General features: G+C 44.3%; 2 protein-coding genes and 1 long non-coding RNA gene across 4 annotated transcripts; all 3 read right to left on the reverse strand.

The window, feature by feature from the left end:
- Positions 1–483: 483 nt before the first annotated feature.
- LOC115458659 lies at positions 484–52238 on the reverse strand (the record flags this gene model as incomplete). 2 transcript variants are annotated; one of them, XM_030188494.1, is given in 8 exon segments in its annotated part: positions 484–558; positions 6292–6353; positions 13042–13156; positions 14623–14722; positions 28896–28937; positions 33932–34061; positions 41040–41138; positions 52123–52238. In XM_030188494.1, coding segments are annotated over 7 exon segments (594 nt in total), but the record flags the coding sequence as incomplete, so codon positions are not given.
- A 6037-nt stretch (positions 52239–58275) lies between these two features.
- Positions 58276–102613, reverse strand: LOC115458657 (protein dispatched homolog 2-like). The gene is made up of 8 exons (XM_030188492.1): positions 102565–102613; positions 73857–74318; positions 72971–73000; positions 70679–70802; positions 68102–68217; positions 67776–67897; positions 63670–63767; positions 58276–61840 (listed from the first exon to the last, which is right to left on the reverse strand). Exons 2-8 carry the CDS (start codon positions 74024–74026, stop codon positions 58427–58429), a joined length of 4074 nt encoding a protein of 1357 aa, XP_030044352.1. The 5' UTR covers positions 74027–74318; positions 102565–102613; the 3' UTR covers positions 58276–58426.
- A 20311-nt stretch (positions 102614–122924) lies between these two features.
- LOC115458658 lies at positions 122925–129980 on the reverse strand. The gene is made up of 4 exons (XR_003940129.1): positions 129958–129980; positions 128522–128565; positions 126457–126476; positions 122925–123258 (listed from the first exon to the last, which is right to left on the reverse strand). It is a non-coding gene; the product is annotated as an uncharacterized LOC115458658 (long non-coding RNA).
- Between the last annotated feature and the right edge of the window lie 14199 nt (positions 129981–144179).

Raw genomic sequence — 144179 nt, forward strand, 5'->3', positions numbered from 1 at the left:
GTATTGCCATACTCGGACAGACCAAAGGTCCATCAAGCCCAGCATCCTGTTTCCAACAGTGGCCAATTCAGGTCACAAATACCTGGCAAGATCCCAAAAAAGTACAAAACATTGTATGCTGCTTATCCCAGAAATACTGTCAAAATGCTAATCGGCTTTCTACTTTCAAAGTTTAGATAAACACAACAAAAATACTTAAAGTAGAGAAAGGTGCACCCAAGTACTTTTTTATGGATGTCAGGGAAGTCTCATATAGTCACATTAGGCTGCACATACAGGCATATTTCTTGTGCCTAATTCCGGTGACAATTTTCAATCATTGACAACCCCCTACCATCCTTATCAATTTTTACTGCTGATATAAAAATTTTCAATTTATAGGTAATTAGGTGACACCCGTGAATTCAGTGGAAGATTTCTATTTGTCGCAAATATATACATCCACCCCAGATGTGACCCAGAATCAAGCAGCTTCCCTCTTACCTGCAGCTCCATCGTTTTTTCTGCAGCTTTCTCACTGAAACTCTTTAATTCTTCTAGGAGATTCTCTCTGAGCAGCTGAATAATCAAAAAGTAATCAAGAAAAATGAATTTACCAGTTAGTCAAACAATTCATTATCCAATCTGACTTGAAAATTACGTTCTCCTGTGACTTCATCAATACACAAACAGCACTATCAAAAACTCATATAAATATCACTCTTGATTAGCATATTTACCAATATTCATTACTCAGGACCTCAGCAGCAACTTCGTTGCACATAGAGAGCTCTCTATGATTTGCTGACATCATCCGTCCACTCAATTTTTAACTTTTTTTTTTTTTTTTTTTTAAGTTTTCACTTTATCAAACATTTTAATCTTAAATAGAGATTAGAAAGAAATAGTGAGGAATACATTTTTTTTTTTTTTTAACATTTGTACCCCACGCTTTCCCACTCATGGCAGGCTCAATGCGGCTTACATATTGTATACAGGTACTTATTTGTACCTGGGGCAATGGAGGGTAAAGTGACTTGCCCAGAGTCACAAGGAGCTGCCTGTGCCTGAAGTGGGAATCGAACTCAGTTCCTCAGGACCAAAGTCCACCACCCTAACCACTAGGCCACTCCTCCACTCCTTTATCGAAGTTTTCATCCATATAAATTGAAAACAAGTTTTCTCATCAGTCAGTTTTTAAGAATACATCACAATTGTTCTTCAATGGATGAGCTAAGGATTTAATCTAAATTTACCATGGGGCTATCCTAGATCAGTTACTAAGTGGGCATATTTGAGAGCTAAATTTGCCCAAAGTGGATCCCTTCCTCAATATAAGAGCACAGATGTGAAGAGAGGTTTGTAGCAGTACTCCCCTTTATGTCTAACTAGCCATTGAGCCCGTGAAAACGGGCTACTTTTGGAATGGGGGGGGGGGTTCCGAGCCCCCCCCCCCGAGGTCGGCGCCGCCCCGCCTCCCCCAGAGTCCCCGCTGCCACCCCTCCACCCGGCCCGAGCAGCACTGCAAACTTACATCAGCACGCAGCAGCAGGCACATCAGCAAAGCTGCCATCAGGGCGGGCTTCCTTCTCTGCTTGTGTCCCGCCCTCGTGTGACGTAACGTCGGCGAGGGCGGGACAAAGGCAGAGAAGGAAGCCAGACGGCAGCTTTGCTGATGTGCCTGCTGCTGCGTGGTGATGTAAGTTCACAGTACTCGGGCCAGATGGAGGGGCGGCGGCGACTCCGGGGGAGGGGGAGCGGTTCCGATGTCTGCAGCATGCCAGTAGAGACTTCCCTCTCTGTCCCGCCCCCGTCATCACGTATTGACGCGGGGGCGGGGCAGAGAGGGAAGTCTCTACTGCGCATTTGCGAGTGAGTACGGTCACTCGCCCTTTATATGTTTGATATCACTGCAGTAGTGGGTTTGACTTTTAAACATTGGGAAGTTTTGTTTCTTCATACATGTTTTTGTGAGGGCTCCTTAATTGCTTACCAATGGAGTTGTACTTTGGGGGAAAATTTTATCTCATAATCGTATACTAACCCTCCACATTGCCCCAGGTACAAAATAAGTACCTGTATATAACGTATAAACCACTCTGATTGTAACCACAGAAAAGAATCCTTTCCCCCTTTCCTTTATCCTGGAAGTTTTGAAGTCAACAAAAATGTGGTAATTGCCAATGGTGTGATTTCACCATAGAAGGTTCTGTTTGGCAATTGCCTCATTGCAGTAGAACCATAGATTTAAGATCTAATACTACTTCTGTCCCCCCTTCTATTCGCCATGGTCATGGAGCCGTTTGCCTCACGCCTGAGGCTCGATCCGGAAATCTCGGGAGCTAGAGTGGTGGAAAGAACACACAAATTAGCCTTATTCGCGGATGATGTCCACTTTCTATCTCAGTTGATAACACCCTCATCCTCCCCGTCTCATCTGCCCGCAACCTCGGAGTCATCTTTGACTCCTCTCTCTCCTTCTCTGCGCATATCCAGCAGATAGCCAAGACCTGTCGCTTCTTCCTCTTTAACATCAGCAAAATTCGCCCTTTCCTCTCTGAACACACCACCCGAACTCTCATCCACGCTCTCATTACCTCTCGCCTGGACTACTGCAACTTACTCCTCACTGGCCTCCCACTTAGCCATCTATCCCCCCTTCAGTCTGTTCAGAACTCTGCTGCACGTCTCATATTCCGCCAGAACCGATATACTCATATCACCCCTCTCCTCAGGTCACTTCACTGGCTTCCGATCAGATACCGCATTCAATTCAAGCTTCTCCTTCTTACCTACAAATGCACTCAGTCTGCTGCCCCTCACTACCTCTCTACCCTCATCTCCCCTTACGTTCCCGCCCGTAACCTCCGTTCACAGGATAAATCCCTCCTCTCAGTACCCTTCTCCACCACCGCCAACTCCAGGCTCCGCTCATTCTGCCTTGCCTCACCCTATGCTTGGAACAACCTTCCTGAACCCTTACGCCAAGCCCCCTCCCTGCCCGTCTTCAAGTCTTTGCTTAAAGCCCACCTCTTCAATGCTGCGTTCGGCACCTAACCCTTACCGTTCAGTGAATCCAGACTGCCCCAATTTGACTGCCCCTATCGGACCGACCGTTCACTTGTCTATTAGATTGTAAGCTCTTTGAGCAGGGACTGTCTCTCTTTGTTAAATTGTACAGCGCTGCGTAACCCTAGTAGCGCTCTAGAAATGTTAAGTAGTAGTAGTAGTAGTAGTATGTAACACGCCCACAAGTCACGTTCCCAAAACTCAATCACCTTATCGAAGAGTACTCGGCAGTATCGGGGTTCAGGGTGAACATGGCCAAGTCAGAAGCATTGAATGTGACACTGTGTGGGGAGGAGGTGGAGTCCCTGAAGGCGACTTTTCCCTTCAAATGGGCTAAAAAGCAAATCAGATATTTAGGGGTCAATTTGACCCCCGACCTTTCAGAGCTTTTCTCGGCTAACTATAAAGGTTTGGCAAGGAACATAGCGGCAGATTTGGAGCGGTGGGGGGACTTGGAGGCCTCATGGTTTGGACGGATAGCCATTGTAAAGATGAATGTTCTCCCCCGTCTCCTGTACCTGTTCCAAGTGCTGCCTGTGTTGATGCCCAGGCGATTCCTAAAGATGTTGCAGGATCGTATAGTGCGCTTCGTCTGGGCAGGTAAGCGACCTAGGCTGTCGCGCGCCCTCCTTTATCAAGAAAGGAAGAGGGGAGGGATGGGCGTTCCAAACCTCACATGGTACTATCGGGCGGCACAGGGCAAGGCGGCGGTCGAATGGTATCAGGCCTATCCAGATAGACAGTGGGTACAGCTGGAGCAGTACTCGGTTGGTGTCAAGCCGTTGGAGGCACTCATGTGGTTGCCACGCCCCTTTAGATCGCTGGGAGAGCATGAATGCCCGGCAGTTGGTGTTACCCTTCACTATTGGGATAGTCTATTTCCACAGAGTAAGTGTGTTTTATCGCGTCTGTCCCCAATAGCATACAACCCTTTATTTCTGCCTGGCAATGAGAAAGGGACCTTCACTAGATGGTACGGGCTGGGGGTGAAAACGTGGGGGCAACTGTATGAAGCTGAATCCCTAATTTCCTTCTCAGCACTACGGGTTATGTACCCCGTGGAGGAGAGGGATGAGTTCGCTTATCGTCAGCTGGCACACTTCCTCCAGACTGAGGCAATTACACGGGTGATCAAGCGGGAAAAAACACCACTAGAGGAAATTTGTGAAAAATTTCATATGTCACGGGGATTGATTGGGAGCCTGTATGGTTGTATAAGTAGACGGGCTCCCTGTTACAGTAAACACAGGAAAAGCTGGGAGGGAGAGCTTGGTGTGGCCCTGGGGGAGGCCCGGTGGGAGAGAATAGAACGGGCAGTGGCGAAAGTGTCAATCCATGTACCGCTTAAGGAAAATGCGGTGAAGGTGCTGTACCGATGGTACCTTACTCCGGACCGCCTTCAGCGCATATACCCAGATTTGACGGGGCTGTGCTGGAGGAGGTGTGGTCAAAAAGGCACAATGGGGCATGTGTGGTGGAGCTGTGTCAAAGTGAAAGCCTTTTGGAAAGCTGTTCACAGTAGGCTGCAGCATTGGGTGGGCCGTTCAATTGCCTGGACCCCAGAGGTTTTTCTTTTTTCTATAAAGGTAGTAGGTCTTACAACACATCAACAAGCGTTGGTGAGGCAGGCGGTGGGAGCTGCCCGGGTAGTAATAGCCTCACACTGGAAACAAGTGGGGGTCCCATCAATTGCGAAGTGGCATAATAAATTGCGATGTGTGTGTGAAATGGAGAGACTTGTAGCAGAGCGGAAACATCAAAAGAGTAAATGGTATTTGACCTGGAAATTCTCTCTCAATGATGTGAACACAGCCTAGAGTTATGCTGGTGCAAATGTATGGAAGGAAGAGTTTAGTGTATTCCCCATAAGGTGGCGAGGGTAGGGTTGGGGGGGATATATATACATATATATATATATTTTTTTTTTTTTTTCTCTTTTCCCTTTTTTCTTTTTCTTTTTTGAAAACATAGGGAGGGAAAGAGAGAAGGGAAAAGAGGGGGAGAAGAGGGGAAGGGAAGGGGAGGGGAAGGAAAAAGAAAAGAAAAAAAAAATTAAAGAAGTCAACAGAGGTTATTTGAATGTTGTTATAATATAGAAAGCATCTTGCTGGAATGTTTGTCACATGGCCATATATGTATAAGAGCACTGATGGATTGTATTTTGAACAAAATGTATTGCATAAATGTTCAATAAAGACTTCACATAAATAAAAAAAAAAAAAGATCTAATACTACTTGTGATTCTTTTTGTTGTCTATGCTATTATATGCCCTTGTAATTTAATATATGTGGGTAGATCTAGTTGGCTTGTTAAAATTAGGCTAAATGAGCATAAGTCCCATTTGGTACAGAAAGTACTTAATGCCCATACAGTGTCCCATTGGGTTCAGAAGGGTCACTCTGTGAATGATATTAGATAGCAGATAATTGACAAATCTGAAGTGAGTTGGGAGGGAGGGAGGGAATACAGAGTATTTTTTAATTTGAAAGAGCAGCATTGAATTTATAATTTGAACAGTGTTTCGCCAAAGGGATTGAACCTTGGAGACTGATTGGTTCTCCCTTTTGTGAAACTCCCCTGATGACTGAAGGAGTGAGTCATGTGATTAAGATAAAAGGTTGGTGTCAAGTTAGGGCGCCATCTTGAGTGAAGAATTGCAAGATAGAAGCTGAGGCAGAAAGTATTTTCAGCAGTTTATAAAGTACTGTTATTTAGATTTACATATTTTAATAGGCACTGGTTAGTCAAAATTTAATTGTATTTTTTGTGATAGGACCAAGTCCTGATGCAGTGGAGGGAAAACATGGCCCATGTTGGCTGGGGTCCTTATAGCAGCTTGCATATTTTTATAAGATAAGTGCTCTGTTTACAGTGAAATTTTAAGAGGTTCTGATATTTAAGATTAAAAGGTTCAATAAAAAAATGAAAAAAAAAAACGCTTAAAAAAAAAGTTAAAAATTGAGTGGACTGATGTCGACGTTAGCAAATCATAGCGAGCTCTCTATGCGCAACGAGTTGCTGCTGAGGTCCTAAGTAATAATTATTTGTACCTATGGTAATCAATAGTGATATTTATATGAATTTTTGATAGTGTTGGGTTTCAATGTATTGATGATTGTTTACCCCCACTGATAACCTGGTGGACTCCTAACTTCATGACTTCATGGCACTTGCAACATTAAATTAAAAAGTAAAATTTCGCATTAGAAAAAAAAAATTTCACCCACTAAAACAGCTCTTACCTTTGCCTCTGCTTGACACTTGTCTCTCTCTTTCACCGATTCGACAATTCTGTTGCCAGTAACTGATTATAAAACAAACAGCTGATATAAACATATGTATGACACAGATAGACTATAGATGCCACTTCCACCCCAAGCCTGGTTAAAGAAATTCTTGAGGAGGAGGTTTAAAACCTCTTGCTTTGGCAACAGTCATTACATTTACAATGTCCCCAATGGGTGTTAACCCTCATTCAGTAGCGATCAGTCTGTGTCAAAAAGAGGATCGCCTTCAGCTAACAGCTTAAAACTTTGTTGTCTGATCTTAGTCAAAAGACCAAAAAGTGATCACCCTGACAAGTTAAACAATCCAATTCTTCATCCACGGGAGAACACATTTATACAGTGAACCTCAATCTCAAATGCGTCTTTCACCAAGGTTGGAAAAATATTTAGAATATTCTGGCAAGTTACATTGTTTTGGGATATTTTTTAGTTCCTTTTCTTCCCTTCTGAGCTCTGCAACATTCATCTCCCTTCCTTTCAGCCTCTCCCCTCAGGTCAGCATAACACTACAACTATGCACCTGTGATTCTGCACCCCTTCCGATCAGGGGCATAACCAAAAGTCCATTTTTGGAGAGATCCTCATATTCTCTACCCCTTCCCCACCCACCGCAATAAAATATTACCTGCCAGCCAAAGACATCTCCTACCCGAGTTGAGCCTGCAGCAGCACTTAATTCAGCAGGAGCATTTTGGCTGCTAATGCCAGATCTCCTGTGCGTGTGCACGCAGGAGAGCCGGCATTAGTAGCCGAAGCACGACTGGGCCGCTAGTGCAGGTTCGACTCAGGCAGGAAACGTCTTTGGCTGGTGGGACTTGGCATCCCTGCCAGTCATGAAAGCAGAGGGGTCCTGAGCTGAAGGTGCCCAGGCCCCCAAGGTTACCTCATGGCTACGTCACAGCTTTCTACAAGAAACAGACCACAAATTCTTCATTCCCACACCTATCAATGTGGCTATCCATTACTGAGACTTAACTCCCGTTCCTCCTGCCTCATATTTACTTCAGAGGCAAATAGTTATCAAGACCTCCTTTTTGTCCTGCTAGGGCAGTCCAAACCAGCAAGCTGTACCTCCCTACCAGCAGACACTAGTAACATCAATGGCATAAGTGCTGGTGCAGGCTGGAATTCCTCAGTACAATACCAACACAGCAGAACAGATAGAAACCCAACCTGCTTTTGTGTATCGCACTGTTCCTTACTGGGCAGAGGAAGACAAAGTCCATCTAGCTAGAGCATAAGGCTTGCAGTGCTTTACAAAAGAATGTAGCAATGACCAGGTTGCTGTTCTACAAATCTGCTTCAGCCCGAGATATCTCCTGAACTCGAGTTGAGTGAGCTTTCAGTCCACTCATAACCTCTTTACGTCTCACAATACAAGCCAATTCAATGGCCAACTTAATCCAACATATGATGAAAGACTTAGAAGCTGCTTCTCCCTTCTGCAGATCATGAACAGAATGAAAAGTCAATCTTACTTCTGGAAGGGGTTGGTAACTTTCAGGTATCGGAGCAAGTCTTCCCTGGGACTGTACATTTTAGTAGCCCAAGAAGGCAGGTAAAACCACCTGTGACATGAAAAAGAGAAACTGCTTTAGGCAAATAGGAAGGTACTGTCATGACTGACACAATGTCCTCCAAAAAGGACAAGGCCTGGAGCTCTGAAACTTATCTGGCTGAACATACAGCCCAGGAAAACTGCTTTCACTGAAGCCCTCCTTTAAGGGCTCAAATGGCAGGCCAGCTAAGGAGTTAAGGACTAGATTGAGGTACCACCGAGATGAACAGCCTGAAGAAGGGGACGGACTTGCTTTACCCCATGCAAAAAACAAACTACATCCATCTGGGCTGCCAAGAAAACATCTTGTACTTTGCCTCAGAAACAGGACAGGGTTGCAATCTGATCCTTGAGAGAGTTCAAAGCCAGCCCTAGCTTCAGCCCTCCCTGCAAAAAGGTCAATAGAGTGCAACTGTGCTCTCCAAGGGGACACACATCTTGCTCTGCATGCCAACATTCAGAAAGTTTCCAAACTCACACATAGGCCAAGAATGTAGAATGCCTGTAGACCTTAAGAAGTATAGCAACAACTGATGCTGATTAACACTTGTTGCTCAGGCACTTCCTTTCAAGGGCAGTGCCCTAGGCCAGAATGGATGTGGATCCTCCACAATGACAGGACTCTGGGACCAGTAGACCCCAGCCTCTTGAGAGTGAGAGAAGAATACCTACGAGTAGATAAATAAGATCTGCATAACAGGGATGGCGAGGCCAGTCCGTCACCACCAAATTGGAAGAAATGGATGAGCAGCCACTCTCCAGATGACTCTGCCAATCGAAAGCCAAGAAGGGCCTCTTGATAAAGCCAAGGCTGTATCAAGGCGCTGATTCCCTGCCAAGTCACTCTCTTCAGTGGCTTTAGAACCAAGGACTCTTGTGTTCCACTGAGCTGGCCATGCTACTAAGCTGCTGGCTTCTACATGTCCTGCACCAGCCCCAAACCCAAATGCATAGCTCAGGGATCAGGACTGTGTCTTCCTCCTACCCTCAGGGTCACTCACCGACATACCACTAAGGTCCAGCTCCCTCAAAACTCATTTTTAATGAAACTTTTATTCCCGTGAAGAAGACCAAGGGAATAAAGGGAGCTAAATCAACACATTTTCCCTTTTTAAAGGCTCTGCCATGGCACTCGGGCTGGGGGGGGGGGGGGAATGGGAAAGGACACTTACAACCTATCCCCTCTATTAGTGGCCCCAACTGCTGCTAGCACACCTTACCAAGCAAAGCCTATGGGCTAAGACTTGGGGCAAGGAGTCTGATCTCTGACTCAACTGAGCTACAGCCCCCCAAACTCAACCTCAAGGGATGCAGAAAAATTGTGCTCTGGGGAACTGGATCAAAATCCTCTATCATACTGCAGCAGCCAAATCCTCCATTTGCTGGAGGAAAAGAAATACCAAGGAGTTCCAGCTTGTACCAGTCCTTATACCAGTAATATCACTAGAACAGATTAGTTTCTCTATCTCCATGTGTTGGTAGGGACTGGTCTAGTCAAGCTATTGACCCCCTTACACTGTCCTCTTGTGTCTCTAACCTTTTCTCTTCCACCACTCTATCTAAATCTGTCAATGAAGCCATTTCTTCCTATGATACTATTCTCTCCTCTGCTCTGGACACTCTTGCCCCTCCCACACCCTGTCCTACTAGGTGTACCAAACCCCAGCCTTGGCTGACCTCTAAAATCCGCTACTTTCGTTCCTGTGCTGACTCCGCTGAACGTTCTTGGCTTAAATCCCGCACCCTTGTCAAGTTCATTCATTTCAAATTCATGCTTAACTCCTTCCAGTCTGCCCTTTCACAGGCCAAACAGGATTACTTCACCCAATTGATAAATTCCCTTGGCTCTAACCCTCGACTTCTCTTCTCAAAGTACCTCCATCCCCAATTCCCCCTTCTCTTTCTCCTCAGACCCTAGCTGAGCACTTCCACGATAAAATCTGTAAGTTTAACCTTGAATTTTCATCCAAACCCTCCCCACCTCTCTCTCCCTTAATCCACACCCCCTACTCTCCTTCTTTTTCCTCCTTCTCTGAAGTTTCTACTGAGGAAACTGCCCTTCTTCTTTCCTCCTCTAAATGTACTACCTGTTCATCTGATCCTATCCCCACTCATCTACTTAACACTCTCTCCTACTAGCATCCCTGTCATCTGTCACATCCTTAATCTCTCACTCTCCACTGCAACTGTTCCTATGGCCTTCAAACATGATGTTGTCACTCCACTCCTTAAAAAACCCTCACTTGACCCTACCTGTCCCTCCAACTATCGCCCCATCTCCCTTTCCTCTCCAAATTACTTGAACGCGCTGTTCACCGCCGTTGTCTTGACTTCCTTTCTTCTCAACCTATTCTTGACCCACTCCAATCTGGTTTCCGCCCTCTTCACTCTACTGAAACTGCACTTACCAAAATCTCTAATGACCTGCTGCTGGCTAAATCCAGAGGTCTCTATTCTATCCTTATCCTTCTTGACCTATCTGCTGCTTTCGACACTGTTCACCACACCATACTCCTAGATACGCTATCCTCGATTGGATTCCAGGGCCCTGTTCTTTCCTGGTTCTCCTCTTACCTCTCACTTCGCACTTTCAGTGTCCACTCTGGCGGTTTCTCTTCAACTTCCATCCCACTTTCAGTCGGTGTCCCCCAGGGTTCTGTCCTTGGACCCCTCCTTTTCTCCATCTATACCTCTTCCCTTGGTACCCTGATTTCATCTCATGGCTTTCAATACCATCTTTATGCAGATGACTCTCAGATCTACATCTCCACCCCTGAAATCTCAACCGTAATCCAGGACAAAATTTCATCCTGTTTGTCTGACATTGCTGCTTGGATGTCTCAACGCCATCTGAAGCTAAACATGACTAAAACTGAACTTCTCATTTTTCCCCCTAAACCCACCTCCCCTCTTCCCCCATTCTCTATCTCTGTTAATGGCTCTCACATCCTCCCTGTCTCCTCGGCTCGTAACCTTGGAGTCATCTTTGATTCCTCTCTTCTTCTTCTCTGCGCATATTCAACAGATCGCCAAAACCTGTCGTTTCTTTATCTACAACATTAGCAAAATCTGCCCCTTCCTTTCTGAATACGCTACCAGAACCCTTATCCAAACCCTTGTCACCTCTCGCTTGGATTGTTGCAATTTACTTCTCACTGGTCTTCCTCTCAGCCATCTCTCTCCTCTCCAGTCTGTCCAAAATTCTGCAGCACGACTTATTTTCCGCCAAAATCGTTATACCCACACTAGCCCACTCCTCAAGTCACTTCACTGGCTCCCTGTCCGCTTCCGCATACAGTTCAAACTTCTCTTACTGACCTTTAAATGCATCCATTCTGCAGCCCCCCATTACCTCTCCACTCTCATCTCTCCCTATATTCCTCCCCGTGAACTCCGCTCACTGGACAAATCTCTCGTCGCCCCCCTTCTCCTCCACTGCTAACTCCAGGCTTCGTTCCTTTTCCCTCGCGGCACCTTACGCCTGGAATAGACTTCCTGAGCCTGTACGTCTAGCTCCATCTCTACCTGTTTTCAAATCTATGCTGAAAACCCACCTTTTCCCCACTGCTTTTGGCTCCTAGCCACTACTCAATTGCCCTCCCCTTGTTCCTTCTCACCCAACACTTCCTTCGCCCTTAATTGTCTTGTCTGTATTTTTAGATTGTAAGCTCTATTGAGCATGGACTGTTTCTCTGTGTCAGGTGTTCAGCGCTGCGTGCATCTGGTAGCGCTATACAAATGTTAATAATAATAATAATAGTGGGATACAAGAAAAGGAAATTAACAGGTATGACTAAATTTTACCTTTCCTTACTCAAACTCACATACCACCCAAAGCTTTAAACTTCATACCTCGCTCACAACACTAGCAGTACTTCTATCTTTTTTCTTTTAACTTAAAAAAAAAAATGAACACAGAATCATAGAAAGATAATGGATGAATGTGACGAAGTAGTAATTCACTCCCTTGCCTTCAGACAGGATCCACAGTACCAGTATCATCCAAGGAAAAGTTTTTATCATATCCTTAAAATGCTTCAGTGACAGTGTCTACATTTACTTTGGTAACTTGATCCACAGCATGAATATGATAACAGCTGAAGATGTTCTGAATCATATAAATTCATCTCATTCTTGCTAGTTATTTCCTCAACAGAAATGAGAACTGATTGTTGGGTCATGCTTGAATTTGGATTTAGCTCATCCTTTTTTATTTTTTAAGTTGTAGCCTAAGATGAGTTATATTCAGGTACAGCAGGTATTTTCATGTCCCTAGAGGGCTTACAATCTAAGTTTGTGCCCGAGACAATGGAGGGTTAAGTAACTGATCAGATCACAAGGAGAGACATTGGGATTTGAACCCTAGCTTTCCTGGTTCTCAGCCTTCTGCTCTAATGAAGGTCTATGCGCTTTAAAAATGAGCCTCAAAGTGTGTAGTCCTAAACTAGTCATGATTTCTAGTCCTAAACTAGAATTTCACCTCTTTACATGCAATGCTTCCATTAACAAGATTATTTCAATTTTAATTTTGTTCTTTGATGTGCCTGTAGCATCTTCAATTTGTTACCATCCACAATCTAGGTGTACTTCATTTCCTTATCCAAACTGAAATATTAATTAAAAAACTGAATAGTACAGACCTAGAACAGTCCTTTTAGCTGACATTTAAGTCACCAATTTCCTAAAGTTATTTATCCACCCAATATGAGAATTCAAACCACAAAACCCCCAATCCTCCCTTCCCTTGCAAAGCTCACCCTTCACAACCATCCTATGAGAAATGTTAAAATGAAGCCATAGCTGCCTAACTTACTGTTCTTTGACAAGACCTAGGATTGCCCAATATCTTTGGCAAAGACCTAGGATTGCCCAATATCTTTGGCAAGACCTAGGATTGCCCAATATCTTTGGTGATGTGTTACATGAAGATGAAAGAAGCTGAATTTGAATATTAAGAAAACAACTCAAAACTGTAATGAGAGCAACAGCCACTCCAATGTGAGGGAGAGAACTTTTAACTACTAGGTGTTGACCGATGCATTTCAAACCGAGGATTTATGAAGCTGTGGGAGAATTTACAGTGAATTCAAATGCTTTTCTTAGCATATGGACCGAAAGCACAATGGGAATCAGTTCACACAACTCACCTGGATCAATATTACTGTTCTCCAAAATAATCATATTTCTCTCCAGTCTCTCATTTAATTCCTTAACCACCTTTTCAAGAACATCATGGTTCTCTTTCAGGTTCTTTACTGTCTCCTGTCAAAACAAGATAACGGATGCAAATATTGTTTAAAAAGTTTAACTGTTTCAGTAGTTTAAACTAATAACTGTTTCAGTTAAGCGAGAAGGCAATCGTATCAAACCTCTCCTTCCCAAGATGCATCCATATGTGTATTCCTCAGACTAGCAGCCCAGCCCACCCAAATCTGGAGGTAGGCACGGCAACCAAGCAGTCAGCTAGCAAGACACATTGAAGTGAGCCATGATGGGACTCCTTCAGCCACAGTCCAACCATTAATACTGAAACAGTAAACAGATTAACATTTAATATTTTACATCCCTAATCCAAGTCTCAAACACTTACTGTTGAGACACCCATATAGACACGTTCTCAATGTCATCCTACCCCCTTATCAAGTCTACACTTTTCTATGGGAAAAAGCAAGATTTTCACACCTGCACATCTGTCTCTCTCTTAAGCCATATACCATGTGTGTCTCCCTGTTTGTCACGCACAAAAGTCTCATGAGAATCCTAGTAACTAAGATCCCTGGAGGTTGTCATTTCTCAGGCTCATTTGTAAAGTAGGGAGTTCACTCTGAGAGCAGTAGGAAAATTAAAATAATGATGCAAGCAAACAGTTCATCTACTACAAAATCTGGCACCGCTTACATGTGTTCAAGTACCAATACATATAGCCAAGTCTGCAAGGCCAATAAGGAATTTCTTCAGAATTAGATTAGGGCTTGCATTATAACTCCTTAGCCCAGCAATCATGCCTTCCATAATAAGCAATGTCACTTTTGTAAAATCTCCACCTCTACTCTGAAAGGAACAAGATGCTCTTCTCTTATTCCCCAAGGTCGCCACTCTGTATATGTGCAGCATGAATGGACACATCTTAGCAATGAGCTCTGACCAGTGCTTATGCAAAGTCTAAATTTGCTAAAAAGCTTTGTTGCACTGCTTTGTGGAACGCTCAGAGGAATGAGCTACGTTTCTAGTGCCAAGGCAACCCAAACACTACAACTCCTTTCATACATTTCTATATAATCCTTACAGAGCAAGATCATACGAACAGTCTTACGCTACTACGTTTGCGTATAAAAGCACACAGATCTGGAAAGCATTACCCATGGCCCTGAAGAATATGGACAACCTAACCAGCTTTCGCAAATCTTTGAAAACACATCTCTTCAACAAAGCCTACTAAAGACATTCTTAATAAATTATTCCTCAAACTACTCAAGTGCATCAAAAACACCTCTCACAACACCTTACCTAGCACCTTCTATCTAAATCACCTACTTTCAGCTTATTATCGACTGTATATAAGATCATGTAATGACTGCATCATAACAACACTCTGTAAGCCACATTGAGCCTGCAAAAAGGTGGGATAATGTGGGGGTACAAATGCAATAAATAATAATAATAATAATTTAAACTCAAACTGTAATATGGAACTTAACAGCTCCAAATGCTGGCCAGAAGAGCTCTACCTGCACTCTGCTCAGATCTGCATGCAGAGATGAATTTTCTGCCTCTAGCTGTTTATTCTTGTCCCTCAATTCAGCCTCCACTCTGTTTCGGGCTATTATTCTGTAAAAGGAAACACTTTTTTTTTTAAACAACAACAATATGTATATAAATGCAAAAGCCAACAGTTTTTTTCCCCCCAACTCATCTTGAAAGCTTTCTGATAGCAAACTCCGGGTAGTCAATGATGGTTTTTTTTTTTGTAGTAGCTGTTTGGAGTCTAAACTGATTCTGATATAATGGTTGGAAGACTAAGTTGCTGGTGGGTTCTCTGTTTCTCTTTGTTTTTGTGGTGTTTCTGACAGCTGCTCTTTCAGATGTGGTCAAAGATATTGATACTTTAATTTTTTTTCCTATTATAGCTGTAATTTCTTTAATTGTAGATTTTGTTCCCTAAGTAGTTGGTGGTAATGATTATTTAAAATCAAATTGTAAAAGAGTGGCAATGTTTGAAGTGATTTAAAAAAAAATCCCCCTCATTATACTTGTATTTTAAAAGTTTTTGATCAACCAAGGAACACCAGTTTAAGAAAAGTGCTTGTTTTAACCAGGGCTTGAAAACAAGTAATTTGAGGGGGCAATTTTGCTTTCCTCTCTGGTAGCTTGTATTGCCTTTAAAATGCACATATTTGGGGTTTTTTTCAAGACACTGCCCCTTAATAGGCTGTGCTTATACAAATAATTGGCTGGCATACAGGTTTTATAAATATTGATTGGCATGTAGAAGATGCTGACTCACACTGCTTTTGTTCAGAATGCTCTCACTATTTGCTAGAGTCCTAATACGTATTTTACAAAAAGCTCTGTTTAGCAGAGCCTTTTGAAAAATACCGGGGGAATTGTGAACATTCTAAACTGGACATCCCCATTCTCTCCTAAAAACATCTCGGGCAAAAATGGAGCTTTAGATGTTGCTATTCTGTGATAATCAGGCCTCAGTCAGTGGATGTCATGCTCTTCCTGCAATAATCAGGCCTCCATCAGTGGATGTGATGCACTTCCTAGCAGCATTCCTGAATGTGGGTCTATAGAGGAAAGCCCCGTGATGGCATTGAAAAGGCTGCATAGTTTCAAAAACAGGTATCACTGAAAGAGTCAGCATAGGGAAAGGGGGAGGGAATGTTATTCTTTCAGCTGCTGCGGTGGAGGAAGGGATGATGCTGGAACCAGCACTTGTGGAAGGAAAGGGATGGGGGTGAGCTATAAGCAAGTTATCCCATGGGCATAGAAACTAAGACAGAAGTAGAGGAGGTGACCTATACAGAGGAGCAACTTAAAGGCAAGTATATATGGTAGTTTATTTTTAAATTCAAGAACATTTCTCTTAAATACCACTCTTCTAAGAAAACTACTACTACTACTACTTATCATTTCTATAGCGCTACTAGACGTACACAGCGCTGTACACTTGAACATGAAGAGACAGTCCCTGCTCGACAGAGCTTACAATCTAATTAGGACAGACAAACAGGACAAACAAGAGATAAGGGAATATTAAAGTGAGGATGATAAAATAAGGGTTCTGAACAAGTGAACAAGGGTTAGGAGTTAAAAGCAGCATAAAAAAGGTGGGCTTTTAGCTTAGATTTGAAGACGGAGCTTGATGTACCGGCTCAGGAAGTCTATTCCAGGCATATGGTGCAGCAAGATAAAAGGAACAGAGTCTGGAGTTAGCAGTGGAGGAGAAGGGTGCAGATAAGCCTAGAAAAATCATCACTTCTTATAGCTTGCGTACAAATCCTATGCTATTCCTAATAGTCTGGTGGGCAGCAAATAAAAACATTTCAGGCTCAGCCTGCCAGACGTTCACTTCTGTTCTGTTGCTTTAATAAGTCAAGGCCAGTTCATTTCAGTATAAAAGCAATGGGCATTAAATAAGATTTCCAGCTATGGAATATTTGGTTCAACAACATGGATTTTATTATAATTTAGCATGTTTAAGGGTTAAAAGGGCCCCCCTCTTCCCAAAACATATTTGTAGGATTTTTTTTTGTTTGAACTACACTAAATGACAAGGACTATTCCTGTGCCTTGTGATGGTAGGAAAAGACAAAAAGAAACATTTTTCTACAAAGAGCTTGAAATTAAGTGAACACACATCTGGAATTCAGGCTTTGCATTGTGTCACATGTATGATTATCTCCCAGTTGGTGAGAGGTTATGTGTGTGTGCTCAATGCAAAGAGCTCCTATCTCTCAGAGAACGAGTCCGTTCCCTTGAGGCTAGAGTAGCAGACTTGGACGAGCTGAGAGAGACAGAGGTACACAGAGGAGACCTACAGTGATGTTGTAGAGAAGCTCCACCTCCAGTCTGGCAGCCCCTGTGCTGCCTTGGAGAAGGGAGGTCTACTAAAAGGACAGCATCACTCTGGTGAAGTTGGAAGTAATCCTATAGCCAGAACCAGCCCACCAGGGGATGCAATATCATCTTGCACCGAGGATGTGCATACAGGAGTTTCTGCCCAGGAGGGAAGGGTTAGGAGAGCTGTTGTAGTTGGCGATTCGATTATTAGGCATGTAAGCTGGGTGGCTGGTGGACATGAGGATTGCCTGGTCACTCGCCTGCTTGGTGTGAAGGTGGTGGATCTCACGCGTCACCTAAATAGGATTTTAGATAATGCTGAGGAGTCGGTTGTCTTGGTACATGTGGGAACCAATCACATACGAAAATGTGGGAGGGAGGATCTGGAAGTCAAATTTAGGCTCCTAGGTATCAAACAAAATAAAACATGGAAAAGAAAAAAAGATGATACCTTATTTTCTTTTCCATGTTTTATTTTGTTTGATTTCTATTGATAACCTTAAGAGTGGACTAACACGGCTACCACACTCCTCTACTTAAGGCTCCTAGGTAGAAAGCTGAAATGCAGATCCTCCAGGAGAACATTTAAAGAAATGCTCCCCGTTCCACACTCAGGACCCAAGAGACAGGCAGAGCTCCAAAGTCTCAACACATGGTTGAGGTGATGGTGCACGGATGAGAGATTTAGATTTGTTAGGAACTGGGCAACATTCTGGGGAAGGGAGAGCCTGTTCCGAAAAGATGAGCTCCATCTTAACTAGGATGGAACCAGGCTGCTGGTGCTAACATTTAAGATAGAGTGGCTTTTAAACTAATTTTTTTTTTTTTGGGGGGGGGGGGGAGGGGTGACCGACAGTTGCCCAGAGCAGTAGATACCTGGAATGCTCTCCCGCGGGAGGTGGTAAAGATGAAAATGGTAACGGATTTAAAAAATACATGGGACAAATACAAAGGAATCCTGTTTAGAAGGATCGGATCCAAAGAAGCTTAGCAGAGATTAGGTAGGAAACCCAGTGCTGGGCATACTTCAACGGTCTGTGCCCTGATCAAGGCTGAATAGACTTGGATGGGCTAGAGTAGAGTGGAGCTTTTCAGGGGCTCTGACAAACAGCTTCAGAAATGTTAGAACAAGGTCGGTGCCAAGAAGACTTTTACGGTCTATGCTCTAAAAATGGCAAAGATAAATCAAGATCATTTTTACATATGATGCACCACTTCATACCATATGTAATGAGTTTATCTTGCTAGGCAGACTGGATGGACCATACTGGTCTTTATCTGCTGTCAGTATTCTCAATGGAGAAGGGTAGTTAGTGGGGTTCCCCAGGGGTTTGTGCTGGGACCGCTGCTTTTTAACATATTTATAAATGACCTAGAGATGGGAGTAACTAGTGAGGTAATTAAATTTGATGATGACACAAAGTTATTCAAAGTCGTTAAATCGCAGGAGGGTTGTGAAAAATTACAAGACCTTACAAGACTGGAAGACTGGCCTCTAAATGGCAGATGATTGTTTAATGTGAGCAAGTGCAAAGTGATGCATGTGGGAAAGAGGAACCCGAATTATAGCTACATCATGCAAGGTTCCACATTAGGAGTCATGGACCAAGAAAGGGATCTAGGTGTTGTCGTTGATGATACGTTGAAACCTTCTGCTCAGTGTGCTGCTGCGGCTAAGAAAGCAAATAGAATGTTAGGTATTATTAGGAAAGGAATGGAAAACAAAAATGAGGATGTTATAATGCGTTTGTATTGCTCCATGGTGCGACCGCATCTTGAATATTGTGTTCAATTCTGGTCGCTGCATCTCAAAAAAGATATAGTGGAATTAGAAAAGGTGCAGAGAAGGGCGACGAAAATGATAAAGGGGATGAGGAAAGGCTAAAACAGCTAGGGCGCTTCAGCTTGGAGAAAAGGTGGCTGAGGGGTGATATGATAGAAGTCTATAAAATAATGAGTGGAGTTGAACGGGTAGATGTGAAGCGTCTGTTTATGTTTTCCAAAAATACTAGGACTAGGGGGCATGCGATGAAGCTACAATGTAGACAATTTAAAACGAATCTGAGAAAATCTCTCTTCACTCAACGTGTAATTAAACTCTGGAATTTGTTGCCAGAGAATGTGGTAAAGGCAGTTAGCTTAGCGGAGTTTAAAAAAGGTTTGGACGGCCAGTAGCGTTCCTAGGGGGGCTGACACCCGGGGCGGATCGCCGATGCGCCCCGCCCCCCCGGGTGCAGTGCCCCCCCCTGGCGAAAGGACACCCCCCCCGGGTGCACGCCGCTGGGGGGGTGCCGCGTGCCAGTCAGCTTCGTTCGTTTCCATGCTCCCTCTGCCCCGGAACAGGAAGTAACCTGTTCTGGGGCAGAGGGAGCATGGAAATGAACGAAGCTGATGGTGCGCGGCACCCCCCCCCCCCAGCGGTGTGCACCCGGGGCAGACCGCCCCCACCTTGGTACGCCACTGTGAATGGTTTCCTAAAGGAAAAGTCCATAGACCGTTATTAAATGGACTTGGGGAAAATCCACTATTTCTGGGATAAGCAGTATAAAATGTTTTGTACTTTTTGGGGATCTTGCCAGGTATTTGTGATCTGGATTGGCCACTGTTGGAAACAGGATGCTGGGCTTGATGGACCTTTGGTCTTTCCCAGTATGGCAATACTTATGTCATCTACTATGTTAGGAACATCCTTGAAGGGTATTACTGAAACAGGATCTTTAGGGAATCCTGATAGAGAGGCTTCAATAATGGTGATAGCCAGTAGTATTCAATGGGAGAACAAAGTAAAGGATGCAAATTATACTCATTATCTTCAAAGCAGCCTGTATATGTGAGGGGAAAAAAAAGACAAGTGTCTATATTCAAATTCTAGAAGCCTTAAAAATAAGATAGAATTGGAGTATATAGCACTAAATGAAGAAGTAGATTATAATAGACATTTCAGAGACCTGGGTGTGTGTGTCTCTGAAATGTCTATTATAATCTACTTCTTCATTTAGTGCTATATACTCCAATTCTATCTTATTTTTAAGGCTTCTAGAATTTGTGTGTTTGTATATATATATATATATATATATATATATATATACATACACACACACACACACTGAGTGCCCTTGGTATGGGGCCTAAAGTGACTGACTGGATTAAAACCTGGTTAAGTGGGAGGCAACAGAGTAGTGGTAAATGCAGCTCGCTCTGAGGAAATGGCTGTTATCAGTGGTGTACCACAGGGTTTGATCCTTGGGCCGGATCTTTTTAACATCTTCGTGACTGATATTGGGAAGGACTGTCTGGTAAGGTTCATCTCTTTGCGGATGATACCAAACTCTGTAATAGAGTGGACACCCCGGAGGGTGTGGATGGTATGAAGAAGGATCTTGCGAAGTTTGAAGAATGGTCCAATATTGGCAACTAAGATATAATGCTAAAAGTGAAGGGTCATGCACTTGGGGTATAAGAATGCAAGGGAAAGGTACATTATAGGGGGTGACGTGCTTCTGTGTACGAAAGAAGAGTGGACTTGAGGGTGATTGTGTCTGATGACCTAAAGGTGGCCAAACAAATCGAAAAGGTGACAGTCAATGCCAGAAAAATTCTTGGATGCATGAGGGATGACCAGCAGGAAAAAAAAAGAGGCGATAGTGCCCTTATACAAGTCTCTGGTGAGGCCCCGTTTAGAATACTGCGTGCAACTCTGGAGACCGCACCTACCGAAAGATATAAACAGGATGGGTCGATCCAGAGGACAGCTACAAAATTAGTAAGCAGTCTCTGTTGCACAACATATAGGGACAGGCTTAGGAACCTCAACATGCATATGCTGGAAGAGAGGCGAGAGCGAGGGGATATAATAGAGACGTTTAAATACCATCAGTGGAGTCAATATACAGGAGGCAAGCCTTTTTCAAATGAAGTAAAACTCTGGAACGAGGGGGCATATAATGAAGTTAAGAGGAAATAGACTTAGGAGGAATCTAAAAAAAAGACTTTTTCACGAAAAGGGTAGTGGATGCATGGAATGGCCTCCCGGTGGAGGTTGTGGAAAAGAGGACTGTGTCAGAATTTAAGAAAGCATGGGACAGGCATGTGGTATCCCTCAGGAAAGGAAGAGTTAGTGTTTACTGAAGATGGGCAGACTGGATGGGCCATTTGGCCCTTATCTGTTGTCATGTTTCTAACTGGTCCAGGAACCAATGAGAAGGAGAGCTATTTTGGATCTAATCCTTAGCAGAAGGCAGGTCATAGTACGAAAGGTGACGTGTTGGATCCACTTGAAAACAGTGATCATAACATGATCAAATTTGAGCTGATATCTGGAGTGAAGTCACATCACAAAGGAAATCTACTGCAGCAGCTTTTAAGTTTCGAAAGGGCGACTATGACAAAATGAGGCCCCTCCGACTTTGGAACGGGACATTGTGTGCCTATCCCAGAACCCAGCTGCGCGCGCTGAGCGGCAGGCTGAAGTAGAAAAGAGGCACTAAACGTGAGAAATGTGCCAGAGTGTCCGTGCGGGGGATGGTCATCGGAGAGACGGGTGGGACGCGTCCAACTAGTGCCCGCTGCCTTGGTCCTCACATCTGGGAACGCTGATCAACCAGACAGCAAGCGCATATGATATACCAGGTGTGTACAGAATGTGAACACGTTCGCTGAGTTGCCACACATTCTGAAGAATGAAATTTACCCTCGTACTGTTTCAGTAGACTGTTTGTACCTAACTGTTTATGCTCCTGCAGACACCAACAAGAAGGGCAGAGCCAGACTTCCAGTCATGGCATGGATCCATGGAGGTGGTTGAGATGCTTCCACTTATGATGGTTCTGCACTAGTTGCCTATGTAAACGTTGTGGTAGTAACGATACAGTACAGACTAGGTTTCCTGGGCATCTTTAGTAATGGGGATGAATGTGCTCGTGGAAACTGGGCATTTACGGACCAAGTTGCAGCTCTAAAGTGGGTTCGAGAAAACATTGAAAATTTTGGAGGTGATCCGGATTCCGTGATCATATTTGGAAACTCTGCAGGTGCAACAAGTGCTTCTGTCCTGGTTTTGTCTCCTCTGGCTAAAGGTTTGTTCCATAAAGCAATAGCTGAGAGTGGCAGTGCCCTCATCCCCGATATTGCTGTTTCTGATCCTGGAATAATAGCCACCTTTGCTAAATGCCCATTGGAACTGATCGGTTCGAGACCAACCCACACTCCAGCTCCGGTGAATGGCCCGAAGTTTCTGAAAGTGATATACTACAGATAAACTGCATGACAGCTGCCAAAGACCAACAACGCAACCACAACGCAACCGTCATATCTGATCACCTAACAGCCCAAAATGAACTAACACTAAAATGACCACCACCAAATTACTCCTAATAATTTACTCCTTATCCCTAATTCAACACACACTAACCACCCCTCTCACAGATACCAACAACATACCCACAATACACAAGCTCAACAGACTACCCAGATACAATACATCTCACCAAAATAACAACAACCAAAACAATGGAAGAATTACTATACACGGACAAAATCAATACAAAGGAAAGAAAGGACATAAACCCAGACTGCAAGAGAACAGACAACTAACAAAAATCAACATTACTACTACTTAACATTTCTAGAGTGCTACTAGGGTTACGCAGCGCTGTACAATTTAACAAAGAGAGACACAACTTCGAACCTAACTGACCCCTACCAAACAACAACAACAACAACAACAACAGACTGGATCACGACAGACAACTTCGACCTTCTATTCATCAGTGAAACCTGGATCCATGATCATAATGACCCCATAATTTTAGATCTATGCCCCCCAGGCTACAAAATCACTCATTGGACAAGGAATGAAAAAAAGAGGAGGCGGCATAGCACTAATCCATAGATCCTACTTCACCATAACAACAGCAGCCGAGTCCATAACACTCCAACTTGAAATCGCCTCAGTCAGAATCCACCATACAACCTTGCTTAACCACCTAAACGCTGTCCTGTTTTATAGACCACCAGGTAACTGGCATGAATGCCAACCACACCTCATGGATTTCATATCGAATACATGTGTATCTAACTCCAATCTACTTATAATAGGGGACATAAACCTACACCTAGAAGACCCTAACTCAACCAATGCACACGAATGCAAGGATTTCCTTCAACTATGGGACCTCAACTGGCCAAATATGCAAGCAACCCATGTCAAAGGACACACACAAACTGTCCTCAGATTTAAAACTAATACAGATACAAAATGGACAGACATACCTTGGTCAGACCACCACAAACTAAGCCTATCCCTACAATGGCGAAAAAAAGGTTCATACCACAATCAAGAACGCACAACCTACACCACGAGAGGCCAAATAGACCCTGTAATATTCTGGCAATAGATCTACAAGAACGAATGGACAGCACAGACTCGAAACACTATCTCCTAGATTGGGACAACAGATGCAGAAGCACATTAGACAACATAGCACCACTACAAACAAGAACATCACGAAGACACAACTCGATACCATGATTTAACGAAGAGCTGAAAAAACTAAAAACACAAGTTAGGAGGCTTGAACGAGCATGGAACAAAAGATGAATATACACTTAACGCATGGAAACAAACGCAAAGAAAATACAAATATGCAATAAGACAAACCAAAAGGTCATGCTACAAAACCAAAATAGGGTCAGACTACAAAGACACGCATAATCTTTTCCTACTCATGAGCAAACAACTAGATATCACACCAGTTACTACAACCAACACAGACACCCCATCAGCAGACAACCTTGCTAAATACTTCAACGAGAAAATTGTAAAGCTAAGACTCATGTTACCACCTAATACCACTGACCACGAAAAATTCATTGACTGTCTGGACTCAATCCCCGACGAATATCCAGCAGACAGAATCTGGACAAACTGCTCTACTTACTGATGAAACAGTCACCCAAGCGATCAACAGGTTCACCAAATCCCACTGCAAACTGGACATATGCCCCAACAAACTAATAAAATCAGCCCCTCAATGCTTCATAACAGACCTCACGACGCACCTAAACTACATGTTACAACACGGACTCTTCCCTAAGGATAAAGGAAACATACTACTTACACCAATAACTAAAGACACAAAGAAAAAAGCAAATGACATAACCAACTACCGCCCAGTAGCATCTATCCCTCTGGCAGTCAAACTAATGGAAAGTATGGTAACCAAACAGCTTACTGATTACTTAAACAAATTCTCAATATTACATGAATCGCAGTCAGGATTTCAATCCAACCACAGCACCGAAACAGTACTAATCACTCTCCTAACCAAATTCAAACAAGCAATTGCAACTGGCAATAGTATACTTCTCCTACAATTCGACATGGTAAGCCATAGTATACTATTAAACATCCTAGAATACTTCGGGATTGGAGGAAACGTACTTAGTTGGATCAAAGGCTTCCTAACCGCAAGAACATACCAAGTGATATCAAATTCGAATACATCACCACCATGGAAACCAGAATGCGGAGTACCCAAAGGATCACTGCTTTCACCGACCCTTTTCAACCTAATGATGACACCTCTAGCTAAAGCGCTATCCAACCAAGGCTTTAATCCCTTCATCTACGCAGACGATGTCACGATCTACATCCCGTTCAAACATGATCCAACAGAAATTACAAATGAATCAAACAGCCTCCAAATCATGAATTCATGGGCGGATACATTCCAACTAAAACTCAACACAGAAAAAACACATTGCACTACTCTTCTGGTATCTTTTGCGTTTGAGACAGATCGTAATAATATATTGCGGCTTTACTTCAAATTCAGGGCAGCTCAGTTCTATGGCGAGAAGATACAGATTTTTCCTGATGTTAGTAAATCTACACAGAAGAAAAGGCGAGAATTTTGGGGGCTTAGGTCTCGAACTCTCTCCTTGGGTGGAACTTTTAAACTAAAATTTGCATGTAGATGTCTTGTTTCCTTTGGAAATGTTCATTACGTATTCTTTGATCCAGAAAAACTGAAGCTCCTCTTAATAAATAAGGAAAGTAGGGACCCTCAAGCCTTGGTGATACCAGTAGGGAGCTAAAACCGCTGGCAAAGCTTGTGATTTTTTCCTCCTTATATCTGTAATAAGAGTTGTTACTCAATGTTTCCTATGATCATTACCTTGTATCTTGATTGAGTTATTTGTGGTCTAAGAATGTAAGACATTTTCTGAAAATCCATGAGAATGTAATGGATGGTGTTTTTTCAATTCCTTTGGATGTATTTCCTGATTGCCATACATTTATTGTTTTGAATGTATTATTTTGAAACTTAATAAAAAAAACACAGAAAAAAACACAATGTCTCATCCTCTCATCACAATACAACACGAACAAACCCACCACTATACAACACCCCAAACTTTACCCTTCCTGTTTCAGATAGCCTGAAAATTCTAGGAGTTATACTTGACAGAAATCTCACACTAGAAAGCCATGTGAAAAATACAACAAATAAAATGTTCCATTCAATGTGGAAACTCAATAGAGTAAAACCTTTCTTCCCAAGGGAAATATTCCGCAGCCTGGTACAATCAATGGTGCTAAGTCAGCTAGATTACTGCAATGCAATCTATGCTGGATGCAAAGAACAAATCATCAAGAAACTCCAAACTGCCCAAAACACAGCAGCCAGCCTCATATTTGGAAAAACGAAATACGAAAGCGCCAAACCCCTAAGAGAAAAACTACACTGGATCCCACTGAAAGAACGTATTACGTTCAAAATCTGCACTCTGGTTCATAAAATCATTCACGGTGAGGTCTCAGTCTACATGTCAGACCTCATAGACTTACCAACCAGAACACTAAAATATCAGCACGTAAATTCCTGAATCTCCACTACCCCAGCTGCAAAGAACTAAAATACAAATCAACATATGCATCCAGCTTCTCCTACATAAGCACGCAACTGTGGAATGCACTACCAAAAGCCACAAAAACAATACACAACATAACTAATTTCCGAAAATTACTAAAAACCAACCTGTTGAAAAAGGCATACCACAATGATCCATCCTAAATACCTGACAACAAAACTCATACCAGAATTGGACAAAACCGAACTCTCTATACTTGACTGCCTAAGTTACTCTGTCACGAATGAACTTTAACACAATACCACTTTATTTCTTATTACGAAAATGAATTCTCTATACTTGATTGCTTGATCTATTCTGTCAATTATGAACTTTAATGCAATACCACTTTGTATTTCTCATTCCGGAAATGGCGATCGCCATTACGGAACAATGTAAGCCACATTGAGCCTGCAAATAGGTGGGAAAATGTGGGATACAAATGCAACAAATAAATAAATAAAAAGCTGAAAAGGTCTGACTCAAACATTAGGACGTTAAATCAAGCATGGGCGTTGTTTAAAAATACCATATTGGAAGCCCAGACTAGATGTATTCCACATATTAATAAAGGTGGGGAAAAAAGAGCAAACAGCAGCTAGCGTGGCTAAAAGGTGAGGTGAACAAGGCTATTAGAGCCTAAAGAACATCCTTCAAAAAATGGAAAAAGAATTTGAATGAAGAAAATAAGAAGCAACATTAAGTACTGTCAAGCCAGATGCAAAAGCATTGATAAAAGAAGGCTAAAAGAGAATATGAAGAAAAACTTGCTATGGAGATGAAACTCATTGCAACACTTTTTTTCAGGCATTTCAGAAGCAAGAAGTCTGCGAGGGAATCTGTGAGACCATTCAACCAGGAAGAAGCAAAAGAAGCACTTGGGGAGGACAAGGCCATAACGGAGAGATTGAACAAATTATTTGCTTTGGTCTTTACGGAAGAAGATGTAAGAGATCTACTTATACTGGAAATGGTTTTCAGGGGTGACGATGCGGAGAAACTGAAAGAAATCTTGGTGAACTTGGAAGATGTACTGAGTCAAATTAACAAGTTACAGAGTGATAATCACCTGGACTGGATGGTATACACCCCAGAGTACTGAAAGAACTCAAACATGAAATTGCTAATTGGCTGCTAGTGATCTGTAACCTGTCGTTAAAATCATCCGTAGTACCTGAAGACTGGAGGGTGGCCAATGTGATGCCAATTTTAGAAAAAATGTTCCAGGGTGATCTGGGAAATTACAGACTGGAAAGCCTGACTTCAGTGTCAGGCAAAATAGTGGAAATTATTATAAAGAATAAAATTACAGAACATGTAGACAAACATGATTTAATGGGACAGAGTCAGCAAGGATTCATCTAAGGAAGGTCTTGCCTCACCAATTTGCTTCATTTCTTTGAAGGCATGAATAAACATGTAGATAAAGGTGAGCCAGTTGATTAAGTGTATCTAGATTTTCAGAAAGCTTTTGACAAATGTTCATCATGAGAGACTCCTGAAAAAACTAAGGAGTCATGGGATAGGAGGCAATGTCCTTCTGTGGATTAAGACTAGGCTATTGGACAGAAAACAGAGGGTAGAATTAAATGGTCATTTTTTTCAATAGAGGAGGGTGAATAGTGGAGTGTCACAGGGATCTGTACTGGGACCAGTGCTATTTAATATATTTATAAATGATATGGAAATTGGAATGATGAGTGAGGTGATCAAATTTTGCAGAAGACACAAAACTATTCAAAGTTGTCAAAACGCATGCAGATTGTGAAAAATTGCAGGAAGACCGGGCATAGAAATGGCAGAAGAAATTTAATGTAGACAAAAGCAAAGTGATGCACATTAGGAAGAATAATCTGAATTATAGTTATCCGACGCTATGATCCTCTTTAGGAGTCAGCATTCAAGAAAAAGATCTAGGTGTCATTGTAGACAATATGTTGAAATCTTCTGCCCAGTGTGGTGGCGGTTAAAACAGCAAGCAGGATGTTAGGAAATATTAGGAGAGGGGTGCAAAATAAGGCCAAAAATATTATAATGCCTCTATTACTCTATGGTGCAACCTCACTTTGAGTACGGTGTTCAATTCTGGTCGCCATAGCGGAATTAGAAAAGGTTCAAAGAACAGCGACCAAAATGATAGAGAAGATATGGAAGCATTTCCATAAGGAAAGGCTAAAGAGGTTAGGGTTCTTCAGCTTGGAAAAGAGACGGCTGAGGGGGGATATGACTGAGGGCTACAAAATCCTGAGTGGTATGAAGCAGGAGGAGGTGAATCCATTTTTCACTCATTCAAAAAGAGAGACCAGGGGACACTCAATGAAATTGTATGGAAATAATTTTAAAACAAATAGGAGGAAATATTTTTTCACCCAAAGAATAGTTAAGCTTTGGAATTCATTGCTGGAGGATGTGGTATCAGCAGTTAGCTTATCTTGGTTTAAAAAAGGTTTGGACAAGTTCCTGGAGGAAAAGTCCATAGTATATTATTGAAATGGACACAGAAGCCACTGCTTGCCCTGGGACTGATAACATGGAATGGTGCTACTAATTGAGTTTCTGCCAGGTACTTGTGACCTGGATTAGCCACTGCTGGAAACAGGATACTGGGCTAGATGGACCATTGGTCTGACCCTGTATGGCTATTCTTAAGTTCTTATACGCCAAACTGCAGCAATGCACAGACAGAAAAAGAAACACACACAAACAACATACAATTATCTGAATGTTAAAGGAAAGGTTACTAGCACCAAAGTAGCAGAACTCTGATCCAGACACCAGAGTCTATCCTGCTATACTGCCTACTGTATTCACAGAACTAGCACAACTATTACTCATATGGTTTTTAGTTACTGCTCACTTTATTTTTCACTTTCGAATCACAAATAAGAATTTGTGATTCGAAAGTGAAAAATAAAGACCCAAAACTGTCAAATGAATAGCACTACTCTCAAACATAATAATCCATCACTAAACTACGATCTCCAGGGATGCTAAAAGAAAAAAAGCATTTCACTTAACTTACCCTCGGCCTGCTACTCCTGTTCTCCTGGAAGCAAGGGAAGGCCTGTTAGATAAAGATAAGCAGGTGCATGTAAGTCAAAAAATATAAATAAAAACAGTAGAAAAAGAGTAGAATGAAAATGTTCTTAAATATACAATGGGCTTAGAAATGCTAATTCAGATTTTAAATATTACTTGAAAATAGTTAAAGCAACTGATTTATGATCTAGATACCTGACAGAGAACATTGTAAGAGCCTGAAAACTAAACACAGAAGTTCGACTAAGTAGTTTTTTCTTACTCCTTCCAGTTTCCAATTCAGTCAGAACACGAGGATTTTTTTTCCCTCTGGTCTTCCCTCCAAATGACCTTAGACCACCTATCAAAGCTATACTTCCCAGAAAGGTTTGCCAGCCGGGTGGTATGAAGGAGTAGCTGGGAGGAGGGGGGGGAGAGGAGTACTGTGCAGTATTGTAACATTTTCTGTTAGGTTAGCTGGGTGGTGCACCCATTCAAAAGGGTCCTGGGGAGAATATGCACCATCTAGAACCCTGTAATCAAATCATTGGCCCTACATCTGGTCACTAGATATTGAACTGCACAGTGCCTGACGCCCATCTGCCTCCTCCTACCCCCAGGGTAGCTCTAGGCCCACATCTCCAACCTACCCAGAAAAGACCAGAACTGGGAATTCAACCCAGATCCCTCTGCATGGCTACATATTACAGTTTCAGGAAGCTGGTCATGGATTTGATGTACGCCTTTCTGTGGTACGACCAAAGCAGTTTGACATATATTGTAGGGAAAGGGCACAAGAAATCTTCAAACTAAGGACTAAAGATTTAGATGTGTCAAGTATTCACAAAGGAGTAAAACAGTTCATGAATTCACACTAGAACGCTGAAATGTCCTAAATCACATAGTTAATGGCCATTATCGATGTTACAAGACCTCAGTTACACACTAAGAGAGTTTTTATTTAAGCTTAGTGAATGCTCACGGACATTAGCATGCACTGTATGCCACATGGCCCACAGATATAAAATAGGATGTGTAGCTTTTAGCGTGCACTAACACCTGTTAGAATGTGCTAAGATGTAGTAAAAGGGCCCCTAAGTCATTGTTGGATATAGATATAAAAGTACTTTTCACTATAAGAAAATCCAATTAATCTAGCACCAGTGTTTTCAGAGGCCAGAATTATTCTGCATTCTTAGACTTGCATAATCTTAAGGCCAGAAAAGCTTGTTTATTGCATTTTCATAAAGGTGAATTCCCTGGATCGGTTCAGCTTTTGTCTTTATAAATGGACGCACAATGTATATGTATATTCTGTAACATGTTTCTGTACATCTCCCTTGTTTACTTTTTTTTTTTTTTTTTAAGACAAACGAAACTGCAGCATGAAGCTGTTCACTTGGGCTACAATAGCAGCCCAAACATCCCAACCTATCCCAGGAGGAAGGGAGGTGTGAAAGGGAAACTGCACCAGGGCCACCACTGCTGAAGAACAGGAGACAGTATACCAAGCCTGAAGCCACCATGAACTACCCAAACTCTTCCTAGAACAAGAGGCACTGGCACAACACCAGGGCCACTAATGCTGGAGAAAATGTGGAGGAAGTCAAGAAATATGTGCCGGTTTGTGGCATGAGAAACTAACCTGGTGGGAGGAGGGATTTGAAGCTGTAAAGGAGGGCCTTGGTGAGTGCATAAATTTCTACTAGGCTCCTTTAGGAAAAGATTACTAAAGCGGAGAAAGTGACCCTATTGGTGTAAGTTTAGAGAATAATTTTGTACAGATAATTTAAGTGGACAACTGAGCAAATCTACTATAATAAAACGCACCTCCAACGTTCTGAAGCTGACTCCGTGGTTTCAGTGAAGGGTTCGTAACATTCGTAAGTCGGTCACATCTCTCTCTGCCCCGCCCTCACGTCAAAACGTGATGACGTCGAGGGCGGAACAGTGAGAGTGAAGGCAATGGTGCACAGTTGCGACCTCAAGGGACCTATCAGAGGGAACTGTATGGGAAGAAGGGAGGAGCGTCAGGAGAAGGGGTCATTTTCTGTGAGTGAAGGCAACGGTGCACAGCTGCCAGGCAACGGTATGCGATGTCGAGGGTCATCACCTTGCTAGCGCCTGTTTCATTTCTTTGAGAAACGGGCCTTTTTTGCTAGTATTTTTATAGAAGGCTTGGCAAGCAGCAAGCCTTTTATCAATAATGGCTAGAGTCATGTGGATATGCTCTACAAGAGAAGAAAATATGTTACAAACCTGCATGCATAAAAAGTGTCATGGGGGAGGGAGGCGTACATGGGTGACAGATTTTATAAGGGTCATGGATTTTTTGGAAGAGCTGTATATCGTCTTATTAGACTATAAACTTTTAGTGGTACATCCAAAGTGGTAGGCATTAATTATAAATATAGTATTTGTATTAGGCATTTGATATACAGGTACTTTTATAAGGCTGTATTCACAACATACAATAGCCACTAATCAAGACGCTTTCCTAAAAAAAGGATGGGGGGAACCAACACACATGCACTTTTCCCAGTGGGGGAAGGGAAGGCAGAATCTCCATCATGAAGTGCTCCTTTAAACCCTAGGGCCAACCCCCCTCAAGTTTGTCAGAGGTTGTGTGACTTGGAGGACTGCAAATACAGGGGAGATTTTCTTAAATATACATGTATTGCTATTCTAAAAAAACAGAATATACATAAGCTTTGAAGAACCTCTCAAACCAAGCCTTGTTTCTGTACATTTTAAAGCTTGCATGCTAAGTATAAGGAACATCATTTCTAAAATCGAAACTCATATGTATCTTATGAGAGTAGCATTTTAACACAGCATCTATGTCAAAGTCAGAAAATGTGCCTATGTAAACTGGCTTTTAAAAAGGCAACAGAGGTGTCTGTCTTCAGAAAACAGGCATTCAGAATCTGCCTAGTAACATACAAGTCATCACATACAAATTTACATCTGCTCCAAAAGGTGTAATGCCAGTTATAAAATACATGCCTAGATCACAAAGTTATGATAGTGATTTCACCTATACTTTTCTCTCTGCAAAGTCAATGATGAGGCTGGTGTTGTACGTCTCGCTGTTGCAAGTCTTAGACACCAGTGAGTTACACCGCTGAGGCAAGCAATAAAGTTCATGAATAGTTTGGGATTGTTATTTTGTATGTTTTCTAGATCACAAAGGTTTACATGAAAATTCACATAAAAAGCAGGCACTCTTCTTCTGTATGCCTACATTTTACACACATATATATCTGTGTGCAAAAAAAACCACCACCACAGAACAACAACTTTTCTGCATGTAAAAATGCTTTACATGCAGAAAATGCTTCATAAAGTTTCCTTTATACATGCAAATGCTGCCTTAAGGCTCCTAAATGAGTACTCCCTATGTTTGCTTTGTATGCATACTTCCCATTTTGTTTCTATTTCTTTTAACTGCAAAGATCTCTTATACATGCTATACTTTTTTAAGTAAAATTAAGGCTAGTTTGGGATCCTCAGTGTACGAAAAGGTGCAAGCAGATCAGATATTCTTTTACCCCTCCCCCCCCCCCCCCCCCCCCCACCAGGTTTACAACCTGATAAGACAATCTTGTATTCAGGACATCCTTCCTTCTGAAAAAATTCACCCAAGGTGGTGTACAAGAACACAGGCTATACCACATTATCCTGGGTTGCCCCAATGAGGACAGTCAGTTAGTTAATGTGACAGCACGTGGAGTGTCAGTCAAGAAATCTGCTCAATTCTTATGCTTCTTTTAAGCATGGTATACAGCAAAGATTAATGCTTCTTAAAGGGATGCCAGTGATACAAGATATTGTCATATCAACTGTGTTATAAGCTTCTGACCTGGGAACAAACTTCCAATGCTGCTCTTTAATTTAGCAGCACGTTTGAAAAAAAGTCGGTTTTTGTTCAGTAAACTAGAATTATACTAAAACCTATATATTTTGTTTACCTTTCACTCACTATAAAGTCATTATACAAGGCTACCATTATTTTCTCTATTTTGTCTTTTTCTTCCCCCAGACTAAACACCCTACTTAATACCAAGATTTTTTTTCCTTTTCCATGACTCCAGTGTCCTCCTCTGTCTTTGTACTTTCAGCTCAAACTATAGAAATAGAGCTACAGTCTGGCACCTTGTGCCTTCATTTGCACCTACCTAGGGATTTCACCTTTTTTTTTTTTTTTAAATACCCTCTTGATCCCTAACATACCTACCCTCTTGTTTACTAAGCTGCACTAGAGCTTGTGGTGCACTGATGCAGACACAGCCCATTCACTTTGAATGGACTGTGTCAGCTTTGCCACGCAGTTTAGTAAACAGGGGGGCTAGTCTGGTTACCGCAATTATGATCCTGGACTGGGGTTTGGCTTTGAGTTCTTTCTAAACTCTGCAATCATGGACCCTAAACCTGACCATAAGGACCGACCGTTCACTTGTCTATTAGATTGTAAGCTCTTTGAGCAGGGACTGTCTCTCTTTGTTAAATTGTACAGCGCTGCGTAACCCTAGTAGCGCTCTAGAAATGTTAAGTAGTAGTAGTGGTGTCATCCTCAAGCAATGACAATGACTCCCTCCTCCCCAGGGACTGTCAATACTGCCTTCCGAACCAGTTAATCCAAGGATTGTCTAAGCAACTTAAAACTACCATAAAATATATGAATCTGTAAGAATAAAAACAAATTAGATGAACATAAATTAAAATCTCATGGAAACAGGCAAGTTCTCAGCTTTGCTATGAGGCTGAACATAGCTGATCAACATTTACACTTTTTTAGGTGAGATCTTTACAGCCAAAGAAAGCTATACCTGTATCCAAATCAGTTCTTTCCAGAAGACCTCTGAAACAACGCATGAGGCCAATAGTCCAGTTGGTGATCAAATGATGCAGAGCTTATCAAGAGTATAAAACTTTGAAAGCACAACAATGTAGTTCACAGAGCACTGGTGCCAAGACCTCCTTCTCTAGAAGAAATCCTGCATGAAGGACTCAGTCCATTCAGAAATTATCAGCATTTACCTTTGACTCGTAGCTTTGAACACTCCATTCACCGGACCTTTCACTGCAAAACTGATGTTGGGGTCTTTACTAAAAAGTGGTAGAACTGGTTTGGATGGGCAGATTTTCTTGGGACACGGTAAATTTGTATCTGTTAAAAATATTTGCAACACAAATACAAAAATCAAGTTTATGCTGAAGAAAACACCCAAACTTGTCAATTCAAAAGACAGAATAACTGCCAAATGGTGGTCTCAATGGCTGCAAGATAACTAGAATCATGTTAAACCTTTTTGAATAAGATGAAATCAAGGAGGATCACAGCCCTGCTGCTAGGCACATTGGGGGGGGGGGGGGAGTAATTTGATAATAGGCCCAGGGGCCCCAAAAATATTTTGGTTGGAGGGACCAAATAAAAAAATCCCTGGCTATGCCCTTTCCCTTCCCCCAAACTCTCTAGTTGCTGGTGCTGTGTAGGAAGAAATACTGGTTGGGCCATGGATCCAGTGGTCCACCCCATTCTACTACCTAAGAATGGAGCACCCTACATCTGTTATAGTGGTCTATGTTTAATTCTAGTTTGGATTCTCTACTGTCATTGCACTGATATCAATTGCAAATATTTAAAAGTGCATATATTTTGTCCAAGAAGATAGGCTCCTAGAATAATCCAATAGCAAACAAATGTTTCCATACAAATTTAATTTTGTAGTACTCTCTGACATACATCACAACTCAGTCCCTGCTCCTCTCAAACTATACCACTGAGAGCACTTACATGAAGATCACATAAAAGCATGTGTGCTTGCTAGCCTGCATACTTATAAAACTGCATGAATGATATATACATACAACAGCCATTTTATATATGCAGAACATTTACATGGAACATGTTTTGTTAAATTACCCTGTGACATAAGTACTTATGTCCTTTGATAAAACAGGCACCAAAACCATCCCCAGTAGTGTACAAAATGCTCACACAAATTTACAGCTGCTCCATGGTATGTGCATATGTTTACTTATTTTAAAATGTGTACATCATACTTCTTCCCCTCCTCTCAAACTACCTCTGGGAATACCTACAGGCAGCACAGGTATCAATAACCACTTTCTTATCAGCACATGCATTCAGCAGCACCATTTTATACGGCTCATGATCCTCATGCAAAACATGCTTTATGGAAAATGATTTATGAAACCAGCCTTTATAATGTCCCTGTAATACATCTACGTATTCTACATTCTGATTTAAATATTGAAGAAATTACCTCTTACATAAGTTCTCCTACAAAATTGGCTCCAAAATGATTTTTCCCCCAAGCCAAAAATCCTCATACACTCAACCCTCAATTGTGTTCTTTCAGCTCCAGAGTGCCGTGAGAACGTTGTGTGGATGTGTATTTTATTTAACATCACTTGCTGGTCAGTAAGGAAAACAGAGCAGCATGCATAATCATTCAAGAGTGAATTCCAGACCACAGGATGATTGTGGAAAGGATGCCAAATTAAGGGGGGAAAAGTCCCACATTTAACAATCCATGTACACGTTGCAATGACTGAAAATATAACAAAGTGATTTTAATTTCTTTCTACTTTCCCTCTGCTAAAGAAAAAAAAAAAGACCAACAGAGGTTGGAGTAGCATATGTCAGCCTTTTACTAGCTGTCTAATAAGGTTTTACTGATCTCTCCATGCAGCAGACTGACTTAGATTTTATGGGATTCATTTTCAAAGCACTTAAGACTTACAAAGTTCCATAGGTTATTACGTAACTTTATAAGTCAGTGCTTTGATAATACGCCTCTATGTGATGCGCAGCTGCCCTACTTAAGAATCCCCCTAAGCAAGCTGTTTATGAATTCAGTCTACTCACCTCTGTCCCAGATACCCAAAATGATTTACAATTAAAATCACTTTTTTTTCTGAAAAAAATGTTTTATAAAATCATGAGTGGGGTGAACTTTACACTTATACACATTACATTTCAAACACAAAAGGTTGAGTCAAACCCCACTCCCACCCCCACAACTAATCCCTTTGAAAAACAGTAAATTCTTCTATCCCTAACTCTTCTTTATCCTTTCCGGCTTTTGTCATATCCACTCGGTTGTTTTTTCTTCATGCTGAAGAGCCCTAACCTCTCTCCATAAGGTAGGTGTTTTATCATTTCTGTTGCCCTTCTCTGAACCTTTTCTATTTCTGCTATATCATTTTTAAGTAATGAAGGTGCAATTGCATCAGGGACCAAAACAAAGCATAACTGTACTTTATTTTGTTCTCCATTCCTTTTCAAATAATCCCTAACATTTTTTTTACCTTTTTAGCAGCTGTAGCACACTAAGCTAAGAATTTCAACAAACTATCTGGGATGACTCCTAACTCATTACCCAGAATTTTGTACTTATAGTTGGGATTATTTTTCCCCTATTAAAATTTATTTGTCATGAAGACACCCAGTCTTGCAGTCCTCTGCTGTTTTAACTGAGTCATGTGCAAATTTGATCATCTCACTCGTCACCTCTATCTCCAGATCGTTTATGAATATGTTAAACAGCACAGGTCCCAGTACAGACCCTTGGGGTTCTCAACTACTGACATTTTTTCCATGTGAATAACTGACCATTTAGTCCTACTGTTTGTATTTGAATTGTTATGCAATCCATAGAAGAGCATGGCTTCCTACCCATGACTCTTTAATTTCCTAAAGGAGTCTCTCATGAGGGACTTGGTCCGATACCTTCTGAAAATCCAAATATGCTATATAAGGCAGCCCTTCCAAAGGAATAGAGAAGGGACGTAGAACAACCAATCCAGGCAAGACTACAGAGGTAGACAGTAATAAAGAATATATTAATTAAAAACAAAAAAAAAAACCAAAGATACAATGGCTCAATGCATTTTGTATATGTAGATACTCTGACTCCTGAAGCAGGCATATTTCTGCTGAAACACGGGACCATGTTGAGTCCATTGTATGTTTTATTTTATTTATTTTAATAAATATATTCTTTATAACTGTTTATCTCTGGAGTCTTGCATGGATTGGCAGTCATAAGAACATAAGAATAGCCATACTAGGTCAGAACAATTGTCCATCTAGCCCAGTATCCTGTGGCCAACCCAGGGCACAAGAACCTGACAGAAACCCAAATAGTGGCAACATTCCATGCTACCAATTCCAGGGCAAGCAGTAGCTTCCCCATGTCTGTCTCTAGCAGACTATGGACTTTTCCTCCAGGAATTAGTGCAAACCTTTTTTAAACCCAGATACACTGTTACTACATCCTCCGGCAAACAGAGCTTAACTATTCGTTGAATGAACAAATATTTCCTCCTATTTGTTTTAAAAGTATTTCCATATAACTTCCTTGAGTGTCCCCTAGTCTTTGAACTTTTGAAATGAGTAAAAAAACAACTCACCAATTCACTTCTTGTTCTGTACCACTCAGGATTTTGCAGACCTCAATCATATCTCCCCCTCATCCGTCTCTCTTCCAAGCAAAGAGCCCTAACCTCTTTAGCCTTTCCTCAATAAGAGGAGTTCCATTCACTTTAGCATTTTGGTCGCTTCTTTGAACCTTTTCTATTTCCACTATATCTTTTTTGCAATATGGTGACCAGAATTGAACGCAATACTCCCTACTCCTTTGGGTATTATGACTTTTCGTAGGGAACCCCTCCTTGATCTGTCAGATATAAAGGCAGCCCACCATTGAGCCTGCCATGAGTGGGAAAGCGCGGGGTACAAATGTAACAAAAAAAAATTATCTACTTGTTTATATTAAAAAAAAAAAATCTAGAGTTGGTAAGATGACAGTGGCCTTTTCTGAACTCATGCTCATTCAGCTGTGTAACTATATGGTCCATAATTTTTATTTTATTTTTTTGCATAGATTCAACCATTTTGCCCAGCATAGACATCAGGCTTATTGGCCTATAGTTTCCCAGATCAACCCTGGAGACCTTTTTAAAAACTGGCATTATAGTGGCCACCCTCCAATCCTTGGGTAACTTTACCATTTTGACTGACTACAGATTACTAGCAACAGGTTAGCAATTTCATGTTTCAGCTCTTCCAGGACACTGGGATGAATACCATGCTGTCCTGGTGATTTCTTGCAGTTGAGTTTTGTCAGTTTGATCTATTACATCTTCTCAGAATAACAGTGATGTGCTTCACTTGCTCAGAATCTTCCCATCAAAACAAAGGTTTCCAGTGTGGGTATGACCAACATCCTTGGTAAAGACAGAGGGAAAAGGAGTTGTTTAGTTTTGCTGCTATTATCTTCCTCCCTGAGCACTTTTTTTTTTAACCCCTTAGTCATCCAGATCCAGCCAGCTCCCTAACAGGCTTTTGTCTTCAGATGTATTTGAACAGGTTTAGAATTTATTCTTGCCTCTATAACAAGCTTCTCTTGTCCTGGCTTATGATTTTACATGTAACTTGCCTGTTTGACCTACTTTCAAAACTTGTTTAGTGTATGCAATATATTTTATCTTGAATTCCTAAGCGGTCTTTTTAAATGTCCATGCAAGCTTTTGACCCTGGCAGCAGCTTCATTTAGCCCCCCCACCCCAACTTCCTTATTTTATCAGTCTCTAAAATTAAGTACTACAACAGCAGTTCTTGTTAGCATCTTTCTGCTAGTGATGACGGAATCAATCACATTTTGATCACTAGTACCTAATGGCCTCACCACCATCACCCCTTGCATCAGGTTTGTATACCAGTAAGAACTAGTTTTCCCCTTTGGTTGGTTCCTGGGCCAGTAAGGCTCCATAAAGTAGTCAGTTATGGCATCCAGAAACTTTTTCTCTCTAGCATGTGAATAAAGATGTGTCAGTGCCAACATTTTAACTTTATATGCTGGCCAAGCCAGCTGAATATAAAGGCCCTAGGGCTGCTTTCTTGGTGCTCATAGTGTCACTAACAAAAGTCTGAACACAAAATGGAAAAGGCCCAACTGCATAATTTCACTGTTGTGTTAAAAGTCTCAGTCAGGGCTTTGAACTTTTTGTGGGTCTGTGGCTGTGAAGTTTGTCATAAAATATGCTCAACAATTCTTGAGGATTTACAAACTAAGTTTTGTATATATAATTGACACTTTACAAGTGACAACAAGCCCTTTTTGAAAGGACCAGCAGATTGAACTTTTGCAACCTCCAGGCCTATTCATAATCTATGGAGATTCCAATCTCTCCTCCTCTTGTCACAGTCAGTGTGGAAGGCTCTACAACCCCAAAACTGCCAAAGTCAGACTGTGGTTCCTTCCATGCAAGGCCACAGATTAGGGCTCAAAGTGGAACCTGAAGGTGCTGTCAAAGCAGGAAACCCAGGTTTTTTTGGGTTTGTTGTTATTATTATTAGGCTGCAGAAAAGTTTTCGTGAATCTCAGGCTTAATCTGGCCTTAAAGGCATTCTGGAAAGCTTCACTTGTGTGAAGGGGCAGAGCTGGTTCTGCAGGCTATTCCCATTATTGCTCCCCTAGCTGATAGGAAATGGGAAGGAGCTCCTATATGCATGTGACACCACCTGCTGAAATATTAACTCAGTAGAGAACAGGAGCAGGAGACACAAAAGAGAGGCAGAAGATCTGCAATGCCAACAGAGCAGAACAAACAGTAGATCCACAAGTATAGAGGATCAAAAAGCAAGAATTTTAATTCAAACAAACAAATGTGCCTGGCGTGGACAGGTTTCACCAGAAGGCTGCATCAGAGGCAGAACTAGAGAGGTTAGATCAGAAAGCACAATTCTCTCTAGAGTAACAGTGAAGATGATAGCTCTGCAGCAAATATTCTGAAGCATGTCAAACAAGAGTTCTCCAGGGAATGGGGAGGAGCTCTGATATGCATGTGACACTACCTGCTGAAATATTAACTCAGTAGAACAAGAGCAGTGCAGACTGCCATGCCCTTGAGGGTAGCCTTCATGAACTTCCCCATTTCTCTAATCAGAAGGAAAGAGGGATATAAAGGTTTCAGTGGGCTTTTCTTAAGTATTTTTGGTGCAACGCAAACATTTAAAAAGACTAGGGATTCCATCCACACAGGAGCTCTGACCAAGTTGCACTCCATGCACAGTGCATAGGCCACAGCTCAATCTGGGGAGCTTCACCAGCTTCACTTTTAGCTGGATGCTGAACCTCCGCAGATCGCAGCTGCCCACCTGGTCCCTGCTTGCTTGCCTGCTCCCAAGCCAGGCCAAATGCACTGGCTGACACTTGAACTGTTATGAGTTACCTGAAGTATATTACCTCCGTTTCCACCCAGGATACACTAGAACCAAGTGGAGAGAAAGGGGTGGGGTGGGGGAATGTGATCACTTCAGAAAGCCTGACCAAGTCCTAATCTGAGACAGCACTATAATAAACCAGGAGGCATGCTTATATCTCTGGCCCCTTCCCAAGAGTAGAGGAGGACAGTAGGCACTGCTGCTACAACCGGGAACAAGCGGGGTGGGGAAGCGATGAAATACCATCAGATTTAGCATCCCTGGGCTCTGTAGACAGGCATCCACCAATTTTAGCCCTCTAGTCTGTTTCCAAGAGGGAGATAGCCCACCTCTTTAACGCTGCTTTTGACTCCTAACCACTACTCACTTGTCCTGTACCCTTTTATCCCCACCTCTTTAATTCCCTTACCTCTTAGTTGTTCTGTTTGCCTGTCCTATTTAGATTGTGAGCTCTTTGAGCAGGGACTGTCTTTTCATGTATGGTGTACAGCACTGCGTATGCCTTGTAGTGCTATAGAAGTGATAAGTAGTAGTAGTAGGGAAATCAGCTCCAAAAGGACTATTAACTGCAGCATGCCCCAGGAACAGTCTGTGTTTCACTGGGAATCCGGACTTACGGCCTTCCAGGAGCAGCCTACTCTAAAGGGGAGAGAAGGCAGTTCTTTTTCTTTGGCTTCATCGGGTGGCAGGGGGACATAACCCATTGCCCTTGGCTGATCAGGCATGGCGAAAAGAAACTCACAAAGAGAAATCTGTATTGATCCTACCAAAATCTTACATCATGTATGAGTTGTTAAATAATATTAAATCTATCCTGAGAAGATTTTTTTTTAATGTGCAGCATGTGAAAGATGATAAAGTAGTAATACAAATTGTCTTTGGGCCACATACCTGTTATCCCATTTTTGCCATACTGGACTGGTCCTTTATGAACAGAGACTGGGATTTTTGACTTTTCCATTGCAGCCTACTCCAGAGGGTCCTTAAAAACTGGAACACAGTAGATCCAGAACATCAATTAAAATCAACTTCATTTTTCAATCAATTAGTTATGAAGCTGCTGCAGTATACATTAAACTTTTCCACAAGATCTGGGCAACACATGCCAATATAGCATCTCTATCTGAAACCACAAAGCAAGAGTTTTTTTTGCTGGCAGAAACTTACTAATACAGTTTGGAGCTCATTATCAAAACAAAAAAGTCCAAAAAATGTCATAAGGTGGCAGGAGAACATTTTTCATTCAAAAACATCTAAGTTGCAATTTTCGACACCCTGATTTTAGATGTTTTGCTCCCAATTCATCCAAATTTCAAGGGGACGTGTTTTGGGTGGGACATGGGTAGAATCAAAAGATAAGACGTTTTTCAACAATAGACCAAAATAAAAATGTCTAAGACCAAAATAAAGATGTTTTAGCTAGACCTGTTTCAATCACAACTGAAGGGTCCTTTCACTAAGGTGGGAAAAATATGCTGCGCTAGTGTAGGTGCGTGTTTTGGGCGAACACAGATCCATTTTTCAGTGCACCTGTAAAAAAGACCTTTTTAAAATTTTTGCCAAAAATGGACATGCGACAAAATAAAAATTGGCACGCGTCCATTTTGGTTCTGAGACCTTACCGCCATTGACTTAGCAGTAAGGTCTCACGTGGTAACCTTGCGGTAATCATCTACATGCGTAGAATGGCGATTACCACCAGGTTTCTGCCATGCGCAGGAAAATAAAAATTCCCAGGGTCAGCGTCTCTCTGAGGTGAAGAACCGTTTCTCTCAGCAAGAGGATGTTAGCGCATGGCTGAACAGTTGGAGGTACTGCCCATCACAGCTGAGGGATCTGGTGGATGAGATGGAAAAATCAGAATTGCCGCAATAATTTGCGAGTAGGGCTCCCAGAATCTCTCTTGGATGTGGACCTTTATAGAATCTTCTCAGAGTGGCTGCCAAAACAACTAGGCTTGAATGGCGCAAATGGGGCCTATTGATGTGAACATGCCCATAGAATTGGTGCGAAGCGGGATGGGGCAGCCAGACCAAGACCAGTGATAGCCAAGTACTTTTTTTGGCTTGAAAAGGAGCAGTTTTTTAAAGGTGTTCTGTAGGATGGGCAAGCTGGAATATGACGACCAGAACCTTTTACTTGTCAATGATTATTCAGCCCGTGTAGCGGCACAGCACAAGGAACTGGCCACGTACTGCATGGATCTTCATCAGAAGGGCGGCAGGTTCGCCTTGGTGTACCTAGCTAAGTTATGGGTCTGGCAAGAGGGGAACAACCTTACTTTGATCAATAAATTGGAAGCCAAAGTATTTGTGGAGGGTCTTAACATCACCTCAGAGCAGCTGCTCTTCGCGCCTTTCCTGCTGTTTGTGGACTTGTGTGAGAAATGTATAAATATATTGCTTTTCCATTTAACATAATTGCAAAAATAGCTTATGCCCTGGTAGAAAGGAACTCTTTAGGGATGAAAGCATAACTATACTTTTGTAGGCCCTTTCTATCAGAAAATACCATAGTATAGCTTTCTAAAATCATTAGCAAAAGGAACTCTGTTGGTTTAAAGAGACGTGTGCATATTGATAAACGTGCTGAGACAGGAAGAGAGAGAAGAAAGGGGGATAAGAAGTCCAAACTGCTGAGACCCCAAGATGCATGAAACGATTCAAGGACTGGCCTGATAGCTGAAATAAAAATGTAGCTAGGGCATGAGACCATGAAGCTGTAAAACTATGAACAACAGGAGCAGAAGGAGGGGGGTTGGGGGGGGGGGGAGGTGGAACATGCCATGTGCGAAACTATGCAAAGCTCTCACATAAAGGTTTGAAGATAAGAAAATGCAAACCGATCAGAGTAAAGATAAGATAGAGTAGAAAAAGGGAAACAGTACAAAGCCTGGTTGGGGAGGAGGATTAGAGAGAATGGATAGTAATATACAACACAGCAACAGTCAGCTTAGTTACTACTCCTCAACAGGACCAAACGCTTGGGTAAAAAGCCAGGCCTTAAGACCTGCTTAAAAAGTTTTGAATGAAAGTTCTGTGCATAGGTAGAGGGGGAGAGAATTCCAACAAGAGAGGGCAAAGAAAAAGAATGCTCAATGTCTTGTAAATTCTAGTTAAGAAACCTAGGACTCGTCAAAACTAACTGGTGGTCATTTAATGATCGAAGAAGATGGGATGGTGAGAGTGGATAAGCAGTATGGGAGCCCACGTCTGTGAGCCTTGAAAGTGAGCACTAACAATTTGAAGGTTATATGCTGATGGATGGGAAGCTAATGGTATTTCTTAAGCAATGGAGTAACATATGTTCTTGAGCATGACCCAGATAGCTATGTTCTGTAAGGTTTGTAGACGTTCGATATTGGCCTGGGTGCATACGAGGTAAACTATATTACAATAGTCTAACTGGGTTGTGAGCAGTGAAAGAATTAAAAACATCAGGGCTAAAGTAGTAGCGGACAGCTCTGAGCTGACGGAGGATAAAGAAACCTGTTTGCAAACACTGGAGATCTAGAGGACAAATGAAAGGTGTGAGTTAAGGATAATCCTTAAATAACAGAAAGAGCTGACTGGTTGAAAAGATTAACCAAAGAAATCTAAGGTGAGGTTGGCACAGAAAGGCCTCTGGAAAAACAGCATACTACGGTCTTCTCCTTATTTAAAACTAATTTGTATGCAACAAGCCAGTCAGAAATGAGCCATAAGCAGTCTTTGAAAGGATCGAGTGGTAGGAAAGAGTATCAGAATGTCATCTGCATAAAAATGAAATGCCACACCAGTGGACTGGATTAAAGTGGCAGATGGACTAAGGAATAAATTGAGAGCTCAAGAGAGACAGCCAAGACAACATTGAGCCTTTCCCAGTGAGTGTAGATTTCGTTGAGAACTGCAGTGATAACAGTTTCAGTGCTGAAATGGGTCCTGAAACCAGATTGCTACAGAATTCTGTGTAGCTGTATCAATAACCTCATATGTGGTTGAGAGTATAAATGTAAGCATTTGTGTTGCAAACTTCAGGGAGACTTGAAAGGAGAGAGAGACTGTTCTCCCAGTCTTTCCTCCTTGTTGCAACAAGATATATTATGGAGCTCTAATAAAAAGATCAGTTTTAATAATCTCATGTGGTACAATTAATTTTACTTCTACAAATGTATGTACATTTCACAATAACTGCAAAGTACATCTTAGTCTGCCCATTTCCCCTTCCTATTTTAATACCACATGCCCATTTCCCCTTCTTAATTTTAATACCACAGGCCCTATCTACTTTCCAGCTTGGTCTTAATTTCCTTTCTGTACTCAGCATGCTTTCTTGTATTCTAGTACAATCCACAACTCTTTTGGTTCAGAAGGCAGAACTTAGTTATAATTACAGGAGAAAGGTAAAAACCTACCCAGATGTCCATAGGAATCCATTAAAATTCTGTAAGACAGAGGGAAGTGACGTCACCGACGGAGATGGCAGCGTGAACTGGGAGCTCCGTCGCACCCCGAGCAAATAAAGCATTTTAATCCCGCTAAAGAGCCTTAATTTGAAGCAGAAAACACGGAGCAGCGAGCTAAAGTAATAGCCGAAAGAATGACATCGATATCGCAAGCAGCCATGATAGATCTATCAGCGTTTGCGTTTGAAAACGCATCGGCGAAAAAACATGGCGGCGCTCCGGCGGAACAGCGAGCCAATCTATCACCAGAACAACAATCGCATAACTCCCCACCTTTATTTGAAACGGGAGATGTCCCGGAGCCCGAGGAAACTACTTTGCAAGACATCGGATCCTGGATAAAGGAGATTCAGGCAGATCTTAAAGCTATGCGATCTGACCTCACGCTATTGGGGGCGGATCTGAGAGGTGAGATTGGGGCCTTGGGAGTCCGCGTGGCAGAGAACGAAGACAAGATAGAAGAACAAGCGGAGGCCATACAGAGCTTAAATGAGCAGGCAATTAAATCTAAACAAGAGTTTCAACAAGTATGGGACAAGTTAGAGGATCTTGAGAATCGCAATAGAAGAAATAATTTGAGATTCAGAGGACTGCCAGAAGTACCATTATACTCAGACTGTGAGACAGTAGTGCAAAAAATAGCGAGTGCATGGCTGGCAACAATAAAAGTTAACAAAGACCCCTCAGACATACAAATAGTGCGGGCCCACCGGGCGTTGGGAGCGCCAAGAGCTAATAAACCGCGAGACCTAATTGCCTGCTTCGGTGACTTTAAAATAAAAGAACTGATCATGCAAGCAGCTAGGGAATCCCCAGATTTTCAATGGGAGTCCTACAATATTGCTTGCTACCAAGACCTGGCAGCCGCCACTTTGAAAAGAAGAGCGGAGCTAAGGCCCTTGACTCAATTCTTACAGGCAGAAGGTATACGTTACCGATGGAGCTATCCTTTTGCTCTACGCTTTTATAAAGAGGGGAAACTTCACCAAATACGACATCTTGAAGACGCAAGAGAGCAATTGCCAAAAGCTTTTGAAAGCGCAACACATCAATCTGCTAAAACTAATCTACCAAAGCCACGGTGGCAGAGAGTCACTAGAGGCAAGGGACGACTTTGTCGGCAACAGTCAGACTCTCGACTTCGACATGATTTGGATGCACACGGATCCTGAATAAAAACTTAGAAAGACAACTTCTGAATTCAAAGAAGATCCGAAACTGAAACGAGAGGACCAACTGAAGAGTGAGACTTACTGGTTGGGAAATGTTTGACAGATTTGATATGTTATAAGTTGTAGAAAGTTGTATACTGTTATTTCATGAAAAGAGTATGATATGGAAAGGTTATATGAAGGGATTAATAAGTAGCCACCTGAAGGCGAAAAAACACTAATGATATGCAAGAACAAATAATGGGGGTGAGGTCCCTTCCCCGAAAACACACCTGTGCAATAATAACAGATGTGTCTAATAGTAGGGAGGGAGAAGGGGGGGAGGGGGGAAGGGGAGGGTAATAGAAGGGAAAAGCAAGAAATACGGATGTCCGGAATAGGTAGAAGAAAAATAGAGATATTCGGGAGCAGTCCACACATAAACTTAGAATATGACGGTCTATTTAACAAAAAACAATGTATAACATGATCTGCATGACCCTTAATGTCAAGGGATTAAACTCTCCCATGAAGAGACAGTTGTTATTTAAAGAGAGGCAACGCCTAAAAGCAGATGTGTCTTTCATACAGGAAACGCATCTGCTGCCAACTAAAGAACACCTATGCCAGGGGGGGAGAAACAATTCTATATATTTTGCATCGAACCACAAAGAGAAAAAGAAAAAGGGAGTCCTCATAATACTGACAAATAGACAACCATGGCAGGTACAAGAGATAATAAGGGATAGAGAGGGACGATACCTATTGTTAATAGTTCAGTTGGGAGATGAAATATTGTCCCTATTGAACATATATGCACCCAACACTCAGCAAGGTACCTTCTATAAGGAAATATCCAAGACCTTGAGCAAACATGTTAAAGGCACTTTACTAATAGGAGGAGACTTTAACCTGACACTACACCCAATACTAGATAACACAACAGGAGGGATACGATATGCCCAATCCGAAAGAGCGCAACTACATAAATTTATAGATAACTGGCAGGTACTGGACATTTGGAGACAGATACATCCGAAATCCAGAGGTTATACCTACTACTCTGCGGTTCACGACTCCCATTCTCGTATAGATATGTGGTTGGGACCACCAGATATATTCTCTAAAGTAATAGAGATACAAATACTTCCAAGAACGTGGTCAGATCATGCACCTGTTTTATTGGAAATAGAATGGGTAGTCAGACCTCCGGAGATTCCAGCCTGGAGGTTCCCGGATGAGCTACTGGCTGACCCTAAGATGCTTTTGCAGTTGGAAGGGGAGATAAAGGAGTATTTAGATCATAATGATAACGGAGAAGTAACTTCGCAAATACTTTGGGAAGGTCTGAAAGCAGTGGTTAGGGGGAAAATAATAACAATACAGATACATGTGAAAAAGAAAGCAAAGGCCCATGCACAAACACTACATGCGGAATTAATGGGGCTAACCATACAAGCTCAGCAGCACCCTCTACCACAACAGTCACAAGATAGGATACATAGTATTCGACTAGCGCTTAGAGAGATACAGCTAGCAGAAGTAGCAGAACATCTACAGCAAGCTAGACAAACTTACTTTGAATTTGGGAATAGGCCCTCGAGACTGTTAGCATATAAACTTAAAAAACGCAACCTAAGTTCATATATACACACGATCCAAACAGAAGAGGGCACAATGGGCACTAAATTGGAAGACATAAAAGATACCTTTTACAAATATTATCAGAGGTTATATCAGGCTGAAGACATAGCAACCCCACAAGCCACCCAGGAATATCTGGCACAAGTGACACTTCCAAAATTGACAACTGGGGAGGCAAAGGCTCTATCTGATGCAATCACTCTAGAAGAGGTACAATGGGCAATCCAGGACCTACCGAATGGGAAAGCACCAGGGCCCGATGGCTACACAAACAAATTTTATAAAAGATATAATAAAATTCTGGCCCCGCTATTAGTTCGAGTATTTAATGAAATGGAGCCCCATCGAGAGCTGCCATACTCATGGCGGCTAGCAGGCATAACACTTATTCTGAAGCCAGGTAAAGATCCTCAGAGATGTGAGTCATATCGTCCGATTTCCCTTTTGGGGACGGACTATAAAATTTTCACAAAAATCCTAGCCCATCGTCTACAACAAGTTATGCCGAAATTAGTGCATGGGGATCAAACGGGGTTCATAAGTGGGAGACAGACTTTTGATAACATTCGTAGAGCCATACATTTGATTTATGAGGCAAGAGACACAGAACAACCGATGTTGATATTGTCCCTCGACGCCGAAAAGGCGTTCGATCGAGTTCAGTGGCAATTCATGTTTTCAGTTTTGGAAAAGATAGGTATTACAGGAAGATTCGTCTCATGGATGACATTAATATATTTGAACCCTATAGCTTCTCTGCGAATAAATGGAACCAGATCTGATTTGATCTACCTTGAGAGGGGTACACGTCAGGGATGTGCGTTGTCTCCATTACTATTCGCACTTACAATGGAACCGTTGGCCCAACATATTAGACAACATGTAGATATACGGGGCTTGACCATAGGAGAGGAGACACATAAGATTATGCTGTTCGCAGACGACATTTTGCTTACGTTGACATCCCCGCGGGAATCACTACCGTGGGTGATGCAGTGTTTACAGACATATGGGAGGATAGCGGGATTCCGGGTGAACATGGCTAAGTCAGAGATCATGGGGATAGGCCTCTCCAATGAGATGACACTGGAGTTAAGTCAAAAATACCCCTTTCGGTGGGTCAGTCGATACTTGCGATATTTAGGGGTTAACCTTACAGCTAAATTAGTAGATCTATATGAGGCTAACTTCCCACAAAAAATCAAGGAATTGTTAAAGGAACTGGAAAGATGGGAAGGGCTAGAATTATCATGGATAGGACGGATTTCGGCAGTAAAAATGATGCTACTACCAAAGATTTTATATTTATTCATAGCATTGCCCCTACCGATTCCAAACCATTTTTTTCGTCACCTACAGCGCAAAGTCTTCGCATACATCTGGCAACACAAACCACCCAGGGTGAGGGCAGATATTATGTATCAACCAAAGAATAGAGGGGGCATGGGGGTACCCAACTTTAAACAATATTATCAAGCAGCCCAACTGAGGGTATTGGCGGGATGGGGTTCCAATTTCTCACCTCCTTGGCTACAGATTGAAAAACACTGGTTGAAGATAGAGAGACCAGATGCCAAATTATGGGCTCCACAGAATCAATTACTAACATGCATTCGGCGGGCACCCCCCGCAATAAGATTTCCCCTCCAGACTTGGAATGTGTTACGACAGAAACTCCTCCCGGGCAGGAAACACTTTAAACGAATGAAAATACAGACAGCCATGGGATGTCCGATAGGGGCGACAGACAATGTGTTTCGAGTCTGGAAACAAAAAGGGCTGGTAGCAATATATCAGCTATGGGAAGAGGGGAATATGATCCCATTTGCAGACCTCCAGGAGGAATTTGAACTCCCTATGTCCCACCTATATCACTACCAGAGGGTTAAGGATTACATACAACGAAAAGCTAAAAGAGAGCTTACCCTTGACGACACAGCCCTAGAAAAGGCTATAGGAGGGGGAAGTCAGAGGGGATGTATTTCCCGTCTATATAGAGCGTTGGGATCCCATTCAAACCCATTAGAACGATACACTCAGAGATGGGAAAAGGTTATGCAACAGAAATATGACAGTGATAACTGGGAAAAAGCATTGAGCTATCTGCTTAAAATATCTATTTCTAGCTCATTGGTTGAGAATGGATATAAAATGCTATACCAGTGGTACTTGACACCTAATAAGATAGCGAGAATGTATAAGAAAGAAAGTAGTTGGTGCTGGAGAGGATGTAAAGAGACTGGAGATATGGCACATATTTGGTGGATATGTCCCAAAGCACAGGCATATTGGCAAGAAATAATTAAAACATTAGAGAAATTCTTGGGGAGCCCTTATCCAATGAAGATGGAGACATGCCTATTGCAATTCCAACCGGCAGGCATAAATTCAATAACACATCGCTTGGCGTCGATGTGGATGGTAGCAGGAAAAATTGTGTTAGCATCAGCATGGAAACAATCTTTCTTACCACCGATGATACGGGTGGTACATAAAATGGACTATGTGTATCAAATGACTAAGCTAACAGCAATAAAGACAGGAAGGATTACACAATTCTACAAACAATGGGACAAATATTCAACCTGGAGGCTGAAGGATGGAGTGGACTTGGATGCCCCCAGACTAATAACAGCCCCATGATTTGATCATGGAGTAAAGACATATCATGAACCTATACCGGTTAGCAACCGCACTAGGGGAAAGTTGGGGGGGAGGGGGGTTATGTACTGGAAGTATGATTAAGTTGTGATTATCAGCATTTATGATCAATATGTAAAAACTTCAATAAAAATATTAAAAAAAAAAAAAATTCTGTAAGACAGCCGGATGTTTCTGGATTTCGCATATTCCAGACTACCTTAAATTTCGAGATCCCCTGATGTGCTGAGTCCTCTCTGTTTTCCAGTTTGCACCCTGATGCCTTTGGGAGCGCAGCTGGGCTGCCACTATCACCTTTGAAAAGGTGCAAGGGGCTGTAGCCAGAACAACTGGTAGAGCCAGAGCTGAAAATACTGCCCCAGAACACTGAAGCTAGTAATTCTCGTAAGAAGCTGTTGGGGAGGCCTTAAAGCAGTCTTCTCTCTCCACACCAGGAGGGACCTTACAGGAGACGAAGACCCTTCAGAGGCTTTATCCTCTGCACTTGAGGTTAGCAAATATTGGCGGTAGTCTAATTATTTTGTCTGTACTGCGCTCAACAAAGATAAATTCAAAAATTTTAAGTATCCACATATATCAAGTTAACATTTGCCTATGGCTTCAAAGTACTAAAGAAAATCTGAAAGCAGGGCTGGTCTTAGGCAGGGGCGACAGCAGCGGTCGCACAGGGTCTCGCACTCCCAGGGGCCCTGCAGCAGCCTTGGCATCTCTCTCCTGTTCCCTGCTTCAGCTGTCATTGCCATCTACTGTTCTCAACCTAACCACCTTGGTCAGCTTTCTCCTGCTGCCTTCTTCAATCCAGGAATGCACTTGCCTTTTTATTTTAATTACTACTATTTCATAAAGAAGGTATTGAATAATGAGGGAAGGGTTTCCTTCTTGCAGAACTGTCCAGAGTCAGTCTAAATATGCCAGCATTGTCCAGTTCAGCACACTGTCAGTAAAATTCACACAGTGTTAATTATGTTCAGTGGAAAATAAATCTGTTGGTTCAGGCTACTTGCTATGTGAATATTCAATCACTGTTTCATTATTGCTACCAAGTATTTGGGCATTTGTTTTAATTCATTTATCCAGTCCTCAAACATGCGTGGGATAAACATAAAGGAATCCTGTTCAGAAGGAATGGATCCTAAGGAGCTTAGCCGAGATTGGGTGGCAGAGCCGGTGGCGGGAGGCAGGGATGGTGCTGGGCAGACTTATACGGTCTGTGCCAGAGCCGGTGGCGGGAGGCAGGGATGGTGCTGGGCAGACTTATACGGTCTGTGCCAGAGCCGGTGGTGGGAGGCGGGGATAGTGCTGGGCAGACTTATACGGTCTGTGCCAGAACCGGTGGTGGGAGGCGGGGATTGTGCTGGGCACATTTATACGGTCTGTGCCCTGAAGAGCACAGGTACAAATCAAAGTAGGGTATACACAAAAAGTAGCACATATGAGTTTATCCTGTTGGGCAGACTGGATGGACCGTGCAGGTCTTTTTCTGCCGTCATCTACTATGTTACTTACATGCACATGGTTTTACCCAAAGGTTTCTTTGTGCTTATTTGAATGAGCATTCTGTACAAGTTTTGCTTGATTTGTCTTTATTTGAAATAAAAAAATTTAAACACATGTCAACAAGGGGCAGGGCTAGGTGGGGGCGGGGAGCCCCACCGAACTTGTCTGCAGTATACCCAGGGCCCCACAATTTTGCTAAGACCAGCCCTGTCTGCAAGTCTAATTATTTTACATTTATGCAATACTTGTATATGTATACACTCAGAAAGAAAACTTAATTAAAACCATACTTAAAACCAACTATTTTACTTTACCCTGTGATGTACAGCAAAGATGTGCTCATGAAACAAACGCTCTGGACCAGCCTCTGCAGCCAGTTTCTAGTACAGCACAGCGTCCGAAAGGGGTAAGCCGACTGAACCTTCTGCCATTCTCTGCTACTGTGGCAATGTAGCGAGCAGACAGATACCAAGTCAAACACATTTGACAGCCCTCACACGTATTAGCATCTCGCCCTCTCTTCCACTCTCCCCAGACCAGCAACTATCCCTCATTCTCAAGCCCCACCATACCATACCTTCAAACTGATCTTTGAGGATGCTGCCAATGGTAGGGATAGCATCTAACTTCTACAATTTCAAATTGTCAATTTGCCCGCCGCCGGCCCGAAACGCTCTCCAACCCTCTGACGTAACTTCCTGTTTCCGGTAGGCCGAGTCAAAGCTTCGATCTCGTTCAAGGAAGTTTAATAGACAGGCGTGGAAGTGAGCCTATCTAGTCCACTGTAAGCAAGGAAGCCAATTTGGTTAATCTCTGTTTCCACACCTCCGCGCAGCCGTCATTGCCATACACTCAAAACAAAGCAGTAGCTGATAGAAACAGTAATTATGAACTTTGTAGTTTGTGCTCATTTTTCTTTACTGTTCTATACAATACAGATGGCCAGATTTCAGTGAGGATAACCTGTTTCCTGATGGGTTCATCTTAACTGTTGTTGTAATCTGCCTTGGGAAGCCTGGTGTTATAAAGATAATGGGATATATTGAAATTACATGGAAGTAGAATTAAACTCTCCTTTCATTGGGGCACATGGAACCACATCTTCATCTGTTTTTTAGAAGTTTACCTTTTAGCTATACAAATGAATTATTCTGTTTTTTAACATGTTTCAGGGGCAAGTGGTTTATAAATCAAAATAAAAATAAATATTTTGTTTCATGCAGAACTCTTTTGTTTAAACATAAATGGGCTATAAGCCCCTAATGAGGTCCATTGGTTTTCTTATATTTTGTTCTTTTTGTTCTTGTGATGACATATACTGTGCCAAAACAGGGGAGCCATCCCACAATAAAAAAATATCATCAAAGTATCAAACCCATAGATGAACTCTGCTGTACAGATGTGCTGAATAAACAAATTTATGTTCAAAAGCAGTCATGAACAAGTTGGCTACCGAGGCAGCCATCATAGGCCCCATTGCGGCCCCAGATATTTGCTGATACAGGGTGGTCTCAAATCTGAAGAAATTCCCCTTCATGGCTAAATTGGCCAACTGCGAAATAAATTAAGTAGGAATCTTTTATCAAGAAAGGACTGGAGAACATTTAGAGCCTCATACTGGGAAATCATTGAGGGGCATAATCGAACAGTACCGGCAAAATAGCTGCGCCGTAAGTGGGCGGAGCCATCCGTATTTTTGAAAAAGATGGCTGGCCATCTTTTTCTTTGCTAATACGGTTGGGCCCGACCAAATGTCAGACTTCGCCGGGTTTGAGATGGCCGGCATCGGTTTTCAGCCATAATGGAAAATAATGCCGGTGATCTCAAACCCGGTGAAATCCAAGGCATTTGGTTGTGGGAGGAGCCAGCATTTGTAGTGCACTGGTCCCCCTGACGTGCCAGGACACCAACCGGGCACCCTAGGGGGCACTTCTAAAAATTAAAAAAAAAAAAAAGACAAATAACTCCCAGGTGCTTAGCTCCCTTACCTTGGGTGCTGAGCCCCCCACATCCCCCCAAAACCCACTCCCCACAACTCTACACCATTAACATAGACCTTATGGGTGAAGGGGGGCACCTACATGTGGGTACAGTGGGTTTTGGGGGTTTTTGGAGGGCTCCCATTTACCACCACAAGTGTAACAAGTACGGGGGGATGGGCCTGGGTCCACCTGTCTGAAGTGCACTGCACCCACTAAAAACTGCTCCAGGGACCTGCATACTGCTGTCATGGATCTGGGTATGACATTTCAGGCTGGCATAGAGGCTGGCGAAAAAATGTTTTTTAAATTTTTTGGGGGGTGGGAGGGGGTTGGTGACCACTGGGGGAGTAAGGGGAGGTCATCCCCACTTCTCTCTGGTGGTCATTTGGTGAGTTGGGGCTCCTTTTTGAAGCTTGGTCATAAAAAAAAAGGGACCAAGTATAGCCGGTGAAATGCTCTACAAGGCTGGCCGTTTTTTTTTTTGTTGTCATTATTGGGCGAAGCCGGCCATCTCATGAGCATGCTCCAGTCACGCCCCTGACCCGCCTTCACTACCCTACCGACACACCCCCTTGATGTTTTGCCGGCTCCACGACGGGAAGCAGTTGAACCCGGCCAAAATCGGCTTTCGAGTATACCGATTTGGCCAGGTTCAGGAGATCGCCGGCCATCTTCCGATTTGTGTTGGAAGATGGCCGGGGGATCTCTTTCAAAAATAAGCCTGATAGTGTACAATGAGGCAACATTTTGTGTCCCATTTTCTCAAATATCTTTTTTGGATATTTTAATTAAGACCCATGCAGGATTTAACACTACTGTATTTCATAAAAGCACGGACCGGAACACATTTTTGTATTACGGCAGTAGCCATCCGGCTGCTTTAAGGAAAAGTTTGCCCTTTTCGCAATTCTTGCGATATCGGAAGATTTGTTTGTCTGATGAAGATTTTAAGATTCAATCTCGTTCCTTATCTGCCATAGCGTGTGATGTCACCCCTACATAAGGCCAACCCCATTTGAAAGGAGTAATAGATGAAAAAGACAAATCTGAAAATTATTTGTAATTAAACTCAATTTGGTTTTAATTTCTACTAATAAATGCAAAGCTTCCAATATGAAGACAAGCTGTTTTAATTTATTCTTTATTTGGTGCTAGCCCTGAGCACCCAGAACACCTTTTTACCAGATTATGGTGTTACCTATTATTGTAATGGAGTCTCCTATTCTCCAATCATAGGAGTCAGCTCTGTGGTTACAGTAAACCCCCAGTATTGAGCAAGCTCCTTCAGGGAGGGGTAATTTGCATTGCATTTGGCATCCACAATCATTTTGAAATGTTGGCACTTATCTGAAGTCTGACCTTGTACTATCTAAAAAATGAAAAGCAAATAAAATGGCTTTAAAAGAAAACAAAGCTTCACCATGTGCAAGAAAACTGTCATACAGTTTTATTTTAACATTGAGATAAAATTCATGTTTAAGTACAGGAAAGGCAAAGAAATTGTTTTCTGAAATGGAAATACAAAGACAATAGAGAGAGCTTATTTTGCCTTAAAGATTTATAAAGCTTAGGTAAGGATGAGTATTAAATAGCTTGGTGGAAAATAATTATTACTGTATACAAATACAAGCTTCCTAATTTACAGGTGTTTTATATTACCAATTTAAAAGAAATCTATGTTGCAAACCCTCCCCTTGGTGCTACCTACTATTACCTCAGTATCCTCTAAGACATTAACACAAGTGTTTGATCCAGACTCTGTAAAGATAAGTTCTTATAGAGTGTCTTTGTTGGAAAATGGATATTTAGGTCCATGCATCCATAAGCTCTCTAGCATTTTATAAAAGGCTTGACCCCAAATTCTATACATGGTGCCTAAAGTTGTGCATGCTAATTTGGCCACCTGACCAAATTGCTTGCCCAATTTAATTGATTAGCAAGCCAATCAGAACCAATAATTGGTATTTAACCACCAATTAGCACTAATTGGGTTAAATTAGAATTTATGTGCACAACATTCTAGGCGCATTCAACAACGCTATGTGCGTAAATTGTAATGTGCAAAGCCGAAAAGGGGGTGTGGCTTTGGGAGTGGAATGGGTGAGTTGTGGGCATTTCATAAAACTATGCACACTAATATAGAATAAACCCGATGTGCGCCTAACTTAGTCGCAGCTATTTAGGCTTGAGTGCACTTACATTTTAGGTACAACCATGGTGTCTGACCTCGGTGGTGAGTAAGCTAATGGAAACGCTTCTGAAAAAGAGGACTGTGACATTTCTTGAACTACATGGAATGCGAGACCCGAGGCAGCATGGCTTCACTAGTGGCAGGTCGTGTCAGACAAAGCTGACTGTCTTCTTCGACTGGGTGACCAAACAGTTGGATGTGGGAGGGGCGCTTGATGTGGTATACTTGGATTTCAGCAAAGCCTTTGACACGGCTCCGCACAGGCAACTGATAAATAAATTGAGTGCCCTTGGTGTGGGACCTAGAGTAACTGATTGGGTAAAAAATTGGTTGAATGGTAGGAGACAGAGGGTGGTGGTAAATGGAGCTTGCTCTGAAGAAAAGGAGGTCATCAGTGGAGTACCACAGGGATCGATCCTAGGGCCGGCTCTTTTTAATGTCTTTGTGAGCGATATTGCGGAAGGGCTGTGTGGTAAGGTTTGTCCTTTTGCAGATGATACTAAACTCTGCAACACAGTGGACACCCTGGAGGGTGTGAATGACATAAGGAAGGACCTAGCAAAGCTAGAGGAATGGACCGATATTTGGCAACTAAGGTTTAATCCCAAAAAATGTAGGGTCATGCACTTGAGTCGCAAAAATCCAAGGGAACTGTACAGTATAGGGGGTGTAGTGCTTCAGTGTGCGAAGGAAGAGCAGGATCTGGGGTGATTGTGTCTGACGACCTTAAAGCTTTCAAGCAGGTAGAAAAAGCGACAGCCAAACCCAGAAGGATGCTTGGGTGCATAAAGAGAGGCATGACCAGCGGGAAAAAGGAGGTGATAGTGCCGTTGCATAAGTCTCTGGTGAGGCCTCATTTGGAGTACTGTGTGCAGTTCTGGAGACCACACCTACGGAAAGATATAAACAGGATGGAGTCGGTCCAGAGGGCAGCTACGAAATTAGTAAGCGATCTTGAATGCAAAAATTATAGAGACAGGCTTATGAACCTCAACATGCATATGCTGGAAGAGAGGAGGGAGAGAGAAGACATGATAGAAGCGTTTAAATATCGCAAAGGCATTTATGTACAGGAAGAGGGACTTTTTCAAATGAAGGAGAGCTCTGGAATGAGGGGGCATACGACAAAGTTAAGAGGGAATAGGCTTAGGAGTAACCTAAGAAAGTATTATTTCACAGAAAGAGTGGTGGAGGTGTGGAATGGCCTCCCGGTGGAGGTGGTGGAGTTGAGGACTGTCCCAGAATTTTAAAAGGCATGGGATAAGCATGTGGGATCACTTAAGAACAGGAAGAATTAGGGGTTACAGAGGATGGGCAGACTGGATGGGTCATATGGCCTTTATCTGCCGTCATGTTTCTTTGTTTCTATATTCTATAAACTATGCCTAACTTTAGATGTAGTTGGCAGAATCATGCTAACCGAGTGGTTTGTCGGTGCTGATTTTTCAGGCGCCATGTATAGAATCTGCCCATTGGTGAACATGGAGCCTCAAATAAAATATATATGGCACCACCCACAAAAGATGTGTATTTGATGGCACACACACCATTGGAAGCCAAACAAGGAGCCAAGCTCTCCAGCTCAAAGATTTTACATTTCAAGTTGGTTTTGAAGAACTGTAAATTACTATTACAACCCCCCTTCCCCCTCCTCAAAATCACTCGAAAAGTGCAAAGGAGCGGTTTCCAGTGATTATGTGTGACTTGGAGCAGGCATAAATGCGGGCGTGGAAATTTTCTGAGGTAGACTTGTATTGCCATTGTAAAATATGGAATACAGCTAAACTTTCGAAGACTGCTCAGACCACATTCAAAATATGTCCCCTTTAAAATTTTTGCATTCTTCGCTTTCAAGTATAAGTAGCACCTTTTTAAAAATTGCTATTTATACGTGCATACCCATTTACGCATTTAAATTAGCTCTTTACATGTGTAAATGACACTAACCCTTCTAAGATCCCCTCGTGTGTCTAATACAGCAACTGTTTTCCCATGTGGGGAGCAGAAGCCAGTGCAGAGAGCTGAACTGCTGAAGAAAAGAAAAGATTAAGCTGCAGAAGTAGAAATTGACTGAATTTGAAAGAATATTAACATCGTTCTTGACACTGTGTAGAATAGCAGGTTTAGCTGCCAGTCATTTCACCTTTTACATCCTGTTACAATTTTTTCTCTTTACAGTCAATATATTCTCTTTGCCCATGTCTCTCTGTGTGAACTTGTTTATAAAACAAAGTGAAGCGGACATGTAGTAGGACAATGTTTTGTATCAACCCAGCAGAGTCCAGTGGTTGTTATCAATCCCTGTTGTGATATAGCCAAGTTCCCCCCCCCCCCCCCCCATTTTATGTCTATAGGGATTTTGCTTGTTAAGTAAGGCCTTGTGTGTTATATTATTATTTACATTCAGTCCGCTTCAGTTAACAACCCTATGGCCCTGTTTACTAAGCCGCGCTGTAGGTGCACAAACGTTTTAGTGCAAGCTAACACTAGAGACAACCATAAAAATATAATGGGTGTCTCTATTGTTAACGCGCCTACAGTGCAGCTTAGTAAACAAGGCCCCTAGTCTCATTAGCTATGCCAAAACGCCGGTTGCTTCCTGATGTCAAGTGGATATGTTTTTAATGCAGAGAATGAAGTGTTTGATTTTTAAAATTCACGGGGAGATGTTTACCCTTATATCATGACGCATTACAGTTTCTCAAACTTCAAATGCTGGATTGTTGATCACTGGCTCTTCTGATCCAGACATCTGGCATATCTGATCTACTATTTGGCAAAACAATGGGCCCTTCATTCACTAGAACTGCACGGTTTTTCCATGCAGTACTGTTTTGCTGGGAAGTTGGTGGACAGATGTCAAACACAGTTTCTTTGAGACTCAGTCTCAGAGTGTCCCTTTTTTTATTGAGGTGGCCCCTCTCACTATGGCAGGAGGATGCAGCAATCTCACCCACATCTAAAGAAGAGCAAGTTGATCCAACAAATTTAGTGCTTGTGTCAATATCACTAAGACATGTCTCATTCGAGTCATTAAGAACATCAAAAGAACTACCAGAGGAATAAAAGCACCTGGAAAATTCATAGTTCTCAGGCTCAGGAAGTGGTTTCTTTCCTGAATTTAGGATTGATTGTAATCGAACATTATCTCTAGCACCATGAGAGCCACCTCTCTGAATTTCATCCTCCATGCTGGCAGAATGTAAATGAACCATCATTGACCCATTCCAGGGCTTTTGTGTATACTTTTGACATCTACAGTCCTGGCAGAGTCTCTCACCATTATCTTCTGTTTCTACTCCAGAGATGCTTTGTTTGTAAGGAGATGATGTCTGCAAGGCAGGACACTGATTGAAAGTGGCTTGATGGCCAACATTCTCCTGAAACGTTTGTGTATCTACATCAAGGACATGATCTATTTCCACTTTGGGACACATGTCCTGGAATTGTATGTCTTCAGAGAAGACAGAAGGACGGTTGGATTGCTTACTCATGCATGTACTGTTATCAAAGCTGTCACTAAGGTTCCTAGCCAAAGGCTGAAGCTCATACTGTTCATGATCTCTATTGGATTCTTGAGCTTTCAGTAATCTGTTCTGTTTCTCATGTTCCCTACAGGCGAAGGCTCCATTTTGCATGGTATCATCAGGATAGTCCTTTAAAATGCTAGAGCAAGGCCAAAGAATCTGACCGCAGTTCCTCTTCGGTCCAAAAAAACAGCACAATGTCTGAAAAAAGAAGCTTGCGAATGCACAGCTGATGCACTTAATCATCATAATGAAGATCCCCAGTTTTCTGTATGCCACTACTGTTGCTGGCAACATGATAACCCCCGCTGAGAATAATGCAGAAGCCCCCATGGCAGTTGCACAACTCATCTGCTTCAGAGAGAAGGCTACACGACTTAGACGATCAGAATGGGGGCACAGATGATAGGAAATGCAGTAGTTTACAGTAAAATCGACAGAGAGACCCACTGCTGCTGAAATGAAAAGGCATTCTACTGCATTCAGCTGCCACTCTAAAAGGACCAAAAGTCCCATTGTTACTAGAACAGTTCCACCAATCGCGGTTACCGAGAAGATACTGAGAAGCACATTCCAGGTGGTGAGCAGTAACATCACAAAAGAGATTGCTATAGATAAGCCAATTACCATCATGGTTTCAGTGCTCAGGCTATGTTGGATACTGTACAGGTCCAATTTACTTGTGAACCACCCATTCTTGAGTCCCGTAGGAGCAGTCTTTATTTCATTCACTAGCCAATGACTTATTTTGTTGTAGAATACTTTGGCTTTGCTGTAGTTGAAACTGTAATGATAAACAGATTGAAATTCCAGCACCAAAGCCACTAGATTCCCCTTCACATCAAATCTGGGACCCAGATCAATGGCATTGGTCCTGTCACTGCTTTGTTCTATGATCATCATTTTCATACAGTGCAGGATGACATCACTCTGGTATGGGAAGGAAAAATGATTACAGCAGAAATTGAGATTCTGATCTGTTTGAGAGCACTGGCGACTGCCCATCCACTTAAGAAACTCCTCCATGAAGCAAACAGTGTCTTTTTTCTCCATGTCACGATAATAAAAGGTTTGGTTTTTCACTTTGTGGCAAAAATCCAGCAGCCACTTTTGAGTATCAGGAGTCTGTATGGTAAATGTGGCATCTGTCACAAGTGTCCCATTACTCCTGGGGTTAAAATGGTCTCCATTGTCTATTGGCATAATGCCCCAGACCAGTATGATTGGCATGCGCTGTTCTTCTCCATGCTCCACTCTTTCAAACATGAACTGGTGACAGTATTCAGCATCATATCGTTCAAAGGGGTGGCTTAAACGAAATACTTGGATGGATGGCATCTCTGAAGTTGGCAGTTTCAGTTTAGGATTAAAGCAGGCAATGTAAGCGCCCCCTATTGCTAAGGCTGCAAACCAGCAGATCCAAATATATCGAAATTTAATGACCCCACATGGAAGGAGCTTTTCAAATAAAAGTTTTGAGGTTTCAGACAAGGTGGTTCGAAGGTCTCTAAGTCTGTGATAGAAAGACAAAATGAATCTCTTGTGTCCACTACTATTCCAATAGCCTTCTGGTTTATACATGCAGTTAGTTGCTATGTAATGTTCAAAAAGCACCACAGAGGCCGGAAGCCAAGTCATCATGAATACCAAGTTAACTAACACAGAGGTGCCCATGTAGATGGCAAAGAGGCGAACAGCAGTGATGTTACTCATGTAGCTGGCAAAGAATGCTGCTCCAGCTGTAAAGGAAGACACCAGCATTAGATATGCAAAATGGTGCATGGTTTGACTTACCCACTGCAGCAGACCTGCCGTTGGGTTCTGAACCTTGCTACAACTCCACAGGTCAAAAAAGACAAAGGCGTGATTGGCACTGATACTGGTAAGAATAACTATTGCTGTCAGGTTTACAAAAGGAAAAAATGTAAATCTAAAGGCCACCGTATACAAGAAGAAAGAAATCATCAATGAGCTAATGATAGCTATCATTACCATAAAAGTGATAAAAACAGAACGTACATAAAAAGACATGCATAACAAAATTGCTAATATTGCGAGCACAGGATACACAGTATCCAAGATAAGATAGTGCTTGAACAGTTTCGGTTTAAGACCGAGGTCCATCCCAGTAATTGATGTGTAATTGTCAAAGAGGTTCCAGGATTCCAAGTTGTCCTGGTAGATGTTCATCATGGAGGCACCTTTTTTTGTAGGCAAAAACAGAAGGCTGTATTTTAGTGATGGCACCTGATAGTCTTTAGTTTGTGGGCTCAGAAAGTCTTTGTCAACCAGGTAATGAAGAAGTTGATAAATAGCACTGAAGCGAGTGCACTTTTCAGGGACTTTGGCACATTGAGAATGCTTCTCTTGCCCAGTTCTTGGACCTATGCAGGAAGGAATAAGCATGCCGCTGTGATAGTCTGGGGCACAGGAGCGAAGGAGTGCCAGAGTATGGGAAATATCCAGCTGAGTAATCTCCAGACATGAAGTCCTGTTGTAAAGGGCAGCAATGTAGTTTCCCAGAGACCAACTTGGGCAGCATTCATTGGCATCAGTACGTTCACAGAGATCTGCAAACGTGGGATGGGAACGGATCTGGAAAACAGGAATGATGCAACACAAGATTAAAGTTGCCTATATGTCTTTAACATTTTTCTATAACTTGGCTTCTTTTGTGTAAAAAAAACCCCAAAACAAAACAGAAACACTTGTGGGGAGGGGCAGGTCATGAACTAGGGTCAAATGTATAGCTGTGGGAGGGGGCGCAAGGGGAGTGGCCATTCCCCCAAACAGATTTTGAATGAAATGTCTGCTCTCCCTGACATCAAAACCTGGCTTTGCTGAGTTTTGATGGCTTTTTACCATTTGTACCTTTATGAGAGACTAACGGGTTCATTTTCGAAAGAGAAGGATGTCCAAATCGGTATAATCGAAGCTCGATTTAGGATGTCTCCAATTGCACTCCGTCGCAAGGACAGCCAAAGTTCAAGGGGGCATGTTGGAGGTGTAGCGAAGGCGGGACTTGGGCATGCCTAACACTTGGACGTCCTTGACCCATAATCGAAAAAACCAAGGACATCCCTGACGAGCACTTGGACGTTTTCACCCGGAACTGTTTTTCTTACAACTAAGGCACAAAACGTTGCCCGAAATGACCAGATGACCACCGGAGGGAATCGGGGATGATCGCCCCTTACTCCCCCAGTGGTCACCAACCCCCTCCCACCCTAAAAAAAATGTTTTTTAAATATTTTTTCCAGCCTCTATGCCAGCCTCAAATATCATACCCAGCTGCATGACAGCACTATGCAGGTCCCTGGAGCAGTTTTAGTAGGTGCAGTGCAGTTCAGGCAGGGAGACCTAGGCCCATCCCCCCCCCCTGTTACAATTGTAGTAGTAAATGTGAGCCCTTCAAAACCCACCAGAAACCCACTGTACCCACATGTAGGTGCCCCCCTTCACCCATAAGGGCTATGGTAGCGGTGTACAGTTGTGGAGAGTGGGTTTTGGGGGGATTTGGGGGGCTCAGCACAAAAGGTAAGGGAGCTATGCACCTGGGAGCAATTTCTGAAGTCCACTGCAGTGCCCCCTAGGGTGCCCGGTTGATGTCTTGGCATGTCAGGGGGACCAGTGCACTACAAATGCTGGCTCCTCCCACGACCAAATGGCTTGGATTTGGTCGTTTCTGAGCTGGGCATCCTCGGTTTCCATTATAGCCAAAAATCGGGGGCGACCATCTCTAAGGTTGACCTAAATTTCATCATCTGGTCATTTAGGGCACATTTTTGTGACTTGGTCATAAGAAAAAAAGGACCAGGTAAAGTCATCCAAGTGTTCGTCAGGGACGCCCTTCTTTTTTACATTATGGGTCCAGGACGCCCATGTGTTAAACATGCCCAAGGCTCGCCTTCGCTACGCCTCCGACACGCCCCTGTGAACTTTGGTCATCCCCGCGACGGAAAGCAGTTGAGGACGCCCAAAGTCGGCATTCGATTATGCCGATTTGGGCGACCCTGTGAGAAGGACGCCCATCTTGCGATTTGTGTTGAAAGATGGGTGCCCTTCTCTTTCGAAAATAAGCCTGATAGTAATTCAAATTTCTGTAATACTGGGATAAAATAATTTTTATTGTAACCATTTATTTACTCTAATAAATTTTAGCATTATTATAAAGGAGAAAAACTGAACTCTAAAGTGTTTTTTCTTTGCCAGAAGGGCTTGCTTTTTTTCAATCTCTTCTGTTCAGCTCCCCCCTTAGAGGTACATCTGCTTAGAATCACAAGTTTAAAAAAAGCAGAATAGAAATCACAGAATAGAATATCCACGGGCAGTGAAAATAGCCAGATAGTTTGCAAAGGAATTCAGATATTTGCCTTTAAATATTTGGGCTCTAGATCTCTCTAATTTTCAAAGTGAATACTGACCTTGACTTGTTCTATTTGACACATTGACTGGATTGCTTGCAGGTTCCATAGACTTCCAGCTGTCTTGGAAATGAATATGAGCTGTGAATAGCTCTTTCCTGGAGCACAATATAATTTATAAAACAGTGAGAGTAAGGAAAGACCATGGAAAACTATTGTGCATATATTCTCTAGCTTTTGAGACTGCAAAATAACTTACAGTTTGAACAGGGAATATAAGAATGCAAAATGAAGCAAGGCAGGGCCGTTGGTACAAACAGAGAAGAGAAGGGATTTTGAATTTAACTCATGCCTTTTTCAATTGTGGCTTGGGGCCCTTTTACAATGGTGTGCTGAAAAATGGCCTGCGGTAGTGTAGACACGTGTTCTGGGCATGCGCAGAATCATTTTTCAGCGCACCTGTAAAAAATGCCTTTTTAAAATTTTTGCCGAAAATGGACGTACGGCAAAATGAAAATTGCCGCGCATCCATTTTGGTTCTGAGACCTTACCACCAGCCATTGACCTAGCGGTAAAGTCTCATGCGGTAACCGGGTGGTAATGTTCTACGCGTGTAAAATGACGATTACCGCCCATGTGCCAGAAAATAAAAATATTATCCAGTGCGCATAGCGGATGCGTGTCAAAAATGAAATTACCACTGGACCACGCTATAGCAGGGTGGTAACTCAAAATTGATGTGCGTTGGGCGCGTGTAGGCGCCTACGCAGCTTAGCAAAATGGCCCCTAAGCAGAGGGATTAAAAGTGGGCTTCCCTGGTTCTCAGAATACTACTCTAACCGTTAGGCTATTCATCATCATCATTCTTTTTTATACCACTATAGTAAAAGAATCCATTCAAAACACAGGACGTAATTGCTCTGTGCTTTCAACTCCTGCACAGTGCTGATGGCCAGAGCCGGCAAAGGACATACAGAGCAGCTAGAGCAAAAAAATGAGCTTCCACCACTATACAGTAGATTTAGAGGTTGTGGGCAGGTAGGAGAAGGGAGTAGATGGCATAAAGATTTGGGTGGGACCAGCACCCATCTGGTTCTCCCCTTCCATTCTGATGTCCATGCCAACGCTGACCAGCTGCCAGACAAAGCCTCCCTTACCTGCTTCTTGTACAAGCAAAAGAAGTCCCTGCTACACACATGTGCAACCCCAGCTTTCCTATTGCCAGTTTTAAGGGTCTTCCAGCAACCCATATGGTCATTTAAAATCTGACAGGTTGACGATCCTATGTCCTGGAGGTTTGGGCAGGTAGGATTGGGACCACTGGGGGAGGGGAGCTAGAAAAGAAGTAAATGGGGGCCCATGGTAAGGATCTATGGAAGGAACCCACAGTAAAATGAAATGATAAGTAGTAGTAGTAAAATCCATCTTTTGAAAGCTGGTCAGTGATATGTAGTAGTACCATATAGTTCACACTTGATTTAAAAGAATTATTCTTTCCAAACCAATACAATGTTTGGATCCTGCACCATTCAGGTTATCCCCTCTCCTTGCTCCTCTAAGCAAAAGACACACACAGATGGGTGGGAAAGAATTCCATGTGCTATGCTCAGCATGCTTTCCCCACTTTTTAGAAAAAAATATATGTGCTTTTTAACATATCAATGATCTTGAAATGGGAATAACTAATGAGGTGATCAAATTTATAGATGACACAAAATTATTCAGCATTTTAAAATCATATGTGGACTGTGTGAAATTGCAGGAGGACCTTGGGAGGCTGGAAGGCTAGGCATCCAAATGGCAGATGAAATTTATTGTGAACAAGTGCAAAGTGATGCACATTGGCAAGAATAACCAAAACAATAGCTACATGCTGGTAGATTCCATAGTAGAAAAAGGATTTAGATGTCATCATGGACAATACATTGAAATCTTCTGTAAAGGGTATGGCAGCAGTTAAAAACAGCAAACAGAATGTTAGGAATTATTAGGATAGGAATAGAGAGAATAAAACAATGAATATCATAATGCCTCTATATGGCTCCATGGTGAGACCACACCTTGAGTTTTGTGTGCAATTCTGGTCACCATATCTCAAAAAAGTACATAAGTATTGCCATAATGGGACAGACCGAAGGTCCATCAAGCCCAGCATCTTGCTTCCAACAGTGGCCAATCCAGTACCTGGCAAGATCCCAAAACAGTGCAATACATTTTATGCTGCTTATTCTAGCAATAAGAACTGGGTTTTCCCCAAGTCCATTTTAATAATGGTCTATGGACTTTTCCTTTAGGAAGCCATCCAAACCTTTTTAAACCCCGCTAAGCTAACTGCTTTTACTACATTCTCTGGCAATGAATTCCAGAGTTTAATTGCACATTGAGTGAAGAAATATTTTCTCTGATTCATTTTAAATTTACTACTTTCTAGCTTCATTGCATGCCCACTAGTCATAGTGTTTTTGGAAAGAGTAACCAAGCAATTCACATCTACCTGTTCCATTCCATTCATTCTTTTATAGACCTCTATCATATCTCCCCTCAGCCGTCTTTTCTCCAAGCTGAAGAGTCCTAGCTGCTTTAGCCTCTCCTCATTGGGAAGTCTATCTTTCTGAGATGTAGTATTTATTTTATTTATTTGTTACATTTGTATCCCACCTTTTCCCACTTATTAGTATGCTCAAAGTGGCTTACATAGTTCCGGAGAGGTGGTTACAGACTCCGGTGTGAACAAATACAGTATAGGGGTACTATTAGTGTGATAAATACAGTAAAGAAGTATCCGTAAATAGGTTGGGGTGATTCAGACAAAATGTTAGGGTGTGATCATGCGTCGGGGTTGAAAACTGTCCGATTCCTGATTAAAATGCCATATTTCATTATTCGGTATTTATGTCAGATACTGTGGGGTATGCCTTCTTGAACAGGTGAGTTTTTAGGGTTTTTTTTAATTCTAGATAATTATTCGTAGAATTCAGGCATTTTGGTAGAGAACTCCAGAGCTGTGTGCATATGTAAGAGAAACTTGACGCGTATGTTGATTTATACTTCAGGCTTTTACAACTTGGGAAGTGAAGAGTTAAGTACATTCTGGCTGATTCAATTGGGTTTCTAATTGGTAAGTCGATTAGTTCAGACATATAGCTGGAACTGGAAAAGGTACAAAGAAGGGTGACCAAAATAATTAAGGGACTGGAACAACTCTCATATGAAGAACATCTAAAGAGGTTCGGGCTCTTCAGCTTTGAGAAGAGACAGCTGAAGAGGGATATGATAATGGTCTATAAAATCCTGAATGGAGAAACCAGATAAACGTGAATCGATTGTTTACTGTTTCTAAAGTACAAAGATTAGGGGATGCTCCATGAAGTTACATAGTAGCACATTTAAAACAAATAGGAGAAAATATTTTCTCACTCAACCTATCTAGAACTCATTGCTGGAGCAAGTGGTAAAAGCGGTTAATGAAGCTGAGTTCAAAAAAGGTTTGGATAAATTCCTGGAGGAAAAGACAATAAACCACTATTAAGGTAGACTTGGGGGAAAGCCACTATTTATCCTTGAGGTTAAAGTAGCATGGCATATTGCTACTTTTGGGGCGCTGCCAGGTCCTTGTGACACGGACTGACTACTGGATACTGGACTAGATGGACCCTTGGTCTGACCCAGTAAGGCAACTCTTATGTTCTTACTGTCTTTGCAAAACTGAAAAAGACATGCATTCTTTTCCAGCCATTCCAAAACACACCCACAACATGCCTGCCTAGAAACTGAAAGCTGTGGGTGTACACATATAAATAGCATCTTTCTGAAATAGCTCATTACACGTGTAAAAGCTGTTCAAGCCTTCTAAAATGACTTGGCAGACTTTTAAATTGAGGCACACAGTGATCTTTTCATTTGTTTATACATATTTAACTTGTCTTTCTGACCCAAAACTGCACAAAAAGTAAATCAGAAATGCCGATGATCTCCTTATTTATTGCCTATGTGAATAGAAGGGGGTGAGATATGTCCCCTCCCTTCCCACAGGTTACTCTTTTCACCTCTAATTCCAGAAATTAGTGTTTGCTTTTATTATCTCGTTTCTGCTGATAGAATGATCTCTCGGATTTTCCCTTGCCATCTGCTCCTTCTTCTGTGGATCAGTACTGGATGCCATTTACCTGGTGGTCCACAAAAGGAGCCATCTTTCCCATGGTCCTGCTCCACCATTCTGCGGGAACGTGGTTTCAGTTTACTGTGTATTACTTTATCTGTTCTGCTGTTACGGTCAATATCATTGTAGCTGAAATGAAATCAGAACGGATATGAATTGAAAAAAATCTGGGCTGGAAACGTTGATGCAGGTCTATAGAGGAAATAAGACTTACAATAAGTTCTTATTGTATCCACTGTAAAAGAGTTCCAAGAGTTTACAATTCCAACTCTCCCACAAAATCTCAGCAGTGACCTCTAAACTGCAAATCGCAGAAAAAAAGGATCACCGTACCTACTCTTTTCAGTGTAGGGATAAAGGGACAGAGTCTTCTTATAACCAGTGTGACTCTGTATGTTCTTCCAGACGACCAGCTTTCTTCCAAGGTCAGTGTCCCGAGGCTCAAAGCCCTGCAGTCAATAAAAATGCTATAATTAATTGGACATAGGGGCCCGGGCAGTAATTTCATGCTATGTACGCCGGAAAATATATTTTATTTTCCAGTGCGTGGCGCTAACCGGGCGGTAATCGGCATTGTACGCGCACTGATGATTACTGCCCAGTTAACGCATGAGACCTTACCGCTAAGTCAATGGGTGGCGGTAAGGTGTCAGGCCCAAAATGGACATGCACCAATTTTTATTTTGCCGCACATCCATTTTCGGCCAAAAAAAGGCCTTTTTTTCAGGTGTGCTGAAAAATGGACCTGTGCACGTCCAATACACGTGTTTACACCAGCGCAGGCCACTTTTTGGTGCACCTTTGTAAAAGGGCCCTATAATAAATTAGCGAAAAACAAACTCCTATATGAGGTTTTAAAACTCCCAAACAAGGAACCAATGTCATCTTTAGAGGAGTTGATAAGTTACTCACTTGTCCCTTCTTGGTATTACATGTTTCTGAAACCTCCATATCTGGATTCAGTGACTGTAGCCAGTGTGGAAGGAGTATTTTTTTTTTACCAGAGACGTCCCCCCAGTACTACAAGTCAGTGATTTTTCTTGGGCTCAATATTTAAAATTACTTATCCAGATAACATAGTAGATGACGGCAGAAAAAGACCTGCACGGTCCATCCAGTCTGCCCAACAAGACAAACTCACACGTGCCACTTCCCGTGCATACCTTACCTTGATCTGCATCTGTCCCTTGCAGGGCACAGACCGTGCAAGTCTGCCCAGCACTATCCCCGCCTCCCAACCACCAGCCCCGCCTCCCAGTACCTGCTATCCAAATCAGTGGTGTAGCTAAGGACTCAATGGTCCCTGGGCGGAAAAATTGAGATGGGACCCCTATAACATTAACGCTCCCAAGGTAGTATATATTGAGGGGGTAGAGGGAGGGAGGATGCACATTTCCCAAAGCTGACATATTACAATTAATTCAGAAAAATACTTTTTTTCTTCCTTTGTTGTCTGATCTTTGATATTACAATGAATAAATTCAGAAAAAAATAATACTTTTTTTCTTCCTTTGTAGTCTTATTATTTATTTGGTCCTAGTGTCTCTCTTCTACTTTTTTCAGTTTTTTTTCTTAATTTTATCCAGGGACTCCTGTCTTACACTTCGTCTCTATGTCCAGTATCTGTCCTGTCCAGAATTTCCCCTCTACGTCCCTGTCCTCGTCCCCTCCCCATGTTAAGTATCTCTTCTCTGTGTTCCTATCTTACTTTGTCCAGCATTCACCTCTGTGTCTCTATTTCTTCCCTTGTGTCCAGTATTGCCCCTCTGTGTCCTTGTCTCTGTCCCTTTGTTCCCTTCACAGACAGTATCTTTTCTGTGTCCTTGTCCCTCCCCCCACCCTCCTTGGTCTGGCATCTCTTTCTTTCTTCCTCCCTCTGTTGGTCCATCATCTCTCTCCCCCTCTGTCCCCACACTGGGATTTCTCCATCTCCCTATGCCCTAGTCCAGCATATTTCCCTTCCTGCCCCCTTCCCCAACACAGTTGCGAGACTCCACACACACACCCCCGTCGGGAGTTCAGGCCTCCACACACAGCAGCAGCTTGTGACAGAGAGAGTGCTGAAAGCTACCTCTCTGGCCGGCAGAGCCGCCTTTCCTCTGCTACATCCCGCCTCTCTGATGCAACTTCCTGTGGATGGGACATGGCAGAGGAAAAGCTCTGCTGACCAGAGAGGCAGCTTTCAGCACTCTACTGTAAGCCATTGCTGTGTGTGGAGGACCGACCTGCCGGCCGGGGTTGAGGGTGTTTTGGTTGAAAGCTGGTGTACTGCTGGACCAGTCTGGGTATGAGAAGAGAGAGGATCGAGAGGTAGGGAAGGTGCAAATTTGGGCGGCCCCTACCATTGGGCGCCCTGGGCATTTTGCCAGTCTTGCTCAATTGTAGCTACATCCCTGATCAAGATAACTGCTGTTGGTCTATCAGTGATTTTATGTGACACTTTCCAGATAGTGCCGCTAATAATCATTATTGGCTGCCCCAGAACTATCAATTTAGTGCAGGGATGGAGTGTGTGCAATCCCAGGAATTATCCAAATAGCAGTGATATTCAGTCCTCTGTCTGGAGAAGTTATCCAGATAATGGAGTGAATATCGCTGCTTTCTGGATAATGCTAGTGATTGCTGCTAGATGTTCACCACTACTTACTAACTGGATAATGGTGCTGAATATCTGAATCTTTTTTATCGATGACCACAGCAAAGGAATAATGACCTGTGCATTTTGATATTGCTATGTATTCAGTAAAATATCTCTCCTGGAAATTTGGGGAAGCAGTGGGGCAAATGGAATGTTAAAATGTGTCTTTTATTTCATAATTGACTAGAGAGAAAAAATTGGCATTATTTAGTGTAGAACCTTTCCCTGCCTTCAGTAGTCGCACATCTCCACATCCCAGTTAACAGACTCACCAACAGGGGCTCAGAAAAATCTGGCAGGGGCCCAACCAGCAAGCCAGAGAGGGTACATACTAGGACCATCAGAGAGCACAGCACCAGGACAGCCACAGGCCAATCAGCAATCACCTGGGAATAACTGTATTCAGATTAAAGAAAAAGTCTCCTGTTAATTTGCTTACATTTAGAAGCCCTGCTCTATTCTGTATTTTAGATCAGCAAGACCATTTTCAAACTCTTAGGGGGGTAATATTCGGTCTGCAGCAGTAAGTGGGTTGTAAGCCGCTCAGAGCTGTGGGCTGAAGTAACTTCAGATATTCAATGCTGGGGCATGCATGGCTCCTGCCATTGAAATATCTGGGTATGGATGCTGACCTGGAAGTTAACTGGACACTGGCCAGTATTTAGACTGGTGCCTGGTTAACTTGGCTGTCCTAACTTAGCTAGTGAGTGGACCGAATATCACCTCTAACTAGCTATTTGTGGCTCTGCCCAAACTCCGCCCCTGGACAGCCCCTAACCTTGTCGGTTAGGGCAATGGTTCCCAAACCTAGTCCTGGAGGCACCCCAGCCAGTCAGGTTTTCAGGATAACCACAATGAATATTCATGAGAGAGATCTGCATGCAGTGAGTGCATGCAAATCTCTCTCATGAATATTCTTGGTGCATACCCTGAAAGTCTGACTGGCTGGGGTGACTCCAGGACCAGGTTTAGAAATCACTCAATTAGGGAATGAATGATCAGTTAGTGGAAATATTCACAGCACTACCCAGATAAGTGCTGCTAAGTATTGTCACCCAGCTGGCTCAGCAGGGTTTAACCAGGCAGGAGCCCCAACTACACTCTTAGACCACCAGGGATTGTAAGACAGGCTCAGGGGGCCTATGGGTGATGGGGGGGGGGGGGACACTCATAGGGGGATTGAGAAAAGGGGCAACTCCTGTTTGGGAGAGAAGGAGGAGGGAAGCAAATGGAACAAAGCATAAAGTTTCTGCTTCCACCAAAATACATAGTAATATTCAGCCAAAACCAAAAACATGGCCAAAATTTGAAATAACCTTTCGGCCGAAACCAGGCATAAAAAGGATTTTGGGCTGGTTTTGGTGCCATAACTGAAACCAAAACAAAAATTTGGTCAGTCTCTATCCTGTACCGCTCCCCCACTAATAATTCATCAACTATACTAGAATGGTGGTGGTCATTACCATGCTGGGTTCAGTCCTTCCACACTGTACAACAGGGGGGGCAGACGTCCATGGAAGGGATATGTTTTAAATAGGTGAACAGTGGGTTTTAGTCTGGTCAGGTTTCAGAAGCCCCCATTCCATTATCATAGCAGCAACTCCGAGAATTTATCAACCACCATGAACATCACATTTGGCAGCTGTCTGCTAGATGTGTTCTCTTTCTAACAGTAAGCCTACATGAATTTCGCTCTAGTACTTCTGAAGTTGAAGTTGCAAGCCCACAGTTATGGAACATGCTGCCTATTGAATTGAATAAGGTACAACAACTGGCCTCATTCTGGAAACAATTAAGGACATATTTATTTATAGTAACATAGTAGATGACAGCAGAAAAAGACCTGCATGGTCCATCCAGTCTGCCCAACAAGATAAACTCATATGTGCTACTTTTTGTGTATACCTTACCTTGATTTGTATCTGCCATTTTCAGGGCACAGACCATAGAAGTCTGCCCAGCACTAGCCCCGCCTCCCAACCACCAGCCCTGCCTCCCACCACCGGCTTTCCCTTGAGCTATGTACTGTTTAAGGGCTTCTTTCACAAAGCCGCGCTAGTGATTCCTATGCAGCAAATGAGAGGAAGCCCATTCAGTTCCTATGGGCTTCCTCTCATTTGACATGTGGGAATTGCTAGCACGGCTTTGTACTTGGTACTTGGTATCTGGTTGATTACATTGAGTTATACATTGATCCATTGTTAGTTATTGTGTTGTTTTGTTATATGTTTTTAGTTTTAATATATGAAATATGTATGTTCTTACTTGTAATCTGCCAAGAATCGCAGACTGAGTGGAATATAAATGTTTAAATAAAAATTCAGAGGTTAGAAAGCCAATGAGACTCTTTTCTAGAGAGCCATTTAAATTGTTACATGAACAGAGGACAACCGCAGCCAGAAAATGTGCATTTTTAAGTACACTTTTGTTAATGTTGCAGCCATGTGTATTGAATGTTTAGCTAAGAATACCCTGTGCAATAAAATGTGACTCAAGGCAACAGTGTACCAGTGTGAGATAATTACATATTACAAGGCATGGACAGGCAGGAAAATTAAACATACCTTCTTGGCATCTTGAAAGCTTTGTCATGCCTACAAGGATGCAAAGAGAGTCATATAATTATTCTTTCAATTTGCTGAGTTTGTCATCACCCATATGAGAGGCAAGCTGCAAATCCTATCCCAGTTATCACTATCCTATAGTTGCAAGAGAAGAGAAACCCACTTTCATCAGGAACTGCTTTTTCTTAGTATTCAACCTAGCAAATAATATTTACTCAAGTACCTAGATACTCAAATTATAGATAAGAGCACACTCTTGGGTCCATATTCAAATGCTGCAATCATTAGTGTTTTTTTAACACCAGCCACAGGGTTAAATAATTTCTGGCTGATATTCAGCAATATTTAACTGGCCAGGAACAGCTCCTGGCCGATTAAATAGCACTTAACTGGCCATCCATGAATATTCAACAGGAGATAGTCGGTTATCTCCCGCTGAATATTCATGGTCAGCGCATAGTGGCTAACCAGTTATATCGCAACATATAACCAGCTACCCATGAATATTCAGCACTTCACCGGCCAAGTTGTGGCTAAATTGGGCTGCCAAAATAGCAGGCCTATATCTTTGGCCACTATCAACTTAGCCGGCTAAGTTGATAGTGGCCAAAAGTAAACTGGATATTCAGTGCCGGTCACTGGAAATGGCCCAGTATTGAACATGTTGGCTCATTCTAACTGTGGGAATTAGCCGGGCTGTCTCTCCTGGTCTGAATATGCACCCAGAGGGGAGAGGGGGTGCGCAGTGGCAAACTGCCCCGGGTAGCAGCCGACCAAGGAACGCCACTGGTTTTGTAACATACATGAAGTTAAAGGATGATAATACTTCTGCCCTGCTGTGTCCCACAGCTACTGTACAGATAATAAAGGAGGCCTTGAAGTTTACCTGACAGTCACAATATGATGTTGCAGCGGTCGGAGGTGCTGTTCATCATGGGACCACTGCTTCCACTGGCACTCGGTTTTCTGATGTTGAGAAACATTGTCTGAAGGATTCACACTGGAGTGGTGTGAGCATAGCGTACTCCTTTCTTCATGGCCTGGCAGGTGGGGCATGCTGTAGGTGGCTCTGGCCTCTTGCCGATGGCAGTTGCAGTACTGATGTTGCTGATGTGAATCCCGTGAGCTGGAGGGTACCTGCCCATTGCATTGATTATATGTGGGTCCATATGAGCAGCTGGAGGAGGGCAAATGATCTCTCGCAAAGTTGGGGCAGGGACTGGGTAGGCACTGATGAACTTGACAAACAGAATCTCTGTCTAGGGAAACTCCAGTGCTGCGTGGTTCAGGTCTCTCAATCCCAGGGACATAACCAAATGCATGGCAGGATTCGGACACAGCTTTTGCTCTATAAGAAGAAAATGAAATGAATGTAAAATTTGCCGGAAGGTTCTGTGCTTGTGTTCATATGTTCTGAGAGATTCAAGAACCTCTGTCATCCTTCAGCAGTAGGTTTATTGTTTATTCCACAATTACTGTACTGCCATGTCTGAGAAACAGGTCTAGGCGGTTTACATACTAAACATAAAAAGCCAAGCAAAGGAACTACAGATCTGATACCACAGCAACATTCATCCCAAAGGACCAAATCAAGGATCATATAAGGGAGAGGAAAGACAGCATGTATGTCATGTGGAGCACAATATTCAATGTCACATATGTGGGTAAAGAGTGATTTATGCATATATATTGACTGCTTGAAAATTGCTTTTACCTGCTTTTGGTCGAGGCATTCCCAGGACCATGCTTGATTGGATAATGAAGTGTGTAGACTGTATTTTCAGGTCTATGTGCATTATTGTATATGGAAAATCCACCCACACAGAAAGCAGGTGGAAAATTCCTTGGGTACTTCATGCCCTGTCAAGTTTCATAGTGAAAGTAGGCAAGAGCTTTCTCTTTGAAACTTGGTGTGAAGCCTGCAGGTAAAAATGACTTGCACACTTTGTTCATAATGGGGGCCATTCTATAAATGGTGCTCAAAAATGGGCTCTGAAAAATATAGGTGCTAAATGCTATTCTATGCCCTATATAGAATAGTGTATAGGACTAGATTCTACATAGGATGCCTGAAAAATCTGCATGGAAAAAATACACGCCTACGCATATTCTATAAAATGCACCTAAATTTAGGAGTATTTTATAGAATACTCCTAAATTTCTGTGTACATTGAGCGGCTGTCCATGTGACTAAATTTACTCATGGGCAGTTACACCAAGTAAAACTTGGTGTAAATTCCAATGCCTAAATTACACACAGACCAGGTGTATTCTATAGCCACGTGCATAGATTTTAGAAATGTCCGTGACCTGCCTGTTCCACACCTATGGCCACACCCCTTTTTCAACTGTGTGACTTAGAATTTACATGCATCACATTATAGAATAAGCTTAGCTGTGTGCATAAATTCTAATTAATGGCAACTAGTGTCAATAATTGCTTGTTAATTGTCAATTATCCGTGCTGATTGGCTTGTTAACGAATTAAGTCACATGTGCAAATCCAGAATATGAATGGATTTGCACACACAACTTAAGTGACGCTATATAGAATCCAGGCGTTAGTGCCAATTCCCGTGCCTGACTTTAGGCGCCAGACTAAAGCTGGTGTAAAGGCAGGTGCCCAAGTTAGGTACACCAAGGCAGTATTCTGTAACTATGCACAGAAACTTTTGAAACACCCATGACCACACCCCATTTTGAATTACACACTAGAAGAGTTAGGCTCCTTGCCTCATAGAATAGTGTGCAGGCAGATTTGTGCACATATTTTAATGAGTGTCAACAACAATAATTGGTTGTTGGTATCCAATTATTGATGGTTAAGAGCTCATTAACCAATTAATTTGCATACATATCTCAGCAGCTTCTTATTGTTCCATGCAGTTGTTTATGACCCAAGTTTGCCCTGAAGCAGCCAATACTGGTGAAACGGGTCCCCATTGGGATCGGGTCCGACAAGAAGCAAGCCTAAAAGCTGCTATATTTGTTTTTACATATTGAAGATCAAAGCAAGCCTAAAGAACTTGTACAGGATTTTGAGTGTTTTTGCTGCAAGCACATTGTTAAGAGCAAGCATATGGTTGTAAGCAAGGCTTTAATTGCACAATACATGAGAGAAATTTGCAAATACATAAAAATTTTTATTGTAATTAAATGTTGTTTTGGATGTTTTTGCCTATGATTGGTCTTATTCGATGGGCTGCTGTGGTATTCCTGTCATAGTGAATGGATTTTGTTTCCACAGCACAAGCTTGTGACTGCTGAGGCTTTTTTCCTCCTTATACCGTGTTTCCCCGAAAATAAGACATCCCCTGAAAATAAGACCAAGTAGAGGTTTTGCTGAATTGCTAAATATAAGACCTCCCCCAAAAGTAAGACCTAGCAAAGTTTTTGTTTGGAAGCATGCCCACCGAACAGAACACCAGAGCATGCAGCTGTGATCATAGGCGCCGACTCCGTGGGTGCTCAAGCACCCCCAATAATTTGGCAGTGGCACATGACGTGACAACGTGAAGTGGGGCATAAAGTCCCTCCCGCCCGGTCCCGCTCCCTGCACCGTCCCGACCCGACTCCTTGCCTGCACTGCTGTGTCCGTCTGCTCCGCCTCCTACCTCCTATGTTCCAGAATCCGGATTGACTCTGTCTCCGTCTCCGTGTGCAGATACACACTGCCTTCGACGTCGTCGGAAGCTTTCCCTCTGGCTGCTCTGTTAGTTTCCGCTCCCGCATAGGCGGGATGATCATCATGCTGCAACAGTCAGAGTTAGGCAGAGCACAGAGGAGCTTCCAGAGTCGCCGAAGCCCGAACTTAGGCAGTGGTGGTGGGCCCGCCTGGACGCCTGAGTGCATGTCTGTCCTGTCCCTCCCGCCGGGCAGGCTCCCGCTGCAGTCCCTGCATGCTCCTCCTTGGACCGCCCTGCACAGCTTCATTGTTCCAACTTCCGGGCCCCGAAGCTGTGCAGGCTACAGTGCAGTTTCCTTTTCCTGTCCCGCATAGGCGGGATACTGCAGAGGGAGAGTGCGGGAGCACCAAAGGCGAAGGAAGCTGTATCATACCGTAGGTAGGCACAACAAGTAAAGGTGCCAGGCTGCCAGCCCAGCCCCAGACGACGATGTTAAAAAGCTGAAGTAAAGAAGGAAGGTAACTAACTTTTACTTTTCCCTTCTTCGCTCTGCTGTCGGGTGTCTGCAGAATAAAAAGAATGGATGGGAGTGTCTGAAAAGGAGGCTAAAGATGGTAGAAAACACTAATTAGAAGAAGGTGCCAGGTAGTAACATTATTTTAGTTGTAAATGTGAAGAGGGGTGTATTGTAGTTAAGAAGCAAGTCTTATACCTTGCAGTTTAGGTATCTCATCTGCAAGGTTACTAAGAAGCATGTCATACCATAGTATAAAAATAGATCTGTTTTCATGGACTTCCGGTGATGCGGTGAGCGGGTCGGCAGCAGCTTAACTCGGCTCTGAGGTCCCTCGCTGTCAAGCGCTAACATTTATGAGGAAGTAAACTAAAACAACCGCCTGCCACGATAGCGAACAGTGCACACACTGTATGGACAAGTTCCTCCACAAATCGCCGACGGAAATGGCACAGAAATCATCAAAAAAAGAAAAAACTAAAGCGGGGGGAAGCGAGTCCAAAATGGCGGACGCGATCGCGGTCGCGGCACCAACTCCTATATTCACGGACGCACAATTGGAACAAATAACAGCGGCAGTAATAAAAGCCATGGATCCGCGCTGGAACACGCTATCTGAACAATTGGAGTCCTTCCAGGCAAGATTGGACGGCTTGGGGAAAAGAACTGGAGATTTAGAAACAAGAGTTTCAACTATTGAGGATGAAACTCAATCACAGACCCCAGATATAGCGTTGTTAAAAAAACAATTAGCAGAGCAAGCCCAGAAACTGGAAGACCTGGAAAACAGATCCAGGAGAAACAATATAAGAATCGTGGGCATTCCGGAGAAGGTTCCAGAGAAGAACTTGGAAACGTGGCTGGAGGCGTGGCTGGCAAAGGAGCTAGCAGTAACAGATTCTGGAAACCCACTAGTGGTGGAACGGGCGCACCGCGTGGGCCGTAAGGATGACTCTAAAAACCGCCCCAGGGTGATTGTGGCGAAGATACTCAACTTTAAACACAAAGTGGAAATAATGAACGGATTTCGCCTCAGGAGAACAGAACTCGAGTATGAAGGGCATAAGATATTGATTTTTCAAGACTATTCTCAGTCTGTTCAGGAACAGCGGAGAGGATTTCACCCGCTATGCTCCTTGTTAATTACCAATCATCTGAAATTTGCCTTGATGTACCCAGCCCGCCTTAAGATTTTGTTTCAGGACAAGTGGCATCATTTTCAAACTGTGGCTGCAGCTAAATCTTTCCTCGCAGATAATGGGCATGCAGTGGAAGGCTGAGTAGATGCATGTTAGATATTGTGCACTGTTATGTGAAATTTTGTGGTTATATTACAGAGTGGTGGTTGTTACTTAGGATGTTACAGGGAGCGCTGGGAGCGAGGGCCTCTTGCCTCTAACGGGAGAGTACATTCTGTGTTTGTTCACAGAATGACTGGGGTGCAAGATTGGGTATTGGGGAGAAGGGATGGGGGGGGGGAGGAAGGGAGGGGGGTTGGGAATTGGATAAGGGGGGGCAAGGTTAAGTATGGGGAAGGGGACAAGGAGGTTAATGAGGAATGTCATGTGCTCCATAGAATGAGGACAAGGCCACTGCTGCATAGGATGTGGAGAAGAGCTGTTAATATTAGAATGATTATTTATACAACTCACTGGGGGGGAGGCTGGGTCCCCTGGGGAGAAGATCAAAGCTGGGAATGGCTACTGGGGTACGTTATTCACAATGTATGGCACACATTAAGAAAACACGTTTCATTTCATGGAATGTGGGAGGGATTACGTCGCCAGTAAAGCGGGCAAAAATACTAGCGGCATTGCGGCGACATGAGGCAGATATCGCTTGTTTACAAGAAACTCATCTCTCAGAGGTAGAACACATGAAGTTAAAGAGGTCTTGGGTGGGAGAAGTATTCTCAGCCTCGGCAGATGGGAGGAGGCGAGGGGTAGCGGTCCTCCTTAAAAGGAGTGTGGCTGCTAAGGCAGAACTAATATCAAAGGATGAACAGGGAAGATACGTTTTAATAAAATTGTGGCTACAGGGGAAGGAAATGGCGTTGCTGGGTGTCTATGGCCCCAATATATACGAACCCACTTTTTACCAAACATTAATACGTCAGTGCGCTAGGCTGCAGTGCCCGCTGATAGTACTGGGTGATTTCAATTTAGTGGTGGACCCAATGCAAGACTGTTCAACTCCTAAAGGGGATACACAGGGAGGAAGTAAGGCAAAGGCGCTGAAGGTGTTTATGAATACCTTGGGGGTGTTGGATACATGGAGAGTAATTCATCCGGGCGAGAAAGAATTCACCCACTTGTCACGAGCACATGGGACTCTCTCCAGAATAGATTACATTATGGTAAGCAGAGAGCTATTCCCAATAGTCTTACAAGCAGAAATAGGCCCTGAGGAGATATCAGATCACAGCATGGTGTGGGTGGACATGGAGGCGCCTAGCTATTTTCAATCTAGCCGGGGATGGAGATTCCCAGGGTATCTTTATGGGAACAAAGACTTTGCGCAATTCATTGTAACAAAATGGGAAGATTATGCCAAATTCAATAGCCAACATGCAGATAATCCCAGTTTATATTGGATGGCAGCGAAAGCGGTCCTCAGAAGAGATGTTATAGCGTACGTGACGGCACAGAATAAAAAGATAGCTAGGGCTATAGTACAACTGGAAAAACAGGCACAGAGGGCAAAACGACAATATGCGGCTAGCCCAAATAAAAAGACATGGGAACATTATAAGACAATACAAGTAGGCCTTAACTCATACCTGCATGAGAAAACCACTAGAGTGATGTTTTATCAAAAATACAGATTGCATAGGTATGGGAACAGAGCAGGCCCCCTTCTAGCAAAGTTAGTAACGAATTGGAAACCCCACCGGGTGGTCACAGCTGTGAGAGACAGTCAGGGGGCGCTACGAACCAAAAATGAGGACATCAGACAGATATTCGTGCAATATTACTCCAAGCTATATCAGAAACAACAAACGATTAGAGAACAGTCTCTGGATACCTATTTGGGGAGGCTGGGTGTTCCGCGCTTGCAAGACCAGGAAATTAGACAGCTGAACGAACCTATTCAGGGCCAGGAGCTCCAAAAAGTGGTTAGAGGACTGGCGCTCTCCTCTGCACCAGGCCCTGATGGATTCTCAGGGGAGTTCTACAAACTATTGCCCGAGGCTTCCCTGGGCGTCCTTGGGGCATATTATGATACTGTAGTGGAGGCTCAGAGGTTTCCGCAGTACGCAAATTCAGCGCTTATAACTCTGTTACCGAAACCGGGCAAGCCCGAAGACCAAGCTGAGGGCTATCGGCCAATATCACTACTTAATGTGGATAACAAAATTTTGGCAAAGATATTGGCTGATAGACTAGCAAAAATTCTGCCGAGGCTAATCGGGGAAGACCAGACAGGGTTTGTACGCAATAGACAAGCAGGTGGGAATGTCCGTAAGTTGCTCTTGGGAATGGCCCGTAGCAAACATGAAGAAGTACCAGCACTCCTTCTGAGCCTCGATGCGGAAAAAGCATTCGATAAAGTGGACTGGGAATTCATGTTTGATACGATGCGCTATATGGGCTTTCATGGCTGGTTTTATGAGGCTACCACAGCATTATACACAGAGCCCTCAGCCGCGATCCTTCTTAATGGAGTGAAAAGTGAGAATTTTCAGATATGCAGGGGGACACGTCAGGGATGCCCCTTATCGCCCTTATTATTTATCATAGCGCTGGAACCCCTGCTCAGAGCAATAAAATTGGAAAGGGCAATACAAGGGGCTAAGATAGGAGCCAATGAGATTAAGGTGTTGGCATTTGCTGATGACCTGCTAATTTTGACTACTAACCCTAATGAAGCACTCCCGATATTATTAAATATAATTGAGAGGTATAGCAAACTCTCGGGGTTCACTCTTAACCTTGCAAAGTCAACAGCCATGATGGTGCATGGGGAAGGGACTCCCAGCTCTAGACAACTTAAGGTGAATTGGGTGGATAGCGAAATTCGGTATCTGGGGGTCCGTATACCAAAAGATTTTACGCAATTGTACCACCTAAATGTTTCCAAATTGATGAGGGACACATGTACAAGATTGCAATTGTGGCATGACTACCCACTTTCTCTGTTGGGTCGTATTGCTATAATTAATATGATGATAGTGCCTAGGTGGCTATGAGGCATATTTTCAAAGCACTTAGCCTTCCAAAGTTCCATAGAAACCTATGGAACTTAGCCTTCCAAAGTGCTTTGAAAATATGCCTCTATATGTTTTTCAGGTACTTCCGCTATTCTTAACAAATTCAGTGGAAAAGAAATGGACTAGAGTCATCCAACGTTTCCTCTGGCGGGGGAAACGGGCACGAATACCGTTGTGGATACTTCACACCCCAGTGGAATATGGGGGTCTGGGGCTTTTGAACATCAGGCATTTAACAATAGCGAGTGGCATGCGCCACATAAATGACTGGCTCAGAGGAACGAGCTACTTTTCGGCCACAGCAATAGAAACCGCAGCGCTACAACAAGTACATCCTGGATACATGCTGCATGCTTCAAAAGCGATAATAAGTAAGGAGTTTGTGGACACAGGAATCTTCACATCAGCACGAGCGGTCTGGAGGTGGGTTTGCAGACTACACCGCTTTTCAGCAAAGACGACACCGTACATGCCCATATGTGGGAACCTGGACTTTCCACCAGGGCAGCTACATAGCGCTTACCGGAGATGGAAAACACAGGGACTGATTTTTTTGGCACAGGTGTTGACAGTGGAAGGAAAGATTCAGCCCTTTGGGGAATTACAAAAAAGATATCAATTACCACCATCGGACATTTTTTACTATTATCAATTGAAACACTACATCACCGGTTTACCCTGGGACGATTTGACTGAGGATGTCCAGGAGGAGTTGGCGGAGGCATACACCATCAGATCCCAGCAGAAGGTTCCATTGAAGTTCCATCATAGACACCTTAAAGATGCAAATACAGAACTTGACACTGGAAAGCTGGCAGAGGCATGGAGTGCGGAGCTGGGTGTAACTATAAAAGCTGCAACACTAAAGGAACACATTTTGGGATTGAGGCAAATAACCCAATCCTCAAAACATTGGGAGATGCAGTACAAGGTAGCGCTCAGAGCATATATACCGCCAAGGCGGGCCTTTCATATGGGCTTATCCCCAGATGGGGCATGCCCAAAATGCGGGGCTGCAGGAGCCACTCTTGGACACGTTTTGGGTCTGCCCGCAAATACGTACCTTCTGGGACAGACTTTTGAAATGGATCTCACATGCTTGGCAGGCTGGCTGGCAACCCAATCCGGAGATGCTGTTTGGAAAACTGCAAATACTTGCACCAATCCCACAGGGCATGCGGGAATTCTCGCTTCGAGCTATAATTGTGGCCAAGTTAAACATTTTAAAATCATGGTTGTCCATAAGAGCTCCCTTGCTTCAGTCTTGGAGAGGGGAGATGATACAGCTTATGAGATTTGAAAGGTTGGAAGCAAAACGACAACCCCCCGCCAGAGAGAAACGATTCTTTCGCAGATGGGGCCCCTTTTTGGACACATTGACTCCTAGAGCACGAGGCCATTTATTGAATATGTAAAAGTAAAGCACGGACTTGATTAACAGGTTAAGAGACTGAGTTACCTCCAAAGGGGGGGGGGGGAAGGGAGAGGGTGGGTAGTAGATTAACCAGGGAAGGGGGGAGGTGGGAGGGGGATGGGAGGTAAGGAAAGTTAAAGGGTTGGAAGATTAGTTGTTAGTTGCAGAGACTTACAATGCTGGGAGTATGTTGCACAACGTTGAATGTATATGTTTTCTGAAAAATCAATAAAAATCATTTAAACATAGATCTGTTTTCATAAATATAAAAAAAAAAACAAAAACAAAGGTCTGACAGTGTAAGCTAGACTTTACATGGTGTTAGTACATCTCAGGCTTCTCTATCCTTTGCTGCTACAAATCCTCCCTTTATCTGTACAAGAAGCTTACCGTGTTTCCCCGAAAATAAGACATCCCCTGAAAATAAGACCTAGCGCATCTTTGGGAGCAAAAATTAATATAAGACACTGTCTTATTTTGGGGGAAACAGGGTATTATTTATATTGATGCATCAAGGAAGTAAAAAATCAATTGAAAAATATAAAAAAAAAGTAAAACAGGAAGAGAACAGAATTATAGTTAAGAATATTCAAGGTAATTTTGGTGATTGCTTTTGCAATTTTTTCAGAGACGACTTTAGTTCCACTTGTTTGGATTTTTAAGCGTTGCTTTATTAGTGGAATTGTTCTTTGGATTTTGTCTCATTGAATTAGAGCGAATTAGGAGAGGGGGACTAAGAATAAAAAACCAAAGAAAGATTCCAAATGTTCCCAACCTTAACAGATTCAGAGTGCTCTTCTGCATCCCAATTAAATGTCCTCTCTACAGTCTCTCCCCTCCCTCCCACTTACCCTCTTGCTGTTGTCCTCAATCAGTTCCATAAACACAGCTGTGAAGACACAAGTACAGGATCATTTCCCTGTGCACATTGCTGCTTGGTTTGCCAGTCCCACCCCCTATTATGTAAACTTCCTGCAAGGGAGTGGAACCAGCAGATCTAGGAGCGGATACACACAGGAAAATGGTCCCACACCTGCATCTTTACAGCTGCATTTACCAGAAAAGGTTTGGGTTTCAAAGAGTCCGGATTCTCGGGTGGTCTGGATTTTTGAGCTTCAAAGGGTCCGGATTTCTGGCATCTGGATTTTTGGACTTGTACTGTATGCATGTATGAGTGTACTTTTATATGTATATGCGAACATGCTGCATGTGCTGTTCTGCAAATATCTGATTAATTTACATAGCGTGTATTGTAAGGGGGTGGAGCATAGGCAGGGCAGGGCTCCTACTTATATGTGTAATTTATAGAATATTCTAAGTTATATGGGAAGCTGCTGCAGTATTCTATAATAGAACCTAGGCACCAAGACCTACCTACCAGCCTCCTTATGAGGAAAAGAAAGAAACGAGGGTGCTTCAGCTTGGGGAAGAGATAGCAGAGGGGAAGTATGATAGAGGTCTGTAAAATCATGAGTGGAGTGGAACAGTCAGCCATGAATTGCTTGTTTACTCTTTCCAAAAGTAAAAGGACTAGAGTGCATGCAATGAAGTTTCTAAGTAGAACAAATCAGAGAAAATATTTCTTCACTCGGGGTGTAATTAAGCTCTGGATACAGTAAAAGTGGTTGGCTTAACAAGGATTAAAAATGGTTTGGACAGGTTTCTAAAAGAGATGCCCATAAACCATTATAAAGGTGAACTGCTTATCTTATCTTTTGGGATCTCCAGGTATTTGTGACCTGGATTGGCTACTGTTGGAAACAGGATGCTGGGCTTGATGGACCTTTTGATCTGCCCAGTGTTGCGATGCATATGTACTTATGTGTACATGGTGGGGGGGGGGGGGGGGGGAGTTACCAAGGTGTGGAAAAAGTGAACCTTTACTGCACCTTCATTTACTGTGGAAGTCACCAACCTGTGGTGTTTCTGTGCTGCAGGTTGCTGACTCCAATGGCAAAAGAACTAACACTGCCTGCTAGCTACCTCATAAGCAGCATTAGTCCAGCGGCCTGGGAGCATCAAGCTTCGGCCTGAACATCCTGGGACTCATTGCACAGGAGTCATCACTAGCTAAAAACATCAGTGGCATAAGGCCCCCCCAAACCAAGTGTTCCTTTAGGATGCTCTCGCCAACAAAACCTCTCCCCCAATTGACTCCCCAGTCCAACTATCATACCCCACAGTGGTGAGGCTTAGGTCCTAAGCCCTCTCCAACCCTCCTGAAGGGCCCACCTTAATGAAATTCGTGGTAATTCTAAAGGGGGTTATTTTAGTGATCATATCATGGCTTAATGAGCTATGCCATTTACATAGTAATGAGCTGCTTTATATGCATTTGTATGCTTTGCTTTTTATTAACATGTACCCTGGGATGACTTATTTAGCACTGTTAGAGCACCGCACCCAGTGTTTGTGCCCTTTAAGTCATTCTAAGGGACGCATAACATGCACTGGTTCCCTAACAAAGCATGATAACTCCCTCCCCCCCAGTGGCAGTGGTAGTCAAATGCCATCAATGCTGCAGCATCCTGTATGAAAATCACCAAGAATCCTATCCTTTAAGGATTACTTCCCCAATTGGTACAGAAATCTGCACTGATGAGGGCTTTAAGAAACAAGGTAGAAATTACAAAACAGACAAAAAAAAACTGTATTTATAAAATTAAAAATTTGCCTCACAAAACACTTTGCATCTTAAGACATTTTTCACAATCTGCCGTCTAAAAATTACATTCAAAATGAATTAAAATAGGAGTTAGTTTTACTGATCTACACAACATATTCCATAGTTTCAGTGTGAAAGAACAATTTTAGAAAAATATTCAAAGAGGAATTAAGAATAAGATACAAAAATTCTTCTGTGTTCCCAAAACCTGCCTGGACAACTGTCTTCAGTCACAGTAGCTGAGCTGTTTTAAATACTCCTAGATGAAGCAGCAAGCTGTTTCTGTTGTATAAAGTAAATTTGAAGCAAAGGTCTAAACATGCTGAACATGTAGCTGCCAAAAGAATTTCAGGATAAAGTTAAACAAAAGAACATAGTTGGTGCAGCCTATAATAACATTTTAATGTGTTTGAATATCCCTTGGTACACTGTCAACTCCATCATTGTAAAGTGCAAACAGTTTGGCACCACAGAGGCACTACCTCAATCCCTCCAAAGTCAGTACCTATGAGTTAAGGAAACTACGCTCCTGTTTACCAAAGTGAATGGGCTCTGTCGGCATTAGTGCTGGGACAGCCGCTAGTGTGGCTTAGTAAACAAATTCCCTAGTGAGGAAGGGAGGCCTAAGATAACTATAAATGAACTTCAAGGGTCTCTGGCAGAGACTAAGGAAAATGTTGATTGCTCAATAATTTTAAGATTACTCCACAAAACGTGACCTGTATGGGAATGTGAAATGAAAGGAAGCCACTGTTGAAGAAAATCCAGGCAATGTACTGCATATTGCTTGCAAATAAATAGGGGACCTGAGCAGGAAGGAATTAATTAAGGTTGAAAACAAGAAATACCCAATCATAGAGGATTGAGCTGGTTCTAACAGTTATAGACTGAAAGGATATAACATGAGAATTTGACAGAGGGAATGCCTGTCACTAATTGAAAACAATCTACATTAAGGCTAATTAATTGTATATCTGATCAGACATTGCTCTAGGAAAATATGTTTCTGAAAAAACATCTAACACCGTAATATAAGTACAAGAGTATTCTTCCAAAAACAATAACAATCCTATTAATAAGATTTAGATACTTTGATGAATCAAATCATAAGCGAGATGCATAAAAACTGAGAAAGCAGAACATGCTAGCTACTGAGAAATGTTTATTCCCACCATGGGAATAATGCTACTATTATTTACTGGAGGAAAAAGTAAAGATAGCTCCATTTGTTTAGTGGAGGTGGAAGGGTCAAGTGATTGATCTATTGGGAGTATGTGGGTTGGGAGGAATGAAAGAGAATGAGTAAATCAGAAAGATACAATGGAATTCCAGTATGAAGCACTTTGGGGGAAATTCTATATATGGCACCTTAAAAATCGGTGCCGTAAAACCACGTAGTTAGCATGATTAGAATAGAATATGCTCACATGCCGCTCTTGCAACTAAATGTAGGCACACCCATTTAGGCCACTTAAAACCAGGCCTAATTACCTGTGCCTAAGTTAGGAGCAGATCAGGTGTATTCTATAATAAGTGTGCATAGTTTTTTGAAACACCCATGACCCGCCCATTCCATGCCCTTGGCCACACCCCCTTTTGACTGTACACATTAGAATTTATGTGCAATGCGTTATAGAATATGCCTAGAAAGTTGTGTGTGTAACTTCTAATTAAAGCCAATTAATGCCATTATTGATTGGCTTGTTAATTAAGTTGTGCAGACAATTTGGCTATGTGGCCAAATTAGCACACACAACTTAAGGTGCCATATACGGAATTTGGGGGTTTGTGTATTAAAACTAGTATTTTAAAGCAGATTCAGAAAACTATCGGCAGCCAGTGGAGTTAAGTGCAGGAGTGATACAGTTTGATCTATTAGTACTTGTAAGTAGTCTAGCAGCCACATTTTGCAAAAGATGTAATCTGTGGATAGATGATTGCTTCAGTCCTTTGTAGAAAGAATTACAGTAATCAATATGATTTAGAATAAGAGTGAGGACCAAAGTCCTCAAATCATCCAGGGGAAAGAAGGCTTTTGTCAAACATATTAACTTTCATTATTGTATTCTGCAATAACTAGACTTTTCAAATGTTCTGTTACTCACACTCACAGATACACTTTGTTATAACTCAATTTTGTAATGACTAAAGCATGCAAAAAGGTTGCCTCATGAAAAATAAGATTGCAGTTTTCGAATCTATCTTAAATATGCAAAAGATGCACATGTCACTCTAGAAATTTGCGATGCCATCACCAATTTAGAGACCAATATCACCCCCAAACTCCTAAATTCTTCTCCTGGTTTATGGGGAGTCATTGCCAGCTGGGGGAGAATCCTTACCTCTTTCTTCTCATAAGAACATAAGAGTAGACATACTGGGTCAGACCAACGGTCAATCTAGCCTAGTATCCTGTTTCCAACACTGGCCAAGTCAGGTCACAAGTACCTGGCAGAAACCCAAATAATAGCAACATTCCATGCTACCAATCCCAGGGCAAGCAGTGACTTCCCCATGTCTGTCTCAATAGCAGACTATGGACTTTTCCTCCAGGAACTTGTCCAAATCTTTTTAAAACTCTGATACGCTAACCTCTGTTACTACATCCTCCAGCAAACAGTTCAAGAGCTTTACTATTTGTTGAGTGAAAAAATATTTCCTCCTATTTTTTTTAAAGTATTTCTGTAGGGGGTGATTTTAATATGTTCATGGATCCCATGATGGATAGATCAGGCCCCGTGAGGTTGGCGGCCCAATATGAGGGTAGGGGGCTTCCCAATTTCTGCAAGCAGTTAGACAATTGATGTCTGGAGGGTGATGCATCCACAGGAAACAGACTTTATCCATTTGTCTTGCGCTCACTCAACACAAGCCCGCATTGACTATTTATTGGTCTCGAGACAATTGCTTGGGTCAGTAGTTAAAACAGCTGTAGGAGCCTATGTGATCTCGGATCATGCTGAATTGGAGTATACCCCGGCGGGGCCTTCGGCGCAGAGATGGAAGTGGGCATTTCCTGTGGAGCTATATAGAGATCAGGCCTTTAAAGCCATTATTCCTAATTGTTGGAAGGAATACAAAGCCCATAATGAGGATTATGAGACGGAGCCAGTTCTGAACTGGAAGGCGGCCAAGGCAGTGATGAGGGGCAAAATCATCAGTTATACGTCTCATAAAAGGAAAGCCAGAGACAGGGAGATTCTGAGATTGAGTCAGTAACTCAGTGTGGCCCGGAGAAGGTTTGGCAAGTCGCATTCTGCAGAAACTATGTTGAGGTTGTTGGAACTTCAAGCGGCGCTAAATGAGCTTATCCATCAAAAGGCCCTTAAGTCACAGATTTACTATAAATACCAGCTATATAGACATGAGAACAAGGGAGGTCGCCTTGTCACGTCTTATAGCTGTTAAGAAAGGGCATTCTAGGATTTTGTCTATGAGAATGAGACAGGGGATTCTGGTCCATACCGATCAAGAGATCTGTAACATATTCTATTCCTATTATCAATGGCTTTATGAGGCACCGGAAGAGGGGGGTCTTCCTTGTGATCTTTATCTAAATAATATTGAGGTACCGGAACTGAGACAGGTAGATGGAGAGATGCTTAACCAACCTGTTACGGCAGAGGAAGTTTTTACGGTGATACAGCAGAGTGCCCTGTCTAAGGCCTCGGGAGTGGATGGTTATAGAGCAGAATTTTATAAACTTATGGGAGAGGAGATAGTCCAGCCTCTGGTGAACATGTTTAATGTGTTAGTGGAGAAGGAACAACTGCCCTAACATCTCAACATTGCTCGAATTATTGTAATCCCAAAACCAGGGAGGGACCCAGAATTAGCAGAATCGTATTGACCTATCTCTTTATTGAACTTTGAAGTTAAGCTACTGGCTAAAATAATGGCAAATCATTTGGCATGGGTTCTCCCGAAGCTGTTACAGGATACTCAAGTGGGTTTTGAGCGTGGATGCACGGTGGCAAAAATATGCAGCAAGTTTTAGCTTCTCTAGAATATCGACATAGGAAAAACTTAGACTCGCTTCTTATTAGCTTTGGAGCCAAAAAAACTTTTGATCGGGTATATTGGAGCTTTCTTTATGCAACTTTAGCCAAGTATGGTTTTTCGGGACGGTTTTTGTTTGCGGTGAGAGCCTTATACTCATCCCCTAGAGCGTGAGTTTCTGTTAATGAGACAGAGACAGACGATTTTCAGGGGAACTAGACAGGGGTGCCCCCTTTCGCCCCTTCTTTTAGTTCTAACGCTCGACCCTTTGTTGAAAGATATAATGAACACCCCATCGGTGGGTGGAATCGCGATTGGAGCACTATCTTTTAAAGTGGCGGCCTTCACAGATGACATTTTAGTACACCTGACACAGCCGCAAGAGTCATTGCAGGCCCTTTTAGAGATCTTTTCAGAGTATGGAGACTACGCTGGTCTGTGTTTAAACCTGGGAAAGTCAGAAGCTTTGGCCTCCTCAGAGCAAGTGTTGGAGAATTGGGGTGGGGAGTTTCCTTTGCACAGGGCAAGAAAGTTTTTTCGATGCTTGGGTATATTATTACCCATGGATGTGGGACAGTTGTACCGACTGAATGTCTCACGGCTGCTAGAAGAGACCCGGTGCTTCAAGGTTGGAAAGATCTCCCTTTGTCTTTGTTAGGGAGAGTGAATTTAGTAAAAATGGTAGTGTTTCCCAAATGGTTGTATGTTTTGCAAACCTTGCCTCTCTGGTTGCTTCGGAGAGATCTGAAGGCCTTTTACAGGTTAATCTCTCGGTTTTGCTGGGCAGGCAAGAAACCCAAGGTTAAATTCTCACACTTAATTGGGAGTTGGGGTGGGTTAGGTGTCCCAGACATGGCGTTATACAACCAGGCCTGTCAATTGCGTCACCTATGGGATTGGTGTCTACATCGCCAGATTTATACCCCAGTAGATTTTGAGGGTGCTTATTATGCCCCTTACCAGTTGTTATCGTTGCTCCATCATAGCCCAATGCAGCTCCCCTCAGAGCTTCGGAAAAGCACGCTGTTGATTCTGATGCGGGCCGTGTGGAAAGTAATTATAATGCACTTAGGAGACCCTGGTGCCACGGATCTGCTTACGATGCAGGGTAATTGTGCCTTTCAGCCAGGACTTACAAGTAAAAATTTCGTAGATTGGGCCGCCCAGGGGATCTCTCGCCTTGAACACCTGCTGACAGAGGAGGGGAAGCCCATTTCAAATGAGGAAGTGGTTATTCAAGTGGGAGACTCTTGGGGCAATAGGTTTGCGATAGGGCAAATGTGGCACTACATCGCTACATTACCAAGGAGCTCCCTGAGTAGGTGTATGGGGAACAAGCTTAGAAATTTTTTAAATTCTCTTAGAGAAAGGGAGATCTCAATAACCCTACTTTACAGAGCTTTGAATAAATGGCAACCCCCCCCCCCCCCCCCGAGACCATACAGCCTTGAAAAACAAGTGGGAACAAGAGGTGGGGACCTCTTTAGCACACCTGCATTTATCTAATTCAGTAGCTCGTATACCTCTATTAGTTACAGATGCTCGCCTAAGAGAATGTGCATATCGTTTTATCTTCAGAGGGTATATTACTCCCTCCAAGCTATTTCATATGGGAGGACTTTCTGAACCGTCTTGCTTAAAATGTGGAGGGAAACAGGGATCGTTTTTACACATGTTTTGGAGTTGCCCAACCTTGAGAGTGTTTTGGGGACATATCCAGCGCTTCCTGGACCTAGGGGTTCATATTTTGGAGACGGTAGATCAAATGATTTTAGATGTTCTAGGGCATTTAGAGGGAGGAACAAATTTGTTCCTACGTAAGATGTGTCTGGTTGCCCGCAAATGTATCTTACAATACTGGACGTCATCTGAGCCCCAGCCTACTGGCACTGGAGGAACCAATTACACCTTTTAGTGTCTTGGGAAGTGAGAGACTCCCGGCTCTCACCAAAAGGAGGAAAAGCTTTCTTACCATTTGGGGCCCATATCTACAGATTCTACACCCTCGAGGGCACAGTTTACTTCTCAATGAAGGATGAATATATGCAGTTCTGTAAGCCTGGGAGGAATATCTAGTTCCTAGTAGGGGGGGATCGGGGGGGGGGAGATTTTGGAGGTTATGACGTTGGTGAAGCGGGGGGGAGGGAGGGTTGGGGGGAGGACAGGGGAAGGTTAGGTCTCTTAAAATGGGGAGGGAGAGTAATATGGCTTTATACTGTTTCTGGTTACATGTTTATTGTTGGAGGAGTCTTGTATTGGGGGGAAATGGGTTATATGTTAAACTTTGATGACGGAGGAGATGGTTCTCAATGTAAAATGTCTGTTTGAAGTGTATATTGACCTAAGTCATCAATAAAAATTATTGAACATAAAAGTATTTCCATGTAACTTCCATGAGTGTCCCTTGGTCTTTGCATTTTTGGAACGAGTAAAAAATTGATTTACTTGTACTTGTTTCTACACCACTCAGGATTTTGTAGACCTCAGTCATATCTCCCCTCATCTGTCTCTTTTCCAAGCTAAAGAGCCCTACCCTCTTTAGCCATTCCTCATATGGGAGGAGCTCCATGCCCTTTATCATTGGTCGTTCTTCTTTGAACCCTTTCTAATTCCTCTATATCTTTTTTGAAAGAAACGGCGACCAGAACTGAATGCAAACCTCAAGGTGAGGTCACACCATGGAGCAATACAGAGCCATGAAAGTATTTTTGGTTTTAGTCACCATCCCTTTCCTAATAATTCCTAGCATCCTGTTTGCTTTTTGGTCACCGCCACACATTGAGCAGAAGATTTCAGTGTATTATCTACAACGACAAATAGATCTTTTTCTTAAATGCTGACCCCCCAGGGTGGACCCTAGCATCAGGTAACTATGATTCAGATTATTCTTCCTATTGTGGATCATCTTGCATTTGTCCACATCAAATTTCATCTGCCATTTGGATGCCCAATCTCCTCCTACTTATTTTTTTTTTTCAGACCATGTGTCAAAAGGTATCTCAACCATTTGTACAGGGCCCTGAAAATACCTAACAGAGGGGCCCTTTTATTAAGATGCACTAAGAAATGAACTTAACATGTTTAAACAGGGGACTTTCCTATGCATTAAGCCCATTTCTAGCACATCTCTAAAATAGGGCTTTTTTCTTTTTGCAGGTCCCGCACTAATTTTTCTATTAGAGCGTGGGACTGCAAAACAGTGAATGCAGAAGTGTTCACTGCCTCTTGTTTAGGAGGTGCTAAGTGCTGCTGCATTAACTCTGTGTTAGCCAGTTAGCACATGCTAATGTGAATGCCCTAGCTGTTCAACACTTCTGTGCCCATTCTCCGCTCATGACATGCCCCCTCTGAAATTTTGTTTTGTGAAAAATAGTTAAAGCGTGCATAATGTGTGCATACAGCCACAATACTGCAAACTGTTTTAAATTCAATACATAGCAAAAAAATGAAAATAAAAAAAGCACCAATCAGCATTATCTTAGCTAACATCAAGAAGAGAGGTAGATATCACAGTATAGCACACAAAAAATTAGTTGTATAGATTTAGTAAAGTCCCACACAAACCTCATCCCCCAATCAAATTTATAAGCAAATAATACAAAAAAACCATCAAGCCTAAGGTCTATCTTTAAGAAAATCCTCCAAATGAATTGAGTAAAAGATGATACATCTTTTTTGATCATTTAGAGGTCCTTTTATTAAGCTGTGGTAAGCACTAGTGCAAGTTTACCACAGCTTAAAAAGACTTACCTTAGGATGCACTGAGGCGTCCCATGGTAATTTTGCAATCTGCAGGCCCTGTTTACTAAGGTGCGCTAGTGTTTTTAGGATGTGCTAAAATTATCACGTGCAAAATGCTAGAGACACATATATTCCTATGGGTGTCTCTAGCGTTAGTGTATTAATTTTTATTGTGCACTAAAAATGCTAGCACGTTTACAGCATAGCTTAGTAAACAGGGCCCTGCATGTGCAAACTGCGCACTAAATAACTGTATATTTTTGCACAGAGGGGGTGTGTCTGGTGGTGGAGAGTGGGTGTTTCTGTGCTAATCAGCATATCTGTATTACTGTACCCTAACTGATTAGCACATAAGCTCTTATTGCCTACAAAATTACCTCATTAGTTACTCCCATCTCTAGATCATTTATAAATAGGATAAAATGAAATGGTCCCAGCACAGACCCCTGGAGAACCCCACTATCTACCCTTCTCTATTGACAATACAGACCATTTAACCCTTTTCTCTGTTTCTATCTTTTAACCAGTTTTTAACCCACAATAGAACACTACCTCCTATCCCATGACTCCAATTTCTTCTGGAGTCTTTCATGAGGTACTTTGTCAAATGCCTTTTGAAAATCCAGATACACAATATCAACCAGCTCACCTTTATCCACATGTTTGTTCACCCCTTCTAAGAAAAGTAGTAGATTGGTGAGGCAAGATTTCCCTTCATTAAATCCATGTTGGCTTTGTCTCCCATTAATTCATGCTTTTGAATATGCTCTGTAATTTTGTTCTTTATAATAGTCTCTACCATTTTGCCTGGAACCTGTCAGGCTCACCAGTCTATAATTTCCCAGATCACCTCTGGAACCTTTTTAAAAAATCAGCGTTACATTGGCCACCCTCCAATCTTCCGTTACCATGCTTGATTTTAAAGATAAATTATATATTGCTAACAATGGTTCTGCAAGTTCATTTTTCAATTCTATGTGTACTCTGGGATGAATACCATCTGGTCCAGGTGATTTGCTACTCTTCAATTTGTCAAATTGCGCCATTACATCTTCCAGGTTTATAGAGATTTCATTCAGTTTTTCTGACTCATCAGCTTTGAGTACATTGGTTCAATCATTGGTACTCAGTCATCTAGATTATTGTAATGCACTTTACGCTGGCTGCAAAGAGCAAATACTCAAAAAACTCCAGACAGCCCAGAACACTGCAGCTAGACTCATATTTGGGAAATCAAAATATGAAAGTGCTAAACCCCTATGAGAGAAACTACATTGGCTCCAACTCAAAGAACGCATCGCGTTCAAGGTGTGCACCCTAGTTCACAAAATCATCCATGCCCCAGCCTACATGTCAGACCTGATAGACCTACCACCCAGGAATGCTAAAAAATCATCTCGCACATTCCTTAATCTTCATTTCCCCAACTGCAAAGGTCTAAAATATAAACTAATGCACGCATCAACCTTTTCCTATATGAGTACACAATTCTGGAACGCACTGCCGCTCAACCTAAAAACGATCTACGAACTAACCAACTTCCGCAAACTACTGAAGACTCATTTCTTCAATAAGACATATCACCAAGATCATCACATGTGAAATCCCCTACATGTACCCAGAATTATCTTAAAATGTTTTCTTGTTATTTTAATACTATGCTTTATCATTATCATGTAACCCAAAATCCTCTGTAATACCAATTGCCTATTCTCTTCTCATTTCCACTATTCATGATGTATTGTAAGCCACATTGAGCCTGCAAAGAGGTGGGATAATGTGGGATACAAATGCAACAAATAAATACATACATAAATAAATAAATAAATAAATAAATACCATTTCTGGCACCGGTATCTCTCCCAAATCTTGGTTACTTATGCATTTATATTTGGAAACCAGCATGGTAATGATTCTATTTTTATTCTGGTGTCTTTTATTTGATAGCTTATCAACTGATGTTTTTATAGATGTTTATGTTTATATTTATATATATTTGTATTTATTGTTTGTAGACCTCTGACTAAGATTATCTGAAACTTGGCCAGTTTGGGTCTTGTGCATTAAAGTTACATTAGAGTGAAAGTTTGCTGTCTTGTCCTTCCTTGGATCACTGCTGCTGTTTGTACTGTCTGCATGGATACTGCAGAGGGTTGTCTCCTGTTTTGTTTCTGCCCATTTCTGAGCACTATTTGTAGAATTCATCCCAAGGCACTTAAGCTCTACCTTATAGAATAGCGCATAATGCAATAACGCATACAAGTGCCACTTTTCTGGGCCCTTATGTGTGCAAGATGTATATAATTGCAGGCAAGTTATAGAATTGTCTGTATGTGTAAAGAGTATGCACTCTCTTCATAACAGTGCATGCATGTGTGAACCATCACACATGTGCAAACCATCATCCATGTGCCTATATGGAAAAGTATTGCACATATCATGCATTCATTAAGAAAAGTACACTCTTTACACATAGGTCCCATTCTTTATGAAGAGTGTGCACTATTATCAGCAGATGACTTTTCATTGCAAATGATAGGTCGTCCCTACTAGCCAGTTTGGCTTTAAGAATATCCAGATTGAAAATAGGCATGGGATAGATTTGTATGCAATGTAAATGAAACACAAATTTCAAATGTAGTGGTTATCAATCTTTTTGTGGCTATGACCTCATTACAGAACTCACACGACCCCTGGAGGTCTACCTTGTTTTCCATACTGCTGCTTCTGGCCCTCCTCTACCATCACAACCAAGGCTGCCTTCATCCCACACCTTCCCTAGAGCCCGTGAAGGCCTAATTATAGAGTGGGCTTGATAGGAAGTGCAGGTCGATGATGTTTTTGTTTTCAGCCCACACAAGTTGCAACTCAAAATGCAAGTTTTTGTGACCCAAAAGTTTGGGAAGTCCTGATCTAAGTTGTACCTGAGGCAATGGAGAGAGTGAAGTGACCTGCCCACGGTTATAGTGAGCACCAGCGAGAGAAACAATGTAAACTAACTTTCCTCATTCACCCCTGCTGCTTTAACGACTAAGCTACTCCTCCAAGCCCAGGGTGCATTCCTTCGTCCAGCTGGCACTGGGGATGTTGTGTAGGTAGTACTCATAGCTCCTGCAAGCAGGGTGTCTCAGCCACTACACAAAAGTAACACTTAGAAGCCTGGTTCAGGATGCATGCTTGTATGTGCTAAGGCTCAAGTGGTAGCATTGGCCTGTGACTCTTGGCCAAGAACTGGTTCAATAATGATTAGCTTGGAGAAGAGAGCAGAGAGATGGTTCTTCCCCTCCTCCCCCTGATAGTTGCTAATGAAAGCTAGTGAACGGGGAGGTTCAACAATGATTAGCTTGGAGAAGGGAGCAGAGAGAAGGTTCTTCCCCTCCTCCCCCAATAGTTACTAATGAAAGCTCGTGAGGGGGAAGAATTCTATAAATGGCACTGGAAAAAATTGGTGCTAAGTACTATTCTGTAAACGGTGCAGACCCTTTATAGAATAGCACTTAGAGCAGATTTCTGTGCCCAACTCTGGGCACTGAACTTACACTAGCTGAAACCTGGTGTAAATCCTGGTGTGCAATATGGACATGGATCCCCCATATTCTATAACACTGCGCCCATCTTTCTGGAATGCACCTGACCCACTCATGTCTGTCTCATGGCCATGCCGCCTTTTGGTTTGTGTGCTATGAGAATTGGGTGGCCAGCGTTATAGAATAGTGTGCAGCCAGATGAGAGCACAAATCTTAATTAGTGCCAATTAACACCAACAATTGGTCATTAGCATCCAATTATTGCTCATTATCCAATGCACATCTTGGATTCCCCCCAAATTTGGATGCAATCTGGCGGATGGTGCTTTAGGCCAGTTCGAAAAAGATGCAAAGATTAAAAAAAAAAAAATCCCAGTGCAAAGTAATTTGCATTTTTTAATTTCTACTTTTGAAATATTATATTTTAATTTTACATGAGCTATCCTGAATTATGATGCATGCCTACTTCAGGCCGAATGGATCTTCTACATAGAAAATGGCCTGTGAGTCAAAAAATGGACTTATTATAAGAAGGATAGGATATAGGCCAACATGAGTGCAATAGCAATATAAAAGTATTACTCGAGGTACCAACACCCTTTTTTCTAATCAACATTTGTTTCAAAGAGACTCTTTATGAAACTAGATTATAGTAGTTTAATTTCAGTTCTCCTTTTGGCTTATAGGGTAAATATGGAATACTAGCTACCAACACACTGGAATCTGGCTTACACATGTGCTCACAGCTGTAGGATTAATTACAGTGGATTGGAACCAAACCATTGCTGTCTGCACATGTCTCCAATGGAGAGAGGATATGCACATGGGGGGAATCTAAATTGGCTGGTTTGATGAACTGGTTCATTTTTTTCTGATGTACACCTCTGTGCAGTTGACCAGAGAAATTTTGAATCAGGACTAGTGTTTGGTTTAAAGGCCCATTTTAACGCTTTGGGTGCTGTGCTATTTGCATTTACCAGTATTCTGTCATTATAGCTGAATTTGGATTGTAATTTAAACATATGACAGACACACGATGGGATTATCATAAGTAAACTGAATACATAAAGCTCAGGCTGAAAAGTTTACACTGTTGCATTGGAATTTGACACCTAATACTGGATGTATGAGCACTGGAAACAATTAAAAGAAAACTTCAAGTTGTCATATGCACATAAATATTGGACCTGGTAATTTGCTAAGTATTTTTCACATTAATACAAAATCTCTTAGGTCACCTGGTCAATGCAATCCACATTTCATTTATTAATACCATTCAAGAGGAAAATAGGCACAGTTAGTTCTGGAATCCAGTTCAAATACTGCCAAACACACATTTTAGGCTACTTCAATCTCTCACCTTTGGTACACTAAAGGACCCATTGTACATAGAAGGCAGAGATAAGAATTGAGTTGTCCAGGTCAGAACATGTTCAATTCTGGTAGTATCTTATAAAAGGTTCTGCTATATAGAGATCCTTCTGTAGAGTGCCTGCAGAAGTTCATATGTATTTGCTGATACATACAGTGGGATCATTCATTTAAAAAAATAAAAAAATACATATATATATATACATATGAATAAAATGAACAGCATAATTCTGAGAGCTTCCATGTAGAAGTGTACGGAAATACAAAGGGTCAATGATGAAAGGAAAGATACAAGTAAGATAAAAGAGGCTGAATAGATTTTTATAAATGTAATTATTTATTTGCTGCAATGTATGGACATTCTTTAACCATAGATCTCAAGATGATGCCCAACAAATGCAAATAAAATTCCATAAAATCACAACATTAATAAAATGTAAATATAGCCACAATAGCAATAAAACACAGTTCCCCAAAATGAAAAAAACATATGGGCATATCAATAAAAATAAAATCCCGGCATGAACAACACAACCCATACCATCCCAAACCCCCATCTCCTACACCAACCCTAAATGCCATCTGCCATATCCAAGCCTTTATAAGTTTCCAAAAATGAAGCTAACTGGACTAATGCTAGATCTTATCTGGTAACTTGTTCCATCATATTAGTCCCATAACATAAAATGCTCTCTTCCTAGTTATCTGTAGATGAAACAGCCTATTGTATGGAATCTGTAGAAAACATTTTGTTGTTCAGAAAAGATTGCAGCTTGGTTGGTGCAAGATCATTTGGATTCCTGGGCATGCAAAATCCTAAAAGCAAACATTAAAAATTTGAGGGGTCCTTTTACTAAGTTGCGCAAGTGTCTACGCTTGCCCAACGTGAGTCAAAATGGAGTTACTGCCTGACTACCGCGTGGCTCTTGAGGTAATTTCATTTTTGGCGCGCATCTGAAAAATATTTTTTATTTTCAGGCGCGCATAACGGACGCGTACCAAGTAGCATATGGCGCACGTAGGTCATTACTGCCCAGTTACCATGTGAGTCTATACCGCTAGGTCAATGGCTAGCGGTAAGGTCTCAGACCCAAAATGGATGTGCTGCAATTTTCATTTTGCCGCACGTTCATTTTCAGCAAAAATTTAAAAAAGGCTTTTTTTTACAGGCACGCTAAAAAATGGATCATCGCGCACCCAAAACCCACACCTACACTACTGCAAGCCATTTTTCAGCACGCCTTTGTAAAGGACCCGTTAAAACCTTACAATACACCAGAGGCAGCCAGTGTAATTGGTGAAAAATAACATAGAAGTGCATTTTCGATATGTCTAAGTCCAACTTTGGACGTTTTGCTAAAAAGTCCAAAATTCAAGTGGGGAATATAGCCATTTTCAAAACTGAAAAACATCTATCTTTTTTTTTAATGGCTATTTGCTAGATGTTTTTGTGTTCTGTGTGTTTATCTTTTTGGTCCATTTTTGAAAAAAAAAAAAAGATACACATTTCACCATTGCTCCCTTTTCTTGTCTGCTGAGCCCCTTAAAACCCACCCAAAATCCACTACCCCCAACTGTACACCACTACAGTAACCCTTATGGGTGAAGGGGGCACAAGTGTAACAGGTAAGGGGAGGTAAAGGCCTGGTTCCACTTGTCTGCAATGCACTGCACCTACCTCTATACTACTCCAGGGACCTGCATGCTGCTCTAATGAACCAAAGTATAATAACTGAGGCTGGCATAGAGGCTGGAAAGTAATGTTTTTAATCACATTGGGAAGTAGGTGGGAGGGGGTCAGTGACTACTGGGGGAATAAGGGGAGGTCATCCCTGGTTTCTTCCAGTGGTCATGTAGGGCACCTTTTTGTGCCTTATTATTTACAAAAACAGGTCTAGCTAAAAACATCTTAGTTTTAGTCCTGGACGGTTTTGCTTTGTTCCATTATGATTAGGAATACCCAGATCCCAACCTTAACACACCCCTAACATGCCCCCTTGTGATTTGAATGCACGTTTGGTAAATTTCATAGAAACAAAATGTCTAAAAATGGGTTTCAAAAATTTGTGAGAAAAATGTCCAAATGCAGATTTATGCCATTTTTTGGATGTTTTTCTCTTTTCAAATGAGCCCCATGGACTCTTATATCCAGACCCCCAGTAACCTTGCAGCTGTGTTTTGCCTGTGTTTATGAAAGAAGGTTTTTAAATAGACCCACAAAACGAGTACTGTCATAGTTGAGGTACCATAGAATCAAAGTCTGGACTAATAACTTCAACTTCCCCACATCCAAAAGAGAATGTAATTGACAAACTATACACACATGCTAAAAAAAAAAAAAAATCACCTGAGCTAATTCAGAAGATGTGTGCATTGAATGCCAAATTTCAATCAATCCACACTCTTAAATTACAAACAACTTTGATGCACTTGAATTTGATCATTCTGAATAGCAATCAATGTACTTCCACCTCCTCCCACCCACCAAAACACAACACTTCAGACTTCACAGTATTCAAGACCAATGATCTTTCTTTTAACCAAATGGCTATGCACATCACCCATGATTTTCAGGTTCTCTAAAATCAACTCTTCACTAATCTTCAACTGTGAATATTGTATGCCAGTACATAATATCTGAAGCCAAAAGTATCCAGCACCTTACAGAAATGGGACATAAAATATTAAATAATGAGGGGAGGGGACTGATTCCTGTGGTATCCCACACCACCTAGAGAACTCAGCAGAAGCATTGTTACCAGCATTCATCTGTTGCTTCCTTCCCCCTAGAAATGAACTGAACTACTGCTGAAACCCTAAAATCCAGCACAACAAAGATGTAGCATGGATGGAGGGCAAATGGCAGCAAGACGTAAAAAAGGAAGGTGGGATGGATGAAAAAAAGAAGAGAGGCAGAGATGGAGCATGCCAGGGATATGTGTATGAATGAAAATTAAACTGATTCCCTAGGAATAGATGGTTGTAGGGAATAATGATATTAATTTGGGACTGATGGATTCTCCATGGTGTATGGATGGCTTGTGTGCAGAAAAGTAATGGCAGAGAAGGCAGGAAGATGATGAGTGAAGGGACAGAGTAATGAAGGCTAGAAATATTTAGCTTTTGACTTATTTTTTGAAAGGTGGTGTAGCAAATAGAGCGAACACCATAATCATGGAAAAATAATTTTTCTATTCACAGCGAGACAGAGAAAAAGGGAAGGATGATGGGATAGCAACCTGGATATAAGAAGTGAAGATGGTTGCCTCCTGGGTGTGTATTGAGAACAAAGTTAAAGGGAAAAAAGGAATGGCAGCGGGAAGGGTGAACAGAAGGATGAGAGTTTTCTGTAGATGGATGGATAGATTGCTGAATACAGAACAGGTAAAGCTGATGCAGGCGGTATGGCCCGTAGGCAGAAATGGAATAGCAGATCCCACCTTGGTTTTTTCTCCCGCCGCAGTCCTTCTACTGTGGCTCTTGCTGCTTGCTGCCCATAGAATGCACTTGTTTCCATCTGACTTCCCGGTCTGCTGTAGATGTGAAAATAGGGATATAGGGATGCAACATAGACTGAGGTCTGCTGGAGATGCGGAGCACAGGCTCCGGCTCCCAAGGTGCTGTCCTCGCTTGTGGTGCTGAAACTCTAGAGTCCTGGGCTGTTACTGCGCCTGTGCATAATCAGAGACTGCTGGGTTGCTTGGGCGCGTTGAATCCCTATACCCTGAAAAAAGGGAGGGAGCAGATTTGCCTGTTCTCCATGGACAAGCAGGATGAGTCAGCCACACACTGGTGATGTCATCCGAAGAGCCGGAAACAGATTCTGCACTCCCAGAGCTCAAAGGAACCTTTCGAGCAGGTCCCTCTGAGCATGTGCAGTGTGCACTATAAATATACCTGCTTGAGCGTCTTGCCTCAGTTTACCTTATCCGCCCTGCAAACGGTCGGATTTTCTTGCTCTCTCTACAATATGGCAGACCCTGCACAAAAGATATCCAGCACCTTGAAACCAGCGTTTAAAAAATGCCCAGGCTGCAAGAAGAAAATGAGCACAACAGAAGCACACGAGGTATGCATCCCTTGTTTAGGCACAGCCCACCTCATGGCTGCCTGCCCTGTGTCTCCAGATGTCCCCAACCGCTCTCGCTTGCTCGCCAGCACAGACTGCATGCTCTAAAGGACTTCCTGATTGAACAAACCAAGCAGCTTCCACAGAAACAAAAGAAGAAAGGTAAAAGAGCTCTGGTTCTCTTCACAGACCAAGAGCACCCTTCCACCTCTATAGACGCCACCATGCTTCCTGCCCCCACTCCTAGTGGGACTGCCAAGCAGCCCTCCCCAACTCCCACTGGGATGGAGCCCAGCACATCCAGCAATACAGAAAAATCAAACAACAGCTTCCTCCTTGCTCCCTGCAGTTGCCCTGCAGCCTACAGCAAGATCGCTGCCCTCCCAGCACCTGAGCCTGCCTCAGATGTGGGAACCAGCTCCCACAACTGCTTCCTGACCAGCACCAGAGCTCCTTACCTCTGTCTGGGCTGCCATTCCTCCCTCAATGTCGGGCATAGCTCAAAACAGCCTCCTCCTCACACTGCAAAGCACAGACTGCACAGCTTCAGATTCTCAGCCTCAGGCTTCTCTCCCTGCACAGGCTGTGACTCAAGATGCCGCCCCCTTAAAGGGCCAGCACACCAAAACCAGAGACACCACCAATAACCACTCCATCAGGCACAGCACATCAGGGGCACAGGTAAGCAGTGTTCCCTCCACTACCCGAAGGCCACTCAGGTGGGCCCACTTAGGCACACGGAGCGCAGGAAACACCGGAGATCTTCTTCCTCCTCCTCATCCAATACCTCCTACTCACCCCACAGACAGAGGCCCCCCATCAGGTTCAGAGAAGTGCAGGATTCAGGAAGCCACGACACCCGACCCTGGCACCGACGCCAACCACGGGACTACCTTCCCAACCGACTCTCGAGCCCACGGCCACAGCATCTCAACAACAGCTGCTGGGTCTCTTCAGCAAGCTGCTCACACAGCTCTCCGTCTCTGCCACGACATCCCACCACCAATGGGGAGGGATGGAGGCAGCTGCTACAGGGACCCTATGGCCCTCCACAGCTGCACCACTACAACCATCCACCCCGGATGATTACCCCTCAGAGCAGGAGAGTGACGCCTTTACCCCAGACCTCTTGGCCACTGACGATGAGGACCTCCACTCCTCCAACCCCCGGGATTCGGCAGGTATCCCCACTGAACCACCACCTCAACAAATTCCGGAAGACCTCACCTACGCAATGTTTCTCAAAAAAGTATCCGCTTCTCTCGCTCCACCCGAGGATACGACCCAACAAAGCGATGACCTAGGCATCCTCAGGTATCTAAATACACCAAAACCCACGACAGCAATACCTGTTCACAAACTTCTTTTGGACTGCAGAGAAAACATATGGCAAACTCCTGTCATGGGATCAGCTGTCGCCAAAAGACTAGACCTCAAATACCAAGTTCTACCCTGCCCAGGTTTTGACAAACCTCAGCTTCCCCATCAGTCCATCATTGTGGAATCTGCTCTCAAAAAGGCAAGGAGTTCCAGGACCCACGCCATTAACCCTCCAGGAAAAGAACTAAAAACACTGGACACAATTGGGAAAAAGGTGTACCATGGCACCATGCTAAATGCCAAGATCGATGCCCACCTTTTCCAATTAGTCCTCTACAACAACTCCCTCCGGAAGAGAACCGAGGATCTCCTGTCCTCCTTACCTTTGGACTGCAAAACTCTCATCTCCCCAGCCCTCCGCGATATGGAAGAATGTGCAAAACACATGAACAGAGCTGCCTTTGATGCCTTCGAGACCTCAGCACGCACAGCCGGTGTGGCCATCGCTGCGAGACGAATGTCATGGCTCAGGGCCTCTGGACTCCACAAGGATACACCCGAATGCCTTGCTGATTCGCCCTGATCCGGGGAGCAGTGCCGTAGCGAGGGCTAATGGCACCCGGGGCGGGTCGCCGCTGCGCACCCCCCCCCGGGTGCAGCATGGCGTGACCCCCCCACCCCCTCTGCGGCGCACCCACCCCCCCGGACCACATTGTTACCTGCGGGATGGCAGATCCGCCCCGAGTGCACGTCACTCGGAGCTGCGTCGGCCCCGCTGGTTCCCTGCTCTCTCTGCCCCGGAACAGGAAGTAACCTGTTCCGGGGCAGAGAGAGCAGGGAACCAGCGGGGCCGGCACCCCCTGAGCGCGTGCACCCGGGGCGGACTGCCCCTCCCACCCTCCCCTTCCTACGCCACTGCCGGGGAGAACCTATTCGTGGACTAAGTAAAAGAAACAGTCAACACCCTAAAAGACCACTGCACCACCCTACAAACTCTCTCCACAGATGGCCTGCTACGCCCTTCAGCAACGCGAAGGCAACAAACCAGCCAATACCACTACTGCAGGCACCAGCACAGCACTAAACGCTATGATGGGCCCTCGACATGGCAACGACAAAAACCTTAGACGTATGGCCCCTCCTATCAACAGAGGCAACGTCCAAGAGAACGGAAACATCAAAAACAAAACCCCACCACAAACTCCAAGGCGGGACCCAGTTTTTGACTCTGCACCAGTAGCAATCCCACCAGTGCGGGGCCGCCTCTCTCTCTTCTTCAAAACCTGGGAAAAGATCACAACCGACAAATGGGTCCTCAGCATTATACAGCACGGATACAGGATTCGCCTCCATTCAATGCCTCCAAACCGACCCCCACCCAGAGATACAACTCCGGAGCACCTTACCCTCCTCATTCACAATGAACTCTAGACCCTCCTCCAATCGGGAGCTATAGAGCCTGTCCCTCTGACAGAACTCAACCATGGGTTCTACTCCCGCTACCTTCTCATTCCCAAGAAGTCTGGAGGATTCAGACCCATCCTAGACCTCCGACATCTCAACAAGTATGTCATAAAAGAGAAGTTCAGGATGCACTTGTTAGGCACCATCCTCCCACTGATCCAGAAAAACGATTGGTTAGCCGCACTAGACCTCCACGATGCATACCACATCCCAATCCACAAAGCACACAGGAAATTCCTATGCTTCAAAGTACTAGGCCACCACTTCCAATACTAAGCCCTACCATTCGAACTTTCCTCATCCAGTGGCGTAGCTAGGGTAGTTGACACCCGGGGCCGGTCATTTTTAACACTCCACTCCAAAATCCAGTACTAGGCATGCCGAGAATACAAAACACTCAGGACCTATAGAGCAATTCTACCATACCATAAGCAGTAATTTCTACGAATCACACAAGGAAAAGGAAAGCATCTTAAACACTACAGTGAGCACTAGAACATCAATTCACCTATTGTAAAACGAAACCAGACAGAATAGTACAGATCGTCGATCCTGCACAGTCAATGCCAACTGAAAGCCATGTCTTTTTCACAAACACAGATACACCCTAATCCACTATAGAATAAGTAGTAATATTTAAACTTTCTATTTAGACAAAAATTAAACTGAACCCCCAATATGCCAGACTCTGCATACAATGCAACACCACAGAAACAGAAAATGTCCCCTAGTACTGTGCAAAATATAAAGATAGCAGATGTAAATTTGAAAAAAACTAACAAATACCAATCACCACTTTACAAATTAACAAATAGAAATAAAACAAATATAGAAAATAAAATAATACCATTTTATTGGACTAATACATTTAGCTTTCAGAGGCCAAAACATCCTTCCTCAGGTCAATACAGTATAGTATTGTTACAGTATCCTATCCTGACCTGAGGAAGGGGGTTTTGTTCTCCGAAAGTTAGCCAAAATGTATTAAAATTAGTCCAATAAAAAGATTACCTTGTTTACATGTTCAATTACAAACATTTATTAACTCAGCTACAATACTACTTTATCCTAAAGCAAAAAAATAAAAATATATATTTTATTTACAGTTTGTTGTCTCTGGTTTCTGCTTTCCTCATCTTCTTTTCACTATCTTCCTTCCATCCAGCATCTGTCTTCGGTCTCTCTCTGCCATCCAGTGTCTGCCCTCTCTGCTGTCTCCTCCATCCAGAGTCTGCCCTTTCTCCCTGCTCCTTCCATCTATATCTCTGCCCCTTCCATCCACCATCTGCCCCTATCTGCCCTCTCTCTCTCCCCCTTCCATTCACTGTCTGCCCTTTCTATCCCTTCCATCCACTGTCTGCCCTTTCTCTCTGCCCCTTCAATCCACCATTTGCCCTCCCTCTCCCATCCATCCAGGGTCTGCTCTTCCTCTTACTCCCCCTTCCATCCAGGATCTGCCCCTCTCTCTGCCCCCAGTTCCAGCCCCACTATCCCACCAGTCCCCAGTTTCAGCCCCTGCCCTTCTCTCCCACCAGTCCCGAGCTTCAGCCCCCAGCCACTTCTCCCTGTCCCCTTTTCAGCCCCCAGTTTCAACCCCAGCCCTTTTCTCTCACCAGTCCCAAGCTTCAGCCCCAGCCACTTCTCCCTGTCTCCTTTTCAGCCCCCAGTCCCCACAGTTTCAGACCCTGCCCCTTTTCAGCCTCCAGTCCCAGTACTGGCCCCCTTATCCCACCTACCCTCCTTTTCAGCCCCCCAGTTCCAGCCCCCTTCATCCACATGCCTTGTATTAGGGCCCCCCCCTTTTCAGCCCCAGAACCATTCTCCCACCTGACCCACGCATGCCCCATTTTCCCACCAGCCCCAGGCATGGCCCCCATTTTCCTATATGGCCCCTTCTCAGACCCCAGTTCCAGCCCCCTTCTCCCATCTGAAAGCCCCCTCCCCTCCTCCCATTCGAGAACCCCCTCGCCTCCCCACCCCAGTCCCTTCTGCCATCTGAGAACCCCCTCGCCTCCCCACCCCAGTCCCCTTCTCCCATCCAAGAACCCCCTCCCCTCCCCAGTCCCCTTCTCCCATCCGAGAACCCCCTCCCCACTCCAGTCCATCCGAGAACCCCAGTCCCCTCCCCACCCATCCCCCTCTCCCATTCGAGAACCCCCTACCCTCCCCAGTCCCCTTCAACCATCCGAGAACCCCCCCTTCTCCCATCCAAGAACCCCCTCCCCACCTCAGTCTCCTCCCATCTGAGAACCCCCACCCCACCCCCTTCTCCCATCCAAGAACCCTCCCCACCCCTTCTCCCATCAAAGAACCCCCTCCCCACCTCAGTTTCCTTCTCCCATCTGAGAACCCCTCCCCCTCACCCCCCTTCCCCCATCTAAGAACCCCCACCCCACACCCTTCTCCCATCTGAGTCCCCCCGACCCACCTACCAGCTCCGTTCTCCTGCCACCACTCTGCCTTTAAAAAAAAATTTGTGAAGCGCCGGAGTGGCAGGCAGCACCTCGCGTCTGCCCTGCTAGTAAAAATCTCCTCGACGTCGTCGGGACTTCCTACACTGAGTCCCGCCCTCCTCTGAGGTAACTTCCTCAGTGTGGGAAGGCCCGATGACGTCGAGGAGATTTTTACTAGCAGGGCAGACGCGAGGTGCTGCCTGCCACTCCGGCGCTTCGCAAATTTTTTTAAAGGCAGGACAGGGTGGGAGCAGTGGGAGCGGAGCACCCCCCACCTGCTGACACCCGGGGCGGACCGCCCCCACCACCCTGCCCTTGCTACGCCACTGTCCTCATCACCAAGAGTTTTCACAAAATGTGTTGCAGTGGCGGCAGCATACCTGCGCAAAGAAGGGGTGTGTGTCATCCCCTACCTTGATGACTGGCTACTCGTCGGGCCATCACCCCTAGAGACCAACAAGGCAATCACATCCACAGTAGCCCTACTCCAGTTACTGGGCTTCCTGATTAACGAGACAAAGAGGGGCATTTTCAAAAGGTCATCCAAGTATGAATTAGGGCGCCCTTGCGAAGTCATCCAAAATCAGGTAGGTATAATCGAAAAATAGTATGGACGTCCACAGACATTCCATTATCGCAGTGTGGGACGCCCAAAGTATAGTAAAAAGGACGCCCATCTTCCATAACTACGAAAGGACGTCCCTAAAACATTCACTGTACTTGCCCAATTTGTCATATCAGTGATCTTCGCCGGTTCTACGAGAAAGACGTCCTTATTACTTTTATTATACTTTAGAGTTCTCTGATGTACTTGGTTGTTCCACATGTAGTTGCGGACATCCAGGTACAGAAAATATAAGGAACATTCATAAGTGCAAAGTACAGTAAGGATGTGTTTCTTGCAGAATTGCCAACGGACGTCCATCTTACTAGGCCTGCTGAAGGATGGCGGGCCTGTAAGAGGGACGTCCTTCAGTAGTTCTGTAAGAAATGTTATTACTATGAATTTTTTAAATATTTCCCTTACCTGGATGTCTGCAAGTACATGCACTGTACCTGCGGAACATGGAGCTATGGGAAATGATCCATATAAGGAAGGTTCCGCACGTGTGAAAAAGTACTCATCCAGATAAGACCCCGCACGCGTGACGACGGTCCATTCACATCATGGATGTCCATGCGTGATGGTTGTCCACATGCGGACCCATTATATGTGCCAGGACGTCCACGTGCTGACCCATATATGGAACTGTGCATGTAAGGATGTCCATCACATATGGGCGTCCATATAAGGTGATGCACGTTTCCCAACGGTTATTCACTGAGAAACATGTCTGTGCGCCGGGAGCCTAATTTCAGCCCGCAGAAAATCTTTGCTTGATTGAGCTGTGCCTAAGGCACATTACCCACAGACTTGAAAGCAATCAACGAAACAACTATCTTTCGAAAATCTCTGAAAACATTCCTCTTCAACAAGGCCTACAATGAACACGTATAACCTCACTAAGTCACCTCACCAACCCACTCAATCATGAAAGCTCACCTTATACAACTATCCTAAGCACTCCCTTCCTTCTTCCCTCTTCCCTTCTTCCCTTCCTTGATCGCTACATATTACTAACTGTATCAAATATCCTGATATGACAATGTCAACAAATTTATGTAAGCCACATTGAGCCTGCAAATAGGTAGGGGAATGTGGGATACTAATGCAATAAATAATAAATATTTATACACTACCACCACCTGCCTCCCAGGACTGTCTCTATAAGAGCTTGGAGTAATATAAGAGACAGGTTGCAAAGGTGGCTGCCAAATGATTTTATGTTGTGAAGGCAAGAAGGGCCACCCCCTGACTCCTGGTGTACAAATTTGTATCTTACAGATGTTTTGGCATCAGGAGGGACCTGGAGTCTCTGAGACGCCGGTTCCGGCGCATACGACAGGACCACCCTGATATAATTAGGAGCGTGCAACGGTGCTTCAGGGCTCAACGTAAGTATTATAAACAGGGCACCTGTAGTCCTTTGTAAATGTATTTATTTAATAATGCAAATTTCATGTTCAGTTTCCAAGTGGCTAATAGCAACTAGTAAGTCATAACACCTCTGTCCCAGATCAAAGCCTGAGGTTGCAGCTACCCTCCCATGAGTGTGGCAGTAACTTCCAACTAACCTCCTCTGAGATGAATGAGATGACATGCCTCACTTCTGTATCCCCCTTTCTGGGGTAGATACTGTTTCATGGTATTCTTGCCTGATGTCCTGCTCTTAGTGGATGTCATAGCATGATTTGAAAGTAATGTAAAGAAGTAGTACTTTCACCCCCCTCTTCCTCCCCCCCCCCCAAAAAAAAAAAAAAAAAATCGGTCATCCAACCATAGTCACAACTCAAAATGCTAACATGCTGCTGAGGAATGAGTGTGCCCTGCCAACACATGTGTACTCCTTTTTCAGATCAGCTTCCAGGGTTCCCTGTCATGTCATTTCATGCATCTCACACCCCATGTGTCTAGGCCAGGGCTCACCACTGACCCCACCTTTCCCCCTTCCTGCTTCATGCCAGGGCGCCAGCAGCAGGAGGAGGAGACTGAGGCAGCACCAGTGGTGGAAGAGGAGGAGGAGGAGGAGGCGGCAACAAAAGAAGGGCCAGACTTTTGGGATGAAGGCTCAACACCACCCGCCCTCTCCACACCATCCCCATCCCCAGCACTGCGCCTCCTGCAGCAACTGGTGAATAGCCAAAACCAGTTGCTGCAGGAGGTGTCAGCAATGAGGCTGGAGGTGTCGGCAATGCTGCAGGCTAACGAGCAGCACTTCAGGGCACAGAGGCTACTCCTGGTGCTGCTCATTAGCCTGCTGCACAAGGCCATGCAGGGAGAAGGACGTAGCCTCCCTTGAAAGTCTTTGGAGGGGGGGAATTTGTAAATAGTTATATATTTCATATCCTATATAATAATTCTCACCTCCAACATTCTGAGGCTGCCTGGAACCGTGGTCTGCTAGGTGCTGTAGATCAAACTGACGTCATGAATCACACTGATTGGCTGTGCCTCGGGTGAAGTCACAAAGCAAGCAAACCTATGAGATGCTGCAGGACGTTTAATAAACAGGAGTGGAAGTGAGCAAAGCAAGTCTATGGTAAGCAAGGAAGCCCATTGGTTAATCTCTGTTTCCACTCCCCTACGCAGCCGTCATTGGTATACAGTCAAAACCAAGCAAACCTAGGAGCTGCTGATTCACATTGTCGTTTTTAAATTGTTGTTCTATCTGAAACAAGTCTAAAGCTGTTTCAACTGGAAAGACAGTGCCTTAAAACGTGGAGGACAAAAGGAGGGGAGAGACAGACAGACCCTGCAACTGGGAGGAAGGGAGGGCGACCGACCCTAAAACTGGGTGGGAGGGAGAGGGGGGCCCTGCAACTGGGACAAAGGGAGGGAGGGAGGAAGGAAGGGAGGGAGGGAGGGGGACCTCCCTGCAACTGGGAGAGAGGGGGGACCCTGCAACTGGGAGACAGACTGGGGGGGGGGGGGGGACAACTACCCTGGAACTGGGAGGGAGGGGGGACCCTGGCACATACTCTCATTCTCACACACACACTCGCACCCAGTCTCACTCTCTCTGTCACACACACACACACTCACACATTCACTCTCTCTCACACAGTCATTCTCACACACACTCTCTCAAACATACACACTCCGAGGAAAACCTTGCTAGCGCCTGTTTCTTTAAAACAGAAACGGGCCTTTTTTACTAGTTTCTCATATAACAGGGTGTGTGTCTCTACTTTGTGCACTACATATTATCAAATGCTGGGGTTGATGTGAGAGGAGGCAGCAATCTGGGTTGCATGACAGGTGAACTGTGACAGAGAAACTTTGGTACATATGTGTCATACGTGTGGCCATACAGAAGGTCACCTGTTCCTTCCAAACTGCATGGCTGTATTGTAAGGAGGGGAGGCTGGGTGGGCATTTCTGAACAGAAATGCTCATACAGCCTCTGCCCCCCCTTACCAAAGAGCCCCACAGCACAGAGTTGTGTAAATAATAGGTATGTTGTCTAGCACTCGTGATCTGCCAAGTATAAAACTTGCAGATAACCATAGGTAGCGCATAGAAGATGTTTGCTCTCTGATCACCAGACATCCTTACCCATAACCAAACCACATTGGTGAGGGTGAGGAAGGAGCTACAAACAGTTTGGTCATCTTTTCACATTGAATGTATCAGCAATGGTATATAGTGCTAAGGAGAAAAGGGAAAACGGTAAAAGCATTAGATGGATGTTTTCTTCATCACAATTGCAATATAATACATCAGGTACAGGCTAGGGGAATTATATAGGCACCAGGCTGTAGCCACCTGCAGGTAATTTAGAATAGGAACTGTAACCAGAACCCCTCTCCCTCACCATGACTTAAGGGCTCAAGGCCATGGTAGGCACGCATCTGTGGCCACCTTGAAAATGGTTTGCAGGATAGAATTTAGAAATGTTGTTGTTCCATAACTATGGAGGATTGTAGGACTGTGTTGAATAATGTGGAAAAGACATTCAGTGCATATATGCTTCCCCCCCTCCCCACTCCCAGCAACGCTGAGAATGGGTGGGCACTTCATAAAAGGGGACTGGGGTTCACCACATAAAGAAGGATGGAACCTAGCGGGGAGACACGAGGTGGAAAGTGGGAGAAAAACTACCAGCTGTGGATACCCGTGAACCTAGGCAAGCACAGAAAAAGCTGTTTTAAAGAGGCGCCAATAAAGGGAATGCAAGCTTCCAAATGGGAAGAGCAGCTGGGGACGTTTATCATTTTCACCCATAATCAAAATGAGGTCGCCCAAAACACAGAGCAGCTGGGGACGCCCATAGTTCCCCACCCATAATCAAAATGAGGATGCTCAAATCGCCAGAGCAGCTGGGGATGTTTAGGGATTTTGTCAATAATCGAAATTAGGATGCCCATCTCAGGGACGCCCATCGCGTTCTTACATGGGCGTCCCTGGGATTGTATTTAAGCGCCCTTCTCTGTATTTTTGATTCTTTGTATCGCATTGGTACAATGGCAGCAAAGCAACCACCCACCCTGGGTAGAGACACACACCCTGAAATTGAACTGCTGGTTCAGGAAATCCAGAGGAGGCACACGCGTCTCTTTGCTCCCACGGGCCAGAGGCTGGCTGCTACAATGAAGCAGAGAGAATGGGAGGCAGTAAGGGACCGGGTCAATGCAGTCTTCCACTGTGGCAGGGATGTGGAAGACTGCAAACGGAAGTGGCACCGGCTGAGGTGTGATGTTAGGAGGAAGGCTGGTGCCAGCCCCCCAGCAGATGACACCGCTAGCTTGACCCCCATTACCCCATCGAGCGCATCATTCTTGGGCTCTTGCCTCAGGAGGGGATCCATGGCATTGGGTCCCTTGACACATCAACATAGCCTGAGGGCTCAGGTAGGTTCACAATTAGGAAGCTGGGGTATCTGTTGTGCTGTACTACACTCTGTTTTACACAAGTGGGGGACAGTGTGGTGCTCCTCAGTAGGGGAAAGGGTGAGAACACCACATGCAATACAAATCACTATACATTACAGACCATGACATAGGGAGTAGCTGGGGGGTGGGGGGAGGGTTTCCAGCAATGTGTGTGTAGGTTAACACTGTTTCACAGCTTTGGGGGCCTTCCCCACTCCCTCCTCTTTTCCCTATCACCAAACTCTGCATATCTCCTTCCCACACCTCCGTGCTGTAGCCACTGTGTCCTCTGCACTCCTTCCACAGTTCTATGTCTACCCACCTGCCTGTGTGGCTCTCTTGCACATCAGTCTCTGTAGTACACTGCGCTCCTCATCTCCAGCTCTGTACCATGTACAATGACATCTGTGGCTTACCTGCCAATCCCATTCCTCACCATCTCTTTGCTGGGTCTTTGCCTGTGGGGCTATGTATATGAATGCTGAAAAACAAAAGTGGGTTATTTTGACCAACACACTTCCTCCCCTTTTGCTATGCAGGTGATAACAGCCAGTCAGAGGAAGAAGCTGGCCCTAGTGGCCACTAGCCCCAGCACACAGAGCAGCAAACCAGTGGGCCTGCACAAGAAAGCACACAGGACTATGGGGTGGAACCACAGGACCCAGCAGCGCCGCCTCTCCCTCCACCACCCGCAGCAGAGGCTCTCCCCTCCACCACTCGCAGCAGAGGCTTTCCCCTCCACCACCCGCAGCAGAGGCTCTCCCCTCCACCACCCGCAGCCTTTGCCGATGGTGGCACTGAAGAAGAAGATGCAGAAGGTGGGGGGCACATCCTCAGCAGGGGCCATCCAGCCACAGGAAGCAGCTACTGCACCTCGCCACACAATTGCTGGGCCAGAATGTGCACATGGAAGATTACTGGTGCCAGAAATTGGAGCTGCAACGGGAAACGCTCCAGGTGCAACGGGAAGCAGTACAGACCCAACGGGAAGTGGTACAGCAGCTCCAACGGCTGGAGCACAGCATCGAGGGCCTACGCCGTGACCTGAAAGCACCTAGTACAGCCCTGATGCAGCAACAACTGACGTCTACTTCCACCACTGCACAGCAACCACCCGCTAAGAAGAGAAGCTTGAGATCTTCAGCCTCCCCAGCCACTGGTCCAGCAGCCACCACACCAGCTCCCCTTCTGGGTCCTGTGCCCAGGTTGCAGGGCAAGCCACAGACCGCAAAGTAGCCAGACTTCCACAGAGCAGCTCAGGCAGCAGGCTGCCTTGTGGACACAGAGGAGAGTGGGATCTCATCAGAGGAATCTCAACAGAGTTCCCCTGCAGCACCAGCTGCAAAGGAACACGGTGGGAGGGGTAGGAGGGGACGGGGCCAGGGGAAGGGGTGGGGAAAGTGATGGGACATGCTGGGGGGGTGGGGTGAGGGTTGGAGGGAGGGAGGGAGGGGAATATACACAGAGCGGGTGATGATGGTGGAGTGGTGGTGGTGGTGTGTAAATACTATCTATGTGATAGAAATAAATGTCAACTTACTCTCACACAAAACTTGTCTCGATCAGTCTTTGCCTGGCTCTGACCCCCAGCTGGTGTGCACTCTGCTCTGCTCTGTGGGTGAGAGATGGAGGGGGCTCTTCATCCTGTTCATCTGGGGCCTGCTGCTGTGGTTGCTGTGGCTCTTCTGGGAGGGCCTGTCCTCTGTGCATTGACAAATTAGGTAGCATGCAGCAGGCCAGGAATATCTTTTCGACCTTTTGGGGGCTGTACAGGAGCTCCCCTCCAGAATGGTCCAGACATCAGAATCTGTTCTTAAGTTGTCCAAAGGTGCGCTCGATATTTTATTTTTGTTACATTTGTACCCCGCGCTTTCCCACTCATGGCAGGCTCGATGTGGCTTACATATTGTATACAGATACTTATTTGTACCTGGGGCAATAGAGGGTTAAGTGACTTGCCCAGAGTCACAAGGAGTTGCCTGTGCCTGAAGTGGGAATCGAACTCAGGCCCAGATGCACAAAACCTAACGAGCCCACAACTTGCGTTTTAAACTGGTTCCAGCCAGTTTAAAACGCAAGTAGTTCACCCCGGGCATGCACTAAGGGCATTTTCCCTGCCACGGTGGCAGGCAACGAAAACGGAATGCAAATGATTGAAAAGCTATTATAATGAGCTGCACTACCATTGCAGCCCATTATAATGAGATGCACTACCGTTTTTCCGATTCCCTTACCGTAGGAACCCTAACGAGATGTCTGACCTCTCGTTAGGGCTCCTGTGAGGGAATCAGAAAGGAAAAGGGCCCCCAAAAAAGGTAAAAAAGAAAAAAAAAAAGCAGGGAGCGCATGTGAGGGGCGTCCTTTAAGGACGTACTCTCCCTGCGCTTCTGAGAGACGTCTTTTTTTTCGCATTTTTTTTTAGCTCTGCCGGCGCTGGTGTTTTTTCCCCCCATCAATATTTTGTCTTCGCCGCCCCTCCACAGCAAAACTTTTATATTTTCCTGGTTGCCAGAGAATCAGGACGTCCCTTTAGATTAGGCTCCTCTTCCTGGTCTCTTCAGCCAATCAGAGCGCGTTTCGCTGACAACAGCCAGCTAAGACCGCTTTGATTGGCTGAAGAGACCAGGAAGAGGAGCCTAATCTAAAGGGACGTCCCGATTCTCCGACTCAGGTACCGAAGGAATAGAGAATGCAAGTGAGCTACAACGAGTAGCTCATTTGCATTCCCTATCGTTGATGCATTCCCGTTCCCTACCGATTCGCTATGGAATCGGTAGGGAACGGGAATTACCGACGTCTTTAATGCATCTGGGCCTCAGTTCCTCAGTTCCCCAGGACCAAAGTCCACCACCCTAACCACTAGGCCACTCCTCCACTCCATGGTGGGTGGTCCAATGTCTACTGTTGTACTTCTCCTCTGACCCTGTTTGTGGGTGCAAAATTTCATCCTGCTTATCTGACATTGCTGCTTGGATGTCTCAACGCCATCTGAAGCTAAACATGACTAAAACCGAACTTCTCATTTTTCCCCCTAAATCCACCTCCCCTCTTCCCCCTTTCTCTATCTCTGTTAATGGCTCTCACATCCTCCCTGTCTCCTCGGCTCATAACCTTGGAGTCATCTTTGATTCCTCTCTCTCCTTCTCTGCACATATTCAACAGATCGCCAAAACCTGTCGTTTCTTTATCTACAATATTAGCAAGATCCGTCCCTTCCTTTCTGAATACGCTACCAGAACCCTTATCCAAACCCTAGTCACCTCTCGTTTGGATTATTGCAATTTACTTCTCACTGGTCTTCCTCTCAGCCATCTCTCTCCTCTCCAGTCTGTCCAAAATTCTGCAGCACGACTTATTTTCCGCCAAAATCGTTATACCCACACTAGTCCACTCCTCAAGTCACTTCACTGGCTCCCTGTCCGCCTCCGCATACAATTCAAACTTCTCTTACTGACCTTTAAGTGCATCCATTCTGCAGCTCCCCATTACCTCTCCACACTCATCTCTCCCTACATTCCTCCCTGTGAACTCCGCTCACTGGACAAATCTCTCTTGTCGTCCCCCTTCTCCTCCACTGCTAACTCCAGGCTTCGTCCCTTTTCCCTCGCGGCACACTATGCCTGGAATAAACTTCCTGAGCCTGTACGTTTAGCTCCATCTCTACGCTGAAAACCCACCTTCTCACCCAGTACTTCCCTCGCCCTTAATTGTCTTGTCTGTCTGTATTTTTAGATTGTAAGCTCTATAGAGCAGGGACTGTCTATGTCAGGTGTTCAGCGCTGCGTGCATCTGGTAGCGCTATACAAATGTTAATAATAATAATAATGGTCATGAGCCAACTCCGCTGTGGGTAGCCTCTGTTACCTTTGGGGAGAAGCAGGATAAGAAAGATGAGTGTTTATTGTTTGGAGTGGGTACCTTGTGGAGGTGGGGGGGGGGGGGGATAGTGGGTTGTGGAGTGAGCTGGAGGGAGACAGTGTTGAGGGTTGCCCGGTGGAGGAGGTATAGTTTGGGCAGATCCATGCTGCACTTACCGAGGAGCCATCTGTCGGTGATCTCCCCTTGCACAAACCTGCGGAAGATTCCTGAGTGCTGCAATATATAGGCATCATGGGTGGAACCTCGGTATCGGGCACAAATGTCTAGAATCTCCCCCTGGGCGTCACACACAACTTGCATATTGAGTGAGTGGAATGCTTTCCTGTTCCTATAAGTGGCCTCTCTTGCCCTGGGGGGTCTGAGTGCGACATGTGTGCAGTCAATGGTGCCTATGACCGAGGGGAAGCGAGCTACGGCATAGAAGTCAGCCATGTTGTTCTGCAGAGCCTGGGGGGGGGGGGGGGGATGGTGATGTACTCAGAGGTGTGGGTAAGGAAGGCATCAAGGAACTGGGTGAGGCAGTTAGAAATGGAAGCCTGGGTGAGACCCGTGTTCACAGATAGGACAAACTGAAAACTCCCAGTGGCCAGAAAAGATAGAGAAGCAGTGATCTTTAGGTGCACAGGGATGGGGTTGTTCCTATGGGTCCTGGGCTGCAGGAGGGGTTGGAGCTGGTCACAAAGTTGCTGAATGGCAGCCCTATCAAAGCGGTACCTAGTGAGACACTGTAGGTCAGTGAGGTCTAGGAAACTGCTACGGGGCCTGAAAACTCTGGGGTGTGAGTACCTCCTGCAGTGTCTCCCCTCTTCCTCTAACATGTAAGCCACCTGTGCATTTAGTGCCTCCATTTCCCCACACTACAGGTGCAATGCAGTGACACCAGTGCTCACCTCTCCCTACCAACTTGGTGAAACACAGCAGCAACAAACAGAAACTGACACTCACTCTCCCACCACCGACAAACAATGCGATCACACACAGCAGAGCCACACTGCAAGCACTCTGTGACCCACTACAAACTCTCCTGCCACACCCTCTAGCCACTCACTCTCCAAGCAGTTTTCACAAACACGCTGCAGCAGTACACAGGACAAAGAGACAAACAGAGACTACAAACAGGTAAGGGAATGAAATATGAACTTGGGGACAGTGAATGGAGAGGGATAGGGGGAGGGGATGGGGGAGATAGAGGAAGGAGTAGTGGTGTCTGGGTTTGGGGGTTAGAAGGGGTAGGGAAAGCTGAAAAGGTAAAACACAAATGAGGCAGGTGAGGGTGAAAACGTTCAGACTATGGCACACAGACAAAAGGTAACAGGTACTGAACAAACTCTCAGCTTTCTCTACAAACAATGATTCAGCTTTCTCTCCCAACAACGCTCTCACCACTCTCCAACTCCACAAAATCGTTAATGGGTCTAAAGACAACTTCCCCCTTACCCTGGTCATTTTTATTTCAGGTCTAACTAAGGACGCCCATGTTCCCACCCATGCTAAATGATTTCGCTAGCCGTTATACGCTGGAGGCGCCCATCTCGTAATGCTGACCATAACATGCCCCCTGTGGGGACAACCATAGATGGCGTTTTCGCACTGAGGACGCCCTTATGGCCCAGTTTTGATTATTGGATTTCGGCGACCTTCTTTCATGGGGACACCCATGTGCCTTTTGTGTCGCTTTTTGGACACCCTTCTCTTTCAAAAATGAGCCTGAAAGTCACACCTGCACCCCACTCAAACACTGGATTTCATTGGGGCCAAAATCCGCACCAAATGCTGCATGCCTTCTTGCCTCTTCCCAGGGGACAAGCTATATTACGCCAGATATGACGCATCATATCAGCGAGAAGAGTTCCAGCATGGACCCTCCTACGACTCCTAGGACATTTTGCCACATCCATCCACGTTGTGACTTTTGCCAAGTTACAAATGCGGCCGCTCCAGTGGTACCTCCGGAAGAGATGGAACCAGCACACTCAACCTCTCTCCCCAAAAAATCACCATTACCCAGGCCGCCCGCAGGTCTCTCACATGGTGGCAGGACCACCAAAACCTTTACAGAGGGAGACCTCTCCAGCAACTGCAACACCAGCTCACACTCACCACTGATTCCTCCAAGCTGGGATGGGGAGCCCATCTTCTTCACCTACAAACACAGGGTCCAAGGCAGGGGCGTATCTGTGTGGGGCCTCAGGGGCCTGGGCCCCCGCAGATTTTGCCCTGGACCCACCTACCGCCATCAACCATCCTCCGCTGCCGTTGCTTACTTTTGCTGGCGGAGAACCCCAACCCCCGCCAGCCGAGGTCTGCTTCCAACTGCCGCTGCCTTAAAAACTATTTCTTCAGCTGGCGGGGGACCCCAAACCCCCGCCAGCCGCCCCGAGGTGTTTAAAGTTCATCTTTGGCCTCCGTGGCCGTGCTGTTGTTGATAGGAGCTGTTGAATCCTATCAACAACAGCACGGCCAAGGAGGCCAAAGATGAACTTTAAACACCTTGGGGCGGCTGGCGGGGGTTTGGGGTCCCCCGCCAGCTGAAGAAATAGTTTTTAAGGCAGCGGCAGGTGGAAGCGGACCTCGGCTGGCGGGGGTTGGGGCCCCCCCGCCAGCAAAGGTAAGCAACGGCAGCGGGGGAGGGTTGGCGGTGGGAGGGGGGGTGGAGAGAGTCGGTGGAGGGGGGGTCTGACAATGGCGGGGAGGGTCGGTGGCGGCGGGGGGGGCTAAAATGTGCCCCCTCCCTCTGGCTCTGGCCCCCCCTACCGCCGGAGTCCAGATATGCCCCTGGTCCAAGGTCTCCCTCCGAATCATGCTACCACATCAACTTCCTTGAGCTCAGGGCCATCAGAAATGCACTCCGAGTATTCACTCCATGGATCTCCAACAAGAACCTCCTGGTCCAGACGGACAACCAGGTGACCATGTTCTATATAAACAAGCAAGGGAGCACAGGCTCCCTTCCCTTGTGCAAGGAGGCGTACCGGTTTTGGACATTCGCCCTCTCCAGACACTGCCTCCTACAAGCGTCATACCTACCGGGACTCCACAAGACGCTGGCGGACAGCTTCAGCCGGAAGCTGGACCCTCATGAATGGACTCTCCATCCGTAGGTCACATAACAACTTTTCTTCAAGTGGGGATCACCACTAATAGACCTCTTTGCCAGCGAAGACAATGCAAAGTGCAGACTTTTTTGTTCAAAACGACATTCACCGCTCAGACTGAGCAATGACGCCTTCTCGATCCACTGGGGACAGCACCTGCTATATGCTTATCCTCCAACCCCACTCATCCAAGAGACACTCCTGAAAATCATCCAAGACAAGGCCACCATCATTCTCATCACGCCGTACTGGCCAAGACAAGTGTGGTTCCCTTTCCTACAACGCCTGGCAGCAACGCAGCCAATGCGCCTCCCAAGCCAACTGGATCTCATCACACAACACCAAAGGGCCACGCTACACCCCAACCTTAACACGCTGGCCCTAGTAGCATGGATGTTGAAAGGCTAACATTAGCTCCTCTCCATATTTCTCCAGAAGTCATGGACATCCTACTAGCGGCCAGATGACCCTCCACCAGGAAATCCTACACCCTCAAGTGGAAGAGATTCCAAGCATGGTGCAAAGCAGCTCACATAGATCCCTTCTCATGCCATCTCCCAGCTGTCCTGCAATACTTGCTTAGCCTTTCGCAGACGGGCCTCCGCACAACTTCTATCAGAGTCCATGTCAGCGCCATCTCAGCCTTCCATGACAGACTGGACAGTGGACCGCTGGCCTCTCACCACCTGGTGACCAGGTTCATGAAGGGGCTATGAAACCTTTATCCTCCCATAACATGGCCGCCTCCAGCATGGGACTTTAACATTGTCCTATGCCGCCTCATGCTCCCTCTCTTCAAACCACTTGAAAAGGCAGAGATCAAATTCCTCACACGGAAGACCCTATTCCTCATTGCTATAACGTCTGCCCGACGCATCAGTGAACTCCAAGCCCTCGTGACTTACCCACTATACACATAACATGACCACGCAATTCTCTGAACTCATCCTAAATTCTTGCCCAAAGTGGGCATCAACCACATCAATCAGACAATTGTGCTCCCCTCATTCAATCCAGAACCACACAATAGCCAAGAGGAGCGCCTCCTCTACACCATGGACTGCACCTGAGCCTTGCGCCTCTACCTCCAACGCCCAGAACCACAGTGAAAAGCCTCCCAGCTTTTTATCTCCTTTGACACCAACAGGATGGGTGCCCCCGTGGGCAAACGCACCCTCTCCGCCTGGATATAAGACTGCATAGCCTTCTGCTACGAGAAAGAGGGCCTAATCCTCCATGACAAGGCCTCGGCGCACCAATTGCAGGCCATGGCCACCACACTGGCCAACCTTCACTCTACCTCAGTGGAGGACATCTGTCGCACTGTCACACGCCATTACTGCCTCGACAGTCCTCTACAAACCACCAATAAGTTCGGCTTCACTGTCCTCCAAACTGCAGCAGCCGCAATACAGCCTGAAGGCAAGAGGATTCACGCATCTAAGACAGACTCTCACTGTTAGACCTATGTCAGACTCTCACTGACCTATCTGTTTACCAGGTTGACCTGCTACTCATTCTCATGCAGACCCCCCCCCCCCCAAAAAAACCCCCCTTTTTTTAAGGTTCACAGTTAAACTGTTGTTAAAACTGTTTCACTTATGTTAAATGGTTACATAAACTGTGGTTAAAGCTGCCTAATTTATGTTAAACAGTTAAATTGAATTTCAAAAAAAACAAAAAACAAACTTCAAACCTGGTGGTCTCTTATTATGCTTTTCCGCGCAGCCTCATCCTACCTCAGCAGCACAGCAGGCACTCGAACAAAACCTCTTAAGGGGACACACCTGACCCTTCTCGACCCACAGCTGGGGAGTCACCAGTGTGTGGCTGACTCATCCTGCTTGTCCATGGAGAAAGTGAAGTTACTTACCAGAAACAGGGGTTCTCCGTGGACAGCAGGATAAGTCAGCCACAAATACCCGCCTCCTCCCCTACGGATGATGACACGCAACATAGCTGGGTACACCTGAGGCAAGACGCTCAAGCAGGGACATTTATAGTGCACACTGCACATGATCAGAGGGACCTGCTCAAAAGGTTCCTTTGAGCTCTGGGAGAGCAGAATCCGTTTCCGGCTCGTGGGATGACGTCACCAGTGTGTGGCTGACTTATCCTGCTGTCCACGGAGAACAAGAGCGAATACTACATGAGCCCACAATGAAGCACTGCCTTGCTCCTTCCCCCTCCCAGACTGAATTCCTGTGGGAGGGGGATGGGACAGTTCAGCATGAGCATGGGCTTTTAGAGCTTGTGCAGCATTCAATCTTCTTTAAATTGAGGCTAGCAAAGGAGGAGGTGGGGGTGGTGGTGGCAGTGGTTCAGAAACAGAGCAGGAAAATGCTGGATGCATGGAGGAGAGAAGGGAAGATGAAATGCTAGCCAACATGGGGGAGGGGAGGGTAGAGGGAAAGGTTTGATGCTGGCCAGCCGAGGGAGATAGAGGGCAGGGGAATGGTAAGGCACAGTTGAAGGTTCTGTTATGCATTTGATACCTTTGGGCTAGTCTTCTGTACAGGTAACTTATCAAGTTGATATATCTATTAGGATCTGCTGGTGCTTTTTCCAAGAAACTTGAATTGGCCACTGTCAGAGAGAGGATGCTGGGCCTGATGGGCTTTTAGTCTGATCCAGCATTCAACATTGTATGTGTTCTGATGTACAGTGAACCTGATTTTCAGCTGGGGCAGCCACTATTTAGTTAGGCATCGACTCTAGCATTTAACTATATACATGTATTCAGTACACTGTTGACGGAGCGCTGCCAAATATATGTCTAAGTGGTGACTTTCTGCTAGTTGGCAGGCCTAACTAAATAAATATTTACCTGTTTTAACCACTGAATATCACCAATAAAAGGATAGCTGCCAACTCCGCCACTGCCCCTTCCCAAACCTGTTCCCTATTTGCCTGGATTATATCTGGCCTTTTAGCAAGTTTAAAGGCCTGATTTTATCTGGATGAGGGCACAAAATGTCCAGAAAAGTGAATTATGCGTTTGCCACCTACCAGAAAATGCATAACTTGCTTTGAATTTTGAGCTGAGTTTATGATCCAAGTGCTGCCACCAGAAGTTTCTCCTGGATTCACATCAATAAAATACATCACAAAGAAACTTCCATACCAAATCACATCTCTATTTTTGTTTCTTGATCACCTCTGATAAAGACAATTTAGTAAAATGTTGTTTTATTCAAAGGTATAGGCACATAATATTGTTAAAGGCATAGATTATGCACAGAAGCACAATATTGTATACCATTTAAACAAGGCTTCAGTGTTTCTCTTTCTTGCAGCTTTGGCATTGTTCTTGCCCGTGACAATGTCCTTGGCCTTTCCCTTGACAATGCTCTTGGTCTTGCTCTTCCCCGTGACAATGTCCATGGCCTTTCCCTTGACCGTGACAATGTTCTTGGCCTTGTCGGTGACCTTTTCCATGACATTGCCCTTTAGCTTGGATTGAGTCAGTCTTTTTGTTGCAGTGAAACACCATCAGAAGAAAAACGGGAAGGAAAGGTTGAATATACTATTAAATATCATAAAAGCACTAGTTTAAGAATGTTCTTTTTAGCAAACCACAGTTACTATAAGTTACACTAACACTAGCAGCACAGTGAGAATAATTCTCCCAGCTTCACAGTGGTAGAGGAGATCATTTGTACATAAATAACTCCTAAGAAACAGCAAAGAACATTATCCCTATAGGCAATCAATAGTTTACAAAGGAAAGATATGTGGGTTAGAAGATGCTCCTTGAAAAAAAGAAAACTTGTCCCACTTATTTCAAGTTGTTTTGCTCTCTGTCCATCACTCTGATTACAGAATAAGTGAGCATTATTGCCATGTTAGCCAAATGTATACACAGAAATAAAGGCAAACAGAAATTTAAGTGATACTTTTTATTTAGACTAACTTAATATAGATGTGACTAGTTTTTGAGATCTGATCTGATAAACAGAATATGATTCTTGGAGGCATATTTTCAAAGCACTTAGACTTATAAAGTTACATAACAACCTTTTACTAAGCCACGTTGGTGCCTACGTGCGCAGAACGTGTGTCAATTTGGAGCTACCGCCCAGCTACTGCATGGCCCGGGTGGTAATTTCATTTTTTATGTGCGTCCGCTACACGTGCTAGAAAATACATGCACCTGCACTAGCACTGGCCATTTTTCAGCGCACCTTAGTAAAAGGACCTCTAAGTACTTTGAAAATGAGCTCCTTGGTCAATCAGAACTACTAAGAGAAATATGGGCAAAATCCACCCCCCCCCCCCAATATAAAAAAGTATCACCTAAAACTTGTTCACTTTTATTCCTGATTACACAAAAACAATATAAAAATGAAATGCCAAGAAACCTGAGTCTTAGTAAAGACTTGTTCTGTTTTGCTCACTCTGTATTATAAGGTTAAACAGTCACAGAACTCTTGTTTGTTGCTGAGAACTAGAAAAATGGTAAAATTACAGGAGAAAACCAGATCAGAGCCATGAGCTAATCACATTGTATCTGGATCTAGAAGACGCTACCAAGAAATCCCTTCAATGACACAAAAATGTGGATATCAACAAGTGAAACATTTTATTTATTTTTTTCAGCATGTTATCTACCGCAAGTGATCCCTGAGTCGATTATCCAGCTTATTTTTGAAAAGAGAAAGACGCCCATACTTCGACCCAAATCGGGAGATGGGTGCCTTTCTCTCATGGGCGCCCAAATCGATATAATCGAAAGTTGATTTTGGGTGCCTCCAACTGCAGTCTGTCGCGGGAATGAACAAAGTTGACGGGGGGGGGGGGGGTGTCGGAGGCATGGTGAAGGTGGGACTGGGGCGTGTATATCGGCCGAGGAGAGCTGGGCACCCTTGACCGATAATGGAAAAAAGAAGGGCGGCAGTAGTGAGAATTTGGGCCGCTTTTTTTGGACCCTTTTTTTTCACGAACAAGTCCCCAAAAAGTGCCCCAACTGCCCAGATGACCACCGGAGGGAATCGGGGATGACCTCCCCTGACTCCCCCAGTGGTCACTAACCCCCTCCCACCTTTAAAAACTTTTTTTTGCCAGCTTGTATGCCAGCCTCAAATGTCATAACCAGCTCCCTGACAGCAGTATGCAGGTCCCTGAAGCAGTTTGGTGGGTACAGTGGACTTCAGGCAGGTGGACCCAGGCCCCCCCCCCTACCTGTTACACTTGTGCTGGTAAATGGGAGCCCTCCAAACCGCCCCCAAAACCCACTGTACCCACATCTAGGTGCCCCCCTTCATCCCTTAGGGCTATGGTAATGGTGTAGAGTTGTGGGCAGTGGGTTTTGGAGGGGATTTGGGGGGCTCAGCACACAAGGTAAGGGAGCTATGGACTTGGGAGGTATTTTAATTTCTTTTTTTACTTTTTACAAGTGCCCCCTAGGGTGCCCGGTTGGTGTCCTGGCATGTGAGGGGGACCAGTGCTCTATGAATCCTGGCCCCTCCCACAACCAAATGCCTTGGAGTTGTTCGTTTTTGAGCTGGGCGGCTTCGGTTTCCATTATCACTGAAAACCGATACCGCCCAGCTCAAATCCTCCCAAATCCGATGCATTTGCCCGGCTCCAACCATATTATCGAAACAAAAGATGGACACCCATCTTTTTCGAAAATACGGTCTGTCTCGCCCCTTTGCGGACCCGTCCTAGGAGATAGTCGCCCATGGAGATGGGCGTCCGTGTTCAATCATGCCCCTCCATGTGGTTTACAATTTCTAGTATAGGTACTTTGTACTGTCCCTAATGGGCTCGCAACCTAATTCCCTTTTTTTTACAAAGCCGCACTAGCGGCTGGTGGTGCTGACACAGTCCATTTACTCTGAATGGGCTGTGTTGGCATTGCTGCGTGGCTTTGTAAAAGGGGAGGGGGTAACTTATATATTGTACCTGGGGCAATGGAGGGCTAAGTGACTTGCCCAGGGTCACACAGAGCTGCAGAGGGAATTGAACCTGGTTTCCTAGGATTTCAACCCACTGCTAATCGTTAGGCAGTAGGGGGAATCAAACCCAGTTCCACAGGTCTGAAACCCCCTGCATTAACCATTAGGTATTGTGTCCTGGTGTGATATCTGATACTGCTTAAGTTATCTTTTGCAGCACAGGCTCAAAGCATTAGGCAGGTGAGGCAATGGCTCAGAGCACCAAAACTCAAAGGTGGCAAAAGCCTGCCTCACAAACTCAGCCTTCACAGCAGCATGAGTGTATTTTGCTCTCACCGCTGTGCTCTCTGCTCTGCACATCCACTGGCATTGCCGCAGGTTTAAAAGTGAGAATAGATACTTCCTGTTCTCATGTGTAAGTCTGGGGCAGTGCGGGCAGCCAAGCATGGTAAACATCACAGTGAAGAGAGCAAAATGACAAGCTCTTAATACTGTAAAGGAGCATGTAGAGCTGATGCCAATTGAGGGGGCAAGGCAGGGAGGACATGCCGATGCAGATGGGGGGAATGGGGCACTAGAGCAACAGTTGACTCAGGGCGGAAGAACCCATTGAACTAACACTGCTTTTTCATACCAGCTACAGTGTCTTGTGAATTAAATTATAAACTCCATGATTTAGATGCTCAATGTACATTATAACATATTACATCATTAGTCTTTGTTTAGCAAAAAAAAAAAAAACCCCAAAGAATGTATCATTTACTCACCTTCTCCTGAGGGTTTCCTGCTGTGAATTTAAAAAGCAAAACAAGAAACTTAAGAGTCAGTCTTCAAAAGGTGCTAGTTGCCTGACTTTGGAAACTAAATTTATAGCTTATTCATGACTCATGAGGGATATTGGCTGTCTGAGACACTAGAAAAGAGCGGCCAACTGCAAGATTACCACTAGGGGTCAAGGTGGCCATTTTTTCAACTGGTGCCATAAGAAGGGATCACTCCTGCTCCTGCTAGGCACCAAGGACCATGGTAAGGCTGGGTATGGGGACTCGGGTTGGGGGGTACTTCATGGGGGATCACATGCTTTAAGAGGAGGAGGTTGGCTGTTAGGAAGGATAAGGAAAAGTCATTGAATGCCTTGGAGCGGTGGGTGTATTGGATGTTGGGGAATTATCAGAGGAGGGATTGCTTCAGGGAGGTGATCAGTTGAGTGATTGCTGTCAGGAGTGTGATAATGCTGCTGGCTTGGGAACAATGGTTATTAAAATCACTGTTCCCCCTGCACATGGAGAAACATCAACCTATTTCACATAAGGCTCTACATTTGGCAGAGCTTCCTTCTTGTAAAACTCTATGGGAATTCTCCATGACCTGACCTGGACGTGAGAATTTCCTGTCTCTGTGTCCTTTCTAAAATAGGGCTCATAGCAACACATAAGGGGTCTGTGGACTAAAACTTGTGCTATGAATTTTTTTAGTACGCATGTAAGGTTTCAAGGTTTATTCAAAACTTGGTATCCCGCACATCAATAAAATTGTCTATGCGGCTTATAATACTAAAATACATAGGCAAGAGAGAAATTAGAACTTAAGAATAAGAAGGAATAGATCGGGGAGGGGTGGAAAGGAACTCCATTATCAAGAAAGTCAAGAAAGTAAAGATGAGTTCAAAGAGATAGGAGGGGGGGAAGTCTAGTCTGATTCAACAGACTCAATTGTAGGACAGCATCTAGGGCATCAAAAAAGCATCCTGAAATAAAAAAAGTTTTAAGATCTATCTTAAATTGTGTCAAGGAAGTTTGCGACCTAAGAGATGATGATAATGCATTCTATAGGGAGGGACCCTGGTAGCCTCATGTCTAATATGCAGAAAAGGTGGTACAACCAAAAGGTGCTGTTGGCCTGAACGAAGGGCACGTGAAGGAGCATATGGAGTTAACAGTCTTGCTATAAAGGACGGGATCCAGAGTTTTTTGCTTTGAAAAACAAAAGGAGAATTTTACAGGTATGGAAATATCTGATGTGCACGCTAAAACATCACTTAATATGACACAATGAATCTTTCATCATGCATGCTAAACATTAAATAGTGCATGAACAATATTAGCACTCATATTAGCTTCTGTGAACCAACAATAACAGACATGAAGGAAAACATGCCCCCTAAATCCTAATGTGAATATGCCACTCCTTCATTTAAATGCCTATGCACTAACCTTCTTCAGCTCAAAAGTCTTGTATAATCTCACTATATACAAATTAGTTATCACCACTAAGCTTATATCAAAGAATACTTATAAAGTTTCGGAGACCTCAGTCAGTTGGGGATGTGGGGCACTCTATGGTTTATGCCACACATTCCTGTTGCATATTCCCCTTGGATCAGTTTCACTTAAGGTAAGTGTGACTTTAGTCTATGGTCAATTGAACAATTTTGAATATGCACTATTGACACGGTTTTGCACTTGAAAACTTTATATAGATCACAAAACAATAAGCAAAAAAGTTAAAAGTACTAATTATTTTAAGGAGACCGGTGACAAACAGGAGAATGGTGGCCTAAACCATAGAGTGCCCCACATCCCTGACTGACTGAGGTCTCTGAAACTTCGTAAGTATTCTTTGATATAAGCTTAGTGGTGATAACTAATTTATGCACTAACCTTAGCATGCACTCACTAATGTCTCCCCAAACTGGTTTAGTGGGTACACAAGGGCCCATATGGGTAGCTTTAGTGTACAGGTCCATAAAATTATTAATTCTGATCCCATTCCTTGAAGAGGACAGGAAAATTAACACTGAGGATTCCACAAGTAAAAGAAATAAGCTCTTACCTGGGTCCATCCTGGGATCTTTGGTTTGCAAAAACTAAAATTTCCTGTGTAAAATATGAAAAAACTGTCAGCAGTGAGGTTAAGATGGTAGGAGACTTAGGGGTCCTTTTACTAAGGTGCGCTGAAAAATGGCCTGTGCTAGTGTAGGCGTATGTTTTGGGTGTGCGTAGATCCATTTTTCAGCACACCTGTAAAAAATGCCTTAAAAAAAAAATTTGCTGAAAATGGATGTGCGTCAAAATAAAAATTGGTGTGTCTCCATTTTGGGTCTGAGACCTTACCGCCAGCCACTGACTTAGCGGTAAGGTCTCTCACATTCACCATACGGTAATCACATATGCTTGTCAGGTCAGAGTTACCGCCCAATTTTCGCTGTGTGCCAGAAAATAAAATATAATTTTTGGCGTGTGTAGCGGATGCGCGTCAAAAATGTAATTATTGCACAGCCCACACAGTAGCCAGGTGGTAACTCCAAATTGATGTGTGTTGGGCGTGCGTAGGCATCTATGCAGCTTAGTAAAAGGGCCCCTTAGGTTTATTTGTGCACAGACACATGTAATGCACACTTATCCAGGCATGATGACACATTTGTGCATACAGGAACCCACTAATGGAAACACATTTGTATTGGTAAAAACAAACAAAAACACATGTAAAGGGACATACACACACATACATTATATATCTATTTATAAAGATATTGAGAGAGAAAGAGAGAGAGAGAGAGAGAGTATACACAGTAGTATACACACAGAGTGGCATATGTGTATAGGAAACAGGTAGACAAAATATGCATATTTAGAACCCATAATACATGGTTCTGGATGGGATGTTGGGGCAGAATCTCAGCCTCAGAGTCATTGCTGCATGGATCACAAGGAATGATAGAAGGGTGGGTCTTTACAGGGGTGGGGGGGGGGACTCCACGTAGCTACGAACGAAGGTTCATAGTATCTGGATCCTAGTACTGGTCAGACTGAGCTAGAAGGAGAAGGAAAAGGAGAAAGGAGGAACAACAAGCTCAAAAAATAGCATTCTAATTACATCCTTAAACATAATTTATTTTAGTTTTCCTTTGGTTATTGGACAAAATGTATGCATCTTTCTATCGGTGTTACAGATAGACTTGAGAGAATTGCTCCCCAACTTGTTTTGAACAGCAAGTCCCCAGGCTGCTCAAGCCTTATTAATTCAGATGCTCAAAAAATATTTCAAGACAGCGTTACAGATTATGTTAGCTTTACTATTTTCTGAATGTTATTCTCCTGAAGGGCATTTACTTCATTCTAAACAGTTCATCATTTTCACTGAAACCCCTGCATTGTCATGTTCATGTACACAATAGATCCAAGTTTAAACAACATATCCACCATTCCACAATCACACACGGTACACTGCAAAATACACACTTTCACAGCGATGATACTACATCTTACCTGAATGAGGGGCCAGGTAACTCTTAACTGAGAAGTGATTTTGCATGTTACATATTTATACAGTACTGTCTGGGTGTGGTAACTTTAGCATTAACTGTTTCCCGGTAAAGGTGTGTCTATCAAATATGAGAACAAATTAAGATAGACAAGTCAAAATGGGCATAATAAAAGAAGGATTGATACAGCAGCTCAGTATGCTAGAAATAGTGCAGTTCTGCAACAAGAAAGAACAATAAAGCATAGGTGCCAACATTTCAAAGCAATTGGGGTGCCAAGCACAATACAAATTACCAGTGAATCAGTGGGATAAGCCACTGGTGGGCCTAGGTCTACCCACTTTAGGTTTGGGTAGCCACGGGTGGGCCTGGGCCTACCCACTTTGGGCTCAGGCAGTCCCGGCAGCAGCACCATAGCCACCGAAAGGGGGAAGGCAAAATTCCCCGGGCCGGGCCTCCAGGGGGCTCAGTGCAGGGGTCTCTCTCTCTCTCTCTCCTGCTTCTAATGGGACCCAGGTGATCGCGTCCCGACAGGAAAAGGAGAAAGAAAACTCCGGCACCAGGCCCCCCTTGCATTGCCTGCCTAGCAGCTGCTGGGCCCTCAGGCAGCACATGCTCAGTTTTAAGAAAATACATTAGGTACAAGATCGCAGGGAGAGAGAATTCCTACTACAGTGTTATTGTCCTTGGCTCAATTAGTATTGAAAAAGAACTATTTCATGTTTGATTTCCAGTTTTTTCTTCAGATCAAAGGTGTTGCCATGGGCACAGCAGCAGCCCCCAGTGTGGCAAATTTGTATGTCAGTGATTTTGAGGAGCACCATCTATATAATGCTGACTGATTCATTAACATCTCACACTGGTATCGTTTTATAGGCGATATATTTTTTATTTGGTACTCGACGGAACAGCAGTTGGATTCATTCTTGAGTTGGTTAAACAGAGTGGACCCTTGTTTGAAATTTACTATGACCAAAAATGACATGAATATCGCTTTTTTGGATATGTGGATCTACAAAGCACAAGGACAATTACACACCACAGTTTATCATAAATCTACAGACCATAATACTTTATTGTCATTCAACAGTCATCATCCTCACAAATTAAAATGGTCCCTTCCTGTGGGTCAATTTCTACGTTTGCGTAGAATATGTACCACAGATGAGGCATTTAAACAACAGGCAAAGGAGTTGACATCTAACCTACAGGAACGGGGCTATTCATACGGCTGCATATGCCAAGCGTATAAGAGAGCGTGGTACGCACAACGTTCTTTAATAAACCAAAAGAATGGATGGATAAAATAGTATGTGCACTTGGATTTTCTACTTTGGCTCCAAAAATAGCCCATTTACTGCACAAGCACTGGCAAGTTCTTTCATTTCATTCTACCTTTACGCAACATCCATGCATTGCGTATACTCATGTTCGCAATTTGAAAGACAACTTGGTTCACACTTCTCTTACCCAGTTCAACCAGAAGATTAAGCAAGGGCAACATAAACCTTGCAGTGAGTGTCAGTTTTGCCCTCAAACTAGGGTTATGCAACAATGGACACATGTTGGGACACAGCAGACATTTACTTTGGGCCATTTGACTACATGTCAATCATCATTTGTGGTGTATATAATCCAATGTCCATGCCTATTATATTATGTGGGTCGCACTATAAGAAAGATAAGAATTTGTTTGACAGACAACAAAAAATCTTACAGCACCTCTTGTGGCTCATTGTTTACAACTTAATCACAAGTTTTCTGAACTGCAATGGTTTATTATAGACCATGTACCGGTAACTCCGTCCGACGGTGATCGAGTTTCAGCGTTAACCCGCCGAGAGCAAGGGTGGATCTATAAATTACACAGACCATTAGCCCATCAGGTTTGAATGAGAACATTGAGTGGAATACTATCATTTGAAATTTCAACTTGGTCGGAATCACCCAATAGAGTTTCTTTGTCCTGGTTTCATTGATAAAAAGAGCATTAAGTCAGCGTATGTTTGTGCATTAATATTAAATGGGCTGTACAACATCTAAATAGATGATTAAAAATCTTGTTTATTTTGCAGTGACGTCATGAGAATCATTTCCGGTTCATGTCGTAAGATGGGCGCCTTTATAAGCTGTAATAGTGCACTTAGTGAATGTCGCACACATTGTTCAGTTAAGAGAAGATGGCTTTAACCCAAGTCCCTAAGGAAAGACTTCTGAAACCTGCGGAGTCGGGCGTTTTCAAGGGAAGTCAGTCGGAGACAATAGCGGCTGTGGAACCTGGAGAGAGTGAAGCGAGGACTTAGTGTGAATGCCGAAAAAAACGTTCAGAGATAAGTTCACATTTTTTCTTTGATTTATTATTTTAAGTTGTAGCACTATTTAGATAGGTAATAGCACACACATAAAACAACAAAAAAAAAAAGAGTAGCCCGATGAAAGAAGTGCTATGCCACCTGGCAAAAGAAATACAATTGCCTGAAATGAGTGGTTTTTGCTGAGGGCACTCTCAAGAAAAAGAAAAAAAGTAATAAAAATAAACTAGTAAAAAGAAATATAAGGCTATACATGTGTGGTTATATTGCTGTTAGCTATCTTAGTGTAGAAGTAATAGTCTTGGTTCTAGTTTCATACAGTTTTAAGACTGAGCATGTGTGACCTGAGGAAAGCAGCAGCAGGGGCAGGCAGTGCTGGGAAGAGGAAGGAGCTACGCTGCCTGCAGCTGGCGGGGCCAGCCAAGGTACTTCAGGCGGTCGGGTGGGCGGCAATGACAATGACAATTGGGGGGGGGGGGGGGGGGGCGGTGGCGATGACGATTCTGCCTCGGGCCCGGCTCAGTCTCTCGGCAGCCCTGAGTGGTACACTCTTGTAGTTGGTGGGAATCCCCAAGCCCTGCAAGCCAAAGACATCTGCAAAGATGCCCTGAACTCCCTCCTCTGCTCCTAAGTCAATGGCAGCTTTACTGAGCCACTCCAGTTTCAGCACCCAGCACATGCTCAGTTTACGTGCATGTGCGAAATCTGAGCATGCATCAGGAGCAGCTCAATAAAGCTGCCATTGACTGAGGTGCACTGGACAGTACAGCAAAGCCTGTCTTTGCAGACATCTTAGGATGGTGGGGTGATGGCACGGAGAGCAGGGGGAGGACATTGTGCACGCCCATTTTGGCGATAAGCCCCCCCCCTCCAAATTTGGGGTCTAGCTATGCCACTACAATGAAGTCATTTACTCAGTATTGGGAGTGCTCAGAGCCACTGCACCCCACAAAGCTGGTTCCTATGGACAGTAATGTTTTTGCAGCTATTGATACATTTTGCATTGTGTATTAAAAAGGAAATGAATGGCACACCCTCCAACATGCCACGAAAATGAATGAGCCAGCAGTCCGCAAATTCTTTAAATGCCAGCCACATTTTAAAAAACAGTAATGTTCAATGCTACGTGTATAGACCACAGTGCTGAATGGAGACCACTGAGAGGATGGTGATATTCAGCAGCTGTCCACATAGCTAAGCATTTTAATTTAGGAAATCCTTTTTAATGTCCTAAACTAAACTGCTTAACTATATGTATTGTGGCTGAGTGTCACCACTTTGGGGGAAATGCTACAAAATAGGCTCTAACATTTATGTACACATTACGGGTGCCTGGAAAATGGTGCCTGTAAAATCCACATGGAAACCATTTTTGCCTAAGCATATTCTATAAGATTTAAGTGCAGTATATAGAATATACATAATACTACACGCATCCATTTACACTAACAAAAATGTGGCATAAATCCCTGCGCATAGATTTACACAGACTGGGCTATATTCTATAACAATGCGTGTAAATTTGGGAACGCCCACAAAACGCCTATTTCCCTACCCATAACTACGCCCCTTTTTAGATGTACATACATGTTAGAATTTAGCAGTGTTACAGTATATGCTTTGCAGAGTTATGCGTGTAAATTTTAATTATTGCCAATTAGTGCTTATTATTGCTTGTTAAAGTGCTGTTAACAATGCTGATTGGCTTGTTAAGCCAATTAAGTTATGTGCATTGTTATGGAATATGCTTAGATTTAGACGCGGAACACTAGGCATAATTTACAGAATCCAGCAGTACATGCATAAATACAGTGCAATCCGCTTAAGTGCAAGGGTCTGGGACCAAAGAAATGCATGCAGTTAACCAGAGAGTGCACTTAACCGTTGTGACCCAAATAAGCTTGGCATCTGATAAACATATATACAGTACTGTTTATTATTATATGTACAGTATACAGTCTCAGTTAACTGAAATTAGGCTGGCTTGAAGTAATCAGTTATAGTCCTCTGTACACTATTGGGTCTGTGAGTTCCATAGACTACGTCTGCCAGACGGTAAAAACTGTCATAGCACTGACATTCAATGGCCTCCAGATAGACTCGCACAGTGTTGAGACTCTTGCAAAAGTGACAGGAGGAGGTTGTTGAATTTCATCAAAATGTGCCTTGCTGCTCATTTCTTTATCTGTTCCATCATCAGCCGTTGTTGCCTGCATGTAGGAGCATATCTCAACATCAGTGCTGTCGTCAGCTGTTTGTAGATCGTAAAGCGAATGCTACATACCTGTAGAAGGTATTCTCCGAGGACAGCAGGCTGATTGTTCTCACTGATGGGTGACGTCCACGGCAGCCCCTCCAATCGGAATCTTCACTAGCAAAGTCCTTTGCTAGCCCTCGCGCGCCCGCGCGCACCGCGCATGCGCGGCCGTCTTCCCGCCCGAAACCGGCTCGAGCCGGCCAGTCCAGTATGTAGCAAGACAAACTCTTAAGGGAAGACACAACTCCAAAGGGGAGGCGGGCGGGTTTGTGAGAACAATCAGCCTGCTGTCCTCGGAGAATACCTTCTACAGGTATGTAGCATTCGCTTTCTCCGAGGACAAGCAGGCTGCTTGTTCTCACTGATGGGGTATCCCTAGCCCCCAGGCTCACTCAAAACAACAACCATGGTCAATTGGGCCTCGCAACGGCGAGGACATAACAGAAATTGACCTAAAAAAATTTACCAACTAACTGAGAGTGTAGCCTGGAACAGAACAAACAGGGCCCTCGGGGGGTGGAGTTGGATCCTAAAGCCCAAACAGGTTCTGAAGAACTGACTGCCCGAACCGACTGTCGCGTCGGGTATCCTGCTGCAGGCAGTAATGGGATGTGAATGTGTGGACAGAAGCCCACGTCGCAGCTTTGCAAATTTCTTCAATGGAGGCTGACTTCAAGTGGGCTACCGACGCAGCCATGGCTCTAACATTATGAGCCGTGACATGACCCTCAAGAGCCAGCCCCGCCTGGGCGTAAGTGAAGGAAATGCAATCTGCTAGCCAATTGGATATGGTGCGTTTCCCTACAGCCACTCCCCTCCTATTGGGATCAAAAGAAACAAACAATTGGGCGGACTGTCTGTGGGGCTGTGTCCGCTCCAGGTAGAAGGCCAATGCTCTCTTGCAGTCCAATGTGTGCAGCTGACGTTCAGCAGGGCAGGAATGAGGACGGGGAAAGAATGTTGGCAAGACAATTGACTGGTTCAGATGGAACTCCGACACAACCTTTGGCAAGAACTTAGGGTGAGTGCGGAGGACTACTCTGTTATGATGAAATTTGGTGTAAGGGGCCTGGGCTACCAGGGCCTGAAGCTCACTGACTCTACGAGCTGAAGTAACTGCCACCAAGAAAAAGACCTTCCAGGTCAAGTACTTCAGATGGCAGGAATTCAGTGGCTCAAAAGGAGGTTTCATCAGCTGGGTGAGAACGACATTGAGATCCCATGACACTGTGGGAGGCTTGACAGGGGGCTTTGACAAAAGCAAACCTCTCATAAAGCGAACAACTAAAGGCTGTCCTGAGATCGGCTTACCTTCCACATGGTAATGGTATGCACTGATTGCACTAAGGTGAACTCTTACAGAGTTGGTCTTGAGACCAGACTCAGACAAGTGCAGAAGGTATTCAAGCAGGGTCTGTGTAGGACAAGAGCGAGGATCTAGGGCCTTGCTGTCACACCAGACGGCAAACCTCCTCCAATGAAAGAAGTAACTTCTCTTAGTGGAGTCTTTCCTGGAAGCAAGCAAGATGCGGGAGACACCCTCTGGCAGACCCAAAGAGGCAAAGTCTACGCCCTCAACATCCAGGCCGTGAGAGCCAGGGACCGGAGGTTGGGATGCAGAAGAGCCCCTTCGTCCTGCGTGATGAGGGTCGGAAAACACTCCAATCTCCACGGTTCTTCGGAGGATAACTCCAGAAGAAGAGGGAACCAGATCTGACGCGGCCAAAAAGGAGCAATCAGGATCATGGTGCCTCGGTCTTGCTTGAGTTTCAACAAAGTCTTCCCCACCAGAGGAATGGGAGGATAAGCATACAGCAGGCCCTCCCCCCAATCGAGGAGGAAGGCATCCGATGCCAGTCTGCCGGTGGCCTGAAGCCTGGAACAGAACTGAGGGACTTTGTGGTTTGCTCGAGATGCGAAGAGATCCACCAAGGGGGTGCCCCACGCTTGGAAGATCTGGCGCACCACTCGGGAGTTGAGCGACCACTCGTGAGGTTGCATAATCCTGCTCAACCTGTCGGCCAGACTGTTGTTTACGCCTGCCAGATATGTGGCTTGGAGCACCATGCCGTTCCGGCGAGCCCAGGTCCACATGCTGACGGCTTCCTGACACAGGGGGCGAGATCCGGTGCCCCCCTGCTTGTTTACATAATACATGGCAACCTGGTTGTCTGTCTGAATTTGAATAATTTGGTGGGACAGCCGATCTCTGAAAGCCTTCAGAGCGTTCCAGATCGCTCGTAACTCCAGAAGATTGATCTGTAGATCGCGTTCCTGGAGGGACCAGCTTCCTTGAGTGTGGAGCCCATCGACATGAGCTCCCCATCCCAGGAGAGACGCATCCGTGGTCAGCACTTTTTGTGGCTGAGGAATTTGGAAGGGACGTCCCAGAGTCAAATTGGTCCAAATCGTCCACCAATACAGGGATTCGAGAAAACTCGTGGACAGGTGGATCACGTCCTCTAGACCCCCAGCGGCCTGATACCACTGGGAGGCTAGGGTCCATTGAGCAGATCTCATGTGAAGGCGGGCCATGGGAGTCACATGAACTGTGGAGGCCATGTGGCCCAGCAATCTCAACATCTGCCGAGCTGTGATCTGCTGGGACGCTCGCACCCGTGAGACGAGGGACAACAAGTTGTTGGCTCTCGTCTCTGGGAGATAGGCGCGAGCCGTCCGAGAATCCAGCAGAGCTCCTATGAATTCGAGGTTCTGCACTGGAAGAAGATGGGACTTTGGGTAATTTATCACAAACCCCAGTAGCTCCAGAAGGCGAATAGTCATCTGCATGGACTGCAGGGCTCCTGCCTCGGACGTGCTCTTTACCAGCCAATCGTCGAGATATGGGAACACGTGTACTCCCAGCCTGCGAAGTGCCGCTGCTACCACAGCTAGGCACTTTGTGAACACCCTGGGCGCAGAGGCGAGCCCAAAGGGTAGCACACAGTACTGGAAGTGGCGTGTGCCCAACTGAAATCGCAGATACTGTCTGTGAGCTGGCAGTATCGGGATATGTGTGTAGGCATCCTTCAAGTCCAGAGAGCATAGCCAATCGTTTTGCTGAATCATGGGGAGAAGGGTGCCCAGGGAAAGCATCCTGAACTTTTCTTTTACGAGATATTTGTTCAGGGCCCTTAGGTCTAGGATGGGACGCATCCCCCCTGTTTTCTTTTCCACAAGGAAGTACCTGGAATAGAATCCCAGCCCTTCTTGCCCGGATGGCACGGGCTCGACCGCATTGGCGCTGAGAAGGGCGGAGAGTTCCTCTGCAAGTACCCTCTTGTGTTGGAAGCTGTAAGACTGAGCTCCCGGTGGACAATTTGGAGGTTTTGAGGTCAAATTGAGGGTGTACCCCTGCCGGACTATTTGCAGAACCCACTGATCGGAGGTTATGAGAGGCCACCTTTGGTGAAAAGCTTTCAACCTCCCTCCGACTGGCAGGTCGCCCGGCACGGACACTTGGGTGTCGGCTATGCTCTGCTGGAGCCAGTCAAAAGCTCGCCCCTTGCTTTTGCTGGGGAGCCGCGGGGCCTTGCTGAGTCGCACGCTGCTGACGAGAGCGAGCGCGCTGGGGCTTAGCCTGGGCCGCAGGCTGTCGGGAAGGAGGATTGTACCTACGCTTGCCAGAAGAGTAGGGAACAGTCTTCCTTCCCCCGAAAAATCGTCTACCTGTAGAGGTAGAAGCTGAAGGCTGCCGGCGGGCGAATTTGTCGAATGCGGTGTCCCGCTGGTGGAGAGACTCTACCACCTGTTCGACTTTTCGCCAAAAATGTTGTCCGCACGGCAAGGCGAGTCCGCAATCCGCTGCTGGATTCTATTCTCCAGGTCGGCGGCACGCAGCCATGAGAGCCTGCGCATCACCACACCTTGAGCAGCGGCCCTGGACGCAACATCAAAAGTGTCATAAACTCCTCTGGCCAGGAATTTTCTGCACGCCTTCAGCTGCCTGACCACCTCCTGAAAAGGCTTGGCTTGCTCAGGGGGAAGAGCATCAACCAAGCCCGCCAACTGCCGCACATTGTTCCGCATGTGTATGCTCGTGTAGAGCTGGTAAGACTGGATCTTGGACACGAGCATAGAGGAATGGTAGGCCTTCCTCCCAAAGGAGTCTAAGGTTCTAGCGTCCTTGCCCGGGGGCGCCGAAGCATGTTCCCTAGAACTCTTAGCCTTCTTTAGGGCCAAATCCACAACTCCAGAGTCGTGAGGCAACTGAGTGCGCATCAGCTCTGGGTCCCCATGGATCCGGTACTGGGACTCGATCTTCTTGGGAATGTGGGGATTAGTTAAGGGTTTCGTCCAGTTCGCAAGCAATGTCTTTTTTAGGACATGGTGCAAGGGAACGGTGGACGCTTCCTTAGGTGGAGAAGGATAGTCCAGGAGCTCAAACATTTCAGCCCTGGGCTCGTCCTCCACAACCACCGGGAAGGGGATGGCCGTAGACATCTCCCGGACAAAGGAAGCAAAAGACAGACTCTCGGGAGGAGAAAGCTGTCTTTCAGGAGAGGGAGTGGGATCAGAAGGAAGACCCTCAGACTCCTCGTCAGAGAAATATCTAGGATCTTCCTCTTCCTCCCACGAGGCCTCACCCTCGGTGTCAGACACAAGTTCACGAACCTGTGTCTGCAACCTCGCCCTGCTCGACTCAGTGGAGCCACGTCCACGATGGGGGCGTCGAGAGGTAGACTCCCTCGCCCGCATCGGCGAAGCTCCCTCCGCCGACGTAGTCGGGGAGCCTTCCTGGGAGGTGGCCGCTGCCGGCACCGCACGCGGTACCGATGTCGGGGACCTCAACCTGGGCGATGGGCCAGCCGGCGCCACGCTCGATGGTACCGGAGGCGCAAGCACCGCCGGTACCGGAGGGGTAGGGCGCAACAGCTCTCCCAGAATCTCTGGGAGAACGGCCTGGAGGCTCTCGTTTAGAGCGGCTGCAGAGAAAGGCTGTGAGGTCGATGCAGGCGTCGACGTCAGGACCTGTTCCGGGCGAGGAGGCTGTTCCGGGCTGTCCCGAGTGGAGCGCATCGACACCTCTTGGACAGAGGGTGAGCGGTCCTCTCGGTGCCGATGCCTGCTGGGTGCCGAATCCCTCGGCGACCCAGAGCTCTCGGTGCCGACACGGGGAGGAGACCGGTGTCGATGCTTCTTCGACTTCTTCCGAAGCATGTCACCGGAGCTCCCCGGCACCGACGAGGAGGACGTAGAATCCATCCGTCGCTTCCTCGGGGCCGAGGCCGAAGAAGGTCGGTCTCGGGGGGGCTGTACCGCAGGAGCCCTCAGGGTGGGAGGAGACCCACCCGAAGGCTCACCGCCACCAGCAGGGGAATGGACAGCCCTCACCTGCACTCCTGACGATGCACCACCGTCCGACGACATCAGCAGACGAGGTCCCGGTACCACCGGCGTCGATGCAGCTATCCGATGTCTCGGCGCCGATGCAGAGGCCCGATGCCTCGATGCACTCGATGCAAGGGCAGCCGAGGAAGATGGTCTGGACGCTGACGACGTCGATGCACTCGAAGATCCCGGTGCCGATGCCGACGAAGAGCCCGAGAACAAAACGTTCCACTGGGCTAGTCTCGCTACCTGAGTCCGCCTTTGAAGCAGGGAACACAGACTGCAGTTCTGAGGGCGGTGCTCGGCCCCCAGACACTGAAGACACGACGAGTGTCGATCAGTGAGCGAGATAACCCGGGCGCACTGGGTGCACTTCTTGAAGCCGCTGGAAGGCTTCGATGTCATGGGCGGAAAAATCACGCCGGCGAAATCAAAGTCCGAAATGACGGAAAAAGAGCACCAAAAACTTTAGAGGGAGAAAATCTCGACCGAGGCCGAAAAGAGGCCTACCCCGACGACGAAAGAAAACTTATCGGGGCCAAAAGCTGGAAATACGGGGAGGATTGAAACGGAACCCGGTGGAGGGGTTCCGGAGCACTTCCCGAGTAGAAGAAAAGCTTTTCCGAAGAAAAAACACGTTCAACAATATGGACGCGCGAGGTCGACTCTCCGGGGCTCGACACGGCGAAAAATACGACCGTACCGAGTGCGGACAAAAGAAGACTGGCCGGCTCGAGCCGGTTTCGGGCGGGAAGACGGCCGCGCATGCGCGGTGCGCGCGGGCGCGCGAGGGCTAGCAAAGGACTTTGCTAGTGAAGATTCCGATTGGAGGGGCTGCCGTGGACGTCACCCATCAGTGAGAACAAGCAGCCTGCTTGTCCTCGGAGAATCAACAGCTACGTAGCGATGGAACTCCTCTTCAGTAAAATCAACTGGGATGTCAATAACCTCTTCATCTGATGCGTTTGCAACAGCTGCACCTATTTTGTCCCTCTCCACATCCTTAACAAAGCTTGCCCGCTTGTAGCAGTTCACAATGGTTGCCTGTGTAACATGATTCCAGGCTTCTTTCTGCATATGTAGGGAATCCAACAGTGATAGATTATGAGTCAGTTCAACAGCACGTTTATCCTTCCCAGTCTGGTCATCCATAACGCTCATCAGATGACATAGCACAAGAGCCCGATAATGTTGTTTGAAATTGGCTATTATGCCCTGATCCAGAGGTTGGATCAGAGAGGTAGTATTTGGTGGCAGGAAGACCACCTTGACGTTAGACAGTCTGACATTATCCCTATGTGCAGCACAGTTATCACAAAGCAGCAAAATCTGATGCTTTTGTGCCCGCATTCTAGTGTCTAACTTCTTTAGCCACTGCTTCCAAATTTCCCCAGTCATCCACGAATTTGTATTAGCCTCGTATGACACAGGAAGTCGCTTAACTTTCTTGAAGCAACGGGGCTGTTTGCTCTTTCCAATGATGAAGGGTTCCAACTTCTCACTCCCATCCATATTGCAGCAAAGGAGGATTGTCAGTCAGTCCTTTGATGTTTTACCTCCAGTAGTTTCGGCATGTTTGAATGCAAGTGTTCCATCAGGAATCGCTTGCCAGTAGAGACCATTTTCGTCAGCATTGAAAATGTCACGAGGTGCAAACTCGTTCAAGATGGTAGGAAGAACTGAAACAACCCAATTTTCAGCACCAAAGTCATCAGTGTCTTGTTTCTCACCATGCTGTTTCTTGAATTTTATGCTGTTCCTTTCCTTCCATCTTTCCAACCATTCAACAGTGGCTTTGAATTCTGTCAGTCCAAGACTTTCTGCTACCTGGTTAGCTTTCTCCATAAGCAGTGGACCACTGACAGGAAACTGTCTGCTCCTGACTCGAGAAAACCACCGAAGAGCATCTTCTACCTCCTCAGCTTTTCCCGCACGTTTTCGTTGTACATAAGTACATAAGTAATGCCATACTGGGAAAAGACCAAGGGTCCATCAAGCCCAGCATCCTGTCCATGACAGCAGCCAATCCAGGCGAAGGGCACCTGGCAAGCTTCCCAAATGTACAAACATTCTATACATGTTATTCCTGGAATTGTGGATTTTTCCCAAGTCCATTTAGTAGCGGTTTATGGACTTGTCCTTTAGGAAACCGTCCAACCCCTTTTTAAACTCTGCTAAGCTAACCGCCTTCACCACTTTCTCCGGCAACGAATTCCAGAGTTAATTATACGTTGGGTGAAGAAAACTTTTCTCCGATTTGTTTTAAATTTACTACACTGTAGTTTCATCGCATGCCCCCTAGTCCTAATATTTTTGGAAAGCGTGAACAGATGCTTCACATCCACCTGTTCCACTCCACTCATTATTTTATATTCCTCTATCATGTCTCCCCTCAGCCGTCTCTTCTCCAAGCTGAATAGCCCTAGCCTCCTTAATCTTTCTTCATAGGGAAGTCGTCCCATCCCCGCTATCATTTTAGTCGCCCTTCGCTGCACCTTTTCCAATTCTACTATATCTTTCTTGAGATGCGGCGACCAGAATTGAACACAATACTCAAGGTGCGGTCGCACCATGGAGCGATACAATGGCATTATAACATCCTCACACCTGTTTTCCATACCTTTCCTAATAATACCCAACATTCTATTCGCTTTCCTAGCCGCAGCAGCATACTAAGCAGAAGGTTTCAGTGTATTATCGACGACGACACCCAGATCCCTTTCTTGGTCCATAACTCCTAACGTGGAACCTTGCATGACATAGCTATAATTCGGGTTCTTTTTTCCCACATGCATCACCTTGCACTTGCTCACATTAAACGTCATCTGCCATTTAGCCGCCCAGTCTCCCAGTCTCGTAAGGTCCTCTTGTAATTTTTCAGAATCCTGTCGCGATTTAACAACTTTGAATAACTTTGTGTCTTCAGCAAATTTAATTACCGCGCTAGTTACTCCCATCTCTAAATCAATTATAAATATATTAAAAAGCAGAGGTCCTAGCACAGACCCCTGAGGAACCCCACTAACTACCCTTCTCCATTGTGAATACTGACCATTTAACCCCACTCTCTATTTCCTATCCTTCAACCAGTTTTTAATCCACAATAGGACATTTCCTCCTATCCCATGACCCTCCAATTTCCTCTGTAGCCTTTCATGAGGTACCTTGTCAAATGCCTTTTGAAAATCCAGATACACAATATCAACCGGTTCCCCTTTGTCCACATGTTTGTTTACTCCTTACTCTAGGATGAATACCATCCGGTCCAGGAGATTTCCTACTCTTCAGTTTGCTGAACTGCCCCATTACATCCTCCAGGTTTACCGTGAAGTCAGTAAGTTTCTCCGATTCGTCCGCTTGAAATACCATTTCCGACACTGGCATCCCACCCAAATCTTCCTCGGTGAAGACCGAAGCAAAGAATTCATTCAATCTCTCCGCTATGTCTTTGTCTTCCTTGATCGCCCCTTTTACCCCTCGGTCATCCAGCCAGCTTTTGCCAGCTTCCTGCTTTTAATATACCGAGAAAAATTTTTACTATGTTTTTTTGCCTCAAATGCTATCTTTTTTTCGTAATCCCTCTTGGCCTTCTTTATCTGCACCTTGCATTTGCTTTGACACTCCTTATGCTGCTTCTTGTTATTTTCAGATGGTTCCTTCTTCCATTTTCTGAAGGCGTTTCTTTTAGCCCTAATAGCTTCCTTCACCTCACTTTTCAACCAGGCTGGCTGTCTTTTGGACTTCCGTCTTTCTTTTCTAATTCGCGGAATATGTATGGCCTGGGCCTCCAGGATGGTATTTTTGAACAGCGTCCACGCCTGTTGTACAGTTTTTACTCTCTCAGTTGCCCCCCTGTTTTTTTTTACTGTTCTTCTCATTTTATCATAGTCTCCTTTTTTAAAGTTAAACGCTAACGTATTTGACTTTCTGTGTACAGTTACTTCAAGGTCAATATCAAAATTGATCATATTATGATCACTGTTATTAAGCGGCCCCAGTACCATAACGTCCCTCACCAGATCATGCGCTCCACTAAGGACTAAGTCTAGAATTTTTCCTTCTCTCGTCGGCTCCTGCACCAGCTGCCGATTTGTCTTCCAGAAGCTGGTCTTTCTGCTTCAAGACACATGAAATATGACTGGGATTGACACCATATTCTTTAGCAATAGAATTTTTTAAGAACTTCTATTCGTTCAGCCAGTGCTAAAGTCTTACAGTTCCGCCACCGCAACGACAACCTCGGTGCATGCTCCAACAACATTGTTTCCCCTAATCTGCCTGGGGCAGTTAAAGAGGCGGTAAATTTGAAATCTCGGTTGTCATGCA

This window comes from Microcaecilia unicolor, unplaced genomic scaffold (assembly GCF_901765095.1).
Source record: "Microcaecilia unicolor unplaced genomic scaffold, aMicUni1.1, whole genome shotgun sequence".
NCBI lineage: Eukaryota > Metazoa > Chordata > Amphibia > Gymnophiona > Siphonopidae > Microcaecilia > Microcaecilia unicolor.

Bases quoted from the DNA above. Each gene is read 5' to 3' on its own strand.
- LOC115458657 (XM_030188492.1), bottom strand. From the start codon at position 74,026: ATGCCCCACCTGCCAGGCCATGAAGAAAGGAGTACGCTATGCTCACAC. The intron at 73,001-73,856 runs GTAAACTTCAAG...GCATCCTTGTAG, and splicing joins CATCATATTGTGACTGTCAG to GCATGACAAAGCTTTCAAGA. The intron at 61,841-63,669 runs GTCAGTATTCAC...CCTGTTTTCCAG, and splicing joins GTCAAATAGAACAAGTCAAG to ATCCGTTCCCATCCCACGTT.